Source organism: Anabrus simplex, chromosome 2 (assembly GCF_040414725.1).
Source record: "Anabrus simplex isolate iqAnaSimp1 chromosome 2, ASM4041472v1, whole genome shotgun sequence".
Lineage (NCBI taxonomy): Eukaryota > Metazoa > Arthropoda > Insecta > Orthoptera > Tettigoniidae > Anabrus > Anabrus simplex.
Genome location: NC_090266.1, coordinates 86,981,143 through 87,125,321, shown reverse-complemented (window position 1 = coordinate 87,125,321; position 144,179 = coordinate 86,981,143). Strand labels below are relative to the sequence as shown.

The window sequence follows — 144,179 nt, the reverse complement described above, 5'->3', positions numbered from 1 at the left end:
TACGTTCTCTGCTGATCTGGATAGTCTGTTCGCTGGATCCAGCCGAAGTACCAAAACTATAAAAGTTTCTAGGTGTAGTGATGTCGGCAGCAAAGAAAAGCATGCCGAAAGGGTATATTTAAGAATACATCCCTTGGTGAAGCGCAGAGAGTGGAGCACTTTGCAATGACTTCCAACAAAGTGGTGACTTATATGTTGCTGACAAATTAATATCAAGAGTTGATGATAACCGATGGCAAATATGGGCAGAAACTGTAGGAAATATGGACTTCACTCACTCTAGTAGAAAGACACGGAGCCTCCTTAGAAAACTAGGAGAAAGCGCACCATTCGTGAAAAACCAGCCTGTGGTGACACCTGATCAATTAGCGTCTCATATCGTTGCAACATCTCTAGTACCAGCAGATCAGAAACACACACGGTTCATCAGACGGTAGCTTCGAGCTCTGAAATTAACAACGCCACACAAATCAGACCATTCTCGAGCCTTCATATCTGATGAAATAGATGCCTCACTCATAGACCTGAAGTCCGTTAAAGCTCCCGGTTTCGACGGAGTTCACCCAAAATTCTTCATACAAATGGGTAAGAATGCCAAGCGTTGGCTGGCAGAGTTCTTTATGGACATTTCAAACGCTGGAGAAATCCCACCATAGTTCAAGAAGGCGAAGAAAATATCTGTTCTAAAACCTGTAAAACCCGCCAATAGACCTGAAAGTTATCGACCGATAGCTCTTCTCAGCTGCTGCTACAAACAGTCTGAAAGGCTTATCTTTAACAGAATTAACCCCACAATCTTAGTACACATTCCTGCAGATCAGGCAGGTTTTAGACCAAGTCTCAGCTGTTGTGATCAAGTACTATTACTCACATATATTGAGGTAGGATTCCAAAATAAACTTTAAAACATCGGCTGCATTTATAGACCTCACTGCCGCCTTCGATACTGTCTGGAGAGAAGGTATGATTTACAAGTTCCTCAAAGTCATACCCTGCAGAACCATCGTTCAAGTTATTAACAACACGCTAAGTGACAGGAGATTCCGAGTGTGCTCAAGCAACAGTAAGAGCATAGAGTGAAAATTCAAGAATGGCTTTCCCCAAGGATCAGTTCGGTCCCCTCTGCTGTTAAATCTATACATCTCTGATCTTCCTGAGTCAAATTGCAGGAAATTCTGTTATGCTGATGATACTGTACTAGTCACACAACACCGAGATCTCAAGAAAATTGAGGAAGGGACCTGTCCACTCTAGAGATCTATTTCAAGAAATGGAGACACTCCTAGTGCACGTAAAACAGAAGTGTCATGCTTCCATTTATATAACTGACTGGCTAACACTAAATTGAACATAAGTTTCTGTAATCGAGTTCTTCGTCATGACTGGTTTCCTAAATATCTAGGCGTAACCTTGGATCGCACTCTATCATTCAAGCAACATCTATTGAACTTATCCAAGAAACTGAAAACTCGAAACAATATTCTTCAGAAACTGTGCAGGACAAATTGGGGATCTAATGCAAGCACTCTGCGACATCCTGCCCTTGGTCCGTTTTATTCCAATGCACAGTATTGTTCTCCTGTATGGCTCAATAGCCCATATACCCGATATGTGGATACACAGCTCTACAACAGCATTGGGATTATTTCGAGCACGATCAGATCCACGCCAGTCTATTGGCTCCCGCTGCTCACGGAGTAACGCCACCTGATCAGTGCAGATCGAAAGCCCTCTTAAGAGAGTACCGTAAATTCTACAAAAACCTCCAACTACCTGTACAAGAAGACATCCTTGCGCTCAATATTCACGGGTTGAAATTACGCCATCGCCCTTTGCGCGATGCCGCTGACATGACCCGCAACAATTTTAACGCTTGTGAATGTTTAGAAAGGCCGCTGGGAATCTTCAACAGACTTGTCCTTTCACAACATTTTTTCTGGTGCGCAAATTATTAGGGGATTTCATCCACCGCGCAGGCAGTGGGTCACTCTTCACAGAGTTCGGACAGGCCATGAAAGATGCAGCGAAACTGTACAAGCGCAACTGTTTAACGTCACTGGAATGCGACTACGATGCCTCACGGCAAACCATCGCTCATATTATTGGCAGCTGCAAGCTACGTGCTTACTCGGATAGCTGGGCTGACTTCCTTATACCATCAGAAGCAGCGTTAGAGTGGATGGAAGGGCTGGACATCTTGATATGAAATTGTTTTCTTGTTATTGTAATATATTCAATTGTATACGTGTAGATTTTAGGCCAAACTCTACATAACAACTCCTCGCGACGACACTCCCTTAACACCACTCTCCAACAAAACTACGACACACTCAACGACAACATCAACAACTGTTCCAACACTTCACTAAGGTGACACTCTCTCAACACTATTCTCCAACAACACCGTGACACACTCAACCACAACAACTGCTCCAATACTTCATCACGGTGACATTCTCTCAACACTCAGAGCTGTGCTCCAACAACACTCCAGCTTGCGGCGAGCCTACTTTTACACTGACTGACAGAGCAAATGCAACACCAAGGAGGAGTGGTTCGAAAGGGATGAAAGTTGGGGAAAAAACAGAGTCGGCACGGAAGAATAATTGATGTTTATTTCAAACCGATATGCAGGTTACACAATGCGCACGGCATCGACTCAGTAGGATGTAGGACCACCGCGAGCGGCGATGCACGCAGAAACACGTCGAGGTACAGAGTCAATAAGAGTGCGAATGGTGTCCTGAGGGATGGTTCTCCATTCTCTGTCAACCATTTGCCACAGTTGGTCGTCCGTACGAGGCTGGGGCAGAGTTTGCAAACGGCGTCCAATGAGATCCCACACGTGTTCGATTGGTGAGAGATCCGGAGAGTACGCTGGCCACGGAAGCATCTGTACACCTCGTAGAGCCTGTTGGGAGATGCGAGCAGTGTGTGGGAGGGCATTATCCTGCTGAAACAGAGCATTGGGCAGCCCCTGAAGGTACGGGAGTGCCACCGGCCGCAGCACATGCTGCACGTGGCGGTGGGCATTTAACGTGCCTTGAATACGCACTAGAGGTGACGTGGAATCATACGCAATAGCGCCCCAAACCATGATGCCGCGTTGTCTAGCGGTAGGGCGTTCCACAGTTACTGCCGGATTTGACCTTTCTCCACGCCGACGCCACACTCGTCTGCGGTGACTATCACTGACAGAACAGAAGCGTGACTCATCGGAGAACACGACGTTCCGCCATTCCGTCATCCAAGTCGCTCTAGCCCGGCACCATGCCAGGCGCGCACGTCTATGCTGTGGAGTCAATGGTAGTCTTCTGAGCGGACGCCGGGAGTGCAGGCCTCCTTCAACCAATCGACGGGAAATTGTTCTGGTCGATATTGGAACAGCCAGGGGGTCTTGCACATGCTGAAGAATGGCGGTTGACGTGGCGTGTGGGGCTGCCACCGCTTGGCGGCGGATGCGCCGATTCTCGCGTGCTGACGTCACTCGGGCTGCGCCTGGACCCCTCGCACGTGCCACATGTCCCTGCGCCAACCATCTTCGCCACAGGCGCTGCACCGTGGACACATCCCTATGGGTATCGGCTGCGATTTGACGAAGCGACCAACCTGCCCTTCTCAGCCCGATCACCATACCCCTCGTAAAGTCGTCTGTCTGCTGGAAATGCCTCCGTTGACGGCGGCCTGGCATTCTTAGCTATACACGTGTCCTGTGGCACACGACAACACGTTCTACAATGACTGTCGGCTGAGAAATCACGGTACGAAGTGGGCCATTCGCCAACGCCGTGTCCCATTTATCGTTCGCTACGTGCGCAGCACAGCGGCGCATTTCACATCATGAGCATACCTCAGTGACGTCAGTCTACCCTGCAATAGGCATAAAGTTCTGACCACTCCTTCTTGGTGTTGCATTTGCTCTGTCAGTCAGTGTATATCCCTGGTGAAGAAGCAATAGAATGCTCGGGATGCGATCGGAATACGAACATTCTAGTCTCACTTTTCCATAAAGTCTACGAAAACATCAGACGGAATGCGCAATACCAGCAGATGCCATCACAAGCCCTCAGGCCGGCTGAACTACTTACAGTAGTCTGATAAACATACTAAACATAATTACCCAACAACAACAACAACTACTACTACTACTACATCAAAAGTACAATAAGCAATTCCATGGTAAGAAAATATAACAAGAAATACTACTAGTTTAAGATTCTAAATCCAGCATCATTATATATCGCATATAACTCAAGTATTTCCAGTGCTTAATATTACGCCTTACAAATACTATATGTTGAGCTTACTACTAGCTTACCAATACAATACTGTCATATACAAATTCACACATACCTTAAATAATATATAATTTCATGTGGCTATTTCTAGCCGAGTGCAGCCCTTGTAAGGCAGACCCTCCGATGAGGGTGGACACCTTAAATAATTCAGATGCATTAATACTACAATTTACAGTGCATTAAAATAGGACACCATCGCTAAGAAATTTTCACACAATTTACAGAATGCTGGAGTATATTTTTGAAGTATCTTACATTGATTATTGATTATGAAATAGTTCCTGATTTTGCCAGTGTAGTCATGTCTTTGTTCGTGAACCAGGGGTAACTGCTGAGTGTCCTAGCAAGTGATCCTGAGAGTCGGGATACCAGTTGCTATGGAAAAGGTGTGGGGAGCTAGGACGTATTTTGAGTTACGGCCCTCGTTACGCTCAGGCGGCTAAGAGTATACAATTCACTAGGGTTCCTAACCTGTTAGAGGAGAGATTCTGACTGGGGCTATGTGTAAATAACGTACCGTCCTGATTCACAGAGTTTACCAAGCTCACATTATTTTAAGCAAGCCTCGGACCTGTGGGAGCACCGGAGCCCCACTCCCGTCTGACAGGCGAGAAACTCCTTGGAAACAATATCGCGAACGAAATGGAATTCGATAGGGAGCTATCAATATCAATGTGGCTTATGGAAGTAAGAAAGTAGAACTGGCTGAAAGAGGATGTACACTGACTGACAGAGCAAATGCAACACCAAGAAAGAGTGGTCAGAACTTTATGCCAATTGCAGGGTAGACTGACGTCACTGAGGTATGCTCATGATGTGAAATGCGCCGCTGTGCTGCGCACGTAGCGAACGATAAATGGGACACGGCGTTGGCGAATGGCCCACTTCGTACCGTGATTTCTCAGCCGACAGTCATTGCAGAACGTGTTGTCGTGTGCCACAGGACACGTGTATAGCTAAGAATGCCAGGCCGCCGTCAACGGAGGCATTTCCAGCAGACAGACGACTTTACGAGGGGTATGGTGATCGGGCTGAGAAGGGCAGGTTGGTCGCTTCGTCAAATCGCAGCCGATACCCATAGGGATGTGTCCACGGTGCAGCGCCTGTGGCGAAGATGGTTGGCGCAGGGACATGTGGCACGTGCGAGGGGTCCAGGCGCAGCCCGAGTGACGTCAGCACGCGAGGATCGGCGCATCCGCCGCCAAGCGGTGGCAGCCCCGCACGCCACGTCAACCGCCATTCTTCAGCATGTGCAAGACACCCTGGCTGTTCCAATATCGACCAGAACAATTTCCCGTCGATTGGTTGAAGGAGGCCTGCACTCCCGGCGTCCGCTCAGAAGACTACCATTGACTCCACAGCATAGACGTGCACGCCTGGCATGGTGCCGGGCTAGAGCGACTTGGATGACGGAATGGCGGAACGTCGTGTTCTCCGATGAGTCACGCTTCTGTTCTGTCAGTGATAGTCACCGCAGACGAGTGTGGCGTCGGCGTGGAGAAAGGTCAAATCCGGCAGTAACTGTGGAGCGCCCTACCGCTAGACAACGCGGCATCATGGTTTGGGGCGCTATTGCGTATGATTCCACGTCACCTCTAGTGCGTATTCAAGGCACGTTAAATGCCCACCGCTACGTGCAGCATGTGCTGCGGCCGGTGGCACTCCCGTACCTTCAGGGGCTGCCCAATGCTCTGTTTCAGCAGGATAATGCCCGCCCACACACTGCTCGCATCTCCCAACAGGCTCTACGAAGTGTACAGATGCTTCCGTGGCCAGCGTACTCTCCGGATCTCTCACCAATCGTACACGTGTGGAATCTCATTGGACGCCGTTTGCAAACTCTGCCCCAGCCTCGTACGGACGACCAACTGTGGCAAATGGTTGACAGAGAATGGAGAACCATCCCTCAGGACACCATCCGCACTCTTATTGACTCTGTACCTCGACGTGTTTCTGCGTGCATCGCCGCTCGCGGTGGTCCTACATCCTACTGAGTCGATGCCGTGCGCATTGTGTAACCTGCATATCGGTTTGAAATAAACATAAATTATTCTTCCGTGCCGTCTCTGTTTTTTCCCCAACTTTCATCCCTTTCGAAACACTCCTTCTTGGTGTTGCATTTGCTCTGTCAGTCAGTGTATTTGGATGTATTAGAAGTTTAAAAAATTTCGGGTAAGGAGAGATAACGAGAAAAGGATAGGAGATCAAATTAACTTGACGGATACTGAAAAGGGAAGAGCGAAGTGTGGGGTAGGACTGCTCATCAGGAATATAGGCACATAGCTTCTGTTAGCCTGCGACCACAGGTACTGGGGCTTAACCTTCCCAATACTAGCCCTTTCCCATCCGTCGATCGCTGAAAACCTTTGATGTGTTAGCGCGACGTTAAACAAGTAGAAAAAACAAAACAAATATATGATACCTATTTAAACAGTACATAGACAATTATTAAATGTGTTAGTCAAAAATAAATGTTTTTTCAGCATGTTTACAAATCATTGTGTGTTGTGCCGGTCCTATGATGTAGGGGTAGCGTCTCTGCCTCTTACACGGAGGACAGAGGTTCGGTTCCCAGCCAGGTCAGGAATGTTTAGGTGGTTCTGAGGGCTTGTTCGAGGTCCACTCAGCCCGCGTGATTACAATTGAGGAGCTATCTGACAAGCGGCCCCGGTCTAGAGAATCAAGAATAACAGCCGAGAGAATTCGTCGTGCCGACCACACGACACCTCGTACTCTGCAGGCCTTCGGCTGAGAAGCGGTCGTCTGATAAGCCAAAGTCCTTCCGGGCTGTTGCGCTATGGTGTTTTGTATGGTTTGGTTTCGGTTTGTGTGTTGTATTCAGTGCAGATACTACATGATGGGGAATTAAGGAACAAATTTTGAACGAAATGCATTCAAATTCTATTCCTTGTCCCTATTTCTTCCTTTGCGCCCCTGGGTTCTTGCGCATTGGTTCATAAGGTGAAGATTTCTCTTTCAATGCGGTGAGAGCAAGGTTCGCGGTCACTCAGTTAACGGGATCGTCTCGACTCACGAGCTGACCCCCAGGTCCAGGGTCACACTCGGTAACACTAACTGTACCTCCCTCAATCTTACATGCTCAATTTCTTCCAAATGAAGCTCTATTTCGTGGTCAGCACATCACAGGATTACTCAAGAACGCTTCATGTTGTTTGTTCCCGCTATACCAAGCGAGTGCATCGCACAGCTGTAATGTTCCATTCGAAACACACAGTCGGCTGTCCTGGGGAGATTTTCCGTGTTTCTCATGTTCACACCAGGCAAATACTGGGGCTGAGCTTTAATTAAGGCTTTTTAATTTGCTTTACGTCGCACCGACGCAGGTAGGTCTTATGGCGACAATGGGATAGGAAAGAACTAGGAGTGGGAAAGAAGCGGCAGTGATCTTAATTAAGGTACAGCCCCAGCATTTGCCTGGTGTGAAAATGGGAAACCACGGAAAACCATCTCGGTTTTCCTAGCTCTAGTCCTGTCCTGATGATGATGCTTGTTGTTTAAAGGGGCCTAACATCTAAGGTCATCGGCCCAAACCCTGTCCATGTATATCAACATTACCATAAGACCTGTCTGAGACGGTGCGAGGTGAAACATATAGCAAATAATATTTCTACTTTTCCTGAACTTTTCTCAATTATCTGAGGTGGGCTCTAATGTGGATTAGGCCCAGCTTTTCATCCGGATGCCCTTCCTGATGCCAACCCTATGTGGAGGGATGCGTTTCTGTGATGGCATTGTGATGTGTTGAATTTAGATGAAGACGTGTATTAAAACAATCACAAAAATCCAGTCCCTGAATCAGGTGAATTAGCTACACTAAGATAAATTACTCTATCCGTCCGAGAATCGAAACCGCGGCCCTCTAAACAGAGGGCATTACACTTACTATTCCGTCGAGCCAGGTATAATAATAATAATAATAATAATAATAATAATAATAATAATAATAATAATAATAATAATAATAATGTCCACCTTTGTGGAGTAGTGGTTAGTGTGATTAGCTGCCGATTAGCTGCCACCCCACTCCCGGAGGCCTGGGTTCGATTCTGAGCTCTGCCACGAAATTCAAAACACGGTACGAGGAATGGAACGGGCTCCACACAGCCTCCGGAGGACAACTGAGTAGCGGGGGTTCGATTTCCTCCTCAATCATCTTCGTAGTGGTTTTCCATGGTTTCCCACTTGTTCTCCGGAATGGTACGTAGCTTAAGGCCACGGCCACTCCCTTCCCTCTTCCTTGTCTATACCCTCCAGTCTTCCCATTCCCCACAAGGATCCTGTTCAGCATATCAGGTGAGGCCACCTGGGCGAAGTACTGTTCCTCCTGCCCAGTTGTATCCCAGACCAAATGTCTCACGCTCCAGGATGTGGTAGTGATTTGATACCTCGCTGAATCCGGGGATTGGAGAGGTGGATAACCAAACCTGGACGCCAAACTGATCAAATAAATAAATGAATAAATAAATAAATAAATAAATAAATAAATAAATAAATAAATAAATAAATAAATAAATAAATAAAAACGTCCGCATCTGTGGTGTAGTGGTTAGTGTGATGATGATGATGATGATGATTATTATTATTATTATTATTATTATTATTATTATTATTATTATTATTATTATTATTATTATTATTATTATTATTATTGCCCGAATACGCCAGCCTCTTGTCATTAGATTTACTGGCACGTAATAAACCTCCTGTAGGACAAAATTCCGGCACCTCAGTGTCTCCATAAAACCGTAAAAGTAGTTTGTGTGACGTTAAGCCAATAACGTTATTATATAAATAATAAGTCAAACTTAACACTAGAGTACGGGTGGAAATCAAAGGGGAATCTTGATAATCCATTGACATTGTCATTGTCTTTTCACCACGGCAGCCGCGGCTTGAATCCCAGAATCAGGATATGCTTCGAATTTCACGTAAAACTGTAGGTTTGCAAGTTTGAAATCGAAGAGGCACGACACGATATTAACAGTGGCAAGAGCTGAATGCGCTTTCGGCTATTAACTATCCGAATTTTCCCTTGAGAAACGATTTGGTAATGTATCGCCGACCGAATTTGTGGCGTAGCTGTTTACAAATTTTCTGAGTTGAAGGTGATGATATCAAATTCCAGCACAGTTAAATGGCGTTTAAGAAAACTTACGTGCAATATGCCCCGGTCTGTAGGGTTGATGTAGATGAGCTCGATTTGCTCGGTAGGATATGGGTTGAATTTCCTTTAGGTAGGGGAAATATGTAGGAATGTGACTTCTACAGGAGAGGTACATGGCTCTAGAGTTCACTAAGTTTACACACTAGCGAGAGAGTGACTGCGCGATTTGGGTCACCCAGCTATCAGCTTGCATTCGGTTCGAACCTCACTGTTGGCAGCCGAAAATGTGGTTTTCCGCGGTTTCCTTTTATCACACCAGGCTGTTGTGTACCTTAATAAAGGCCACGTGCGTTTCTTGGGACAGAAGTAGCTTATGACTGTCTCACTTATCCCCACTAATTCAGACAACTTTGTGACTTGTGTTGCTATGTATTATAACTGCTAACGAACATAACAGGCGCTGGGGATGTTGCAAATATGTTCCTCAAGAGTGCGTGATAGTCCGTGGCATTGTTACTGGTCATTTCAAGGTATGAACCTACATATTCCTTCCTCTGAATGCAGGAGTTTAGTGCGTGGAACAATAACAGATTTTGCTAATCGCTTTACGTCGCACCGACACAGATAGGTCTTATGGCGACGATGGGATAGGAAAGGCCTAGGAGTTGGAAGGAAGCGGCCGTGGCCTTAATTAAGGTACAGCCTCAGCATTTGCCTGGTGTGAAAATGAGTTGAGTCATGTGGTCACCAGGTTTGCATGTCGTGGAGTTTCCATCATCAATAAGGGATTCCATAAACCGTGTGATTCGTGTATATGTGAACTGTGTGCTGAGAGTTGTGGAAGATACCACTTGCAGTTTTGCAAAAAGAGACCAAAGTCATTGTGTGACTACGCTAAACAAACATAATGCACATTGTGCGCACTTCTTAATTATTAATATAAAAGGAGGATGGAATGATAGGACACATCTTAAGACACCCAGGACTTGTTCAGTTGGTTTTTGAAGGAAATGTAGGTGGTAAGAACGGTAGGGGTAGACCAAGGTATGAATATGACAAGCAGATTGGATCAGATGTAGGATGCAAGAGTTACGTAGAAATGAAAAGGTTAGCACAGGATAGGGTGGCATGGAGAGCTGCATCAAACCAGTCTATGGACTGATGCCTCAAACAAAAACATAAAAGGAGGAGCTAAGGTAAGACAGAATTGTATTCCCATAAAATGACAGTCACACGACATGCAATAATTCTCTCTTCCCTGGTTCTCATAAGTTTATTCACTTCAAATGTAGTCAGTCTGAAAATGTATAATTTCACAGAATATTCAAAATACTATTATTAATAACTCTTTCTGATTCCTCGTATTATTCTCAAAATGTCAACTTCGTCCCAGGGAAATTAATGTTCTCCTTCACTCAATTACATAATTTTTGGACCGCTGGAATTTATTTTTCCGCTTCAAAAAATTCGGAGTGACCTGCGACTCATTGACTTTTCAAATTCATCAAGATCGTATTTCTTGGGACGTGGTCGTCGCTCCCCGTAGCTTGCGTTGCATTATTTTCGGCAATATTTCGGGTAGGTCTCTCTTTCTCACCCATAGCTTTTGCTGCTTGCACACTTGCATTATTGGAAGGAAAAAATGATCTCCACTTCTTCCTTATCAAATGCTAACACGTTGTAAGTTATTTCCCAATTTGAGAATATAAAGTATTCCTCGAAATGTTTCTCTGAGGTAATTTCTCCATCCTTTACAAGACAGTGAATTAGAACTCGGTGAAACTACCCAGTACTGACAGCGTTGATAAAGCGCACTGAGTCGAGTCCAAATCGCGCAAATTGTTGAGGAGATGGTATAATTTTATCTGAAACGGTTCATGTTAACAAAATGTACACGTCAGTGGTGTGAATTTGCAGGCAATATAGAACATCGTCAGAGACCCGAATACACGCAGTAGTTTCATGTGGCCCCTATCGTGAACAGCTTGCAAATGAAGTGACACATCCCACACCATGATACCTTAACAATGCTATAGCGCAGCACAAAACCCCACCCTAGCGAGAACAACCTAAGTAAACAAGAATGTTTCTGCAGGTCTCCACCGGCAATGGTTCATGGAACCTCTTTAATACAACGCTGTGAAGACAACTTCATCCTTTAAAGATACCATTTCAAGTCTTTCATTGCATTTTACTAGCCGAGATAAATTCGTTAAGAAGGAAGCCGTAATTTCCAGTGTCCACTTAGTTAATGTAACTTAAAAACCTTTCAGTGTGTCGAACACACTAGTTCAAAACATAATATATAACACTATAACATACCTATAAAAAATGCATACAGTTAAACAAAGAATGGCATGTATCCTACAAAATCATCCCCATATTATATCAAATAAATTAATCGTACGCATGTATTGTATGTAAAATATTGTTTGCGTTGCGTAAATTAGTAAACGATTATTGGTGATGTTATGAGCAACTTTGACCAAATACTGTAGGTATTAGTCCTCTACTGACGCTTCAGTAAATTATGGACATTTTTCTGTACTTAGCTGCTGTCGTTCGTTACCCTCAGTAACGCTGTTTGGACAGACGCCAGTTCTTTATCTCCGGTCTTGGTCTTGGTAGCTAACTAGTACGGCGAGAAGAAACTTTGTAGGCAATAAATCTATTTATCGGATAGGGAATGGGAGGTAGATGGGGGCGATGGGAGTTTGTGAGCATTGATTCTGTACAATGAAGAGGGGACCGCGGTGCTCCTACTTCATCTTATAATGTATTTTTGTGTGTAAGAGAGTAAATGTAGGTTATTAATTCTTATGAAGTAAACGTAAGGAATTGAATTAAAGAGTATTTTGTGACATTATTTTGATTGATATGTAGTAGCCTGCTAAGACGGTTCAATTGGCGAAGACGCTGCGAAAATTCAGAGAATTTACTGCAGATAAGAAAATCCTAACTCACATTCTCAAACATTTAAGTTAGAGTAACTTCCTGTGGAATTCATGAAGCGCTGCTTCAAACAGTGTAAAATAATGTTCTGTAGGAAATAACGTTCCTCCTTGCATAGGTACCGGAAAGTGGTGGTGCTGGTGGGGTGGATGTTGTGGGTCTTAATTATGTTCATTTGAGAGAAGACGAGGAGTAAGGCTTTGGAATAAACGATCAAGGGAAATGTTCGATAATATTCCAAGTTCGTTGAAAATAAAGCAAAAAAAAGCTAGGTAAACAATTGGTAGGGAATCTGTCATCTGGGCGACAGCCCTAAATGCATATCTTTAACTGATTGTGTGCCGCGTAAAAACTGTATTCTCCCCGGCCTATCCTTTCTTCATCGTCATGTTACTGTATGTGCTTGCAAGCTGTGTTATGTATTGTGTAGTTCTTTGATGTATTTGTATGGATTTTGCCTTGCTATGCTTTGCCCCTCTTAATGAATAAATGTGTTGCCTCCCTTCCCGTATGTCTTCAGAGAAACGTAGATTTTATCTCACTCTGAAGTGTCCCTGCCTGTTTTGCGAGGCTTCTCTATCTCTTGCTTCGCGCCCCTCTGCTCCTCTCCTCTCCTCCAGAGGGGAGTTCCGGTTCACGTGACTGGTGAGCTGCTCGTCGTGGCCTTTTCTGGCCGCGTGGTCAATTTCCTGTTGGCACTGGTGCAGTTCACTGCTTTTCTCGGCTCGCCTTGCGACTCTTCGTAACCGACACGCTAGCGCGGAGGTAAGACAGAGGGACCTTGATACCCTTAAGATGTTGTTAGTTGGAAAGGGACCTGGGGTAATTATACAAATTTATGAATGTGTAATGGTATGAGCTAGTGATTTCGATATTATCTCTACTTAAAGTTTTAAGGTGATGTGTTCGATCGAGTTGGCAAAGAATGTACTTACTTGGGTAAGATGTTTTCCACTTCTGGGAAAGGTTCTTCGTAGTTAATCATGTATCTCGTTTGCACTAGATATTGGAAATTTTTAAGACGGGCAACTCCCCGATAGTGGGATTAGATTGGTGTTGTTTTTCTAATGCACTGTAATTTGGTGGGCATTTTCTATACGCCTTAAGAGCGTCTTAAGAGCGTTGCCACCTGTTAAGGCAGCGAATGGCTTAGTTTCATTTACTCTTAATATTACTGCTAGGTTTGTGAATTTTTATTGTGTTTCTCTTATATTCAGAAAGCGTATATTATACTTATCGCTGTTCGATACACGGCTTACGTTCGGGGTAGTTAACTCGAGAAACCCTTCACAAAGGTTGTGAGCATGTACCTGATAGGGTCACCATAGTTGTAATACATATTTATCTGATGCGTTTATCAAAGGTGTAACGATTGAGCATCTAATACCTTCTCAAGGTTGTATGAATATGTACGTGATAGTGAGGGCTGGTCCCCTCATTCTTATACCGCTCTAGATCTGAAAGTGTATACTGGTGTGATCTCCTTTAATTGTGAGTTGTTAGGATTTGATACTTTTAAGGGTGCTAAAGCTTTCAGTATTGTATAAAACGAAGCTTGGCGAGTTGTTATTGTTAAATAAAGTTTGGCATTATCATTTAATACGACTTATTATCCAGCCCCTTGAGCTGACTCTTTTTCCGCTCTTCCCCACTGCTGAGGTGGTAGCAGAGCGTGGTTACTATGTGCCCTATAATGCCTTCGTCCACGTCAAGCTACAGCTGATTTTGGACCAAGCACATTATAGCGTACAATACATTCACCACAAGTGAATTATTTAGGCACATAGCTTACCTTGCATGTGTGTTCTCCCAACAGCACCAGCTTGAAGACATCTTCAGGGGGAAAAGGGTCAGAAAGGGTTATCCAAATCAATAAATCAAATGAAGAGAACACATGAAGGAGGGGAAATGCAAGGCATAACTAACACAATCCAAATTACCATAACTGAGCTGCGTTTAATTTAACAACAGGTTTATTACAAAATTAAGAATGAGATGATTGAATAACATAAAGAATTTACATGATTTTTAAAGTTGAAGTCAAATTTATATTGATTAAGTCTGAATATGTCTCTGGTTCGATATCGGAATGATGTAGAGGAGACGCCGGTCTTCATGTGAGCATTAAGCACTGCAACACCATTTGATCATACATAAATTAAATTCAATAAGAATTTACATGTCAGCAACATCTATTTACAAAGACTCTACTATATTACTGCCATGAATTTATGCCTCAGTACTCCTAAGTGTCCTTTCAGTACAAATAAACGTCTAATCCACACACATCTGGGAATCGATCCCATGACCAACGAACACCACGTCAATGAGAAGAAAACATATTTACAACATGCAGATACCTCTAATTATATGTGATAAAAGGAATAACAACTACACGCTCGTATAGAATTACGCCTGCCAGACCCAAGATAAAGGTCAACGTACTCTGGTCTCCTTGACACACAAACCTACAACTCCAGCATTCAGCCTTGCTAGCCGTGACATCAGACACAAAATTCCTTAGTCTCTCAACACTTCGGGATTTTTTTGTACCAACTAAGTCGCCATTGCTCCGCCATAAATTTCCCTCTCTTGACAGCACCTAGACAGAGACAGGGGAGTGCCTTCCCTTCTCCGCTGTGCGTATTCATTTAACATTCTTATTGCCCTCTGCAGTATAAAATACCAACAAGTCATTTTATTCCTCATATAACCAATTCAACACTGTATCACCGGTGAAATCAAATCAAACCGGCCCAATCATTATCTAACAACTGTGCTCTCGACGGCACATCCTCTGACCTTCTCACATGTACACATATACACAAATTATCATGCAACTTGTATTTTTTTTATTCTCATTAGGACCTGAACTCACTATTCTGGGCACATAACAGGAGTTCATTATTCTTATTGGCTTCTGATGATAAGGCGACTCAGTCTGACACACTACTCCGAATGTATTTAAGAGATATAGAAGACCTTAGGCTTACTTCAATCATAGCTACTGCTCCAGTCTGCGTTACCCATGCATCTGGTTAAAACCAAACCTTCCTGTTTAAATTACCCTCATATAAGACCGTGCAGGTCCCGGTAAAATGAAACATACGAGCACAACTATCCTACCTATAGAATGATATCTGCCATAACGACATTAACAAATATATATGACTAAAACATGCAAATATTAGTGACTATGAAATTAAGAGTCCTGAGCATAAATTCTAGCTATACAAACATTCTTATCCTAAGCTATTTACACATTGGCAGAAGGCCGAAATCTAACTACATTTTTACTTCCTGGTTAGTTGCATGCTTAATACTTGGTAAGGCCTGACCTTAGTCTGGATATGACCAAATAGCTCTCCTATCGGACATCGTGCGTTTACACTCGCATGTTGGTGTTAGAAGATGGTGACAGCGCAGTTGGTTCGACTCCTGGTGACATCATGGACGGCGGTGATGTTCTTCACCGCTCGTTCTGATGACGGGTTGATCACCTCCCTAATGTTGTGGTGAATCTGTGTCGCCACTGGTCCGGGTTTGCTCCTCGATGCCGTGCAGACCCTCGACAGCATTGGATCTTGATTACCGCTTCACCGTGCTGTGTGAGCAGTGTCCATTCCGCTCATGATGTAGGAGAACTGTAAAGAAATTCACATTAAGACATGTCCACTGTTCGATGACTACGTCTCCCCTCTACACCTTCTTTTTCAGTTCTATAATATCCTGTCACATTCTGAAGTTCCGTCACAGAGATTCCGTTATCTAATCACAAACGGCACTGCACTTTACCTTAGATTGTTCTCACATAACTGACTTCATAATATTTATATTAATCTTCTGAGCTTACACTAGCCTGTGTCATTCATTTAGAACAATATGTGCCTCAAATTAAATTATGTGGCAGTGCACGAACAGTATTGCATGGCAACAAAATATTCCTATAAGAAAACAGTTCAACATTTGCTGTCTGCAGTTCTGAGTTCAATTATCAAGGGTTGTTACTTACATGTCCTAATGTAAGGTGAAGTAGCTTGTAGACAAGGTCGGTCCTTTCAGCGCAGAGTAGCAGTGTGACAGATAGCAATGCACACCGTGAAGTGATTCTAGCGGGCTCGGCAGCTGTATTTATTAACAGGCTCGCGTCCTTCTGTTACCACGCTCGCTGTGGGTGGCCTCCACTGCGCGCCCCGCGTATGGAATTTTTCCCGCGATCATGTGTGTCAAGTACCTCGACTATCATTTATGATTACAACTATAGTCATGCCGCACATCAAAATTTTCAGGAATTTACGCTGGTTGCAGTTCTTCTGTCAAATCCTGTGCCTTCCTCATGTGGCGGAGAATATTAATTAATTTCCTCTTCCCTCCAAGGAAACGCCTGCGAGATTCCCCGAAGCGTTATGCGTCAGACGCTACCGGTGAAGTGGCTTCGCTTGGGTAATAAATTTTTATGAGTCTCTGGAAGCTTCTGATGCCACATTCCCACGAAAACGCGTACACCTAGATACACTTGCATAAAGAATGCTATGCACAGCGTCTTCACGGTGGTCTCATGCAATTCCCATTATTTATGATAAAATCAATATTCTTCGACCATGAACAGAATGGTTCAGTATGGGGCTGGTGTCGTATTAGTAAACGTACTTGATCGCATGGGAGGGGTGTCTCGCGGTGTCCTTCCGCAAGGGCGTGCCTCATTTTGCTTGTTAAGTCATTAAAATGTCTACTCGTGACGTAGCTTATCCAGAGTCCCTCCGAAAGGAGGAGTTACTTTATGAGTTGACCATTCGGAACCTCGAATCTCGAGGTACGGTCGAGAGCAATGAGGCATTATTACAAACCAAATTAGATAAGCCGGTCATTGCACCCCGTTGTACCGATGGTGAGGCGGGCAGTGCCGCGCCCTTAATTGACACGAATTTAACCGATATTGCTTCAATTATGGACTTTTTGGAAAGCGATGTGGTATCTAGTCACCAGTTGAGGAGAGTTCAAGGTCGCCTCGCGCATTATGTTCAGCGTATGGGGGATCTTTTCATATTGGAGTTAAGGGATGAGTTGAGAACCCAAGTAAAACACATGGAAGATAGAGCGCTTAGCTTGTTGGAGAAAGCCGACTCGTGGCTGACGAAGTTGGCAGTCAAAACGAAACCTCCCCCTTTGGTCACGTGGTAGGCGGAGATGAGGTGGATAAACCTATAGGGAATAGAGAGGTTGGAGAACAGCAGATTTTGCAATCTATTCTACCGTCAAATGCTTCTATATTCTACAATATCTTCATCCATTGACGCTAATGTTCAAGGGTGCCCCATACTACTCTGTCAATTTAGTTAGCGACACATAGCCTTCCTTCGTTTCTTGGTCGAATTTCTGGACCATGCCCTGGTTTTTCAATTTCACATAGTCATATATTGCAGAATATGTATCCTTTGGCGAGTGGTGAGTTATCGCACAGGATTGTTAAGGCCATTAAGGAACAGGAAACTATCCAGCAATTTCGAGCACTTATTGACGCATTTTATTCCGGCTAGGGCGTTACATTCGTGTGTGCAAAAAGTTTACTTCAGGGTCCAGCGTAATGATGAGTCGTTGGCTGATTTAATTTTGGATATAAAAAATTACGCCAGGGTTTTCGCGCTCCATTTTTCAGAAGAGCAAATAGTATAGACTATTGTTGAGGGCATTGTTTCGCGGCCCATCCCCGCAATTTTTTGGAATTGGAGGCGACGGTCCTTGCCGCGCTCGGTGTTAGTCATGCGGTCACATTGCGTACGGGGAGTGGTCTTTCATCGCCCAATGTATCCGGCGCTCCGACTTCTAGAAAGCCCACTAACCTGAGAAGAGATTATGAGTGTGGATCACGCGATCATTTACGGAATCGTTGTCCCGCAAGGACTCCTGGTGGTCTCCCTGTGGGCCCGATGACTAATGCCAGTGTCCCTCTTGGGAGTAACAATTTCGTGTGTTTAAAGTGTGGGCGTTCGGGACATTTCACGAACAACGGTGCTGGGACTTACGCATCCAGCTGACTAGGTAAGGGGGCTTTCGTCATTCACGGTCCCCCAGTCGATGACAGCTCCCGTTGTGCTTCTGTTCAGCCTGTATTCGATACGTGTCCGCCCGAGTATTTACGAATTTCTGCGGATCTGAAAGGAAGTGCTCCCTTCATTAAAGTAGAAATGGGGTGCGAGCCTGTATCAGCCTTACTGGACGCGGCTAGTGTAGGTTCCTTGGTCAGCGTGAAATGGTATATCAAACACAAAGCAATATGTAACATTTCTGACTTGCTTCCTGCCTCTGTTTCGTGTGTATCGGCCAATTCTTCTAACGTCGATATTATAGGTACCTTCACTAGTAAAATTAGAGTTTCTAACTTTTCTTGGAAGCTTTCCTTTTATGTAGGCAAGGATTTGTCACGTCCCGTAATCCTGCGGACTATTATTTTTTACTCCGGATTGATTCTGGACCTACAAAAAGGGGTTTGTTGGTTCAGATTTTCTCAATCAGTAACGATCCCCCATCGTTCACTCAATTCTGTGTCTTTTCGCTCGGTTACGCCCCCTCAAGAGGAGATGGTGTTTGACCTTAGCCATCTCCCTGAGGATCAGGTGCGGAGTGTGAGGGAGATGTGCGACACTTTTTCGGAAGTATTTTCTGAGGAATTTGGCGTGACCAATCTTTTGGAGTATAACATCGAACTCTCTGATTCTATTTCAGTAAGGATTCCCTTTATCGTTTGTCTCCGCCCAATATGAAGGCGCTGAAAGAGATCATCGATAAGATGCTTGACCAGGTAATTATTCAAACTTCTTTTTTTGCTAGTGTTACGCCGCACCGACACAAGTAGGTCTTATGGTGAAGATGGGATAGGAAAGGCCTAAGAGTTGGAAGGAAGCGGCCGTGGCCTTAATTAAGGTACAGCCCCAGCATTTGCCTGGTGTGAAAATGGGAAACCACGGAAAACCATCTTCAGGGCTGCCGACAGTGGGATTCGAACCCACTATCTCCCGGATGCAAGCTCTCAGCCGCGCGCCTCTAACCGCACGGCCAACTCGCCTGATTCAACTTTCTACTTCCGCTTATTCCTCGCCAATATTTCTAGTTCCTAAACCTCAGGGCGGGTTCAGGCGTGTACTGGATAATAGGGTTCTCAATAAAAAAAATTGTGTTGCAGTCCGTGCCGCTCCGCGATTTACACTCTTGTTTCTCCTGCTTTAGAAAGGCTCAATATTTTACTATCTTGGATTTAAATCAAGCCTACTACCAGATCCTCTTGGCTTCTGAGTCGCGGCATGTGACGCCATTTGTCACCGACTGGAATCTATACGAATTTCTGCGTTTGCCATCCGGGATCTCTACTGGCCCCGTCGTCATTAGTAGGCTTTTGGATAAGCTGTTTTCGGACATTAAATTTAAATACTTATATCATTATTTGGACGACCTAATGATTTACTACGAAATTTTCGAGGAAAACCTTTTGCATCTTAAGGAAGTGTTAATGCGCCCCCGTAAGACGGGTCTCACCGTCAGGGTTTTGTAAGGTCTCTTTTGCGAAGTCACAGATGTCTTTTCTTGGGCATGTGGTCTCGCCTGACGGCGTTTCGATGGACCTCTCTCGTACGCAGGCCATTCGTAAATTTGCTCCTCCTAAGGATGTGAAAGGCGTAGCACGGTTCGTGGGTATGATAATTTTTTTCGGAAGTTCATTTCGGGCTTAGTTAAGCGTGCAGGCCCGCTTAACTCCCTGCGTCGGAAGGGGGTTAAATTTAATTGGGGTCTTCTCAGCAGGCCGCTTTTGAAGACCTTAAATTAGCGATCTCCAACGCGCCTATTCTTGCCATGCCCGATTTGTCTAAACAGTTTATAGTGCAGACCGATGCTTCTGCATCCGCTGTCGCTGCGGTGTTTTTGCAGGACTCGGAATTTGGCAGGCGCCCGATTGCCTATGCATCCAGGAACTAGTCCGCTCTCGAATCGAAATACTCGGTGTACGAGCTTGAAGGTGTGGCCGTGTTATTTGCCCTCGAGAAGTTCCGGATGTATTTAGAGCACGTAGAATTCCAACTTGAAACAGACAACCAGGCGTTGAGCTGGATCCTGGGTCGACCCCGAAGAACAGGCCGCTTGGCCCGGTGGGCGATCAGGATCTCTGCCTTTCAGTTTGAGGTGAGACACATCCGGGGATCAGATAATATTTTGGCTGATTCTTTAAGCCACATGTACTCTCCCGAGGTGGTTCAAGATGGTCAACCATTGCATGTTGATTCACTTGACCTGCTGATTTCTGCGGCGTTTCTCCCCGATACCGCCATATTGTATCATGACATTGGGAAAATCCAAAGAGAAGAACTTGTGTTGGGACCCAACATCCAAGATTTAGATCTAGGTAAACCTGTTGCTCCCTACGAGTTACGGAACGGGGTCTTGTGTTAATGTCTCGCCATGACAAAGGGATGAATGTGGTAGTACTTGCCGTCCTGGTTCCCATGATTTTCAAATATTTTCATGAGTCCCACTTGTGGGCCACCTTGGGGTGTTTAAAACAAGAGAGGAAATCCACGAGAATTTCATTTGGAAGGGATTGGATGGTGAAGTGCGCGAATTTGTTAGGGCGTTCAAGCTTTGTAAAATTAGCAAGCCGCCACTGAATACTAAGGTTGGATTTCTATCTTCTTTTCAAGCCACTATGGAGCGTGTTTTTGCAGATTGTGTCGGTCCCCTACTCAAATCGAAATGGGATGGTGATAGGTTTATTCTTTTCTGTGCTGACGCTTTCACTCGCTTTACCTGTGTGTTTTCCACTAAACTTGCGACGGTTTCTACGTTTGGGCTTTGTCAAGTTTTAGTCTCCGAAAATGCGAGGGCTTTTTCACCCAATTTCTTTAAAAAATTCTGTTTCAGCCTCTCCATCTCTCATGTCACCACCTCTGTCTACTATTCTCAGCCGTGGTACGCGGAGAGCGTAAGCCGTAATTTGCGCTCGGCGCTTATTGTCCTCCATCTTGAAGATATTTGGAGGTGGGATACCACCGTTCCTTGGTTAACGTATGCTTTCAATACTGCTGTTAATGAAGCGCGTAAGTCGTCCCCCTTTTCTCTCATGTTTGGTTTTATCCCTAAATCACCATGGTCAAATCTATGATATATAAATGATCTGTTGCCGGAGAATATCGATCCTCCTAATGTTAGGGCTACGTGGAAACATGCTATGGCTAACCTTAATGTCTTTAACTTAAGGAAGCAACAACGTTATAATCAGTGTCGGGGACCTGTCAGCCTGGCCGTCGGTGATAACGTTATTGTGAAGAATTTTGTACTTCGGATAAGCTGCCTCCTCGCTTTTGGTGACCTTGTACTGTTATCAATTTTTTGACTCCGGTGACCTTGCTCCTCAAGGACCCCACGGCGGAGAGGGTGTTTAGGATACACCTCTCCTAAGTCAAGCCTGCCAAATTTTTTGTGCCGTTTTGCACCCGGTTCGCTTTGCTTCGAATTATTTGTGGAGGGTTTCCTTTGTTAAGGACAGTACCTTGTTGTATTCTAAGATGCTTAGCCTTGTTAAGCTGCATGTTTTTTATTAATTGTGCATGTACTTCTTTTACATCACGCCCCATCCATCTTTCTCTCCGTCACTTCGTTTGCTTCCTGGCTTACCTTCGCGCTGCCGCCGGGTCCTTATGCGCCCTGGTTTTGTCGACCTGCCCACGGTCCTTCTTTAAAAAGCGCAAAGTGACAGACTTCTTTTGCCTCTGTTGTTATTATTCCGGCCTTTCGGTGCATCCTGTTGCCAAGCTCTCCGGGAGGGCCCCTCGGTGGAGCTGTTGGTACGTTTTGCACGCTGTCACCTGCTTTTCGGCTCCCCATGGGCCATGTCACGCCTTGGGAGCCCCTATCTTCTTACCTATCTGATCTTATGGCGCAAAACTCTTCCTTGTGGCTCTGCTTTTGCAACCTTGCTAGGTGAAGGACCGAGTGGGAAATTCGTCGCTGTACCTTATTCTCCAAGTTTCCTGGAGTGCCGCCTGTGAACTTTCAGTGTGGCTGAATTACCATTCTTCCGAGTCCACTTGTGATTCGAAAAATGTGTGCTAGTTGAAGGAGGAGATTTTCCAAAGGTATGAAACTCTTTTAAGAAGAATTTCACTATTTTATTCTTGAAGTTATATTTCATCTTTCTCCGACGTCGGCTTTAAGGCTGCGAGGATCTACGCCGTGTAAAAACTGTATTCTCCCCGGTCTATCCTTTCTTCATCGTCATGTTACTGTATGTGCTTGCAAGCTGTGTTATGTATTGTGTAGTTCTTTGATGTATTTGCATGTATTTTGCCTTGCTATGCTTTGCCCTTCTTAATGAATAAATTTGTTGCCTCCCTTCCCGTATGTCTTCAGAGAAACGTAGATTTTATCTCACTCTGAAATGTCCTGCCTGTTTTGCGAGGCTTCTCTCTCTCTTGCTTCGCGCCCCTCTGCTCCTCCCCTCTCCTCCAGAGGGGAGATCCGGTTCACGTGACATTATTATATTATTGTCAAAAAATAAATTTTAAATTAACAAGAGAAGAAGAATATTTTACTAGAATTCAATATTATACAATTTACGCTAACAATATTTTTCTATTAAACACACAGCTCATCCTTAATAAATTTATATTGTTTAGAAATTTCCACTGATAATATCTCCTGTACTTACAAACTTAGTCAACTCATATACAGTATGCGGAATTACTTCAAATAATACTCTACAACTGGTATTAGATTTTTTGCTATTGGAATTACGTCGCACAGAGACAGATAGTTTTTACGTCGACGATGGGCCAGGAAAGGGCTAGGAATGGGCAGGAAGCGGCCGTGGCCTTAATTAAGGTACAGCCCCAGCATTTGCCTGGTGTGAAAATGGGAAATCACGGAAAACCATCTTCAGGGCTGCCGACAGTGGGGTTCGAACCCACTATCCCCCGAATACTGGATACTTGCCGCACTTAAGCGACTGCAGCAATCGAGCTCGGTTGTGTGAGGTTAAAATTTGCATTGCAGTTATTTACTTATTTATTTTTACCCATTTTTAGAACCTAAGTACCACAACAACCTGCTGCGTCTTAACCAAAGCCCCTTTTGCCACCACTTTTCAGAGTTCCTGATGGGCCTTCACAGCTACCGTAGCGGTCCGAGGACCCGCGAAGTCCCACTGTACTTCACCCATACAGGCAGTCCTCTACTTCAGCTGTCCAAACTCCACAGACCAGGGGATGGAATTAATTTATTCACACACATTTTTTATTTACAATAACCTGCATTGGTCGAATGCCGTCTAACATTTCGTTTATTTTCTCTGTTGCTCTTTATTCTCTTTTGAATATCTGTACAGATTTTGGAAAAGGGTCAAACACTACCCCTAGTAAACTGTTCCACTCTTTCACGCCCTTCCCAATGAATGAAAATTTACCCCAATTGCTTCTGCTAAAATTCCTTCTAAATTTATACTTGTGGTCAGTTATGCCGATATAATTATTTTCCAACTGAAGCCACTCACGGATCCCTCCCCATGTTTCTTCTCCTGTATAAGCTATATATAATCCTATAAGTCAAGTTTTCTCCCTTCTTTTACTTAAAGATTCCCACACAAGTTCCTCTAAAATTTCTGATACACTACATTTTCTCCTGAAATCCCGAAGTATATACAAATTCAGTTTTAAAACTCCTGTTTGTAAATGTTGTAACAGTTGATTTGCCTCCATTAACCTTCATATTATCTTCTTCAACCCATTGTTGGATACGCTCAAGGTCCCTTTGTAATTCTGAACAATCCTCGATGGATTTAATTTCCCTATAAACAATTATGTCATCTGCATACAATATTATTTTTGATGTTATACAGTTCCCTAAATCATTTGCGCATATTAACAAAAGTAATGGACCTATTATACTACCCTGTGCAATTCCCTTCCAAACTTTCTCTTCCTGTGATACATTATTTCCTACTTTGACTTTCTGAAACCTTGAATTTAGAAATGTTCTTATCCAACGTATAACCATTACGTCCAAACTTATTCCCTCCAATTCATTTACTAATAATCCATGTTCCACTCTATCAAAGGCTTTATAAATTGGTACTATTATAGATTCCTTCCATTCCTTTGGTACTACACTGTTATTTATGACATAGTCAAAGAGAAATTTATATAAGCCACTACGTACCACCCCATTGTCTTTAACACCTCCCCAGTAATTTGATCACATCCTGCTGCTTTTCCTTGCTGAAGCAGTTGGATTTCTCTGAAAATATCTTCATTTGTGAATGAGAAGCTCCTTGTTTCCCTATGTGTCTCTCCCACACTATCTTCTGTTTCGGTTTCCAACTCCTGGCGATCTTCTACTGAATCTCTGAATTCCCTACTAAATACCTCGTAGGTTTGCCTTCTCACTATCTGTTAAATAGTGTTCTCCCCCTTCTTCCACCATTCTAGGAATTTGGAATCCTTTTCCTTTTTGATTCCTAATGTATGAATACAGCTTTTTCCATTTCCCTTTGTGGTCATTACCCTCTTGAAGTATGCCATTTATATAATTCTCTTTTGCTTCCTTTTTCACTCTATTCAGTTCCCTCAATAGCTGTTTTCTAGTTTCTCTATTCTCCCTACCCTCTTTTATTTTCCAGTTTACTATTGTAAATTTTCTTTTTAATTTTCTTATTTCCCTTGTATAATAAACAGGGTCTGAGGTTATTTTACCCTTCTTAACAGGTACAAATCTCTTCTTTCCTTCCCAAATGATTCCTTTAACCCTCCAAGTGCTGACTCTTTCACTCTTAAGTGCTGAGCATTCTTAAGGCAGCGTGCATAAACATTTTTAATAATTTATTATAAATACAAATGTGTAACTACACATGGCATATTATATATATGTTTGTTCAGGAAGAATTAGAGAATAAGATATTGGTAGGATGTTTTACTTACAAGTATCCAGTAAAAGTATAATGGATGATAAATCATATTTTAAAAATATATATCAAAAGATATTCCAAATTTTGAGGTTGGTCACAAACACAACATTATCTGAAATTAAATTCCAAGATATACAAAATGTGCCAAATATCATTACAGGCACAATGATATATAATAATAGAAACTTCAGTGAATAATAAAAAAGTCAAGGTAAAATGACTTGGAGAGAGTCTGTTGTAGTAGGTCATTAAGTCTAGATGTGCCTGGTAGGGTTAGCACCTTTAGATTATCTACATCACTATAGTCATGGGTATCTAAATTAGGGTCATATTCTTTCCCACTTCCAAAAGAAAAGTCGTCTAATCATAAATCATCACGAAGATCTTCTACATTACCAATGTCGTCTTTACTTTCATCACTCCTAAGCTCCTCCAATGCCTCTCTAATTGAACTTGAACCACTTAGTTCACTCATATTTATATTATAATAAACACTAAACTAAAATAAACCAATTAAAATAGAGTAAATCAGGCACACAAGTATCACATATTGGCTAGCAAACCCTCAAACACTCGAAGCAACTGGACAGTTTGAGCAGACGTAATCAAAGACCAGTTTACAGCTGACAACATCACCGCTTACTGCTTTCCTTTCCCAAAAAAGACCAACTTGCACAGCCTACAAGATAGAGAATTTAATTTCGCAGCGAGAATATTCGTAAAATCGATTGTTATACCGATTTTACAAGTTGTTATATCAATTGTACGAATCGTCTCACTATGTGACGATAGCACTTGAGCCGGGATCCGAATCGTCTTGTAGCGAGACGATAGCACTTGGAGGATTAAATTTAGCCCAAAGTGTATCCACATTACTCCCTTCACTTATCCAAGAACTTGTGATTTAAGGTGAGTCCCAAATTCATCAACTTTAGTTTTTCTATACAATTTCTTGTCTTGTGTGACCCTCTTATTAAGCATTTTTGGTACCAGTCCTACATCCATTATTACAGTCACCTATTCCTGCAATTACCTCAGTTTTATCAACAATTTCCCATGGTTTAGCCAAGAATACATCAGGCAAGTTATTGAGGTGAGTTGGTTCTTGTACTACCTGTGTAAATCCTCCCTCCCAAATTAACTTATTTGCCAGTTTCTGTTCATGGGCTTCACTTGCAGCTCCATTCCATTCAACTTCAGGCAAGTTTAGATCTCCCCCAATTATTACCATATCATTATTATTGTTTTATGAGTATAATCTATTATTTTCTCAAATATTTCCATGTCTCCTTCCTTTCTCCCAGGCCTATATATTCCTATAATTTCCACCTCCTTCATATTATCACAAACTAATTTTTGTCCCTAATATTTCATCCCTTTCATCAGTAAACCATTCATGTAAACAGTATGTTCCTTCACCAGAATAAACAAACCCCTCCCATTTTATCTCCTTGGTCTCTACGATAGACTGTGTACCCTTCTGGAAATACTTCTCTATTACCCACCCCTTCTCTCAACCACGATTCCACTCCTATCACCACATCAGTCTCATAAGATTCCATCAATGTACCGAAGCTTAATTGTTTATTTAATACACTCTGACAGTTTACCAAGAGCAATTTCAGACCCCCTTCCTCCCTTAAACTTGACTGTTGCAATTGGATAACTTGAAATTCCTTACTTTCTTGAGTTTCATTTTCTAGTTGACTGAGCCAGCTTGAAGTACAGCTCGCTCTTTCTACTAGTTTTCCTGGTCAGTATTATAACTGAAGGGAGTTGCTTTTTTTACAGTACATATATTATGATTAATAAAATCTAGAACAATATTTGCAATCTCAGACTAACAACATTCCTTGTTTTTTTATTGGTGATACATATATTGACACTTTTACTGAAGATCATTTTAAAAAGCAGTATATAAATATCGTTTCATACTATGGTACACACTGTGTAACAATATTTATGCAACACGCACGACTGACAAATCATCAACTCTTCTGGATCATGTAGCAGTTAACACAGATAAAATATATTTCACAGTTTCGAATGTAGATAATGACATAATTGATAATAACATCCTTATCACAGATACTGTATGGCCACATAAGAGAATCTATATCCAAAACAACACTTTGACTTTACCCTTAAAATACAAGGATAAAATTAATTTAAATAACACTAATTTCCTGTCAGAGAATGCAAGACATTCTGCCCAGGAAATTAAGATGAACCACATGTACAACTCCCTTATTACTCAAATCCAAAAAAAAAAAACAAATAGAGGCAATCACCATACCATAAAGCAGAAAAACGCATTCAAAATAGATGTGGTAACTCCATGGATAACATCTGAATTGATAAAACGCGTTAAGCGGCGGAACACTCTTCACTCCAAACTTAAGATTGGGCAACACCAAGATAATATTCCTTTGAGAGAGGAATATATTAAATGTAGAGATTCAGTAACATTCATAAAAAGAAAACTTAAGACTAATTAATATTCGGAAAAATTAAACGTGTATGATAAAAATGCTAAGAACATACATTATAGACTATTATGCCTTTCAGCGTTCAGTCTGCAAGCCTCTGTGAATTTACTAAACGTCGCCACAATCCTCGATTTGCAACGAGGGTTGTGGCCTCATTTAGTTCTATACCTCTTATCTTTAAATCGTTAGAAACTAAGTTTAACCATCGTCGCCTTGGTCCACCTTTACTTCTTTTACCCTCCATAGCAGAGTCCATTATTCTCCTAGGTAACCTATCCTCCTCCATTCGCCTCACATGACTCCACCACCGAAGTCGGTTTATGCGTACAGCTTCATCCATCGAGTTCATTCCCAAATTAGCTTTTATATCCTCATTCCGAGTACCCTCCTGTCATTGTTCCCACCTGTTTGTAACAGCAATCATCCTTGCTACTTTCATGTCTGTTACTTCTAACTTATGAATAAGATATTCTGAGTCCACCCAGCTTTCGCTTCCTTAAAGATAGTTTCGTCTGGGGGCTGACTTCCTTTTTACAGAATACTGTTGATCACAACTGCGAGCTCACTGCATTAGCTTTATGACACCTTGATTCAACCTCACTTTTATTATTTCTTTGTGACAAAAGGTCCCATGAGCCTCTGGCTCGTGAGAGGGACAATACAGTACATACTTTTTAAGGCGACACAATAATTACATTTCATATACAGTAGCTTTTTCTGTAAAGTGACAAGTACTTTTTCGGATAACTAAGACATTGCTTTTTTTACATGTTATATCATAGTTTTTCAGAAGTATGTTCAGATATTGCATGGCTGTAATATATTAAATATGCACAATATATATATTATTGTACTAAATAAAGCAAGTTATACAGAGATTATATTAAGGTAGCTGTAAAAGAGTAATATTCCTTCAGTTTTTTTCTTAAAACTTATAACCTATTTAGAGTTCTTTATAACAGGAGGCAACACATTGTATTCCCTAAACAATGATGATTCTATGCCTTTCACTTCATACTTTACTGAATTAGAGTGAGAGGGATATATCCTTAATGATCCTCTAGTTTCATATCCATGAATTTCACTAAAATGGTTGAAGATAACAGTAGAATGGGTTAATTTCCTGTCTAGCTCAGATATAAAGACTGCTGATGAAAATGCAATTTGTTCATGGAATGGCAGAATATTTGACTCTGAAAAAACTTCATGTGACGGTTTGAGGAAGGGGAATCCATACATGATTTTGATGGCTCTTTTTTGTAGGATTTCCAAATTATTAATGTAATCTTTCCTACATCTTCCCCAAATAAAGCTTGTGTATGTTAGATGTGGTTGGATCATTGCATAATATATACCCTTCAATTGTTGATGAGAAAAATTACTGTATCTTAATCTGTGCATTATTCCTCTCAAAGGGGTAGTTTTGCAGATTACATAATCAATATGGCTTTTCCAGGAAAGTGTTGAGTCTAATATTATACCAAGATACTTAGCTGAGTTGACTTGCTCTATTACTTGGTCCTTTAGTGTAACAGTGTTAGCCGCTGTGATCTTATGGGCTGTTTTTTGGAAGATTAAGTATTTTGTTTTAGTCACATTTATGGCCATTTTTTTAGATAAAGCCCAGTATGATAACTTGTACAAGTCACAATTTATATCTTCCACAATTTGCGTTTCACATAGTCCTTCGTAAGTTATTAAGGTATCATCGGCAAATATTTTACATTTTCCCATTAGTGTTAAAGTTTGTATGTCATTCATATAAATTAAAAATAGAATAGGACCTAGTACTGAACTCTGCTGTACTCCCGTTTTTGTTTGCTGCTTAGAACTTTTAGTATCGTTAATCTTCACATATTGCGTTCGGTTTGATAAATAATTTGGGAACCATTTGTGAGCTAAACCCCTAATTCCTGCTAATTTTAACTTGTTCAGAAGTATTTTATGGTCGACCAGGTCAAATGCTTTTTTAAGATCTATGAGTAGCCCTGCTCCTAATTTATTTTCATCTAAGGTCTTTTGAACATCTATTACTGTATCAAATACAGCATTATCATTTCCTCTATTTGGGAGAAACCCATGATGATTATTGGAAAAGTAATTAGTTTTACACAGAAAATTTACCAATCTAATTTTTACTACCACTTCTATGAGTTTCCCAATTGCAGATAATATACTAATTGGTCTGTAATTGGATGGATCCGTGTTATCTCCTGATTTAAAAATAGGTACAATTCTGGCACATTTGAGTAATTGGGGTATTTCTCCACTGAGAATTGAGCGGTTAATAATTTCCACAATATATGGCACTAAACTTTCAACACAGGTTTTTAACATGACATTGCTTATTTTATCTTCTGTTAAACTATTTTTATTTTTTATAAAAGTGATAATTTTGAGCACTTCACATTCATCAGTTGGAGACATGAAAATACTATTAGTTTGACTTTCAGCTCTTGTGCTGCCATGAACTAGCTCATCTTCAGGAAGACCTTTTCTTATATTTTCTGCTACGTTAACGTACTGTTCATTTAGATTATTGCATATGTCCTCTGTGTTTGTATCATTTACCACCAGATGGCTGATTTCATGTTTATGACCAAGCTTCCTATTTAACACTTCATTGACTACATACCATGTTTCTTTTTGGTTTTTGAAATTCTGTAATCTGTGTTCATAATACCTTTTTTGTAACTCTCTCTTCAATTTGGTTATTTTATTACTGATTCTTTTGTATTCTTCAATTACTTCCGCAGAGGATTTTTTTACTTTAGTTTTTGAAAACAGTGAGTCTTTGATGTGAATCGGTGTTAGTAATTCTCGGGTAACGCAAGGTTTTAGGGGAAAGTCTTTGGGGTTCTTTCTTTTTATTGAAATTGAGCTGGTTTCAATTCCTGTGCTGATATGCTCAATAAATTTATTATAATAAGAGTTTATATCCATTTCCCCACAGTTAAATTTATTTTGTAAGACAAACTGATTTAATTTGTTGTAATTTACAAATTGCTTACCACTGTCGTTGACTATTGGTACTACTGGAACTGATTTTTCACTAGAAATTTCACATACCAGTAGGTAGTGATCACTTAAGTTATTTGTTATATTGAATACATGACATTTTTTACTACTATTTGTGACAAGTTTGTGATCAATTAATGTGGAGGTTGTTTTCGTTACTCTAGTTCGGTATTTGTTCTTACATGTTATATAGCCGTAAGTTGTCATTAAATTGTCATACAAAGTTCTGTTCCTGGAGGTTGAAAGCAAGTCTATATTTGTATCTCCAAGTATTATTGAAGTATACCCTGAACTACCATATAGGATATTTTCTAGATCAAAAATAAAACTTGGCGAGTTACTTTCCTGTGGGTAATAAATGGTAATGATTTCATATCTTTGATTTCCTTTTGTAACCATGACTTGCAGTATGCTATGAGATTTATTTATTTCATTTATGACATTGCTTTTCCATTTGTTTGAAACATAAAGCGAAACATCCCCACCTATCTGCTCCCTTACCACATGATGAGAAGTGTAGTTTTTTTATTTCAAAAGCGTGGGTTAGTTTGTTGGTTAACCAATTTTCAGAGATTGCAAGAATATCTACTTCTTTAATCTGATCTAAGATAATTTGGATACCATCAAATTTACTTTTCATGCTTTGTGCATTTATGTGTAGGCCTTTCAAATCACATGATCTACTTTCTAAAACTCTAGCTTTAATATAATTATTTAGGGATTCACATTTAAATTCGTCTACTTTAGGAAATTTGTTTTCAGGATCCAGGTTTGGTTATGTAAGGACAAAAATTTTAACTTAAGAAAAGAAAGCTTGGAATTGAAGCGGGTACAACACAAGGAAAAGTTACCTCTTTGTTTCTAGATCAGCTGAAGTGAGCAAGTTCATGCAGAACTTCAGGGTTTGCCACTAGCCTCGAAGGACCGTCCTGGAACTTACGAATATACACTTTACAGTCCCTGACCCATGTGCTAAATATTTTCCCCTGTTGCCGTAGCTCGCGGCATTTTTTGGCGAGGGTCTCATTTCTAGGCATTAAGTGCTCGTTGATATAAATGTTATTAACCGAACTATATCCGATTTCGTTCATTTTAGTGTCTTTTTTTGTCGTCTATTACTGAGGATTTCTTCTTTCTTCCACCGATTAACAAACTTCACGATGATAGGTTGTGGTCCAGGTTTCGTGGATGGAAGTCTTAGGGCTTTATATCGACTGCCAGCGCCTTGCCAACTTCAGATAATTTCTGGAAAAAAATTTCATCCTTTTCAGCTGGAACTCCATACAATAGTAAATTGTTTTTGCGTTGATACTGCTTCACGACTTCCTCATTTATGTTAGGTTGTGCAATACAGTCTTCACGTTTACACGACCATTGAAATTGTTCTTCCTTACGGAAATTTTGGAGAGTCCCTTTGTTCATTTTTACACATGTTACGTGGAACCAACGTTCGCATTTACCATCACAGCCTACAGCCTGTTGATGGTTTTTTTATTTTCTTGCCACACGGGGAGCACACGAACACCGTGATGTTGTTTATCTTATTTATTTAGTTGTAGCTGTTTGAGTGCTAATTCGATTTTGTTTTAATGGTTTCCTGAGTTATTAATTTTACTGATCTCGAGTATCTTCCTGAAAAATTGTGGATATTACTCACATAAATTTGTTTTTTTCGTCACTTCACTTAATATATCACACACTCACTGCCGCCATGTCTTACTATATTAAACATCCTGGGAAAACACACAACCTAAATAGTTGTAATTATCTTCCTGTTCCAGCTTTGTATTACCAATCTGACATTCAATTCTGTTGAATTTCTTACGTACTGACATCAATGTAGTCTTCGAGAGGCTAATTTTCATACCATACTCATTGCACCTATTTTCAAGTTCCAAGATATTAGACTGCAGGCTTCCGGCACAATCTAACATTAAAAAAAAGTCGTCAGCAGAGGTCAGGCTGCTTACTACATTTCCACCTAACAGAATCCCTCCCTCCCATTTTATACCTTTCAGCAGATGATCCATGTAAACTACGAACAGTAAATGGGAAAGATTATAGCCGTGTCTAACCCCTGTAAATACCCTGAACCAAGAAATCATTCTACCATCAATTCTCACCGAAGCTCAATTGTCAACATAAATGCCTTTGATTGATTTTAACAATCTACATTTAATTCCATAGTCCCCCAGTATAGCGAACATATTTTCACTCGGTAACCTGTCATATGCTTCCTCTACATCTACGAAACATAAACACAACTGCCTATTTCACTCGTAGCATTTTTCAATTATCTGGCGCGTACTGAAAATCTGATCCTGACAGCCTCTCTGTGGTCTGAAACCACACTGGTTTCCATCCAACTTCCTTTCAACGACTGATCGCACCCTCCCTTCCAAAATGCCAGTGAATACTTTGGCTGGTATATTATTCAATGAGATACCTCGATAGTTGTTGCAATCCCTCCTGTTCCCTTGCTTATAGATAGGTGCAATTACGGTTTTGTCCAATCTGAAGGTACCTTACCAACACTCCATGCTAATCTTACTACTCTATGAAGCCATTTCATCCCGGCCTACCCAATATACTTCACCATTTCAGGTCTAATTTCATCTATTCCTGCTGCTTTATGACAATGAGTTTATTTACCATCCTTTCCATTTCCTCAAGCGTAATTTCACCACCATCATTTTCCTCCTCCTCAAGAGCTTGGCTGTTCGCAACACAACCAAGATGATTTCCTTTTACATTGAGAAGATGTTCAAAATATTCCCTCCACCTCTACAGTGATTCCCTGGGATCTATTATGAATTCACCTTAATTACTCAAAACACTGCTCATTTCCTTTTTCCCTCCCTTCCTAAGATTTTTTGTTACTGTCCAGAAAGATTTCCCTGCTGCTTGACCTAGCCTTTCCAGGTAATTACCAAAATCATCCCAAGATTTCTTTTTGGATTCACCAACTATTTGTTTCGCTCTGTTTCTTTCATTTACGTACAAATCCCTGTCTGTCTCGGCCCTTGTTTTGAGGAATTTCTGATAAGCCTTCTGTTTACGTTTACAAGCTGCTCTCACTTCATCATTCAACCAAGATGTTCGCCTTTTCCCATCTTTACACACAGTTGTTCCTAGGCATTTCCTTGCTGTTTCTGCTACAGCATCCCTCTATGCCACCCATTCACTTTCTATATCCTGAACCTGCTTACTGTCTACTGTTCGAAACTTCTCACTAATCATATCCATGTACTTCTGCCTAATTTCCTTGTCCTGGAGATTTTGTACCCTTATTCGTTTGCAGACAGATTTCACTTTCTCTACCCTAGGCCTAGATATACTTAGTTCACTACAGATCAGATAGTGGTCTGTATCATCGAAAACTCCCCGGAAAACTCGTATATTCCTAACAGATTTCCTGAATTCGAAATCGGTTAAGATATAGTCTATTATGGATCTGGTACCCCTAGCCTCCCATGTATAGCGGTGAATATCCTTATGCTTGAAGAATGTATTTGTAACTGCTAAACCCATACTAGCACAGAAGTCCAGCAAACGCTTCCCATTCCCATTAGCTTCCATATCTTCCCCACATTTACCAATCACCCTTTCGTATCCTTCAGTTCCATTCCCAACTCTCGCATTGAAATCGCCCATTAGCACCATTCTATCCTTGCTGTTGACCCTGCCCACGATGTCACTCAATGCTTCAGAAAACTTGTCAACTTCATCCTCATCTGCACCCTCACATGGTGAATACACGGAGATAATTCTAGTCCTAATTACTCCAACTGGCAAATCTACCTACATCATTCGCTCATTTACGTGCGTAACAGAAACTATGTAGCGTGCAATGGTATTCGTGATATAGAGCCCGAACCCAGATTCTGCCCTTCCCTTTCTAACACCCGTCAAGTACACTTTATAATCTCCTATCTCCTCATCGTTATCTCCCCTTACCCGTATATCACTTACTCCTAGCACATCCAGATGCATCCTCTTTGCAGACTCAGCCAGTTCTACATTCTTTCTTCCATAAGCCCCATTAATATTGATAGCTCCCCATCGAATTCCATTTCGTTCGCCAAGTTGTTTCCCAGGAGTCCCTCGCCTGTCAAATGGGAGTGGGACTCCATTACTCCCACAGGTCCGAGGCTTACTTAAAATGTTCTGAGCTCGGTAAATTCATGAAGCAGGATGCTACCCTACTTGCACATAGTCCAAGTGAGGATCTCTCCTCTAACGGGTTATGGACCACCGGTGAATTGTATAATCCTAGCCGCCTGAGCGCAAGGAGGGCCGCGACTCAGAATATGTCCGAGATGCCCACTCCCATTCCATGGCAACTGGTATCTCGACTCTCAGGACCACTGACTAGGCCACTCAGCCGTTGCCCATGGTTCACGATCTAGGACGTGACTACAGTAACCCACACCATGAACCATAAAATCCAAAGAAAACGTGGCAAAATTTGCATGAAATTACGTATAACAAAAAGCACTGCTCAGAAACTTGGAAAACTCTGTCAATAGGGATGTGGTAATTAATGATCAACAAGAAATTGCTAACGAATTCAAGAAGTATTTTACATGCATAGCCGATAATCTTGCATCTCAGATAACCACACATGATATCATAGATCAGAATAGTAACCGCCAGCTTGAATCCCTATTTTTATATCCAACAGATAACACGGAAGTCAAATGTATAATTAAGAATTTAAAAAGTAAAACATGTTGTGGAGTAGATGGGATTACAGCTACTATGATCAAACGTTTTGATGAACAGCTAATAACTAAGCCTGTTACATTAATTAATGAATCCATGGCAACTGGGATCGTACCGCAGGCTGTAAACATTGCTAAAGTTACCCCGATTTTAAAAGGAGGGAACACTAGTAACGCAGAGGACTATAGACCTATATCCATACTAAACATCATTTCCAAAATATTAGAAAGTATTACAAAGGTAAGACTAATGGCTTTTCTTAACAAACACAGATTTTTTTTTCGATCACTGTATGGCTTCAGGGAGAATTCCAGCACAGAACTCACAGTTACTGATCCTGTGTCGATGCTTCAGGAAAGAGTTGACGGTAACCAGATTGCGGCCGGATTGTTTATTGATCTCGCTAAAGCTTTCGACACGGTAAATCACGAAATTCTGTTATCTAAATTAGAAGATGCTGGAATTCGTGGTGTTGCTTTAAAGTGGTTCCCCAGCTACCTTAGCGGAAGAAAACAATTTTTTTCCATCAATGGTTATCAGAGCACGGACAAGGAGGTGAACTGTGGGGTTCCACAAGGGTCTATCTTGTGCCCTACCTTGCTTCTGATATACATAAATGATATAAATATTCTATATTTAAAGGGTAAAATTATGCTTTACGCAGATGACACAAATGTATTCTACACTGGTGACAAAGTGGACTCGGTGATCAATGATATGCAAGAAGACATCATCGCAATAAACGAGTGGCTCAGTATCAATAAATTAACTATGAACGTCAATGAAACTAAATATATGATTATAACTAAGCCGAGTATAAAAAATATTAATCATTCAAAGATATATATTAACAACACGGAAATAGGTGAGATCGATCACTTTAAATATCTGGGTCTAACAATAAATAAACATTTAAGCTGGGTAGAGCATGTTGATTACATTGCAAAAAAGATAGCTCCAGTATCTGGGCTTTTGAGAAGAGTAGGATATATTGTCCGTAGGAAAGTTCTACGTACAGTATATTACTCACTCATACACAGTCACTTACAATACCTAAACGTAATTTGGTCTCGTTGCAGAAAGACAGTCCTTCATGAACTTATGGTAATACAAAATAGAGGAATCAAAAATATCTATAATCTTCCTTTTGACACACCCACGCAAGTTCTGTACGCTAATAGTAAAATTATGACCTTATCTATGTGCACTGCTTTTAGATCATAAATATTAATTCACAAAATTAAACTAAACAGTGCCCTGCACGATAGTAACTACACCCTGAATTCAGACATTCATAATTATAACACACGACAAATAGGTGACAGATCTCTCTTTCAAATACACTCGTATAAGTATGGCAACTGTAGCTTTAAGTTCTCAGCCATTCAATCATATGATCATCTTCCAGAAGATTTAAAATCAGTTTTCAATCTGTCATCTTTCAAAATTAAATTAAAGGAAGTGCTATGGAATCAGTACCTAAGTAAGTAGATGACTTTCTTGATAAGACTTTGTGTAATGGGAACGTAAAGGAAATATTCAGAGTAACGTTCATTATAACAAATTAATATATTTATTTGCAGCCAATGTATATGTATCATATTAATTTTAGACGTTAAACAAATTGTATTGTACAATTCCTGTATATGAGCCTTTGGCTAATTGGAATTAATAAAGTAATATAATAATATCTTTCGTTTACCTGAATTGTTTATATGAAGGCCATGTGTCATGTAACAGTGTCCCTCGGAACTGCTGCATTCAATTACCTGAGTATTACAAAAATGTTCACAAATTTTAACCATATCTGTATTAACTTCGTTCACTTCAATGTTTACACACGAGTCTCTAATCAAATCATGCCTGTGGGGCACGTTCACTACAAAGATGTTAGTGTGAGTCAGCTTACCTAGTGTACATTTAAGTTGAGATATGACATTCTTAGCGTCGTTGTGAGCTACGTTAAGTTAGCCAATTTCCTAGTTTTATCTACTCTTAATATTACTGCTAGGTTTGTGAATTTTTATTGTGTTCCTCTTATATTCAGAAAGCGTCTGTTATACTTATTGCTGTGCGATACCCGGATTACGTTCGGGGTAGTTAGCTCAAGAAACTTGTCACAAAGATTGTGAACATAGACGTGATAGGGTCACCATAGTTGTAATACATATGTATCTAATACGTTTATCAAAGGTGTAACGATTGAGCATCTAATACCTTCTCAAGGTTGTATGAATATGTACCTGATAGTGAGGGCTGGTCCCCTCATTCTTATCCCGCTGTAAATCTGAAAGTGTATACTGGTGTGATCTCTTTTAATTGTGAGTTCTTAGGATTTGATACCATTAAGGGTGTTAAAGCTTTCAGTATTGTATAAAACGAAGCTTGGCCAGTTGTTATTGTTAAATAAAATTTGGCATTTTGATTTAATAGACTTATTTTTCAGCCCCTTCCCCCTTCAACCCTTCCCCACTGCTCAGATTGATTGATTGATTGATTGATTGATTGATTGATTGATTGATTGATTGATTGATTGAACCTGGTCCTTGTCGGTAGCCTTCTGACTCTATTTTTGCAGGTTCGATACTGGCTTGGTCTGGTGGTACTTGAACGTGCCCAAATATGCCAGCCTCGTGTCGGTAGATTCATCGGCACGTATAAGACATCGGCGGTACAAAACTCGAATACCTCGGCGTCTCTAAAAGCCGGAAAAGTAGTTCAATCAATCAATCAATCAATCAATCAATCAATCAATCAATCAATCAATCAATCAATCAATCAATCAATCAATCAATCAATCAATCAATCACTACTGATCTGCATTTAGGGCAGTCGCCCAGGTGACAGATTCCCTATAAGTTGTTTTCCTAGCATTTTCTTAAATGATTTCAAATAAAATGGAAATTTGTTGAACATCTCCCTTGGTAAATTATTCCAATCCCTAACTCCCTTTCCTATAAACGAATATTTGCCCCAATATGTCTTTTTGAATTACAACTTTATCTTCATATTGTGATCTTTCCTACTTTTAAAGACACCACTCAAACTTATTCGTCTACTGATGTCATTCCACGACATCTCTCCACTGACAGCTCGTAACATACCACTTAGTCGAGCAGCTCACCTCCTGTCTCTCAAGTCCTCCCAGCCCAAACTTTGCAACATTTTTGTAACGCTACTATTTGTCAGAAATCATCCAGTAAAAATCAAGCTGCTTTTCGTTGGATAATTTCCAGTTCTTGAATCAAATAACAATGGTGAGGGTCCCATACACTGGAACCATACTCTAGTTGGGGTCTTACCAGAGACCTGTATGCCATCTCCATTACATCCTTACTACAACCCCTAAATACCCTCAAAACCATGTGCAGGGATCTGTACCCGTTATTTACAATCATATTGATGTGATTACACCAATGAAAATCTTTCCGTGTATTAACACCTAGATACTTACAATGATCCCCGAAAGGAACTTTCACCCCATCAACGCTGTAATTAAAACTGAGAGGACTTTTCGTATTTGTGAAACTCACAACCTGACTTTTAACCCCCTTCATGTTCATATCATTGCCTGCTTTCCATCTCACAACATTATCGAGGTCATTTTGCAGTTTCTCAGAATCTTGCAACTTATTTATTACTCTATAGAGAATAACATCATCTGCAAGAAGCCTTATCTCTGATTCCACTTCTTTACATATATCATTGATATTTATAAGAGCACATAAAGGTCCAATAATACTGCCTTGAGGAATTCTCCTCTTAAATTTTTTTCGCTATTTGCTTTACGTAGCACCGACACAGATAGGTCTTATGGCGACGATGGGATAGGAAAGGCCTATGAAGTGGAAGTAAGCGGCCGTCGCCTTAATTAAGGTACAGCCCCGGCATTTGCCTGGTGTGAAAATGGGAAACCAACGGAATACCATCTTCAGGGCTGCCGACAGTGGGGCTCGAACCCGCTATCTCCCGATTACTGTATACCTCTTAATTATTACGGGGACACATAAAAAGCTTCGCCTACTCTAATTCTCCGAATTCTGTTTTCTAGAAATGTAGCCACCCATTCAGCAGTGGCGGCTGGTGGTATCTGAAGTTGGGTGTTGCACCAAAATTTTCAATGTATTTTAAATGAGAAGCTTACGGGAATAACAAGAAACTCTAGTAACCTTAAGTAATGAACTGCATTCCTATTAAAATTGAAATATATCCAGCAATTAAAACACAGACAATAAGAGGCTATTTAAACAGTATATCTACAGTTATTTTTACCTCACTTGAATTGAAAATTTGCCCTCCTGTTTTTCATTGTTGCAAACTTGTCAGTTACACGTTGATTGAAGTCTGCGATCTCCATCGCAACATCTATTTCAATGGAAAGCATTGCCAAGGCCTACAATTTTCCTGGGTCAGAGAGTTCTTTAAGAAAGCTTCATTCTCTTCAAAGTAGAAATACATATCTCTGCTTCGACAGACGTCATAAGGATTGTAAGAATTAACTTCAACAGTTTCAAGCACTCAGAGAACGTCCTCTCTAGGTTGTTGGTTATTATAAACTCTGATAGACTAACAGCACCTGACAATTGTTGTGCTAAATAGACGGAAGATAGTTCACGGCGAAGTTTCAGTTTGCCCAAAAACGTACACACTGAACACACTGTCTGTAACGTAACTTCAGGGAACTTGAGTACAAGGGGAACTTCTCTGGAAGAAACAATGATGAAGCTACAGGATGACCCGAGAAACTAAAACGATCTTTAGCCTGGGAAATGATCCCATCGCACATTTCATTTGCTTCTCTTTCCCATTCAGTATTGTCCAATTTATTTTTCTTCAATGGGCAATCGGTAGGTTCATTACCGGTACCGCTTGAGAGGTCAATTTCTTCTTAGATGTCCGACTCGTTGACTGAATGGTCAGCGTACTGGCCTTCGGTTCAGAGGGTTCCGGGTTCGATTCCCGGCCGGGTCGGGGATTTGAACCTTCATCGGTTAATTCCAATGGCCCGGGGACTGGATGTTTGTGCTGTCCCCAACATCCCTGCAACTCACACACCACACTAACACTATCCTCCATCACAATAACACGCAGGTACCTACACATGGCAGATGCTGCCCACCATCATCGGAGGGTTTGCCTTACAAGGGCTGCACTCGGCTAGAAATAGCCACATGAAATTATTATTATCTTCTCAGATTTTGGAGACGTTTACTTCAAATGCTGAAACGGCGTTATCTGCAGAACCCACATCAGTGTCTCCGTGTTGTAGCTGATCTAAGAGAAGTTCGACTAGTGGCATAACTTTACGGAAGAATTCCAGCCAATAATTGAAACTACAACTGGAAAGAACCTTTTTATGACCAAGAGCTTGACAAATTGTAGTTTCTCTCATTACAGAGTCACCTTCCAGTATCTGGTTCATACAGTCAATAATGTCTTCCTTGCAGTCATAAACTCTCTTTGCGCATCGTAATTCAACATTGCGCCTAGTAGGACACGCCCGTAAAAACGTTTCCTCACCACCTCGTCAAGTATCGCGGTCCGCTGTGGACTGCTGGAGAAGAATGCACAAATTCCTTGCAAACCTGAAAAAAATTCACATTGCGGTTGATTGATGCAGCCTTGTTCATTGCAAGATTAACTTGATGGGCATAGCAATGCACACATTCTGCGTTGGGATAAGCTTTTTTTAATAATATCTTGTACCCCCACCAGAGGAACCATCCATAACGGATGACCCGTCATATGTCTGTGCAATTAACTTATGGGGAGTTTCGTTTACTTTGTGCTGCTTTAATTATTCCAATAAACACGCAGCTAATGTCTGGGCGTCATGTTTATCAGGAGACAGGAAACTCCAGAACCTTTCTGTTGGTTTGCCTCTTACTACGTAACGGTATACAACAGCCATCCGGAGAATATTCGAAATGCCACTGGTTTCATCTGCTATAATAACTGAAAATTCTGATTCCCTTATTTGTTTTGATATTTCTCGCTGGCATAACTCCAACATAATTTGCAAAAGTTCATTTTGAATTGGATGTTCCTTTGAAAACAGTTGCTTTTTCCAAAATGACCCTTTAGCACGGCATCCAATTCAGCGCCAAAATTGGGTTTGATGATGATTTAGTTTCATCGTACCCACTTAAGGCCAGTTAAGAAGAACCGCAGAAACGAATACATTTTAATAAAATATTTAACACATATCTGTTATGCCTAAGTTCTTCGTTATACACTGCAATTTTCCTTCTATGCGCACTATCGAGTTGTGCAGCTCCGCTGACACTTCCATAAAGTGTCAGCGTTAAACAGTTTTGAATGTGAACAGCTGAAGATTCATGTGTCTTTATTTTGGTACTTAAGTGGTTTATGTCCATAACTGCTACTTTGGTCCACGCGGGTTCCCCACCAAACAAGCATGGGAAGCAGAATGACGCGTTTGAACTTAGCAACCACATAACCAATTACTATTTGTATAAATATCCCTTTTAAACACCCTCTTTAACTGTCGATTTCCAGTATTAATATTTACACAATATTTAAATCCGGTACCAGGTAATGGTCAACCGGGTAAGTTTTTCCTCATCAGAAAGCTGGAAAAATCTTAATTTGTAAATTAGTTGACAATATTCATTTTCACTCACACTCCACTACAGATGAAACTACGCCTTAAAAAGTTAATATTTCAAACCAAACATTCAGTTACAACAAAATACTAATGCATCCACAGTTGACAGATCTGAGCGCTAATGCCGTGAAACGACACCAACAAATAGTCAAACTAAACTACACAAACACCGGCAGCTTTCTGACGAACTCATACTCACAACCCAAAATCCATCAGTTATAATAACGCACAGAAAAACTATCTAGAACCAAAACACTCAATCACCTCAAAACACACCAAGACCTACACGTGATAAGTGTAAATATAACGTTTACAGCAATACAGACAACTCCTTGTCACAATAGTCCAGCCGTTTACCTACATGTGATAATGTTGGCACAAAGCTCGTTTTACGGTTGACAAAAGTAAAACATGGAATCGTGCTGATGAGAAAACGTTTCCTCGGAAAGTATATCCTCAAAAAAATTGGGGATAAAAATGGTTATGATTGCCGATGAAATACCAAAGTTGGTTACAATGTGGGTGGTGCAGGGAGTAAAGAATACAGGGAGCTGCCCGCTACACTACTCTCTGTGGCTATCGCTTGAAGCCAACGGCCACGCCTCCCATGGTTAGCAAAACATGGCAATTCTTACGTTGCGGATACATACAAACTAAGATGTCTTCTCGGGAGTAGGGAAAATGAATCGTTCAATTAAGTACAACCGTTTTCAAAATAACACTGCGATTAACTGTAACAAAATTTACTGGCAAACAGACCTATTTATGCTTTTTGACTGAGCTCTAAGGAAGCGTTTCTCATGACCCGCAGCCTTTAATCTACTCTCTCGCTAGTTGACTATCGCTACTATAAACCGAGTATCTTAAAAACAGGAGATGCAAATCTTCTCTAGATATCAGTAAAGATAAGGAGTAGGCTATTAATAAGGGCATACCGCAATCTGAATGCTTTAGGACACTGGTTCCCAACCTTTGCCAGCCGACGTCCCACTTATCAGATACGGGTGGTCATCGCCCCCCCCCCAACCCACCCCGTCGCTTCTATAACCTCTCCCATAAAATGACGTGGAGGATATAGACCTAACATAAGGACACTACATAATGAACTATTCCATTATTCAATTATTTATGAAAAAGTAGTACGAAGTACGCCCTTTATATCTATGACATACTAACTTCATTTTAGCACAATACAAAGAACACACTTTTACAATAAATCCTTAAATTAGTCAACAAATGGCAGTGAGAGGTTGACACTGTTTTCTCTTGGTAAGATTCGGTAGTTTGGTTTGATATTTGACAGAGCACAGCGGAGACCACTTGCAACATCAAGCCGACAGCACTGCTTTGTTTTTATGACACTCGGCGTTGAAAATCCTGACTCGCAAAACTATGTCGTTGAAAATGGGACAGTGACACGCAATGCTACTTTGGCTATTTCAGGATACACTGCAACAAAGTTTACCCAAAAGTCACCCAGTCCTAATATTTTGTTATCATCTTTTAGCTTTGAATCACACTTCAAATCTATGGCTTCTTCTAGAAGTTGTAATGGCAGTGCTTCAATGTCAATGGTAAACGGATTCCTTGTTAACATCCAGGACCATTCATATGAAGAGATATCAGAAAAGTAGAAATTGAATTATTGTGCCAGGGAATCCAAATGGACTTAATTTGTACCTTAAGTTTATTACGAACACGTCATTTTCCGGCAAAATTTCATTAAGGTGGTGAAAGGATGAGAAGTTGTTCAACTAAAGCCGGCGTTTCCATAACTGTATATTTTCCAGGAAAGCTCTGATGGCATCAAAAGCAAGCATAATATTGGAGTTTTTGCCTCGGAGCTTTAAGTTCAAACTGTTCATAGCTTCGAAAAATTCGCAAAGATATGCCAATGAGACGATAAAATAGGCATCAGTAAACACTTCATAAAGATCGTTCTTACATTCACCAAGAAGAAAAATTTCAACTTCAGGCTTTAATTCAAACAGGCGAGCCAACACGTTCCCTTTTGATAGCCAGTGAACCTCTGTGTGGGATAGGAGAGTTTTGTGATCGGCTTGAAATTCAACAATATTGTCTGTAAAGAACTTGTCTTCACAGAGTTCACAATTCTTATAGCGACTTTTAGAGTGTTATTAAAAAGAATTTGGCCGCCAAAGCCTGCCTATGAATTATACAATGGGTCACCATGATTTTGGATTTTTATCTTTGGCCAGTTTGAGAAACCCAGGACGTCTCCCAATCACAGCAGGTGCACCATCCGTATATACATCCACTACATTTTCCCACGAAAGTCCATGTTCTTGGAAAAAAACTATCGATGGCAGAAAACACATCACAAGCTTTCGAAGTTGTTTCCTAACATTGGGAGAAGAACATTTCTTCTCTTAAAATTCCACTGCCGACAAATCGACAGTATACAATCAGTTGACAACAATTGGCCACAACGATTGTTTCATCACACTGAATTGAAAACACTGGAGATGCTTTCACCTTCTCCAAAATTCGCATTTTATTGTCTTCCGACAGTTCTTGAAGTCTGCACTTCACTGTGTTATCAGAAAGAGAAATTTTAAACAATTTCTGCTGACTCCCTTTACCCAAAACTATATTTGCGGCTAATATTATACATGGCTTTACTAATGTTTCCCCAATTGTGTGTGCTTTTCTGTCTTTGGCAATCTGAAGAGCTAGTTCATACGATGCTTTCTGGTTTCTCATTTCTTGGTTAAAAGTACCCGATGAATCTAATCTCATACGTTTTAGTGAGTTGAGTTTAATTGCAAAAAATTATGTGGCTCTGTCTTTTAAGCCTGAATGATTCGTGTTTAAATGTCTCTCCAAATGCACAGGCCTCATCGAATAGTTACTCAGAACACAGTGGAAGATTACGCATTGAGACTGTTGTATTCCGTTCCGTTCAACGACTGTGAAGCCATATTTAACATAGTCATGATTGTACAGTCTCTTCTTGGACATCGTAATCATTTTTTTTAAGTCACAATATTAAATAACACAATTCACACAGTCGCACTGTTACAACGAAGCATACACAACACTCATAACAAACAACTTGACAGACACGTCTACTGCGAAAGTATACGAGGCACAGAATCAACAGTCGAAGGGCCTGACCACTGAGCATCTATCGGCGATGTGTTGTCATGGCCATTACTGCACCATCTCTGATAGGACAGTTGTACTATGTAACTCTCGCCAATTTGACTGCAAGGGAAGAATAAGAATGTGTAGGGGTGGGAACAGAGCATTCAAGGACGAGCTACCCACAAAACGAGTATATATGACGCGGAGTGAGAGAGAAGGTGGAACCTCCACTTCATTTGTTGCTTCTGAAACTCCGATATTCTTTGTTCTTCAGAGTTAATGTCGACTCCTGACTGTAGTAACTTATTGCCAGTTAATATCCTTGGTGAGGAAATGTCACTGTTTCATTAATTGCTGTGGTTGAATATTAATTCGTTGTAGCTCAAAATATCAGTAGGCCTACATAGAATTTCACGCTAGCTGTGAAAGCCTAACATGTTATATTTTAAAAAATTATTGTAATTTAGCCTACTATTTTTGCCTTCCTGTTGTTCTCGCTACTAGATCAATTTGATATAATACCGACATGTATACGAGTACCTCCTTCATGTAATATATGTTTTTATCCATGTAATAATAATAATACTGGAAAATAAAAGCAACTACTACATCGTTGATGAGTTGAAATATGTCGCGTACGGTCATAGTTTACTTTCACGCAAGTAGGTCCATAAAATGTGCAATTAAACGTGCGTTGATTGGTCTTGTTCCCGCACATGCTCTCAGGCTTCATTTTGCTCCTCACAACACAGCAAATTCCTTACTTCACCTCGAACCTCGCAATTCCCCGGAGGTTTGTGCCGACAGTTGGCAACTACCCGTGTATTTGAACGATTTACTTGACGCGTCAATCACTCGGAGAGATTCGAAAAACGTTTATTACACAAAATGTTAATATTCGAGTTTTAAAAACATTAATTCGGAAATCACTTCACGCCCCCCTGATAAAGCCCCATGCCCCTAGGGTGCGCGCCTCCCAGGTTGGGAACCCCTGCTTCAGGGGAATGATCAATAAATTACCAAAGTGGGCTTAGCAACACTGTTTACTACATATTTTGGAGTGGTGGTTGTGATGATTATTGTTTTAATAGGACGTACAGCCATCAAGTAAACCATCCTTTGACAAGTGGAAACAATTCAGGACTCAGCTAAGTGCCCCTTGGACGACAACCCACACTCCGAAGTTAAGAGCCCTTTAGGCCACTTGGACGCCAAACCACACTCCTTTTACAACACGTAGTTGTGATTATTGCTTTAAGAGGGAGTAAAACTAGATAACAATCCCCTATTAACACTAACCAGAGAGGAATGGTCCGGCTCCAGGCTAAATGGTTAGAGTGCTGGCATTTGGTCACAGGGGTCCCGGGTTCGATTCCATTTCATCCTCATCATGACGCGCAGGTCGCCTACGGGAATCAAATCAAAATACCTGTATCTGGCGAGCCGAACTCGGACACTCCCGGCAAACGCCATTTCATTTTTCAGTGAGAAATGAAGATATCGGCCAAAGAAAGACAAGGGCCATGAAGAGCGAGGAAATGAAGGACTCCCTGGCACTCGAATCCTCTTGTAGCCTAGGGTTCGGAAAAGAACAAGAGTTGAACATCGGAGGTTGGACATGCGATTAAAATTAGCCTGGCACAAGTGGAAGCAATGTCAGGACTCAGCTAAGGGCCCCGTAGCTGCCAACCCATGCTTCCAAACTGAGAGCTCCTGGGGCCCCTTTCAGTCACCTCTTACGAAAAGCAGATATATCGTGTGCGTTGCTCTACTACCTCCACCTCCACAGGGACTGTTACGACAGGCAGGGGATACCGTGGGCCTTATTCTACCGTCCTCGCCCATAGGCGGATACATAGTTTAGAGTTGGTGGTAGTGATTATTGTTTTCAGAGGGAGTACAAATATGCAACCATCCTCTATTAACACTAATTAGGAGGAAAATGAAGGGGTCCGACACTTCGAAAAATGAAGGTATCGGCCTAAGAGAGACAAGGGCGAGGAGAGGCGTGGAAATGAAAAACTCCCTAAGCTTCGAGTGCTCTAAATCTGTAGGTACGAAGGGAATGCTTCAAAAATAGAAGGTAGGTACTGCATTCTCCTTGCAAACAAATTTCTTCATGGACCGATCAAACAAGTCCGGTTTGAAATGTGCTGAACATATTCTGGTTTAAGGAGAAGGTAACCAATTTTCCCTTCTAATAGCCTTAATCCCCTCTGCTCTCCTTTTTCATGAACAGGAAACCTCAGGAAAATTTGACGACAAACAACTGTCGCGTACCGACCTCCCCAAGGGTTCGAACCGGTGGACTGTCAGATGAACGGCAGCCGGGATTCACAGCCGAGATTCGACCTCAAGGTGTCAAGGGAAATAAACTAGTATCGGAGTAATAACCAGTAATACGGGACACCTTGTAATGTCAGAGTATTGTATATTAATTATATTGAGACTTTAATAATTGGAAAGAAGAAGGAACATTTCAGTAAGTTAGGTCACGACAGGCCTATAAATTTGATGTCAGATGTGGGGTCCCGAGTTCGATTCTCGAACAGAGTCAACTCACCGAAATAACGTGAGAGAACCGCGACTGCTGTTCGTATGATTATGGATGAAGATCAAGAGTTGTTTTAAGTATAATTTAACACAGATTACGGGCAGAGCCCGAGATAAATTATTGGTTAGACGTGATATATACAATTGGGAGAGAGCCAAGCGGGCACTAACAGAATATTATGACCAGCAAGGCACAGTAGATTTGTACATATGTCAAATGTTCCAAACAGCGCACGAACCACGAGAATCAGTTGCGAATTGCGCACATAAAATAGAGATATTGTCAGCTTCTTTTAGAGAGGAAATACTTGAAGACGAACTAGAGGAAGATCGCGACGCACAGTTAAAGATTGCGAGAAAAATATGTGTAGCTAGTTTTATACAAGGGTTAGCCAATCCTAGAATACAAGCCGGAGTACAGTCACAAAAGTGCATTACTTTTGAGAGGGCAGTGGCACTTGCACAACAGGAAGAAACCGTAATAATGTCAAAGAAGGCACGAGAGGGCCTGCAACACAAACATAGCTCAGGGTTTAGCAAGCGCAGACCAGAACAGGAGCGCAGTGCAGCACTAAAGTGGCATACTAAGCCAACACATGCTAGTGTTGGGTGGTCTGCTACAATTGTAGTAAAGAAGGCCACATAGCAAAGAATTGTAAGAACACAGGAACGCAAGGGGCTCACACCACACAGACCGCTAGTTCCAACACAGCTACAGGGGGCACAACCAGAAAATTAAAATGTCGCTATTGTGGGAAGACAGGGCACATTGAACGTGAATGTCGAAAGAAAAAAGGGATAAGGAAACAGAGGTACGAGAGACAGTGCGCGGGGATGCGAGCGGATAGCCGTAGGTGCTATTCGTGTGGCCAACGGGGCCATATTAAAAGAAATTGCCGGAAACCCCAAGATAAGCACACAGGTAACAACGCCATGAAAGGCCAAACTCAGGGTGATCGCACATGGGGCAGGGCCGTAAGATACCGAGCCCAATGCGAACATTGTGATAGGTTGTCACACCGAACCCAAGACTGTTGGTTCAGAAAAGGGGGCGGCAGTACACACGCCACGAAAGCCACGGAGGCGGCAAACAAGAACGGGCCCGTAGCAAGGAGAGAGTTACGGAGGCCCGCAGACCAAAAGGTCCCAAGAATTCCGATATAGCACAGTGCTGATCCAGGTCACAAACCAAGGAAGAACGTTGAGATTTTTGATAGATTCTGGGTCCGATATAAGCCTCGTTAAGAGGCAATCGGTACCCAAGGAAAGACTGATTGACGGGAGCGAACCAATTGAATTAATGGGTGTAAGTAAAGGGATAATTTACACCCAGGGTACTGTGCGATTTGCCGTTGGAAATACATACAAGTCACACATTTCATGTCGTAGGGAGTGACTTTCAATTGACGCAAGGTGGTATAGTTGGACGAGACATCCTGACAGATAGCGTAATTAATTTTAAGGAGGGCCATGTCACCATAAGAGGGCGACAATACCCTATGAGGGCGCGCGAGATGACGCTGATCCGTCTCGAACCAAGGACCCAAAAGGTCGTTGTCGTAGAAGTAGATTGAAATCTACCTTTGGGAATTATTGAGAAGGAAGAGGTGATAGCAGGGGTGTACCTCGCGGGGTGCCTGACCAAATCAGAGCACAATGAAGCAGTGGATAGTATGATGAATGCCACTCAAAAAGAGGTGACTTTACGCAGTCCACGAGTGCACATACAGGAGGTAGATTAATCCTGCCTAGCACAAGTGCGGAAAGTAAAGCAGAATAGTAGAGTGGCGAACGGAGAACCGGCCATCCAGAAGCCCCTATCAGAGCGGGTAATAGACTATCTGCGAGTTGATCACCTCACGCAGGCAGATAAAGAAGGGATGTACGTCATTTGTGCTGAGTACAATGATATCTTCCATCTTGAGGGAGACAAACTGACTCACACTGACGTACTACAGCATGAGATCACTACACCCCAAGATCAATCTCCAATTAATGTACGACCATATAGACTTCCCGAAGCACAAAAGGAGATACAAGTTCAGATAGACAAGATGCTAAGTGATGAGATTATCACACCTAGCATATCAGGTTGGAACGCACCTTTGCTTTTAATACCCAAGAAATTATACGCCTCAGGGAAACAGAAATGGAGGGTCGTGATCGATTTTAGAAAATTGAACGACATAACGATAGGAACCAGTTATCCCTTTCCATTAATTTCAGAACTGTTAGATGCCCTTGGCAAGGCGAGATATTTTTCAACTTTAGATCTGGCGAGTGGCTATCACCAGGTGTTACTAAAACCTGAAGACAGGCCAAAGACGGTATTCTGTGCGCTACGGCGCAAGTACGAATTCAAGAAAATGCCCATGGGTTTGAAGGACGCGCCAGCCACGTTTACGAGGCTGATGAACGCTGTGCTCACAGGGCTAACAGGTATAAAATGTTTTTGTTACCTGGATGACGTCGTTGTGTACGGAAGCTCGATCCAGGAACACAACGCGAAGTTAAGATACGTGTTTCAAAGGCTGAGAGAGAACACGCTGAAACTCCAGCCAGATAAGTGTGAATTCCTAAGAACCGAGGTAGCGTTCCTAGGACATGTAATTACTGACGAAGGTGTCTTACCAGACCCGCGTAAGGTACAGGCCATTAACGACTTTCAGAGGGCGACCACTAGCCGCCACATCAAGCAGTTCTGCGGACTGAGTGGGTACTATAGAAAATTCATACATAACTACAGCAAAGTCGCGAAACCACTATATCAGTTAGTGAAGAAGGGCGTTCCCCTTATGTGTGGAGATGATCAGGAACAAGCGTTCCAAACATTGAAACAAAAGTTAATTGAGGAACCTATACTGCAGTATCCGGACTTCAAAAAACCCTTCGTTGTTACCACTGACGCAAACAACGAAGCGGTTGGGGCAGTACTGTCACAAAGACCTGTCAGAAAAGACCTTCCAATTGCCTATGCAAGCACAACGCTTAACAAAGCAGAAATGAATTACAGCGTAACTGAGAAAGAGTTGTTAGCAATAGTGTGGGCAGTAAAATACTTCAGACCGTACTTGCTTGGGAGAAACTTTACTGTGGTGACAGACCATAAGAAGTTGAAGTGGGCCTTCATCTTACAGGATCCGTCTTCACGCCTGCTAAAATTCAGGCTGAAGCTGGCGGAATACGACTTCGACGTCGTGTATAAGCAGGGTAAACGGAACTGCAATGCCGATGCCCTGAGTAGGAATCCCACAGAACCCAAATGCCAAGCTCGAGTGGTAAACTCGGCTAAGCGCAGGTCTCATCCAGAGACAACAGTAGAAACTCATACCTCAGACGAGAGTAGAGAGGAGGTACTGCCTTCAAAACCCGAGGACGCTACGGCAGAGGGACCTGAAGCAAATGGTAGTGAGATTTCCGAGGACGCTAACGCAGAGGAAATTTCGCCCGAGAGTAACTCATCTGAGGAAGAGAACGAAATAGACGAAGCCGAAAAGCTAGCCATTCTGAAAGAGTGTCATGATTCCCTGGTGGGGGGGGCACCAAGGAATAGCGCGCACGTACGCTAGGGTACGTGAACAAATCCAGTGGAAGGGCATGAAAAGAGACATTGAGCGCTATGTACGCACGTGTCCCTCCTGCCAAAAGAATAAAGGAACCCGACCAGACGTCAGGGCTCCCATGATGATTACGGATACTCCTAGCACGGTCTTTGAGGAGATATCCCTAGACGTGGTTGGACCTCTTCCGTTCACGGAGGCAGGAAACAGGTACATTCTGACATGCCAGGATCAGCTGTCGAAGTACCTAGTGGCGAGTGCTATGCCCAGTCAAGAGGCAGAAACTGTGGCACGGACGCTAATCAATAATGTGATAAGTATCTATGGGATACCAGAGCAGATTCTTACTGACCAGGGCAGTCATTTCATGAGTGAAGTGTTTAAAGCGCTGTGTAAAACGCTGCGCATTCGGAAAAAGCATACCACGGCCTTTAAACCGCCGTAGAACTGTAGCGTAGAAAGATCCCATAAGATTCTCACGGAGTACCTAAGGCATTACGTCTGCTCAGGGGAGCAAAATGACTGGGACAAGTATTTGCCCACAGCTAGCTTTGTGTCTAACACCACGAAGCGCACAAGTACAGGGTTCACACCCTACGAATTAATTTCTGGAAGGAAAGCAAATATCCCAGGAGTGCTGCAAAAGCCACACGAGATGAGTTACAACGAACACCAGAACGTGCTGGAGGAGCTGACGGCAAAGCTTAGGCGAAATCGCGAGGCCGCCAGAAAAAACCTTAATTGAGCGAAAAGTATTAGAGAAGGAACACTATGACAAAAATCAGAATGAGATCATCTTTCAGGTAGGTGACAAGGTTCTTTTGCGCAATGATGCATTGCGAAGAGGAAAATCTAGGAAGCTAAGCCCACCCTTCGAATGTCCTTACGAGATAGTAGATGTTTCAGGGTGAACTGCACCCTACAGATGAACAATAAAAGAAAAAGGATAAAGTACATAAAAACCGATTAAAATTGTATTTGTAGATGAGTGAAATGGGAATTGGGAAGCGAAAGTATCAACAGATAGAAGGGTAAGGAATATCTTGTCTTCACCTTACAGGTAGACAGAAAATATGGCGCGAATCCTGGGATTGTTCAGTAGCAGTGATAGCCGTGACGTCACACCGCTACGGAATAACCGGAGAAGTACTGGATGTCAAGGTGACACCATATGAGAACACTCCAGGTACATACTTCGACAATCAGGGTGAGATACAACTATACCATACTGAATGGACACTAGTTACCTACTTGAATCTAAATAAATTAAATGACGTATTTTCGAATGTCAAAAGACACATACACTGGACTCAGTTAATATGTACACAGTTAGAAAGAAGTACTAATTTAACGTGTCAGCAGGATGTTAAAATGCTAAGTGCACAATTAAAAAGAATTAAGGAATCAAAGGAATTAATTACGCGGATTACTAAACCAATAGGGGAAACTGATAACACTAGGCGAAGGTAAGGCTTAACTAACGCAGTAGGTTCTATCGCAAAGGGGTTATTTGGAACATTAAGTCAGGAAGATGCAGAAAAATGTGTCAAAAGTTAGTGAGTTAGAACAAGAACAACTATCAATTATGAAAATAGCAAATCAACATTGCAATCTATAAACAGCACCATTTATGATGTCACAGAAAATGAGCAAAGATTAACTCAGAATGTTGCAGAAATTAGATCTTATCTTGCCAATAGACCGTTTCAGATTGCAGAAGCAATTAAACAAATGGAACTGGAAAATTCAGTAAATAGATATTTAATTGAGAATGAAGGCCTTCTCATACAACTGTATGAGCATTACAGTGTTGTATTGTCATCTATAATGAATGCAAAGGTAGGAGTCATTCAAGTGCAAGTAATTTCACCAGATAATAACATTAAAGGTTCTGAGGGAAATTTTCCGAAAGGACTGTCCCTGTCATTTGATTTAAAATCAGCTTAGGGGTACTTGATTTAAAAAGTAGCCACAGTGGAAGTGTTCGCAAATAAGAATTATCTAGTGTACATCATCATGACACCCCTTACAGATAGAGTAACTCATACGTTATATCATATGATTCCATTCCCCACGTATGTGAAAAGTAATCCACACCATTTTGTTTATCTTCAAGAGACCAAGAATTATATCCTTATGGTCAAGGAAAACAAACTTATCTTCAGTTAGATAAGGATCAGGTAAAGCAATGTAAAGTATTAACACCCAGTTGGAAATTATGGCATATTAAATTCCTCATTAATACAGTGTACGCTCAAAACAATTGCGCAATTAAGCTCCTGATTGGAGTTAGTCAGATTCCAGATAATTGTGAAAAAAGAGTATTTTCAGTTCAATAGCTCGTGTGGATAACTATTAGAGCGAATAGATATATATATATGTATCCTCAGAAGAAACCAAAGTAACATGTATGTGTAAAGATACCACCAGTGATATTAGGTTAGCAGGCACTGGTATTCTTGTTTGAAGTGCAGGCTGTACAGTATATGGCCCGCATAGTAAAATACAAGGTGTAGGTGAAGTGAACACTACACAGAGTAAAGATTTTGTACCAGAAGTAATGCTTGATTATGACTGTTGCAAAAGAATAGGTAGTAAAATCAAATTAGAACAGATACCTGAAGTGAATAAATTGTCATTGAATAACCTGTTAAATAATATTGACGATTTAAAATGGCCTACCCATAAGACACATGAAGTGGAAGAAGTGGTGAAACAAAAGGAAGAGGAAAGGCAAAGACAAATGATCTATCAGCATATTAATGTGTACAAATATATTGTGTGGATAGTTATTAGAATCATAGGTTTAATTTTAGGATGTTATTGTTGTAATTGTTGCTGTCCAAAACTAGGGTTTCCAGCAAAGAGATGGTTCGATGATGCACGGGCTCATTGCCCAAATATTTGTATAAAGCAAACGGTTATTACGAAGGCAGATAAGGTTAAGACTTCAGACGAAGATTTAACTATATTCCAACATCCCAGGCTGATCCGGGGACGCTCGGAGATGTCTGAGGAAATTATTGAATTACACTCCAGGCCTACTGGGGGACGCCTTAGTACGCCTGTGGGATCTATAGAAGCAGTAGAAATAGATATAAGTATTAATCAGATTAGAGAACAACCTTCCCCTTCACCACAGGGTCGCCAATCATTGCGCACAGGCGACATCAGAGTATGAATAGTATAGGACAGAAATGGTCGCAACGTAAGGTTGCATCCATTTCTTCCCTAAGGGGGGAGATGTCGTGTACCGACCTCCCCAAGGGTTCGAACTGGCGGACTGTCAGATGAACGGCAGCCGAGATTCGATCTCAAGGTGTCTAGGGAAATAAACTAGTATCGGAGTAATAACCAGTAATACGGGACACCTTCTAGTGTCAGAGTATTGTATGTTAATTATATTGAGACTTTAAAAATTGGAAAGAAGAAGGAACATCTCAGGCAGAGAGTTTGCGAAACGCGCCTACAATAACGTGTTGACAACAAGCGGATGTTTGCTTGTTTGTGTATTGAAAAGCGGAGTCTCGCCGAGAAAGAGCACAAAGCCAGTACAGTTATACTCTAGTAGAGACAAAGGAACAAGAGTGCAAGGGTAGGACAGAGTCAGTAATGCCCAGAGGGCAGCACCTACTGAGACAATTAGTTCAGAGTAGTAATTGAGGGTGGCATCTACAAGGCGAGCAGCTAGGTAACGCCCAAGGACCCAACCCCTAAGGTAGTGGGAAGGGACCGACCTTTGCTTCTAGAAGAGCAGATATAAGCCTAAGCCAAGATGGCGCAGTTCTCTCTCTCTACTAGTAATTCTTACTATTAGGATCAGGCTCTTTCGAGCAGTCAGTCCTGATAGTGAAGTTGTACATAAGTGCCGCAGGGCAATATTCGGACTTAGCGCATTGCCGGAGGGTAGGCGCGTGAAACAAGCTCTCATCAGATCGACATATTCATACTTGTAAATATATTGTATATAGTAGACTTAGTCGTCCTGGATAATAAAGGGCAGTGAAGCTAATTCATCTTTTATTTCGGGAATTGCGGGACGGAGTTCGCACCTACATACTACCTCCCTACTTACCGCTCGGTAGGGCAGGTAATACATTAAAAGCATCAACGGCCTGGTGACCAACCAACTAGAACGTCTCACAGGACAGGTAGGTCACGACACAACAAGTCCAACCTAAAAATTCTTACGAAAAGTGGACGGTGCATCTGAGACTCCGAAATACTAGCACAATAACAATGGAGGTAATATAATATACTGTACTACATATTACTAGCACCTGTGAAATGTTATTCCAGGAATATTTTTGGGTTTCCGATTCGTGCAACCGTATGCACAACACGACATTGTAAGAGCTACAACATCAACTAAATATTAGTACCTCTTTTGCGTTTTAGCGTGTCGTACAGTGTTTGCATCTGAAAATTACATCAATTACAATTTACGTTCACCGTTTTCACTTCAATGAGCTGTGACAGATTTGACTATCAAAAAATAGCATGTGTTCTCGCGCCTATTTACGACCACGCCCCCTATTTAGACCACTGGCATTGGGCTTCACTCAATCAATCAATCAATCAATCAATCAATCAATCAATCAATCAATCAATCAATCAATTAATCAATACTGATCTGCATTTAGGGCAGTCGCCTAGGTGGCAGATTCCCTATCTGTTGTTTTCCTAGCCTTTTCATAAATGATTTCAAAGAAACTGGAAATTTATTGAAGAGCTCCATTCCCTAACTCCCCTTCTTATAAATGAATATTCTCCCCAATTTGTCCTCTTGAATTTCAACTTTATCTTCATATTGTGTTCTTTCCTACGTTTAAAGACGCCACTAAAACTTTTTCGTCTACTAATGTCATTCCACGCCATCTCTCCGCTGACAGCTCGAAACATACCACTTAGACGAGCAGCTCGTCTTCTTTATCCTAGCCCTTTTCAGCCCAAACTTTGGAACATTTTTTTAAAACTACTCTTTTGTCAGAAATCACCTAGAACAAATCGAGCTGCTTTTCTTTGGATTTTTTCCATTTCTTGAATCAAGTAATCCTCGTGACGGTCCCATACACTGGAACCATACTCTAGTTGGAGTCTTACCAGAAACTTATACACCCTCTCCTTTACATCCTTACTACAACCCCTAAATACCCTCATAACCATGTGCAGAGATCTGCACCCTTTATTTACAATCCCATTTGTTATGACCCCAATGAAGATCTTTCCTTATATTAACACTTAGATACTTACAATGATCCCCAAAAGGAACTTTCACCCCATCAACGCAGTAATTAAAACTCAGAGGACTTTTCCTATTTGTGAAACTCACAACCTGACTTTTAACCTCGTTCATGTTCATACCATTGCCTGCTGTCCATCTCACAACATTATCGAGGTCATGTTGCACTTGCTCACAATCCTGTAACTTATTTATTACTCTATACATAATAACATCATCCGCAAAAAGCCTTGCCTCTGATTCCACTTCTTTACTCATATCATTTATATATATAAGAAAACATCAAGGTCCAATAATACTGCCTTGAGGAATTCCCCTCTTAATTATTACAGGGTCAGATAAATCGTCGCCTACTCTAATTCTCTGAGATGTATTTTCTAGTCCAGTTGCACTAATTTTTGCCACTAGTCTCCCAAGATCCACCCTATCAAATTATTTAGACAAGGCAATCACGATACAGTCCATTTGACCTCCTGCATCCAAGATATCTGCTATATATTTCTGGAATCCCACAAGTTGAGCTTCAGTGGAATAACCTTTCCTAAAACCGAACTGCATGTTGGGATATTTGGCAATGAACAGGCTGATTATGCTGCCACGCTTGCGGCTAGACTTACGACACCCGCTCCCTCCCTTACTGTAGCCGTCCCGCCATCTGATTATTACCCTCTTATAAAGAATAACACGTATCAATCCTGGCAAGAGGATCGGTACAAATCTGCCCGGGACAAAGAGCGTTTTTATTACCACATTCAACTCCGCATCCCGCTCAAACCTTGGTACATGAAAGGTTCTTATTCTAGTCGCCACATAACAATCATTATTCGTTTGCATTATAACCATGCTCTTACACTTCAATACAAATGTCGATTCCACATTACCAACCTGCCTCACTGCATATGTGGCGATACAGATGGAGATATTAATCATTTAGTCTTTCAATGTCCTGTATATTCTTCTCCGCGCAGAATATTTTTATCCCGCCTTGAACGCCTTATATGCCCTTTTCCGACCAGTGTTTCCTGTTTATTGCATAATCTGAATCTTGTTATCATTGATACAATAAATCAGTTCATTGAAGACTCTCAACTGATTCTATAAACTTTAGTAGGTATCTCATTAACCTTTCTGACGGTCATACGCTTCTGCTTCCACTAGTGGTTTGTTTTTCTGCGCTCAGTTTTTACTTTGACTCACACTTACTGGTGTAAATTTGCACTCAAGATTTACTGCTCAAGTGTTGTTAGTGCTTATCAAATTTAGTTTGAGTGGTCCTATAAAACACGATTTGTGACTAGGCGAAATATAAGAAACCATAACCATCCCCAAGAAGAAGAATAAGAAGAATGAGAAGGCTTCGGCTTGTCCCTGCTGAAACTAAAAAGTGGCGCGCTGTGTGCTAGGAGGTGTTGTATGCAAGTCAACCCCCTGAGTTTGATTCGAAGACAGCAGAGTTTACTGGTCCGTTACATAGTATTAGTACATCTAACGACCATAGATCGTTAGTTTTAACTCATTTTAGAGTACATGTTAGGTTTATTAAAAAATAGGAAGAAAAGACGATAAATGAAATGTAAAATTATTGGGAGTTGTGCAACATTGCAACAATTCCACGCACCGCCCTTGCCATTCAGTCACTCTTTTTTCTAGTCCAATTGTGCTCATTTTTGCCAGTAGTGTCTCATGATCTACCCTATCAAATGCCTTAGATAGGTCAATCACGATACAGTCCATTTGACCTCCTGAATTCAGGATATCTGCTATATCTTGCTGGAATCCTACAAGCTAAGCTTCAGTGGAATAACATTTACTAAACCCAAACTGCCTTCTATCAAACCACTTATTAATTTCGCAATCATGTCTAATATCAGTAGCGGTGAATGGGAATTAAAAGTGCGGGGGCTAACAAATATACAGACAACAAACAGGGCCCGGATTTGTGGGTTATAGCGGACGGGGAAGGGGGTGGATATACATGAAAACTGAGAAAGAAAAGCTACAAAAGGGTAAGATTTTTTTATGCTCTCTGAGCGAATTTCGACGGTGAGGGTTGACAGTTTACCTATTTAAGTGCAGTAATAATATTTATTTGAGATTTTGATTCAGTACTATAGGCTACAATAAAACTTTCATCAAAGGAACATTGTTACACATTTAGGCCTATTACAATTATAAAGAAGTACGGTGTGATTATACAATTAAAATAATTTAGTATTTGACTACACAGTAGGAAACTAACAGACACTAAAGAGACTGCCAGACTGACAAATCCGTGCAGCAAGTGGGTGAACCATACCTTAGCAATATATATACACCTACCACCCTTCCTCACAGCACATGCACAGTCGCCACTACTTGCTGTGGTGCTATACAAATCGTTTATCCGGGACGAACGATATTTTGTGCGTATTTCCGCTAATCATTTTGTTAGTAAAAAATTAAAGAAAATGAAGGAAATAATTAGCTGATAAGACAACAGGACTTGTACAAATTGCTGTTTTTAATAATTTCTAGTTTCAGCCAGCCAAAATGAAGTACATATATAATATTTTCTCCAGAAAGTAAGGGGGGTGGGAACGGCCCTCCTCGCCCCCCCCCCCCTCAATCGCCCCTACTGTCTATTATAATAAGAAAGAATGATTTCCCAAAGCTTACGTGCAATGCATGGAACGTATAATAAATACCAATATTATTAATTATTGTTCGTTCAATATAAAGGAATCTATCCAAGAAGTTAGAGTCAAATTTCAATGTAATTTATTCCAGCTGACCCATCACGTGAAGGCTGTCATCGTCAAGTACGGTTGTTTATTATGGTAACACAGAGATTATAACGCTTATTCAACGCGCAGCTGTACCAACCTAATGTCTTCCAACTATGCATCAGAGGACCAGGAGCCCTAACTTTGCCGTGGATAAGAAGGGCTTTCATCTATCAATCTGCCTATCTATCTTCATTAATCATGGAAAAACACACAGGACAGAATATGTCAGCATACCACATGAAATTCTTTCTTACATGAAATGTTCAAATGTTCCATTTCTTCTATACAAAAATCCAAGTGTCTTTAAAGGTAGGAAATATCACAATATTAAGATAAAGTTGGAATTCAATAGGATAAATTGGGGCAAATATTCGTTTATAGGTATGGGAGTTAGGGATTGGAATAACTTACCAAGGGAGATGTTCAATAAATTAACAATTTCTTTGCAATCATTTAAGAAAAGGCTAGGAAACAACAGATAGGGAATCTGCCACCTGGGCGACTGCCCTCAATGCAGGTCAGTAGTGATTGATTGATGATTGGAAGACATTAGGTTGGTACAGTTGCGCGTTGAATAAGTGTTATAATCTCTGTGCTTTCATAATAAACATCCGTACTTGACGATGACACTCTTCACGTGTTGGGTCAGCCGGAATAAATTACATTGAAATTTGACTAACTAGAATATTTTGAGTGCTGTTAAAATGTCCAGTGTCGTCTTGGAAGAATATTGACTCTGGTAGGTGATTGTTGAGAGGTGTTTATTTATGGTTAATGACTGCATCTTTAGAATTGCGTCACTTCAGTGTCTTGTTTTGAATAAGTAAAGGAGATATATTAAACATCTGGCTATGAATTTGAACCTGATAATTCACCATTCAAGGATTAGTCGTGGCGCTGTACCTTCTTTTTCCGTCTTTGCGATTTTCTCAATCTGACACGATGTAAACATTGTTGTTTACATCCTTTTTTTTAGGTTATGTGCTTGTGCTTGTTTCCTAAAGCTAACATTAGCATCGTACTTTGTTGTGATAATGTATAATTAGTGAATCGGCACTGTTCCCTTCATCGTTGGATATTCAAGTAATTTATGAGGTCGTCGAAAACGAACACTTCTTCCTTTAATTGATGGTTCAAATTAAGGAATGAAAGCCAAATATCTACATTATAACTGTTTTAAATAGTATTTTAAAGTATTTTCTTTCAAAGTTCAAATTATTCAGAATAACTCCGAAGGAATGGAATACAAATAATAGATTTTATGTAGGCCTATATGACTAAATCGATTGATGGCTGATTTCCTCCTCTTATATTAGCATGTAAAATGAAAGTACCAAAGTAGAGCATTATCAGAAAGGATATATATATATATTTAAGTGCTATGGAGGGCCGGATGACTTTCGATGTTAGGCCCCTTAACACAACAAACAAGCAAGCAACAAGGTGGTATGGAAGACCTTAAGATTTAAAGCAAATCTAACCTAACCTGCGTGCTTGCCTGTTTGCTTGCTTTAAAGGCACTTGAAGTTTGATTAGTGTTTATTTAGTTTTGTTTTAGAGGATTTGAATGGCTCTAGTATTGTACATAGGTAAACAATACAGTTTCTGCCCAATAGAGTTGTATGGTTGGAACAAATACTCCAACCGTAGTATTCAGAATAGAGTAACATTTTATTAAGATAGAATTGATGAACTGGAAAGGTGTCAGCCATTTGCCTTAGTACTGCTGGTACCTGTAATTACTCTAAATATCTGATAAATCACTAATAACTATATCTCATTTGCTCAACCTAGTAAATTAGAATCCATTCAATTATTCTGATGAACTTCCTACATGTTGGCGATGTGGCATCACCATTTAATGATATCGAAACTATTCGTGTGTGGCCAGTATCCAGTATTCGGCAACCCTAAAGATGGTTTTCTGTGATTTTCCATTTTCACTCCAGGCAAATGTACCTTAGTTAAGGCTACGGCCGCTTCCTTCCCACTCCTAGCACTTTGTTGTCCCATTGTCACCATAAGACCTGTCTGTGTTGGTGTGACGTAAAGCAACTTGTAAGGGGTAAAACAAAAAAAAACTATCTGCAAGGTACGTACCTGTCTACAAGTTGCTGAATACCAATACCACTGTCACAGAAAATTCCTCCTCTATAGCTAGAATTTCTTGACCCTTCTGATGATTCAAAAACAACTGGGATAAATTACATTGAAATTTGACTCTAACTGGAATATTTTGAATGCTGTTAAAATGTCCAGTGTCGTCTTGGAAGAATATTAACTCTGGTAGGTGATTGTTGAGAGGTGTTTATTTATGGTTAATGACTGCATCTTTAGAATTGCATCACTGATATTGCTCATTCACTACCAGTAGGCTACCATTCTCCTGAAATAAATCATGTGTGTGCCGGGCTGAGTGGCTCAGACGGTTAAGGCGCTGGCCTTCTAACCCCAACTTGGCAGGTTCGATCCTGGCTCAGTCCGGTGGTATTTGAAGGTGCTCAAATACGACAGCCTCGTGTCGGTAGATTTACTGGCACGTAAAAGAACTCCTGCGGGACTACATTCCGGCACCTCGGCGTCTCCGAAGACCTTAAAAAAGTAGTTAGTGGGACGTAAAGCAAATAGCATTATTAAATCATGTGTGAACATTAAGGTGTTTAACATCTGTGTTTTATTTCGTTTCCGTTATTACTGCAAGAACTCCTGAGCAAAATATTTGAAAATTGGTCAGCTAAGTCTTATCAACATGATAGCTATCAACCCTGAGTCAAGAATCTGTACTATTATTGACAGCCGTAAGAATAGAGCCATACCTCAAACAACCATCTGATGTGCACACCGAGTACTGTTCCATTCATAATCTTACCATTTCTTACTAAAGTCAAAGTACCAACTTGACAACATTCAGGTCATCAGTTTGATAATGCAGGAGGTAGGATCCCGGGCTTCTTTGTGAAGTTCTGCAAGGCCTACCATCTGGACAATGCCTTTCTTCTAATAATTGCCATAACTGCTCTAAAAGGCTCGGTTGCAGTCTTGTATAATCACTCCAGTAGGCCCTTAATTAAAAAGTTTTTGAAATGTTATTTTTAACTTTTTCCAAATTCTTATTTTTTTAAATTATGAAATTATACAGGTTGTAAAAATAATGTACAGCCGGGCTGAGTGGCTCAGAAGGTTAAGGCGCTGGCCTTCTGACCCCAACTTGGCAGGTTCGATCCTGGCTCAGTCCGGTGGTATTTGAAGGTGCTCAAATACGTCAGCCTCGTGTCGGTAGATTTACTGGCACGTAAAAGAACTCCTGCGGGACTAAATTCTGGCACCTCGGCGTCTCCGAAAACCGCAAAAGAGTAGTTAGTGGGACGTAAAACAAATAGCATTATTATTATTATTATTAAAATAATGTACAGCCAAACTTTGAGGACATTCCTCATACGTATAAGGAGAAAATATGTTACATGGATATAGGTCTAGAAACACTGTATTTCCATATTCGAAAACCGACTTTCAACCTATTAGGTCGTGTTACGTACATTTAGTACGTGTTGAAGAGATGTTAAGTACAGTACAAAAATGGCCAACCGGACACCAGTGGGATCCGAACCCACAACAATACTGTCGTGAAAATTCAATATTCGTTGACTTTATTTCCATGTTAGAACTCATTTTCTACAACTATGCATGAGAGGGCTAGGAGCTCTAACTTTGCCATGGATAAGAAGGGCTTTCATCTATCTATGTACCTATCTATCTGCATTAATCATGGAAAAAAACACAGGAACAGAACATGCCAGCATACCACATGAAATTCTATCAGTACTTTGGCCCTGGAGACAAGACTTCGACACGCGCGGAATGACTGTCGTTTGTTTACACGCTCGCGGCCTTCTCAGGAAGAATGTTGTCAAGCGGTGCTCAGTGCTGCTAATTTCTCTACTAAGGAGCTAATGAGTGAGTGGTGTTTCGATAGGTGATGGTGATTATTGTACCGGGCGAGTTGGCCGTGCGGTTAAGAGCGTGCAGCTGTGAGCTTGCATCCGGGAGATAGTGGATTTGAATCCCACTGTTGGCAGCCCTGGAGATGGTTTACCATGGTTTCCCATTTTCACACCAGGAGAATGCTTGGGCTATACCTCAGTTAAGGCCACGGCCACTTCCAACTCCTAAGCCTTTCCTATCCCATTTTCACCATAAGACCAATCTGTGTCGGTGCGACGTAAAGCCACTAGGTGATTAGCGTTACACCATTGGTCTGGACTGGTTCTTGCCATGCGAACGGTTAGGATAGGACCTAGACAAGACCAGTGATATAAGGACAAGCAAAGGGGGTCTGGCGGCATAAGCCCCCAGGTTAGAAGCCACGAAGCGGCCTAGGCCTCTAGTTTTGTGTAGAAACAGGATTGGTCTGGACTGGTTGTTGCCATGTAGACAGTTAGGATGGAACCTGGATAAGACCATTGGTCTGGACTGGTTCTTGCCGTGTGGACGGGTAGGATAGGATGTGGACAAGATCTGTGATATCGAGACAAGCAAAGGGGCGCTTTTATTGTGCTGGGGTTGGTAACGGAGTATGATTATCATAATTGATGGGAATGAGATCACGAGCTACTTTACATTGGCCAATAAAAATGCAAGTTGCTACTTTAGCAATGAAAATGGCATGTAATTCTCTTCATTAGGTTATAAAAGTAAATGTAGTTCTTGTGGCAGGATGGTGGGTTTCTGGACATCACTATGAAAACATCTCTCCTTTGAGATGCATTCCAAGTAAGATTTCGTTAATTTTCACTTACTTATAACATTAGAAAAATCTGGTCTCCAGGGCTGGAGTTTACCAAAATTCTTTCTTACGTGAAATGTTCAAAATATCCTCTGTTAGCACTGATACGTGCATGAACCTGCTGTTGCATTGAATCTCAGATGTGCTAATGGCAGGCTGGCGCATCTATCAGTGGTAACAGAGGGCATTTTGAATATTAAATACAAGAAAGAATGGTATGCTGGTACATTCTGTTCCTGTGTGTTTCTCATAATTAATATAATATGTAGAGTATATAGAAAATGAGTTCTAACTTAGAAATAATGTGTTTCTGGACTCACGTTCATATAATATATTTCTTATTCTACATGTGAGGAAGTGTCCTGAAAGATTGGCCGTTTCTTATTGTTACACCCTGTAGTGTTCAGTGGGAACTGTCTTATGGCAGTCCCTTAATGGGGAAGCATGTTGTTTATAATCAAGCAATGAAAATAATTGCTACAGTTGTTGTAGGTTGTAAGTACTCTTAATTGCCAAATTAATGTATTGAGTGTTAATGAATAAACATTATAAATAGTAAATAAAGACTTCCTTCAGCTTATCTTGGTTATTTTTGGGGTTGCTGGAACCACCCAGGCCCATTTTGGTTTTGGCCAGGGTTTGAGGCTGGATGCCCTTCTTTACATTGCATGATTTTTTTAGATGAAAATCTCAACCCAGGATTGACTGGAATTTGAGCCACAGTGTTCCAGGTGGGAAGTCAGCAGCTGAGCCCCTCAGCTAAGCATGTCCCCCATTATGAATAGTAAATAATGATGATAATGTATGTTAAGGCTGTTTGGATTCCTCTACAGCTCCACTATCTCCTTTCTCTTCATTATTTCACAGTTGGTTATGAAATATGTCTGTGTTGAATTCCAGAAGTGACACCATGCTGAATTCGAATTATCCAATTGCTGTGTTCCTTCACCTGCCTACTTAGGAAAATATTGGTAGTTTTATGATATTTTACTCTAAAATTTGAGTTACCTACTTAGGACAAGTTGGTGGGTTCTCTCTCCTACATGTCATAAAAGGTAAAATTTATAAGATTCTACATCCTAATTTATATAATACCACCGTGGGAAGAATACTGAACTTCTACCACTAAACCAAGGGTAGTTGTCGTGACAACATTGGCGTCGCACCCTCTTCCGTCTCACTCACTCCGCTGCTTTCCGCCTGGTACACTGATGGAGGATGACATTTCATGGCTGCCAATATAATGGACGCATAGTGCATTAACCACGTTTGGACATACATTACTCTTAATCATAACTTTCCCTGCCGGGCTGAGTGGCACAAACAGTTAAGGTGCTGACCTTCTTACCCCCAACTTGTCAGATTCGATCCTGACTCAGTCCAGTGGAATTTGAAGGTACTGAAATACATTAGCTTTGTGTCGGTAGATTTACGTAAAAGAACTCCAGCGGAACTAATTTCTGGGACTTCGTGGCATCTCTGAAAATCATAAAAGTATTTAGTGGGACGTAAAGCAAATAACTTTTAAATGATTAACTCCTTCCCCTAATGACCTGCAATGGTTAATGGTAGGGAGGATCTGGTTACTGTTAATGACAAAATAATAGTGATGATTATATTTTTTAAATTAAAAAAATATATAATTTGCTTTATGTCGCATTGACACAGATAGGTCTTAAAGGCGACGATGGGATAGCAAAGGCCTAGGGGTGGGAATGAAGTGGACCCTTTCAGACTTATCATACCATCTACCAAACAAAAAACATATATAAAGTTCGTTTGTATCAGAACAACCTATTTGCCATGAATGGTGTATGCACCAAGAGAATTCACATTTAGTAGGATTGTCAAAATATTTTAATGTGTGTACACGCACGCACATTAATGGTGTCCCGACATAAACAATCAACACTGCCCCACTCCAGTACTGAAGAGGAGGGGAGAGAGTGAAGGGATAATGTTGAAGGCCACTCCAGTACTGAAAAGGAGGGGAGAGAGTAAAGGGATAGTGTTGACGGCCACTCCAGTACTGAAAAGGAGGGGAAGGAAGTGAACAGGTAGTGCTGAATACACAGTGTGTGTATTCCGGCGTTATACTGTAACATTGTAATAAGATGGCTCATATCCTATCACAGGTGAATCGAGGACGTATTATTGGCATGTGGGAGGCTCACATGGTCCCCCAAGCAATAGCACAAGCAATACCATGCAGTCTTAAGACAGTTTGGAGATGGATAGAAATATGGCAAGAACGAGGTGAAGAAGGATTGGTAGACCCGATATAACACAGCTACAAAATATTCCTAACTAGCATAAAATACTTTTCGGTTAAAAACCTCCTTTGCCTCTTAATACTGTAATTATCACAGTAGGTTACTTTTTAATTTTTTTATGTTAAAATGCTATTTGTTCGGGGCGTCGACCTATAAGAGTTCTTTTGCCCCTACTTGCACAATATATGAACCTGCATGTAATTGGAATTGCGGAAGTGTTGAGTGTTGAATGTGAGAAAAGTTAAGGACGACATAAACACGCAGTCCCCAGGCCAGGGATATAATCATTTACAATTAAAACCCCCCTGACCCGGCCGGGAATCGAACTCGGGGCGGCCGGACGCGTTGCCCCGTACACCGCGGAACCGGACAAGTAGGTAACTTAATGCTGTACTTCAATACATCCGCCACTGTGCCCATTTCGATCACAACGAAGTCTTGTAGCGGGCTGTTTGCATGCAGTCCATGCAGCAATGCGTTAAGCGAGAAGGTGAGTCATTGTGCCTTCAACACTACCTCTTCACTCCCTTCCCCCATGTTTTGTACTGGAGTGGGGCAGTGTTGATTGTTTATGTCGGGATACCATTAATGTGCACGTCTGTACCTCTCACTTTTGATATATTTCTCTTTGAAAAACCAAAAGTGAAGTGGTTTACATTTCAAGAGATCCGGAGTGATGGACTTCTTAATAATGTGTTGTTTTACAGCATGACTGCAGTAAATTAGTCTCCAAACTTTAAACTCATTGTCTTCATTTTTGAACAATAATTAATACTGTTGTAATGATTGCAATTGCCAACAACAGAAACAGGATCAGCACTTGCTCTAAACAACACGAGATGGGGCAAGAATGAGGCATTTCTCATTCGTCCCAATATCTTGTGTGAAGCACATGCGGGTTAACTTCCTGCTCTTCTGTGACCCCCTGTTGAGAAGCTGTAAACCTGTACGGCTTTGGATGCAACATGTTGCTTGCCTTTTCCAGTGATTATGTCGCTACATAGAGACTGGTAGTATGTGTAATGGTATTTATTACCATCTAGTGGTCATTCTGTGAAGCATGGACGTTAAAGAAAATGCTACTGTATCTTGTAAATGTAATGTTCACAGATTTTTTCTGTCTGGCTGTTCGATCACTGGTTCACTGGTTAGGCATTGCCTCAAATGCCTCCTGGAAACTTTGCCACTACCAAGCATTATTTTGTAATATTTGGGAAGTTATGGCGGGTATTAAAAGGTACTACGCCCTGGGCTGCTATCAGAAGATGTAATTTTGGTCCATAACAATGTGCAGTTGCATTCTACCAGTGCAGTCTATTACACTTTACAGCAGTTCAATGTGGGAAGTGCTGAAGCATCTCCCTTATATTCCTGACATTCATTATTGGACGATGATGTGGTAGTCAAACTTCAACAATGGTTCCAGCAACATTAACCCAGGACTACTTCCACAGAGGCATTTCTCACCTTGTTTCATAGTGGGACAAATTTTTCAACAGGTGTAGCGATCACTTGTAGCTTACTAAGGTTACTGTTTTTTTTTTTCAATAGTTCAATTTTTGAATGCCTGCCCCTTGAATGGCACCTCACCAGAAATGGATCTGTATGATGCTTACAATGATAAACTTATACTGTATTAATTAATTCTGTTATCTTAATGTATTCTGCTCGTATGCAAAGGGAAATCATAAAGTTTTCACAGTTGATGTGTGTCAAAAGTATCCCTTAATATTCTGAACCAAAAATTAATAGAGCATGTTACGTGCATGATTGCAACTTAGCACTATGTAATTTCTTCATTATTATTGTTTTCAAAGAGTTACTTCATGGTTAATATTAGAAGGGTCTTGAAGATACCTCCTGCAATCTTTAGTATCTTTCATTTTTAGTTTGTTGAGAGGCATTCTTAAACAATTGGTTTACTGGGCGAGTTGGTCGTGCGGTTAGAGGCGCGCGGCTGTGAGCTTGCATCCGGGAGATAGTAGGTTTGAATCCCACTGTCGCCAGCCCTGAAGATGGTTTTCAATGGTTTTCCGTTTTCACACCAGGCAAATGCTGGGGCTGTACCTTTATTAAGGCCATGGCCGCTTCCTTCCCACTCCTAGCCCTTTCGTATCCCGTCGTCGCCATAAGACCTATCTGTATCGTGCGACGTAAAGCCACTATTGCAAGCCGTCCACTTCATGACTGTATCGATGAGTAAATGGTGTGTCAGTCAAGCTAGCGTTGCTGGAACAGCCCGACGTACTTAATACGCACCGTACGAGTAAGTACCGCCTTAGGCATTTTTGACGTATGGGAAATCTCTTGTACAGTATTATTTAACCAACTTTCTTTAACATTTTGTTTCAGAAAGAACTCGATCATTTCTTCCAACAAATGTTTCAACGGGATTGTAACACCAACTTGACCGTCTTTTGGATCCAATTGACTGCCAACATAATTACTGACACCCGCTAGCTTTGACATACGTTATCATTAGCAACGCCTCCAATAAAAGTTCCATTTTCTTTTCTACTTTCAGATATATCAACCGTATACACATTTTAACATGTTTATTACGTTCACACTTCTGTTTTAAATAACTGACAGTGATTTTACCATCTTGGATTCATACTATGGGAATTGAAGAAACATCCCCCTTTGATTGTGTTTACACTCAAGGCCGTCACTGTCTTAATGATATATAACAAAAGGATCCATTTTAGTTTTAAACTCTCAAATATTCATGTTTAACCACGTTTTAATCTTCAAAAACTGTTAATTTTTTTTTTTTTACACAGTTTGGTGCATTATCGTTGTTTTAGATGTTATTGTATAATGTTTTACAAAATCATTATTCATAATTCATAAGATTAGAAAGACTCCATATGTATTATTTTTAAGATTGATATGGCTGATGATGCCCGTAAAGGAGGATGCCTCGTTTCCATCAATTTTTGCCAGAATTGTCTCCGCGAATGCCTTCTGTAGCGGCCTGTCCTGAGGTTTGATCTTCTGATGAAGCTGCAGTTTGTACGCCCGTAGGCGTAATCTTTTGTGGATAACATCGTGTACTGTCGAACGAGGTAACTGTAACTGCCTACTTGCTTGTCGAATTGACTTACGAGGGCTCCACTTGAAGGACTCGCAGATTAAATCAACAGTAGCCTCTGAAACTCCGTGCTTGGCGTGGCGGCCCGGCATCGACAGCAAGGTCCCAGATTCTCAAAGGCGCCTGTCCCATTTCACGATTGTTACGTAAGTGGGAACATCATTAGTTGGTAACAGTCCATACTCACGCCGAAATCTATGTTGTACTAGTGTAACGGATTTTATCTCCGCGAGCGAAAGCACACAGAAAACCACCTTCTGTGGAGTCCACATGGTTACTGGCGCGCTTCTCGTGAACAATGCAGTTAACGCGCATGCGCATGTGGTACCACTGTCACTGCAAGTGAACACAGAAAACATTTTGAGTCGCCCTAGTTGTAGAAATAAACCACCAATAAATATCTCGATTATTTCTCAAGTTATTAAATTTTATATTATTATTCCTTTAACCCGTACACCTTATATTTACATCATCATACGGAGCAATAAACAATTCACTGCGACAAAATTCAGTGAAAAAAAGGGTTAAAACCAAATATAATTGAATCTAAAAACTGTGTTGACCAAGAAGAAAAGAAATGAAAACATATGATATAGATGGAAACAAGCAATATGTGAACATAGCGAGGTTGTAGACTTCTTAGTCTAAAGAATTTAGTTTTATAAATATTCAGAACAGGATAAAATCACTAGTGGTATGTAAAAAATTCAGGCCGAAAGTCTGCCTTTGCAGAAACACCACCACATTGAATGGCTAGGAGGGGAGCAGGGGCAAAAAAGTTTGAGAAACGAAGCCCGAGACAACGTGCAGGTGAAATGCATGTGGCAAGTGTTGGAAAAACGCCGCATTCTCAATTTCTTCTCAATCTAGCTGTTCCGTTCTCGATTATTGTTTCACAATGTTGACTGGTTTGTTTGCCTTATTTTAAGAGGTCGAGAGGGCCGTGACAAAAAATTGAGAAGCTGTGTTAGAGCAGCTGACAGATGCATGGTAAAACTGTAAGTGACCGTAGTGGAAACCGTCAATGAATTCCAATCTGTAATGGAAAAAATGAGGTTGTGTGAGAAACTTGGGTTACAATTAGTCTACGCAGTGACCTCCACGGTATGCAGTAGCCGGCGTCTTGGTAGGTGTGCTAGGTACCAACTGTTGAGCCCAGCCTAGCACACGGGGGCGAAACGCTGGCAACCAGGAATGAGCTAGCTGGAAAATTTATAATGTCCAATAATGGACCATTTAGATTAGTGAAATGTGTGGAGAACAAACTGTGAGCAAAGGAATGGTAAGAAAATGAGTTAGAGCATTTAAAGAAGGCCATACGATGAGAAGCGTAGTGGGCAACCATCTGTCATTAATAAAGACTTGGTGCAAAAATTTGATGCAAAGTTTCGAGAAAACAGGCGCTTTATGATTTCGTCATTATGTTGTGAGTTGCCTGAAATTTCAAGGAGTGTTATGAAATTGTGTCAGGACACTTAGATTATCAGAAGTTGTGCTCACGCAGTCCAAAACTAACGGCTCACGAGGGGGATTCTTTTGCTTCATGACTCGCCCGGCTACCCGAGACGTCATCGCTTCATTTGATTGTGGACAATTTGATCATCCTCTGTATGGTAGTGACCTAGTGTCTAGTGACTACCATTTGTTCCTGCACTTGAAAAAGTGTTTAGGAGGTCAGCTGTGGCAGATTTCTATTAGGATAGAATTCAGAAGCTGGTTTTACAATATGACAAATGCCTTAATATGCTTGGAACTTATGTTGAGAAGTAGTTTAAGGTACAGGCTTACATGTAAAAAAGGAATTGTTAAAGAAATTGCATTACTTTTTTCTTTATCGAAACAGTACTTACTTAAAAAACATGCCTCGTAGATTCCCCAATGAAACTGATTGCAGCCAAACTTGTGCACAGCTATTGTATTGAAAAGCTTTTTGCTTAACTTTCAGCACTAAGAAAGTATAAATTTAAGCATTAAGTGCTGGAATATTTTTCCTATTTGATCATTACCTTGATTATTGCATTTATTTATAAAATGTAAGTACCAGATTACATTTACAGAGGATGATATGGCTAATGTCCGAAGTCTTAGACATTCTACGATGGTTTTTCTTCTAGCAAATCTAGTTTAAACAGTTCAACAAATGTACAATCATATAAGAACTCATACAATTCCATTGTTATGTAATCTTTCACTCAGTGCCAAATTAAGAATAATAGTGAAATAACCATCGCCTATACCATTTAAATTGACATCAAAACTGTATTGTATAATGTTTCCAAACTATGTTTACGGTGGTGTATCTGTAGGCCACATGGGAGATAGTGGATGTGAATCCCACTGTTGACAGCCATAAGGATGGTTTTCCATAGTTTCCCATTTTCACACCAGGCAAATGCTGTTCCTGTACCTTAATTACGGCCACTGTCACTTCCTTCTCACTTCTAGCCGTTTCCTATCCAATCGTCACTATAAGAGCTATCTGTGTTGGTGTGACATGAAGCAATTTATAATACCAATATAAATGGTCCGTTATTGGGCATAAAGCAATTTGAAAAACAAAAGAGAGAGAAAAAGGTGTTCACCTTTTTTATCATTGTATTATTGACAATTTACCTCGAATGATTTGTATAGAAGGGTTCTTGTCACTCCATTCATTCCAAAAATACCTGCTGCACATTGATAAGTTGATTTGTGTGAACCATAGCAGCACTTCACTACTAGTCATTTTGTAACTTGATCTATGTTCAGGAATACAGTCACTGAGCATCTTCATTACCTCTCATGAAGATGGTTGTGAATCAAATCCCAGTCAAATATAAGCAAGATTTTTGATATGGAATGTCGCTTCCTAATAAATTAAGTACCACATTAATGAACCATAGGTCCAGTGTCTTATGACTTAAGATTGAAGGACTTGCAAAAGCTTTGCTTCACCCTCTCTTGAGGATTCAGAGTATGGAAACTAGAAATTAAATATGCTTTTTAGTATTATTTTTTCTTCTTGATGGTATCAATAATACTATGAAGACTTGAAATCTTGTTGTTTTGTAAATTAACTACGGTTATTGCACTCTATTATGAAAATGTATTGCTCTGAATTTAAACTAAACCTTGTAGTATTTATTTTTTCTATTTTATTCAAATAATTAAACTTAGTCTTCCTGATAAAGTCACTGTGGAGTCTTCAGTTTAAATTACGGCAAATTATCTCTCCTAAATATCATGGATAATACTGATTTATTCCCATATATTTAGGTGTTAGATACTCAGCTCAAAACATCCTTCTGTGTTAGAAAACTGGTGCCTTCTTCTTTCATCACTTGAAGAAATCTGTGTAAGAATATTTTAAAATTCTGAGTTTGAAAGTGGCAAGATTGTTGGTTTGGAACCTGTAACAATTCCAGTTGAAAGCCTTATTTGTCACACTTCACCAATTGGGAGATAGATATTACATTGACTCCCTTGTGATGTATATAGAAAAGGTTTTGTATAAAACTCATACAGTTATGGTAATAGTACAGTAACAATGTTCTACATTTTCCCACCTGAGCTAATTTGTTGTGGATTCCCGTACAATTCTACTTGACGTTGATTGCTACCTTTACAGGTAGAAATTTTTTAGAAACAGTCAAACCTATTTTTGAATGGGCAGGTTGAACAATAGCCAAGGTGTATTTATTTCCTTGGTGTTACAAGTGATTGAAGCATATGGAACACATTCCTTGTATATGCTTGGATCTTAAATTGCTCTGTTAATATTGTTAACACATTAGCAGGAGAGATTATAGGTGGAATCATCTGTTATTTTAAATTATTACAGTTTACATCATAGAATTAGTTCTACCAAGAGTCTTTATATTCTCAGAATGTTGTAAATTTCCTTTGGCACATGCTCTTAAGGATATCACTGACTATAGTTGAAAAATAGGTCTTGCTCGGGCAAAAAAGAACACCACCAGACAATCTTGCTTGGTTGTTAACACTTTCAAAGATATACAAATGGACTCATTCTCTTGTTATTGATGCTAAAATGTGATTCAGTTATGGAACGTACTGAATTATTGAATCATTTATTTGGCATTAAACAACAAGTCCCAAGACATTAATATATACAAATATACCATAGTTCACACTGTCAGTTTTATTGAATGATTTATCATGTATGTCTTAAATTTGATTTGCATTAGTGAAATCACTTAATATCAGTTCAGATGAAGGTAAGTTTATCAGCAACAGGATTGTTTCACTATTCTTGTATACTTTTTTTACACATCCATAATATTGATTTATAGATAAACTAGTAGCAACATATCCAGATCCCACTGTGAAAGAAAAAACAAAGTAGATTTTTAACTGACCTGAAATTTTTTGTTCATAACCCATAGGACCCAAAGTTTTTAAGTTCAGTCTGAACTGTAAAGACACAACTTTTATTTCAAAAATTTTGCATTCATTGACTGGGACTCAAGTGAAGAGAGCCTGTGGAATGTAAGAGGACCAACCGAGACATAGCGCGCTGACTAGTAATTTTTTTTATACCAATGTGTGAATTGTAAGAAAGGAATATTTTCATCAAACTGTATCAGTGTAAACAGTAACAGTCAAATTTAACACTGGAGAATTGGTATTGGTCAGTAACATAAATCAACAATGTAAAATCTTGATAATGCACATCTTCATGTGCCATGTCCTCACAGAATGTTGGTGATAAGTAGCATTATCTGTTGTTTGTTCATAGCTGTTCTGAACAGAGTAAGCTTTGTCACCCTAAACCACTGGCTGAAGTTGCCGAGCCACGATGCCCTACTCCTCCCCAGACCATGTTTTCTATTAATTTTCCCTTGGAGTATTACTTGGAGAAGGTGGTATTTACTGTTCCACATCATATGACCAAAGTATTCCAGCTTCCTTCTCTTGATGGTAGTGAGAATTTCTTATTCTTTGTTCATACGGTGCAAAACTTCTATATTGGTCATTTTAGCTGTCCAAGATATCTTCACCAGCCTTCGGTGCGTCCACATTCCAAATGCTTGTAACTTCGTGCACATGGTCTCAGTTAGTGTCCATGCCTAAATGCCGTATAACAGAATGCTGAAAACGTAGCGCCAGAGTAGTCATGTCCGTAGTGTAATGAAAAGGTCACGGCTTGTCAAAAGTTTTCTAAGTCTCTGAAAAGAAGTTCTGGCCTGCTCATTTCTGCATGGGATATCATGAGCAAGGTCCCAGTCATCATTGATGTGACATCCCAGGTATTTAAATGTTGCCACTCTTGCGATCTGGTCCTTTGCTCCTGTGAGATTGCCTCAAATGCCATCTTCTTTCCTGCTTATAACCATCCACTTGGTCTTCTTTACATTAAGCCTCAAGCCCATGGCGCTGCTGGCTTCAGTGACAGCATTAAATAGTTTCTGTAGATCCTGGAGGTTGGTTGCAAGTAGCACAGTGTCATCAGCATACCTGATGTTATTAGATGAAACCATTAACCACAACTCCTTGAGTCTTCCGTAAAAAGCATCTCGCAAAATCTTTTCTGAATAGATGTTGAAAAGCATGGGTGAAAGAATACAGCCTTGGTGAACTCCTTTCATAATTGAGACTTCTTCCGAGGCATGACCATCAACTCTTATGCCAGCACTCTGGTTCCAGTACAGATTACCAATAATACAGATGTCTCGCCCATCAAGTCCTAATTCTCGAAGAACGGTTATAAGTTCGTCAAGGCGGACTGTATCAAGGGCTTTTCTGTAGTCTGTGAAACAATCAAAAACATCGACATTGACATCTCGGCACTGTTGGACTAATACCTGCTGACTGAATAATGCCTCTCTAGTACCAAAACGATGCCTCACCAAGCTCGATAGCTGCAGTCGCTTAAGTGCGGCCAGTATCCAGTATTCAAGAGATAGTAGGTTCGAACCCCACTATCGGCAGCCCTGAAAATGGTTTTCCATGGTTTCCCATTTTCACACCAGGCAAATGCTGGGGCTGAACCTTAATTAAGGCCACGACCGCTTCCTTCCCACTCCTAGCCATTTCCTGTCCCATCGTTGCCATAAGACCTATCTGTGTCAGTGCGACGTAAAGCAACTAGCAAAAAAAAATAAAAATTAGCAAACCATGTCTGATGCCAAACTGAGAGTTTCCGATATTCTCCTCACATTTATGATAAATTCTTGCATACAAAACCTTCAGGAATACTTTCAGAAGGCTCATGAAACTAATTGTTCTATATTCATTGCAGAATTTTGCATTGGCCTTCTGAGGCAATATTATGAAAGTTGATTTGAGCCAGTCACGAGGAATGGTTCTACTGTAGTGAATACTGTTGAATAGGTCAACTAATAATGAAAGGGATTTTTTCTTTCTCAAGCAGTCTCAGTATATCAGCAAACATCTCATCAGGGCCTGGAGCCTTCCCATTCTTGCTGTTCTTATGGCGTACCCTACTTCTGCACATGTAATATCCACACCATCGTCTGCTCAAGCACCATGATCCTCATTTCTGCTGTCCAAGAAGAAATTTTATACATATTCCATCCATTCCTTCAGTTTCTCTTCTGTGCTTGCTAAGATGTCACCATTCTTATTAAGTACTCCACTACCCTTCTTGTTGTATGCACTGGTTACTTGTTTTACTTTCTTGTACATGTTGAAAAAATCATGTTTTGTATTCAGTAATTCTCTTTTGTTGCATTCCTCAGAGAGTTGTTGTTCTTTTGCATTCCTTATTTTTTGTCTATTAACTTCTGCAAACTTTTATACTTTGCAGGATCTTTGTTCTTAAAAGACCTTCTCTGGTCCATCAGCTTCAGAATTTCTTCTGTCATTCACGGCTTGTTTTTCCTTCTTCCAGCATCCCTTAATTTTACCTGACTTACTGAACCGCATGTTAATTGTGATGTAATCAATCTGCTGTCAGCATTTGAGGTCCATGTATAGAGGCAACGTGGAGGTAGCTGGAAATATGTGTTTGCTATAACAAGGCCCTCCTCTTGGCACATCTGGACCAGATGATCACCTCGGGGATTGCTTGCTCCTAATCCGTGGACACCGACTACATCAGCCTGTCGGCCATAATACACATGCTCAATTAAAATAATTGTCACTGGGTGTTGTAGCCCTGACCTTCTCAGCTCAAGTTGGCAGGTTTGATCCCGGCTCTGCCCATCAGCCTCATGTCAGCAGATTTACTGGCACATTAATGAACTCTTGCAGAAAAACATTCTGGCATCTTGGCGTCTCCAAAAATGATAGAAGTACTTAATCACATAAAATCTCTCTGGAAAAGAATTAATAATGTAATTGGTTTTATGTCCCATTAACTATTTTTATGTTTTTTGAGACACCGAGGTGCTGGAATTTTGTCTCGCAGGAGTTCTGGCAATACATTTACTGATGAGAGGCTGATGTACTTGAACACCTTCAAATACCACCAGACTGAGCAAGGATCAAACGTGTCCACCATCTGACCCACTCAGTCTGGCTCTCTGGAAAGAGTCCAACATTTTGGGGTTAGGTATACAGGGTCTCTCTTATAAACCTAGACCGAAAATAGCAATCATTCAATGATGCCAGATACCACTCACTCTTGTGGCTGGATCAGCAGGTTTTAAACAGTGGGTATGTGTAACCCTGTATGGATTGATGTGTGACAGCTTTCTAGCTCTTTGTGCAAAAGAAACCGAAACCCTAACTTGTGTTAATTTTGTGAGTGATTTATTCAGTGACCATTCAAGATTCACACCAGTATCATCTAGCTTCACTAGAAAATTGCTGAACAAATGCATTGCGTCCCCATCGAGCGGACTCGTAGGCTTACTTGAAATAACTTTTACGTATGAAAATACGGTGTTGTAATGATAACTGTTTCACCATCTTAACAGCTGAGATTCAGACTGGCTATTGATGCTAGGTCGAACATGTGCACGCTCCTTGCAAGGTCAAGAACTATGTTGCGCACCTCCCGTACAGCTCCTTAGGTTTCGGAGAGTAGAAGTACCACTGGACGGTCTGGGTTTATAAGAGAGATCCTGTATATCTGCACAACATGCAACAAAATTACTAACACTTTTTCCATATAACGTCTATAAGACTGAGCCATGTTCATGCTGCTGTACTGTTAAACTATCATTGAGAGACCAAATAATAAAAAAAAACTTATGTTGTAATGGTCCACCTTTTCAATACTACCTATATTATGCAATGTTTACATAACGTTTTCAGTCTAAGAACTACTTTCAGCCTTGGCTGGCCATCATCAGCCTTAATGCAAAACTGTACAAACACATCTAATAATTAAAACAAATGTATAAACATACACAAATGACATTAAATGTGTTAAAAGTATCGAGGATGAACTGTATGCACAACACGTAAATTATGACAAAATCAAAATCAGACTCTAAAATTCTTAGATGCGTTGCATCAAGTTAAAATGTTCCATTAGTACTTCTTCTTAAAATATAATGAAAATGCTGAAAAGTTCCTCAGTTGGAATTGTCAGTGGTTGAATCAAGGAGGACACGCAAAGATACGATTAAATAGGTGGTACGTTCTTAGATTGCAGCTGGTAGAGATTCACAATTCAATGCGGTGTCCACGAAGTTAACCTGAATAAATGATAGTCAAAAATTAATAAACTAAAAGGATAGAGAGTGCTAATCAAATTATACAGGTTATATGAGACCTTTCATTGCGGCATTTGGTGCCGAAGTTTACATGAAGTTTATATTCTGTGATTGTTGAGAGAGCAATAAATCATAAAGGATTCTTCTGTAGTTTGTAATTTCTAACATTCTTGAGATTAGCATTTGAATTTGTACTGTAGGAAAGTTATATTTACCTGCCTACATTTGCTTTCTATAAATTAGTTTCTTAATTATGGATGATGATGATGGTAATGTTGATGAAGATGGTTTCCATGCATCATCAGATATTGCACTGGCTCCAAAAGTTAGCAGCCATGATAGGTTTTTCATCCACCTTGTTAGGAGAACCAAATAGCTGGTGCTTGCAGGACAGTTGAGTCATGAGCAGAGATGTAGCTGGTCTTAAAGATGTATTCATGTTCCCACTGTCTGAAGCCCTGTTTCCTCAGATTTAATTTGGTCCTTGACCTCCTGCTATGTAGTTTGTTAGAAGTTCTCCATAATGACCACAGCAAGCTAATATGAGTTGGGGCACCTTCCTTTGGACTACCCCTGCTCATGAGAGGTTCTAGTACATATTTCCGAGTCCCTTTTCAGTCTGCATTAGTATCAGCTACCTCAGTCCAAGATATGAAAATCCTCTTTGACTTCAGTCGCCATCGTACTTTTCTCTGTCCATAAAGAGGATGGTGATGGTTATACAACACATGTTGTGTAGTTTGCCTATGTTAGTTGATCCGAGACAGCTGATGACTAGACGACGGGTATATTTCATTATTATAAGCTATAAATTTCAATTTTGTTCTGTATTGAAGTGCAATTATAAGAATAAATTGACAAGATGGTCCACCTTTTCAATACAATACATCAACTAAATCGAAGCAGGGGGAGAGGTGATACTCCCACGTGGCGCATCCCAGGTGGCGGATAGGGGGTTCCTAACTGGTTTGCAGGTGGAGTTGACCGAAATAAAATGGCTCTCGTGGACCAAACACACAACCCCTGTGGGTAGGGGACACAGACGAAAAATACGATAACAGTATTCCCTGCCTGTCGTAAGACGAGACTAAAAGGGGTGACCAAGGGATGATTGTATTAGAACCATGAGACTACTTGTAATTAGTACCATCACGCGGGGAACACCATGCGGTAGCCTTTACTTGTGAGTCGTATCAGTATGTTAGGTAAACAATAGGTTTGTGATTAGTAGCAACAGAGTGTGAATCAGGATGGGATTTACAGTACCTGTGATTAGTACCACTACATGCGGAACACCACCGGCTTATGTTGCCTGTAATTAGTTCCATTATGCGAGAAACACTACGGGTCTGGGCGTTGCCTGTAATTAGTACCACTATACGAGCGACACCATGGGTCTGCATTGCCTACGATTAGTAACCACTATGTGAGGAACACCATGGGATAGTACAAGTCCCTGTGATTAGTACACCTATGTGAGGAACACCATAGGTTTGCGTTGCCTGTAAGTGGCACTGCAATGTGAGAAACACCATAGGTCTGCGTTACACGCGCATATTACATCACCTGTGAGTAGTATCATAATGTCTGGAATACCGCAAGGCTATGCTACTTTTGATTAGTACCGCAACATGACAAATGCTATGGTTCTACTTTACTAGTGATAAGTACCATTATGAGGGGCCGATGACCTGGATTTTCAACTCCTTTAGACAAGAATTGTCGATTCAGTATTATGCTTTAGAAGCAGTCCTTTGGTCAGTAGTAATACTATTGTTTTACAATAGTTTCTGGGAATGTAGGGGGGGGGGCAGAACATTGTAACATTGTATAAGGTTTTTACTTTTATATGTCATTCCATTACCATCCCATCCCCCCTTTTCATCCACATCATTTTATTTTAGATTATGTCTTTGCTTGTATTCTTGGCTAGGCTGATGATGGTCCAAAAAACGGACCGAAACTAGTACCTATAATGTTTTAACAAACGTTAAATGATTTTAAGTATTGAGAAGGTGGAACAATAAAATTGTACTCATTTTTAAGTTAAGTCTTAACTCAATACGGAGCCCTACCATGAAGTTTATTACTTTTAAAAAAATTGGCAGGGTAGATGAGTACAGCACCTGGTAGCAACCTATTTCAGATTTATTAACTAAGCACTACCACTACAGATTTACACACACAGAGAGACGATAGCCGAGCTTACAAGTTACACAAGTACACTTACACACTTACGGTTCGCGCGCTCTCTCTCTTTAGTTTCTCTTGGGTTCCATCTACAATGACACACACACACATAGTCATCGATTATTTACAGTACACTCTCTCAGCCACTCAGTCAAACTCGTTAGCGCTGTCACGGTTCACAGCCTACACGTCAGCCTCGCAGGTCGGGATAGTATCCGCTGTTCACTCAACCCGTTGAACTCCGCAGTCTTCACACGTCGTCTCCTAGTGTTCCCTTCTTCGCCGCTCCAGAACACTCCAGGTTCTCCTCCAGCAGCCAGCCTCAAGGGACACACATACACGACATCAGGAAAACAGGAACGAGTCCTCGGCTCCACAGGCAGATACTTCATCAGGCTGCACACTCCCAGGCCATCACTGACTGCGCTCCAGCGAACTCAATCTCGCTCCCACTCACTCACTAACTAACTCTCACTCTCCAATTCTCACTGACTCCAGGCAGGTCGTTCCTCTCTTATATACCTGCGCTGGTTCTTCTAGAATTGTCCGGATGTTCGATGGATCGAGGAACCTCGCGAAACAGAAGACTCCAGATTAATCTTCCAATCGTTTCTGTAGTCTTCTGCGGCGCGACCACGGATAGAAGTGAGAAGGGCCGGCCCAGCGCTTGAGTGTTGCTCGCGGATTGGCGCGCTCGAGCGTAAGGGGGGGTGGGGCGATGGAAGACGCCCCCGGCGCGTAACGAGTTAGCATGGCGGACTCTACAACCATTACAACATGTTGTCAAACTTCTGTGTCCTTGGAGGGGTCTAACAGCAGTTGTTGTGGCTTTCTGTCTAGTTCTGAAGAGAACAGTTTTTTCAATTAAGACATAACATCGACACGAAAAAGTCCTTTTCAAAAACTTTTTAAAAATTAACATTTAAGAATATCACACACATCACATATGAACAAAACAATTTTTTAACATCTACAGTATATACTGTAAGTGAATTAAGTTAGAACCTTAGTAGATCCACCTTCCCTTCACACTTCCCATCCCCATTCAACTCTCCCCACCTATTTTATTTTTATCTTCTTAAATTAGTTTTGTTTTAAGCATAACAAAGGTACTGTTTTAAGGCAGTTTTTGAGAAGAAGAAAATTATTTAATTTCACCTAAGCAATGTTAAGGAGCTGAAGATGTTCCTAAGGAATGAAACATGCTTCCAATTTTTCCTCACGTTTATTTAAAAGATTTATACGTGTATATGTCCTCATTTACATAAACTTTGCTAATAGGTCACTAACTAAATTAGGATCACTTGCACAAATTAAAGAAATCAGGTTCTGTGTTACTTCCGACCTTCTTCAGACTATAAGCTCATATATAAGCTGTGAGCTTGCATTTGGGAGATAGTAGGCTCAAAACCCATTGTCGGCAGCCCTGAGGATGTTTTTTTTTCTATTTGCTTTTCGTCGCACCAACACAGATAGGTCTTATGGCGACGATGGGATAGAAAAGGCCTAGGAATTGAAAGGAAGCGGCCGTGGCCGTAATTGAGGTACAGCCCCGGTATTTGCCTGGTGTGAAAATGGGAAAACATGGAAAACCCTCTTCAGAGCTGCCGACAGTGGGGCTCGAACCCACTATCTCCCAATTACTGGATATTGGCCGCACTTAAGCGACTGCAGCTATTGAGCTCGGTGAGGATGGTTTTCCGTGGTTTCTTATTTTCACACCAGCCAAATGTTGAGGCTGTACCTTAATTAAGACCATGGCCGTTACCTTCCCCATCCTTCAATCACTGAAAATCTTTGATGTGTTAATGCAATGTTAAACCAGTAGCAAAAAAAGAAAGAAAAAAAGAGAGATATGAGACAAAATCTTGAAATGAGCGAGAGCTTCAAGTACTTGGGAAACGAACTGATGGCAGGATGCAGAGCTGGACATGGAGATCAATAAAAGGTTTCAGCAGAGAAATGCATTTTACCAACGTGTGAGAAACCTACCAGTGATGTGTAAAGAGGTGATGTATAAGATGTATTACTGTCCAATACTGACATATGTAGCAGAGATCAGGACACTGACAAAATTACAGGAGAATAAAATCCTGACATGAAATTTTTATCAATTATGATAGTGAAGACAAATGACAAATAAAAAATGGGCATGTCAGGAAGGAAATCAGAGGGAGAAGCTTTGACAAAATGGAGAAAAATAAATTTTAGATTGTTTGGATATGTTAAGAGGGTGGAAGCAGGAAAGATACCGAAGTGGATGATGGAGACTCAAACAGAAAGAAGGATGGGAAGAGGGACACCCAGACTAAGGTGGCTGAAAATTATCAAGAATAGTATAATTAAATTGAAACACAGTTAAGGAGGAACAATGGTGGTTGGATAGAGGAAGATGGAAAGCTGCCATAAACATCCCAACCTGGTAGAAGCTGGATGAAGGAAATTGCTGCTGCTGCTGGTGCTGATGATGATGATGATGGAATTTGTCTCAAAATGAAGTCCCGGGCCTCAGGAGGTCAATCTGATTTTCATACTTCAGTACCGTGACAAGTTTACAATTTGTATACATATTTGAATTTAGCATTTGTGTACATTTCTAATATGATTTTTGTATTGTTTTATTGGTGTAATTTGGGAAATAGATGTCTAATTGATTGGGAAAGCTCTGTCATCCTGTGGTTAACTATATATTCAGTTTTTATACCTTAATTCATATTTATAAATTGTTTTCTGTCAACTAAGATATTTTTATATTCGCACTATACGCAAGTTGGTATTTAAAAAGCATGATCTCTATCCCCTGAGACATTTGATAAAGTCCACCATTGAGCTGTGATATAAATAGAGAGATGGAAGTTGCTTTTAGATGGTTACCTACTTGTACTTCCTCTTAAAATAACTGTCACTGCCACCACCACCACCATGTTTTGTGTAGACACAACATTCGGTAGGACGTAGCGAAGTTGCTAGAAGATCATGTTGTGTACCTTAATAATTCTTGTGATTACTGTGACATCAAGGTCAGTTATTGTTAAAAGAAGTATAGTTAATAGGTTCTGTTATACAGCGCATTCTATTTAGCTACGGTGCCTGCTCTATGCTCAGCATGTGGCTGTACTAATCACAGCAACAAGCCAAAGATATGTCTTATTTCAAGTAAGTACTGTTTTCTAATAATTTTGTTTACAACCGGGCTTTATATTACAGAAATATCATGTTTTTTTACAGCAGCCTGTTCTGAACAACTAGTGGAGCTCTCCCATTAATATTGCCTGTATCAGTCTAACATCTTTTATGGGTTAGGAAGTAGGCTTACATGTTTTTGGCATAGCCTACAGACAATAATTGTAAGTTGACAGACTTGTTACTGATGGTATTTTTGTGTTATTTAGCTGTTATGATCCTTTCTGTTTCAGATTTCCTCTAGAAAATAAAAGACGACCAAGAAATGGGTAGCTTTTGTGAGAAGGGATAAGTGATTTCCTATTAAGGCCAGATTATTGTGCTCTGTTCGTTTCTCTGAAAAATATATGTATAAAACAAATGGCCGGAGGCATCTATTGGCAAGTGCAGTTCTAAGTATATTCTCTTTCCCAGAGCACTTCCAGAGAAAACATGTTGAGAGGCCTCTACCCAGAAAGTGTTGTGTACAAAATGCCAGTGGTGCAAAACGAACAATCTTTATTCAATAAACACTCCGAACTGCACAATAGATACAACTTAAATTTCTGTACTTCACAGGTTGAACATACGATTATTTACAAGCTTTAAAAGCTCCATTTTGAAACCTGTATTGACTAGAAAATCAAGTAGCAAAATATTCAAGAATGTGTACTCAAATATTCTATTAATCTAGTACATGTTTTGTACGGGTTGCGAAGATGGTGAAGCGGGTTATGGATTCTGATTCGTTACAGTCTGTAAGACAACAAAAAAAAGTATGAGTTGAGAGAGGTTTTGATTAATTGCTAGCGTAAGTTGAGTGTGTTAAGATACTTACTTCCTTTTTTGTTGGGCATGACACGAAAATGAGGACTCACCGATGCTGTGGTATTGATTTGATTGAGCTCGAACATGTTGTTGGTATGTTGAGAGAGGGGTAGAGCGGGGAAGAGGGAGGGCATGTCATGAGCAGAGGAACGAGCTTAGAGTCTCCGTGTGGTAGGTGTTTGTGTTTCTCTTTTAATTTGACTTTAATTAACTCCTTGTATAAGATGTTAATCTTACTTGATAAATCATTTATGTTCCCTGTGGGATTATTCCTCTGGTGTAAATATATGAAAATGTCTTCATATATATTCAGCAAGTCACTTTTATTTCAAGTTTTCATTATGTTGAAGTCGGTGTTTATATTTGTGAATGCATGACTGTAATTCCTCAACTCATACTTCATTTTATCATTGTCTTACAGACTCTTTAACGAATCAGAATCCACGACCCACTTTGACTTCGAATCTAGAAACAACTCACCGTCTGAATTGAAATATCACGGAATGGTTTCTAGAAAGATTTATAAATGGCCATTTATATGTGGGTTTATCTTACATGTCTAACTTAAGGAAAATTTTAACAACAGTGTCACTTTCAAACTACAATTATCAATATCTTCAAACGTAGCACCTAAAAGATTTTTCCTCAAACTTCAAAGCCTAGTCAAGAGTCTCATGGATTTTCCTCTTTGATTAATTGTAGCGGATTTCAACGTAATTTGACCTTAAGAGCACTTAGAACAATTTTTTTTTTTTTAATTGCTCACATTTTGTAATCCATTTCAAATGTCTCTTTGTATGTTAATGATTTTTAGCTTGTGTCTCACCATTTTAAATTGTGATTTTTGTTTCTGATGGATATTTATTTAGCACTCTAGCTGATGATCCTCCCCTGCGAACCATGCGATGACCTTGCTGTGGTGGGGCGGCTTGTGTGTCCCAATGAAGCAGATAGCCGAGCCGCAGGTGCAACCATATCGGATGAGTATCTGTTGAGAGACCAGACTAAGGAATGGTTCATCAAAAGGGGGGTAGCAGCCTTTTGGAAATGGCAAGGGCGGCAGTCTGGATGATTGACTGATATGGCCTAGTAATAATACTCAACATGGCTTAGCTGTGTTGATACTGCTACACGGCTGAAAGCAACAGGGAACTACAGCCGTAACTAACTCCCGAGGACATGCAGCGCTCTCTGTATTAATAATGTACTCATGATGGCTTCCTCTCGGGTAAAATATTTCGGAGGTAAACTAGTCCCCAATTCGTATATCTGGGTGGGGACTACACGAGAGGGGGCAATCATCAGGAAGATGGATACTGACATTCTGCAAATCGGAGCGTGGAATGTTAGAAGTTCGAATTGTTGTGGTAGATTAGAGAATCTGAAAAGGGAGATGGATAGACTAAAGTTAGATGTAGTTGGTATAAGTGAAGTCCGTTGGCAGGAAGAACAGGATTTTTGGTCAGGCGGCTACTGAATTATCAACACAATATCAAACAGAGGAAATGTAGGAGTTGGTTTAATAATGAATAAGAAAATAGGGCAGCGGGTAAGCTACTACGACCAGCATAGTGAAAGAATTATTGTCATTAAGATAGTCGTCAAACCAATGCCCACCGCAATAATGCAGGTCTATATACCTACTAGCTCAGCAGATGATGAGGAAATCGAAAGAACATATGAAGAGATAGAAGATTTAATACAATATGTAAAAGGTGACGAGAATCTAATTGTGATGGGAGATGGGAATGCAGTGGTAGGCCAAGGAAGAAAAAGTAATACAGTAGGAGAATTTGGATTGGGACAAAGGAACGAAAGAGGAAGTCGGCTGGTTGAATTCTGCACTGATCATAATTTAGTCCTTGCCAATACTTGGTTCAAACACCACAAACGACGGCTTTATGCGTGGACGAGACCTGGAGACACTGGAAGGTATCAAATAGACTTCATTATGATTAGGCAGAGATTCAGAAACCAGGTATTGGATTGCAAAACTTTCCCAGGAGCAGACGTGGACTCTGACCACAACGTTTTGGTCATGAAATGTCATCTGAAGCTGAAGAAATTGAACAAAGGAAAGAATGGAAAAAGATGGGATCTAGACAAGTTGAAAGAAAAGAGCATGAGGAATTGTTTCAAGGAACATTTTGCAAAAGGACTAAATGAAAAGGCTGAAGGAAGTACAATAGAGGAAGAGTGGATAGTCATAAGAAATGAGGTCAGTAGGGCTGCTGAAGGAATGTTAGGAGGGAAGGAAGGAAGAAAAGATCAACTAAGATTCAGTGGATAACCCAGGAGATACTAGACCTGATTGATGACGACGAAAAAACAAGAATGCAAGAAATGAAGAGGACAGAAAAGAATACAGGCAATTAAATAAAGAAATGGATAGAAAGTGGAAGATAGCTAAGGAAGAATGGCTGAAGGAAAAGTGCAAGGATGTTGAAGGTTGTATGGTTCTAGGAAAGTTAGATGCTGCATACAGGAAAATCAAGGAAATCTTTGGAGAAAGGAAATCTAGGTGTATGAATCTTAAGAGCTCAGATGGAAAGCCACTTCTAGGGAAAGACGACAAAGCAGAAAGATGGCAGGAGCATATCCAACAGTTGTATCAAGGTGAAGATGTGGATAATTTGGTTCTGGAACAAGAAGAGGCTGTTGATGCTGATGAAATGGGAGACCCAATTTTGAGGTCATAGTTTGACAGAGCTGTGAGCGACCTAAATAGGAACAAGGCACCTGGAATTGATGACATTCCCTCTAAATTACTGACTGCCTTAGGAGAAACCAGCATGGCAAGGTTATTCCATTTAGTGTGTAATATGTATGAGACAAGAGAAGTCCCATCCGATTTTTGGCAGAATGTTGTTATACCTATTCCCAAGAAAGCCGGTGCTGACAGGTGTGAAAACTATTGCACCATTAGTTTAGTATCTCGTGCCTGAAAAATTTTAACACGTATTATTTACAGAATAATGGAAAGAAAAGTTGAAGCTGAGTTGGGAGAAGATCAATTTGGCTTCAGAAGAATTGTAGGAACACGTGAAGCTATCCTGACTTTACGTCTGATCTTAGAGGATCGAATCAAGAAGGACAAGCCACATTCATGGCATTCGTAGATCTAGGAAAGGCATTCGATAATGTTGACTGGACCAAGCTATTTAAGATTTTGAAGGTGATTGGGTACTGATAACGAAGAATTATCTATAATCTGTATAAAAATCTGTCTGCAGTGATAAGAATTGTGGGCTTTGAAAAAGCAGCAGCAATCAAGAAAGAATTGAGGCATGGCTGCAGCTTGTCCCCCTTCCTTTTCAATGTTTACATAGAACAAGCAGTAAAGGGAATCAAAGAGGAATTTGGAAAAGGAATCACAATCCAAGGAGAGGAAATCGAAACCTTGATTTTTGCCGATATTATTGTTATTTTATCTTAGACTGCAGAAGATCTCGAGAAGCTGCTGAATGGTATGGATGAAGTCTTGGGTAAGGAGTACAAGATGAAAATAAATAAGTCCAAAACAAAAGTAATGGAATGCAGTCGAACGAAGGCAGGTGTTGCAGGAAATATTAAATTAGGAAATGAAGTCTTAAAGGAAGTAGATGAATACTGTTACTTGGGTAATAAAATAACTATCAATGGCAGAAGTATGGAGGACATAAAATGCAGATTAGCACAAGCAAGGAAGAGCTTTATTAAGAAAAGAAATTTGCTTACTTCAAACATTGATATAGAAATTAGAAAGATGTTTTTGAAGACTTTTGTGTGGAGCGTGGCATTGTATGGAAGTGAAACATGGACGATAACTAGCTCAGAAAGAAAGAGAATAGAAGCTTTTGAAATGTGGTGTTACAGAAGAATGCTGAAGGTGAGATGGATAGATCAAATTACAAATGAAGAGATACTGAATCAAATTGGCGAGAGGAGATCAATTTGGCTAAATTTACAAGTTATGAATCTCATTATAAAACCGTATTGGATTTCAGAATAAGAAGTTATTATATTAATTAAAAAATAAACCACCTTTCCAATACACATTAGTCCTTTTTATTTGAGATAAAACCATTAATAGATATTACAAGTAGGACATGTTTCGCTCATTCTTAGTGAGCATCATCAGCTATAGATAACTTAATCCATGGTGGGTCAGGGCCGTGATCCTGGTATATATAACGAAAAAACGTCTAATATTACATTGATAAAATACATATTTTAACAATTTACAAATAATCAAGTAAGATTATATTATGTCTATTAAAACAAATATTGATCATTAAAATTGCTTAAAATGTAAGTGGAGTGAATGACATGAAAATGTTAATATAATCTGTAGTGATTAATTGTTCGTATAAATCAATGACCATAATAATGTTCGCTCAATGGCATTAGACTGTTTGTGATTAACAACAGTTATTCACATAAGGGTGAGCTCTTGTAGTGAACTATGATGTTGTTTCATAAAATAAACATGATGAGGAATGCTAAAATTACATAAACCAATATATGTCGACAGCTGTTCCGTAAAGAACATTCCAAATGAAAGAGAACATATTTTCGTAATAAAGGCGTAAGTAACGTGTCCGATAACGGTTGTTAAGTCGTTAAAAATTAAGGCTAATTAAATGACCGCTTAATTTTGAGGCTAAATACTGCAATTAAGTAAGAATGGGATACACCTCGAGATATGGCAGAGTGCTTAATTGATTTCAGAGGTTAGTTTATATTTTGTCGCGTCTGGTTAAATTACGGAAAGGCTATTATGAAAATTTATAGCGAGAAAGTTATTTCTCTATGGCGCTTGAAATGTGTTTTCATCATACGTATAGTACGTTTAAGTCAGGATACGTGACGCTGTTTGAATAAGAAAACAAACGTTTACAACAAAATGCGATCGATCATCTTCGGTACGGTATAGTTTTCTCACTTTGTGCATTTGCGAGCTCTCTCGTTGACATTCAGAGGCGATGTTGGAGTTGATTAGTAATACCCATCGACTGTTGTTCTCTAAAGAAAATTCGAAATTAAAGAGGATAACACTTTTCGTAATAAATGCGTAAATAACGTGGCCGATGACAGTTGTTAACTCGTTAAAAATAAAGACTGAGGTAAATGATATCTTAATTTTAATGTTATATACGGAAACTAGCAAGATACCCGTGCTTCGCTACGGTATTATACTGAAATGTATAATTCAATGTTTAACGTTTTAAATATAATCCTCCGAAATTCGCGATCTGACTCGTTTTCTCAGAGAATCCGCCAAAATCGCGATCTGACTCGTTTCCTGAGAGATTACGGCAAAGTTCCTCACATTTTCAACCTATCTTTCCAGCAATCGATTTCGTACTTTCCGGGCTAGGTCCAGGTATTTCACGCGGTCAGATGGGTCCCTAAATCCTTGCCATCGTTAAGTATGAATTAAATCCTGAAGGAGATCCGGCGTGGTGTCGTCTTGGGTGCCTTGGCGGTACTGAACCCGCGGCCGGACTGTATTCGTAGTCATTACCAGGCCAGAACCCGTTTACAGCGGGGTCCGCACAATATGACGACGGTCCAGAACATTATTATTACTATTATTATTATTATTATTATTATTATTATTATTATTATTATTATTATTATTAGATGTTCTGGACCCCACAGCAAGATGCAAAACCGCTACTTGGCGGTAAATTACATCTGCTGCCATTGTCATTGTTGACAATGTGACCAGCACCATTGTCGCGCGTAGGCAAGTGTGCGCGATTTCTAGCGATACGAATGACATACTTCCGTACATTATTGACCTTATTATAGAGGTGAACAGTTTGACGGTGAATCTCATTCCCATCGTTTATTTCAAATGTGTTTAAATTTGTATTTATATGCCAGGAGAGTCTACTGTAATCTAAGAACGTTCTCCGAAGGAAAAGATGGCTGTTGAAAACGAACCCAGGAAAGATTTAAAATGATCGGTTTGTGATCAGAATAAGTACATCGAAAATCTACAGCCTGTTTCCAGGCATTCAACAGGGTCAGGAATGGAATGAATAAAGCCCCATCTAGCGGCGACAATAGAAATTGTGCCGGCTGCCGAAGCACTCCTCTGGGGCAATGACCGATGAATGACAAATGGAATGAAATATTGGACAGTGTTGCTGGAATGAATGATGACAGGGACAACCGGAGTATCCGGAGAAAAACCTGTCCCGCCTCCGTTTTGTCCAGCACGAATGTCACATGAAGTGACCGGGAATTGAACCACGGAACCCAGCTGTGAGAGGCCGGCGCGCTGCTATCTGAACAACGGAGGCTCCTTATAAGTACGTTATGAACAGTAAAATCAATTGGTCTCGCCTCCTTTTGCCCCCCACCGCAGTTAAGTTTTTAACCCCCCGCCGCCAAAAACATTAAAAGAAGGCGTGCTTCTCTATGTTTAAAGGAGATTCCGAACACCAATATTAACGTCTAATACTTTCAGTTTTGAGATATAAATATCCCCATAAAAATAATTCACTTTTCTCTTCCTTTCACACTCCTCCCCCTCCCCAAGTGAATTTTCCGGCAAAAAATACTTGTTTCTTTAATAGTAAAGAATCTTCTAAATACCAATTATCATAACTCTAAATTCTTCATTTTTTGATTTATGTGTCCTCATAAAAGAAAGTCAATTCCTTTTCACTCCCGCCCCCCAAGATGGCTTCCCCTCCTAAACGTGTTTTTCTTGGTTTTTCAAGGAGATCCAAGTACCAATTTTCGCGTCTGTAACAACTTTAGTTTTTATTAGATGTATGTATTCTCATACAATTAAGTTATTTAATTTTTAAATTTTTCACCCCACCCCCACCTTACCCTTCATTGGATTTTCCGAGAATACGTGTTTCTTTAATTTTAAAACAGATTCCAAATATCAAATTCCACGTCTGTAACATCTTCATTTTTGAAATATCAGTAGCCTTATTATGAGAATTCAACACCATTTCAGTCACTTTTACCCCCCCCTCCATCCAAGTGGTACTTCCGAATACTAAAAATGCAGGTTTCTTTACTTTTTATAGAGATAAAAATTACCATTTTTCACTTCTGTAACATGTTAAGTTTTTTGATATACACTGTAGAAATTCTCATTTTAAAATTTTACCCCTTTTTAGTTCCCCTTAAGTGGAGATTCCAAAAACAAATCACCTATGTTTCTTTACATTTACAGGAAATTCCAAATACCCACTTTTTACGTCTGTTACGTTTTTCAGATATTCTGTACATATTGTCTTTCAAAAAATTCACCCTCATTTGTCACTCCTGTTTAACAGCCATTAATTGGAATTTCCTAAAACAAAAAATACGTGTTTCTTTATTTTTAAAGGAGATTCTAAATACCCAATTTGTACATCTATAATCTTTAGAGGTTTTGAGATAAAGAGTACACTCATTTAAAAAATTAATCCCCCCTTCACCCCCATTAATTAGATTTTCCAAAAACAAAACAATACGTGTTTCATATTTTTAAAGGAGATCAAAAACACCAATTTTCAGGTCTGTAATACCTCCAGGTTCTGAAACATAAGTAGCCTCATTAAAGGCATTCAACCTCTTTTTCACCCTTTTCCACCCTTCCTATTGGGATTTTCCGAAAACAAAAAAATACGTGTTTCTTTATTTTTAAAGGAGATTCTAAATACCAATTTTTACATCTATAAACTTTAAAGGTTTTGAGATATAGATACTCATTTTAAAATTTCACCACCTTTTCACCCCCCCCCCCAATTGATTGGATTTTCCAAAAACAAAAAATGCGTGTTTCTTTATTTTTAAAGGAGAACCCAAACACCAATTTTCAGGTCCGTAATATCTTCAGTTTCTGAGATATAAGTATCCTCATTAAAGGCATTCAAGCCCTTTTTCACCCCTTTTTACGGCCACCTATTGGGATTTTCCGAAAACAAAAAAATACGTGTTCCTTTATTCTTAATGAAGATTCTAAATACCAATTTTTAGATCTGTAAACTTTAAAACTTTTGAGATATAGATGCACTCACTTTAAAAATTCACCCCCCTCCTCACCCTCCCATTAATTGGATTTTCCAAAAACAGAAAAATACGTGTTTCTTTATTTTTTAAAGAGATCAAAAGTACAAATTTGCAGGTCTGTAATATCTTCAACCCCTTTTTCACCCTTTTTCACCCCTCGTATGGGGATTTCTTGAAAACAAAAAAATACGTGTTCCCTTATTTTTAAAGAAGATTCTAAATACCAATTTTTACATCTGTAAACTTTAAAAGTTTTGAGATATAGATACAGTCATTTTAAAATTTGACCCCCTTAGCGACGGAATATCCAAAAATCCTCTCTTAGCGAGCACCTACATCTTAATATGAATATATCCCCAGAATTTCATTTCTTTATGTCCAGTAGTTTTGGCTCGGCGATGATGAATCAGTCAGTCAGGACAAGTTATTTTATATATAGAGATTTCTATATTGGCTACTAATTCTAAATTTTTATTAACAGATTATTATTTAACAGATATTATCCTACGCTGCTATTAGCTCCGTAGCTTCTGGCCAGCATCAAGACCTCCATTTCAGAGCGTCATAGGTTCGATTCCCGGCCGGGTAGCTTTATAACTGCGTCTAGTTAATTTGGTTTAACGTCGCATTAACGCATTTTTGGGATTCAAACCCACCATCTGCCGCATGCAAGCTAACAGCTGCGCAGTCCTAACCGCATGGCCAATTAACTCGGTACTCGTAACACTGAATACATCCCTCCACGTATATTTGGTGTTAAGAAGGGCATCCGATCGTAAAGCAGGCTCCAGTCCACATGTGCTGCACAGTTGGCACCCGACTTCACAAGGATGTGGGAAAAACGGAAGAAGAATTGAAAAATCCCATGGCACTATTGCTTTCCTATTGCATCTGTTATAGCTGTGCACATTATTGTTAAAAATTCAGAATTGTTTGTTTTTTGTTTGTTGTTTAAAGGGGCCTAACAGCTAGGTCATCGGCCAAATTCAGAATTAGTATCCAATTTAGAAATTAATATTGAAGTTTAATTGAAGTACTGTATAGGCTTATTGTTGGTAATATATAACGGCTTTCATGGAGCCCTCTGAGGTTGCGGGGTCTGTAGAATATAATATCCACGGTATCCCCTGCTTGCCGAAAGAGGTGGCTAAAAGGGGTCCCAGGGGCTTTCAGCTTGGGAGCGTGGGTTGGTGACCACGAGGTCCTTAGCTGAGTCCTGGCATTGCTTCCACTTATTAGTGCCAGGCTCCACACTTTCATCAGTCCTGTCCAACCTCTCTTGGTCAACTATTGTTCAGTTCCGACCCCGGTGGTATTAGATCTGCGAATGCTACGGAGTCTTTCATTTTCACACCCTTTGTGATCCTTGTCTTTCTTTGGCCGATACCTTCATTTGTCGAAGTGTCAGACTTCTTCCTGTGATCAGTGTTAAGCGTTGATGGTTGCCCAGTTGTATTTTCTCTTAAAACAATAATCACCACCACCTTCTCACTGTCATGGAGATATAAACAGAAATAGAGATAATTACGAGGTTTGGGTTGAAACGGAGATTAACTAAAGACATAATTTCTAGGGAGATAAGTAGTATTCACGAATAAAAACTGTGTATATTTTCTTTGTATAATTTTATTATTTACTAGCAAGATACCCGTGCTTCGCTACGGTATTATACTGAAATGTATAATTCAATGTTTAACGTTTTAAATATAATCCTCCGAAATTCGCGATCTGACTCGTTTTCTGAGAGAATCCGCCAAAATCGCGATCTGACTCGTTTCCTGAGAGATTACGGCAAACTTCCTCACACTTTTCAATCTATCTTTCCAGCAATCGATTTCGTACTTTCCGGGCTAGGTCCAGGTATTTCACGCGGTCAGATGGGTAACTAAATCTCTGCCATCGTTAAGCATGTTTAGTATGAATTAAATCCTGAAGGAGATCGGGCGTGGTGTCGTCTTGGGTGCCTTGGCGGTACTGAACCCGCGGCCGGACTGTATTCGTAGTCAATACCAGGCCAGAACCCGTTTCCAACGGGGTCCGCACAATTTGACGACGGTCCAGAACATTATTATTATTATTATTATTATTATTATTATTATTATTATTATTATTATTATTATTATTATTATTATTATTATTATTATTATTATTATTATTATTAGATGCTCTGGACCCCACAGCAAGATGCAAAACCGCTACTTGGCGGTAAATTACATCTGCTGCCATTGTCATTGTTGACAATGTGACCAGCACCATTGTCGCGCGTAGGCAAGTGGGCGGGATTTCTAGCGATACGAATGATATACTTCCGTACATTATTGACCTTATTATAGAGGTGAACAATTTGACGGTCAATCTCATTCCCATCGTTTATTTCAAATGTGTTTAAATTTGTATTTATATGCCAGGAGGGTCTACTGTAATCTAAGAACGTTCTCCGAAGGAAAAGATGGCTGTTGAAAACGAACCCAGGAAAGATTTAAAATGATCGGTTTGTGATCAGAATAAGTATATCGAAAATCTACAGCCTGTTTCCAGGCATTCAACAGGGTCAGGAATGGAATGAATAAAGCCCCATCTAGCGGCGACAATAGAAATTGTGCCGGCTGCCGAAGCACTCCTCTGGGGCAATGACCAATGAATAACAAATGGAATGAAATATTGGACAGTGTTGCTGGAATGAATGATGACAGGGAAAACCGGAGTATCCGGAGAAAAACCAGTCCCGCCTCCGTTTTGTCCAGCACGAATGTCACATGGAGTGACCGGGAATTGAACCACGGAACCCAGCTGTGAGAGGACGGCGCGCTGCTGCCTGAACAACGGAGGCTCCTTATAAGTACGTTATGAACAGTAAAATCAATTGGTCTCACCTCCTTTTACCCCCCACCGCAGTTAAGTTTTTAACCCCCCGCCGAAAAAAAAATTAAAAGAAGGCGTGTTTCTCTATGTTTAAAGGAGATTCCAAACACCAATATTCACGTCTAATACTTTCAGTTTTGAAATATAAATATCCCCATAAAAATAATTCACTTTTCTCTTCCTTTCACACTCCTCCCCCTCCCCAAGTGAATTTTCCGGCAAAAAATACTTGTTTCTTTAATAGTGAAGAATCTTCTAAATACCAATTATCATAACTCTAAATTCTTCATTTTTTGATTTATGTGTCCTCATAAAAGAAAGTCAATTCCTTTTCACTCCCGTCCCCCAAGATGGTTTCCCCTCCTAAACGTGTTTTTCTTGGTTTTTCAAGGAGATCCAAATACCAATTTTCGCGTCTGTAACAACTTTAGTTTTTATTAGATGTATGTATTCTCATACAATTAAGTTATTTAATTTTTAAATTTTTCACCCCACCCCTACCCTACCCTTCATTGGATGTTCCGAGAATACGTGTTTCTTTAATTTTAAAACAGATTCCAGATATCAAATTTCACGTCTGTAACATCTTCATTTTTGAAATATCAGTAGCCTTATTATGAGAATTCAACACCATTTCAGTCACTTTTACCCCCCCCCTCCATCCAAGTGGTACTTCCGAATACTAAAAATGCAGGTTTCTTTACTTTTTATAGAGATAAAAATTACCATTTTTCACTTCTGTAACATGTTAAGTTTTTTGATATACACTGTAGAAATTCTCATTTTAAAATTTCACCCCTTTTTAGTTCCCCTTAAGTGGAGATTCCAAAAACAAATCACCTATGTTTCTTTACATTTACAGGAAATTCCAAATACCCACTTTTTACGTCTGTTACGTTTTTCAGATATTCTGTACATATTGTCTTTCAAAAAATTCACCCTCATTTGTCACTCCTGTTTAACAGCCATTAATTGGAATTTCCTAAAACAAAAAATACGTGTTTCTTTATTTTTAAAGGAGATTCTAAATACCCAATTTGTACATCTATAATCTTTAGAGGTTTTGAGATAAAGAGTACACTCATTTAAAAAATTAATCCCCCCTTCACCCCCATTAATTAGATTTTCCAAAAACAAAACAATACGTGTTTCATATTTTTAAAGGAGATCAAAAACACCAATTTTTAGGTCTGTAATACCTCCAGGTTCTGAAACATAAGTAGCCTCATTAAAGGCATTCAACCTCTTTTTCACCCTTTTCCACCCTTCCTATTGGGATTTTCCGAAAACAAAAAAATACGTGTTTCTTTATTTTTAAAGGAGATTCTAAATACCAATTTTTACATCTATAAACTTTAAAAGTTTTGAGATTTAGATACACTCATTTTAAAATTTCACCACTTTTTCACCCCCCCCCATTGATTGGATTTTCCAAAAACAAAAAATGCGTGTTTCTTTATTTTTAAAGGAGATTCTAAATACCAATTTGTACATCTATAATCTTTAGAGGTTTTGAGATATAGATACACTCATTTTAAAAATTAATCCCCCCTTCACCCCCATTAATTAGATTTTCCAAAAACAAAAAATACGTGTTTCATATTTTTAAAGGAGATCAAAAACACCAATTTTCAGGTCTGTAATACCTCCAGGTTCTGAAACATAAGTAGCCTCATTAAAGGCATTCAACCTCTTTTTCACCCTTTTCAACCCTTCCTATTGGGATTTTCCGAAAACAAAAGAATACGTGTTTCTTTATTTTTAAAGGAGATTCTAAATACCAATTTTTACATCTATAAACTTTAAAAGTTTTGAGATTTAGATACACTCATTTTAAAATTTCACCACTTTTTCACCCCCCCCCATTGATTGGATTTTCCAAAAACAAAAAATGCGTGTTTCTTTATTTTTAAAGGAGATTCTAAATACCAATTTGTACATCTATAATCTTTAGAGGTTTTGAGATATAGATACACTCATTTTAAAAATTAATCCCCCCTTCACCCCCATTAATTAGATTTTCCAAAAACAAAACAATACGTGTTTCATATTTTTAAAGGAGATCAAAAACACCAATTTTCAGGTCTGTAATACCTCCAGGTTCTGAAACATAAGTAGCCTCATTAAAGGCATTCAACCTCTTTTTCACCCTTTTCAACCCTTCCTATTGGGATTTTCCGAAAACAAAAGAATACGTGTTTCTTTATTTTTAAAGGAGATTCTAAATACCAATTTTTACATCTATAAACTTTAAAAGTTTTGAGATATAGATACACTCATTTTAATATTTCACCACTTTTTCACCCCCCCCCCAATTGATTGGATTTTCCAAAAACAAAAAATGCGTGTTTCTTTATTTTTAAAGGAGAACCCAAATACCAATTTTCAGGTCCGTAATATCTCCAGTTTCTGAGATATAAGTATCCTCATTAAAGGCATTCAAGCCCTTTTTCACCCCTTTTTACGCCCACCTATTGGGATTTTCCGAAAACGAAAAAAAATACGTGTTCCTTTATTGTTAATGAAGATTCTAAATACCAATTTTTAGATCTGTAAACTTTAAAACTTTTGAGATATAGATGCACTCATTTTAAAAATTCACCCCCCTCCTCACCCTCCCATTAATTGGATTTTCCAAAAACAGAAAAATACGTGTTTCTTTATTTTTTAAAGAGATCAAAAGTACAAATTTGCAGGTCTGTAATATCTTCAGTTTCTGAGATATAAGTACCGGTATCCTGATTAAAGGCATTCAACCCCTTTTTCACCCTTTTTCACCCCTCCTATGGGGATTTCTTGAAAACAAAAAAATACGTGTTCTCTTATTTTTAAAGAAGATTCTAAATACCAATTTTTACATCTGTAAACTTTTAAAGTTATAGATACAGTCATTTTAAAATTTCACCCACCTTTTCACCCCCTTAGCGACGGAATATCAAAAAATCCTCTCTTAGCGAGCACCTACATCTTAATATAAATATATCCCCAAAATTTCATTTCTTTATGTCCAGTAGTTTTGGCTCGGCGATGATGAATCAGTCAGTCAGTCAGTCAGGACAAGATTAATTAAGAATGTGATACATCAAGATATGGCAGAGTATATCACTGATTCCAGAGGATATTTCATATCTTCTCGCGTCTAGTTACAGCTATTTACATGTACATTTTTCGCGAGGAGGTTATTTCTCTACATGCGTTTCAAATATGTTTTCATGATACATATACGGTTAGGTGTTTGCCACCATAATCTCTGGAGTGATACCGTATTTCTCCGAATCCAAGATTTTTCTTCTCAGAATCTCATGCGAAAACTCAAGGGTTGTTGCATTCGCGGCCTAACAGTAAGTTAATGAATACCACTGCCAACTACCGCGGTAACCACGCTGCTTCTTTTCACACGCGCACAGAACTCGTTGCCAATAAATGACCGCCTTTTTTACTATACATCGCTAGACGCGACAACCGTTTGTACAGTGCCTGTATGTTTCTCAAATCTGCAAATTGCATCAAAACATGCGACCCTTCGAATTCTTAGAAAAGCCATGGCTGCTCAGCGGTAGTTATAACGCGTCTATTGTACTTGACGCTTAGTAAAATTAAGGTTTATAGACAGCAGGAATATTTTCGTGATGGATAGTCGTATTGTAAAGATGAGTGAAAAGGTATTGCCGGCAAATTTTCAACGGGTTCTAGTCTATATTATGATGCCAATTTTAAGGTAATGGTTATTAAACACTCGGAAATGTAGAATAATTGTGCAGATGCAAGAAAATACGGCATAGGCCTAACCAAAGCCAATATTTGGCGTTAGCGTCAAGACAAAGAGCTAAAAAAAAAAGGCGAACTGTACCAAAAATGCATTCAGTGGTCCGCAACAAGGACGCTTTAAAGAAGTCGAAGATGAAATTGTGAGGTATGTGCACGAAAAACGCAAGGGCGGAATGGCCATACCGTGGCGCAATAAACTCGTTCAACGTCCGCGATTAGGCTATTATATCACTAGCCGCTGAATTTTGCCGAACCCGGCAAGCGAGACGTGCGTGTAGCGGTAGACGGTTATATCTGACGCTGCGTAAAAGTAACAGAATAATTTCCTGATGGATCGTTGTATTTTAGAGACGCGTGGAATAGGTATTACAGGAAAATTTTCAATGGGTTCTCTTCGGTATTATGATGCCAATGTTAAGTTAACGGTCCTTAAACCCGCGGAAATGAAGAAAAATTGTGCAGCCTCAAAAAAAAAAAAAAAAAAAAAAAAAAATACGGCGTGACGAAAGTCAATGTTCGGCGTCTAAAAATAGTCTAAAGTGCGTAGGCCTACTGTACAACAAGGCATTCATATGATTTTACGAAGTTCTTTTTGAGACTGATTTAAATTTTTTGAATGAAAAAGTGGGGTTCATCTTGGATTCGGAGAAATACGGTACTATATTTTTTTAAGAATGAAATTAAACATACACTTTCACGTAGTATCGGATTACGAAAAATAACAAACAAGTAAGCCATAGTGTGGATATCACCTGTGGAAATGCAAGTTTTAAACAAACTGATTGCCGTTTCATACCGATTTTAATGTGCATGGGGGTTCTCCGACTTTTATACAAAAATCGGATTTAACGACAATCCGTTACAGCGAGTAAAATTTTCGCTGTTACGAATTCTCGCTATAACAGACTTCTACTGTACCTAGGTGTTAACATAAGGAAAGATCTTCATTGGGGTAATCACATAAATGGGAATGTAAATAAAGGGTACAGATCTCTGTACACGGTTATGAGGATATTTATGAGTTGTAGTAAGGATGTAAAGGAGAGGGCATGTAAGTATCTGATAAGACCCCAACTACAGTAAGTTTCCATTGTATGGGACCTTCATCAGGGTTACTTGATTCAGGAACTGGAAAAAATCAAACAAAAACAGCTTGATTTGTTCTGGTGATTTCTGACGAAAGAGTAGTGTTACAAAAATGTTGCAAAGTTTGGGCTGGGAAGACCTGGGGATAGGAGGCGAGTTGCTCGACTAAGTGGTATGTATGTAACAAATTCCAACTTTTACGTTCCACCTTTCCATCACTTTAAATGTTACGATTTTCTTAGATTACAGTAACATTAATTTTTGCATCCGGGAGATAGTGACTTCGAATCCCACTGTCGGCAGCCTTGAAGATGGTTTTCCATGGTGTCCCATTTTCACACCAGGCATTGCTGGGGCTGTACGTTGATTAAGGCACCGGCTGCTCCCTTCCCACTCCTAGCCCTTTCCTGTCCCATTGTCGCCATATGACTATCTGTGTTGGTGCAACGTAAAACACCGGGCGAGTTGGCCGTGCGCGTAGAGGCGCGCGGCTGTGAGTTTGCATCCGGGAGATAGTAGGTTCAAATCCCACTATCGGCAGCCCTGAAAATGGTTTTCCGTGGTTTCCCATTTTCACACCAGGCAAATGCTGGGGCTGTACCTTAATTAAGGCCACGGCCGCTTCCTTCCAACTCCTAGGCCTTTCCTATCCCATCGTCGCCATAAGACCTATCTGTGTCGGTGTGACGTAAAGCCCACAGCAGCAACATAAAACAAATTGTAAAAAACCATTAATTTTTTTAAAACATTTTTTTCTTGGTACATGTTTCGTTTCCCATGGAAAACATGTTCAGCCGTGATCCTGAACGAAGAATAAGTTTGACCTGGTCGATTTCCAAGTCTCACTGCTCAGCTTTCTGCTGAGGTTGACGTACAGGACGTGACGTACTGTGGCAGACTGTTCGGATATGCCATATTTTCTGGCAACGAGCACAAGTTGCATTGAAGAAGCGGCAGTCATGGCTGTCATGATACTTAAAACATCCACAACATGATTGTAACTTGGGAGCAGGCTGTTTCCTACTATCGGTGGGTCGCTGGGATGAGCTAGGAATAGTACGGTGATTGCACTTCAGAAAGGGTTTGCTGTCCAAGTTGGATTGAGCAGTTGTTTGCTTGTTGTCAAGATGGGTATGTTGAGCTACCTCACAAGTATTGATAATCTCTGCCAGTGTTCGTTTTGTCATCTAATAAACTGTGGCAATGAGTTGAACTTTCTCTAATGGCGGATCACTACGTTTTACCACTTTAAATCTAATTTTTTCTTCCGATGTATGTATGATTACCATGTCACAGATGAGCGAGTCTGTGTAAGGTGTACCACAACCTTCCTTATTACAGATAAATTTACAAGTTTTGGCAATGCCATGTAATTCGGCTGTCCGATCTGTACCTGCCACAGTTAATCTGGCTGTCAACTGAGCAAAGGAGACCTCTGATATATGTTCTACAGGGCTTAAATTGCATAATAGTTTGCATGTTTCATTTCCCACGGAACTAAGGAAGAGTACCAACTGTTGAACCTCGTCAATAATCCCATGACAAAAAAAAAATGCCTTTGAAGGCCATGCATAATAAACAGACCAATCTTAGTGTGGTCAAAAGGGGGCGAACGTAGAGACAGAATTGATCTGGTATGGGTCGGTAAATGTCTGCAATGCCTCGACCAAGGAGGCCTGTTGTTGTTGTTGTTGTTGTTGTTGTTGTTGCATTTGCTGCTGCATGAACTGGTGGTGGTGGTGTTTTTGTTGGAGTGACTGTAGGATGGCTTTGAATTGGTCAGTATTCAGCATGATATAGGAGGAATGTTTTTAGTACCTGCCATAACAGATTGATAATTTATGAGCTTAATGATCCATATTAATTATGTAATTTGTTAATGAATATAGTATTAGTGGTTGTTCCTTAATCAATACAATACAAATTACTACACAGTTATATACAGTGTGATTTAGCCGCCCCTTCCAATGTAGTTTTATGCAACCCACAATATTAATTCCGTCCTTAGAACATCTGCCCCGCTGGTATGCTCAGACAATACAACCGGATATCTTAGTATTTACTACCTCACTGTGATAGGATGCTGTAATGTTATACTCGTATTAAGCACCGGAAGACACGCGTGTGCCTTCCAGATCATATGAACCTGACACGCCAGCGAAACTCTAAATTGATATTGTGGCCGCAGTAAAACTTGCAATAAACTGCCCAGTGTGCCGTACGAAACTGTAGTGTAGTTGGTAGAGGTGGGGCGGAGCTGGCTTGCATGTCAGGTGGGAGGTTTGAGTCCGGGGCGAAGATTACAAATTTTTGAAGTATTTGTTTAATATGCAATGTAAGTTCAATACCCCCTTTCATGCAAAATGTGTGTGAATGAAAGATTTTGTGGGCCTAAGAAGGGCCGATTAGTTAGTAGGCCGGACACGTACAGACCAGAAATAGTAGGAACACAACTGCTCTGACATTGTTTTATGGCAGCAAATGCTCAGTGTGATGACCATTTTCGTTTATGCACATTTGGGCCCAGTGTGCAATAGATCATCTTGTGCGCTCAACCATTCCAGGTGCAATTGCTCGGTAGGAATCCGTAATGAGTTGCCAGAGCTGGTCGGGGTTTTCCGGCGCTTGTGTGTCAACGACGTTCTTCAAATGTAACCACAAGAAGAAGGCTAATGGCGTTAAATGCGGTGATCTGGTGGGCCAAGAAACAGGGCCTCCTCGTTCTATTCATTTCCCTGGCAGTTCCTCTTTCAGATGGTTACAAACAGGTAAATTTGAATGTGGTGGAGCTCTATCCTGTTACAACCTCATCGTCAAACGATCGTCCAAGGGCACATCCTCCAACAGCAGTGAGAGTTCCTGATGCAGAAAGTGCAGGTAGCGTGGGCCCATCCAATGGCCCTCAAAAAAATAAGGTCCAGTCAGGCGATCCCCCAAGATTCCACACCAAACTTTCACTCCCCATCTTACTTGATGGCCGCCTGTTGCACCCAGTGAGGATTGTCCGGACTCCAATAGTGTATGTTGTGGTGATTGATGTTCCTATTATTGCGCAAGTGCGATTCGTCCGAGAACAAGATATGCGATACGAATGCTGCATTGTTGTCCAGCCAGTCTAATAGCCACCAACAGAACTCCATTTGAGCTTCGAAATCCTGCCTATGGAGCTCTTGATGTAGCTCAAGATGGCATGGGTGAAATTTATGTTCATGCAATATTCGCCAGACGGACGACTGGCTGGTGTTCACTTGTCGTGGAGTTGCCCTTGTACTGATGTGTGGATTATTCCGAGCTGCTTCCAGAATGGCCTCTTCTGTTTCACCCGATGTAACGGGCCTATTGTGAACTGGTGGCTGGTTGGAAATCACGCCTGTTGTCGTTAGGCATCGTTCAACATGGCAGAATGTCGTAGCAGCCGGGTGTCGCCTGTCGGGATACCGTTCCTGGTACAGACGTAGTGCCTCGCTCACGTTTTGTCTTGTTTCCCCATAAATGGGGAGCATGTCAACGTGTTCCTCTGTGGAAAGCACGCCGAATGACAGCAGAGATTACAGTACATTCAGGCCGTAACCAGTGGAGTATATGCAGGGCACAAGATGAATAACAGCGTCATTCAGCTGTTTGAATGTGGCAAACGTGGGCCTGTGTTTACATATTCAAACATCATACCGATGCAAAAATATTTGAATGATGCAGGATTTGAACCGCCGCTGCTACATTCTGTCGATTGCTAGGCGAACGCCTAACCACATCTGCTATGCTGCACTGCTGGACACATGCTGGTAGTACGACGAGAGCAGAGTACATATGCCATCTGATTCGGTGTTTAAGACATTAATTATTATACTGTTACCTAGTTTTATGCATTGATTCCCCTCTTCGTTACACGCAGTCAAGAGGCACAACACATTAACATAGTTACATGGTAAAAGGACGTTGCTGCACGATTTCAAGGCATTTGTTTTGTGAACGGAAGATATAACATTTTGCTAGGGTTCAGAATCGTGTGCAAAATGTGCTCACCGAACATTAGTACCATACAGTACCCCTGTAGGGGAATAGCACCCCTATAACCATGTGCACGTTAGTTGGGATGCAACAAACGATATTGGAAGGGGCTGCTGAATCACACTGTATTAAATATGCACATGGTACTAGTTTCAGCTCTGAAATCTTGGGCCATTCTTCAGCCACACAACCATAATGATATTAAAAACCAATTAGCCTATACATAAATCTGTGTAGGAATGTGTATAATTTGTAAGTTGACAGTGCCGGTGAACTGGGCTGACTGCAACGAATTTCATACTTTGCCTTCTCTCCAGTTTTGTGTTGTGTACAAAATGTCAATGGTACAACACAAACTATATTTATTCAGTAAACACTTCAACTGCACAATACATACAATTTCTGTAACTTAATAGGTTGAACATAAGATGAGTTCTTGGAATACTTCTGTTAGATAATCTCTACAATAAATACAGATCTACATTGCCAGTACATCTTTGTATATCAAAAGTTTGTCTGACAAGGCAGCGATCTGATTATGCCTATTCACTATTGACAAGATTCTGAGTTGCCAGGACACAGACTAAAGAACAAGAGTCTGTTTTGTAGTCTTAAGCACAGAGTTCTGAAGTATAGCATTCTGTAAGAATACAGCTGTCAACATTGATTCTAGGCATGTGAAAGCAAACTGCTTGTTAAGATGAAGTTCTTGAGAAGAGTATTCTATTCCATGTAGACAATGGGCACGTCCTGAGGTAAGACCCCTCGGTTAACTTCAATCCACCTGTTCATGACACAGGCTTAAGGGGAGGTTGTAAGCCCTGTACTGGCAATGTTAAATTGGCGAACTTTGACTGCAGTTATTTCAGAAACTAATAAACCTATGGGTTTGAACTTATGAGCAGTGCTGGATACATGCTTTGCCAATAGAGCGACTTTTTTGTTTTAATGCCGAGTGAAAAAGTTTTAATTTCTATATATTTTTTTAAAGTGCACTGAATTTTCCCCATATTTTACCATAAAAATGTTGGATAACTTCCATGATTATATTGGGAACAAAACAATAGAAAGTCAGTAACACCATAGCTAAGTATAGAATAACTATACAAAATTTCACACTACTGGATAAAGAACTCTCTGAAAAAAATGCAATAATTTGTTACCATGGTAAGATTTTGAGAAAAATTGATTTAAAGTTGACAGTACCTTCAGTGCATGCCATAGCCATATTCTGGACTTTCACTGTTGTCCTCATCATCTCTGGCTCTCTTCCTAGACCTCTGCAGCTGCCTGGCCCTCTTTGCCAGCTTTTCTGCATCTAAATCAGCTTTAGTAACCCGCATCCTGTTGAGATCTTGGAAAATCTTCAGTGCATTCATTCTTGGTTGAATGCCTAGTTGCTGCAGCACTTGAAGTCGCCCCACATTTCCCTCATTAAATACCAATACTGCATTATTAACTCCTATAATCAGTGTCTGATACCCCACAAATACTTGTTTCGGAACCTTAGCCCACATAACACTATTAAAACTTTCATTAGGGTTTTCCCATGTAAGCACTCTTTCAGAAGTTCAGGATGTGCTAGACTTCTGAATATTGGCTTGATTACATCAGCCACAGACATTGGCAATGAATGTTTATGTGAATAGCTTTCTCCTGTAACTTTGGACCTATTATATGTACACCAGGAGGACAAACCTTTGTGACAAAGACAGTGCTAGGGAACTTCATCTGTAGAAATTTTGTGTAAGAAAATTGCCCAGACAGCTTTCCTCATTTCCTCCACACTATTGGTGCCATTCCATAATAGTTCTGTAATGTATCTATTTCTTTGTCACTAAGCCTACCCTTTCCTGATAGTAATTTACCATCTTCCAATTTTTTCCCTTTGTATTCACTGCGCGGTCTCCAGAGACGGGACCCCATTCGTTTCTGGATATGACCTATACATTCCAGTTTCTCAATAATTAATTCCCCATAAGGCTTCTTTTGGACAACACTTGCAAAAGCCTTGCTGTCCCCATCCCCTAGATATTTAAAAGGAACTAATCTGGAAGACAAAAATATTGCAATTCGCAGGCCTGAAGGAACAGATCCAGAAAGGAGGCATGGCTCCCTTATGTCACGTGGCATGTAAATGGACTTTAAATGGTGTTTGGGATGTTTTTCAGCAAAAAAAACCACATGCACATTATAAAACGGACCTCCAGCTACCAGAATTATCAAAAATCTAAAAATGGGTTTTTTTGAACCCAAAAATAGCTTACAACCTCCCCTTAAAAGGGAGTGACCCTACATGTCTGAATTTCTGTGTAGTAAACTGCTGGGTGGCGATCTGCCTTCTCCTGCTGGCTCTCCTCCTTATATACTGGAACTCAATGTCACAAACTGGAATGTTCCTAACGCAGCATGCCAGTTTCAAGTCTGGCAGCACAACAGATAGTGCTCATTAGACGAGCCATATGAAGTTACAAATTAAGAGTCTCCATCTAACAAACATATGTCTAAATATTATTGTACTGTTACAGGTGCCAATGTTGATATAACGTATGAAAGTTATTGCCTCTCAAGTCATCAGAAACCAAAGTAAATGCATGATAGGGCTAAAGAGAACCTCAAAGAGCTCAGGAAGAAATTGAAATCTACATTGCACAGAATCTGCGGACAGAAACTGAAAGTCAGAGATCAGCATCAAATAATTGCAGGGCTCAACAAGAGGCTTAGTTCCTGTGGCATTAGTAAGTGTGTTGTTGACAGCTGTTTTCAGCGCGTGGTGGAGGAACTCATAAAATTACACAAAAGTGTACAGTGAATCAGTCAATAAATTCTACTCAATTTTTATCAATTTTTATTTGGTTTTAGTTTACAGGTACCTGAGCAAAACTTTCAGATTACCTCATCCAAGGACACTTCGCTTTTGGGCAAAATTAGTAGATGGAAGCCCAGATTTTACAGAAGAAAGTTTTGTGAAGCTTGCTGAGGAAGTTAAAAGTACTCTTCAGGGACAATTCTTGGAACTCTCATGTTTGATGAGATGGCCATTAAGAATGATATTGTCTGGAATGGGAAACAGATTTGTAGGTATGTTGATTTAGGACAAGAAATTTTGAATAATGAAGACTGGGATGTAACCAAGGATGCATTGGTGTTCATGGTGATTGCTATCAATAGAAGTTTGAAAATGGCAAAGCATTATAAATGGACTGTCATCAGAAGTGAAGTGTAATTTAGTGGAACAATATCTGACAAATTGCAATTTAAAGATCTCATATTTAAATTGTTCTGTATTGACTATCACATAAATTATACAATTGAAAGTTGATATCTTGCATGAAACCGGGATAAAAATTGTAGCCACGGTGTGTGATGGAACAGCAAAAAACAGGCTTCATCTAAACTGTTACCACAACGTAGGAGATGGGGAAAAGTGGCAGAGCCAAAGGGCTGGACAAATAATGACCACAAGAGAAAATGTTTTTGACTATTTCCTAATCTTTTCTTTTCTTTCTCTTTGTTTCTTTTTCCATTAAAGTAAAAACAAATAACAAGGGCAAACATCTGAAATATCTGAAGCACAATAACAGCTGTAACAGTCAACTCACTGAGCTTTAAAGTTGCAGGGGTGAATATTCTCCCTTTTTTGCTTTACGTCGCGCCGACACAGATAGGTCTTATGGCGACGATGGGACAGGAAAGGGCTAGGAGTGGGAAGGAAGCGGCCGTGGCCTTAATTAAGGTACAGCCCCAGCATTTGCCTGGTGTGAAAATGGGAAACCACGGAAAACCATTTTCAGGGCTGCCGACATTGGGGTTCGAACCTACTATCTTCCGAATACTGGATACTGGCCGCACTTAAGCGACTGCAGCTATCGAGCTCGGTCTCCCAATTTTACCAAGACCTTTAAGTTTATATAAGAATAGAATCTGTTTTGTACCAAGACCCTTTGAGTTTTTACAAGAATAGATTCTGTTTAAATTAACACTCCAGGGAGAGTGAACTCCCAAACTTCTTAATTTATTCCCAGAGGGGAAATGAAACACTCGATGCTCATGAGCCTTCACTTGAACTACATACTTGACGCTCGCTGCCCTTGTTGCACAGGGAAGCAATTGGGATCAGAAGGATCGAGAACAAAACAGGAGCAAAGCTCATTCTAATAGACCAAGGGAATAATAATTTAAATATTCAACATGAAAATAGTACAGACACAAGGAGAAGAGGATTCTGAACCGCTGAAGCAATCCCATAACATGATCACAATAAAACCTAATCGGGCAGAAGGCCCAGTGGCACAGGGAATAATCCACACTGTATTGTGAGTAAGAAGGGAGAAATTAACAATCAAAAATGGAAAAGATTAAATTTTAAAAAAACTCACAAGAAATCTTAAAATGAAGAAGGGAAATGAGGGTCCACACTCGTGCTTCATTACGACATGCCAACCACTCAGGTGGTTACATTTGTGCCCTGAAAACTGAGAAAATCTACATTTTAGAAAACTAAATAAATTTATAAAACTGTACATTAAAATAAGTAGATGCAGCGTAACCGTAAGGGCCGCTTCACACTAGGAGACTGGAATCGGCGACCAGCCACCCGTGCTTGTGGAACATTGTTTTAAATGGAACCCTTCACAGTGGACTACTCAGTAGCCGAGCTACAGAAAGAAGCTCAGCGACCAACCTTGCAGTAAATCACTCCCGTACCGGGCGAGTTGGCCGTGCGCGTAGAGGCGCGCGGCTGTGAACTTGCATCCGGGAGATAGTAGGTTCGAATCCCACTATCGGCAGCCCTGAAAATGGTTTTCCGTGGTTTCCCATTTTCACACCAGGCAAATGCTGGAGCTGTACCTTAATTAAGGCCACGGCCGCTTCCTTCCAACTCCTTGTCCTTTCCTATCCCATCGTCGCCATAAGACCTATCTGTGTCGGTGCGACGTAAAGCCCCTAGCAAAAAAAAAAAAAAAAAAAAAAAAAAAAAAAAAATCACTCCCGATACCGGTCGCCGAGGCAAGATTCTGCAACTCTCGTTGGCAACGGCTGGTGAACCATTGTTTTGTATTGGAGTCTTCGCACTAGTTTCAGAAATAAATTTCATGTTGGTTGGTCCATATTGAACTTTGATTACATTAATATTTAAATAAGTTTTGACATTTCCACCTTTTCAATACAACATTTTATGCATTGTGAATTACATTACAAGTTACTCTAAAAATGGGTACTAGTTTTGACCTCGTTCAAACTCATCATCAGCCAATAACTCAAATTATACAAAACATCAAGTGAACCAAAAACAATGTACTGGTACAATAATGTTACATAAAACATGTGATCGTTGCCATAAGACCTATCTGTGTCGGTGCCCTAGCAAAAAAAAAAAAAAAGTGTGAGAATTAAAAGTTGAACAGATTTTGGTTGCTATAGTGTAACCTTGCAAAGTTAAAACTGAAAATGAGAAAGGGTCACAATAATATTAACTTGATAAAAACTTTTAAGCTATGCATGTAATATATTAAACATTAAAATGGGACTCAAAGTAGCCATTAAAAAACATTTCTAGTGAAATGTTCTTGTAGAGAAGGATGTTGAAACTTGTGTTGCATTTATAATAAAGTTCTAATGACCAAACGGCATAGTATGGTAAATATCATGTAAGATTCAGTTGTGCACATGATGTAAACAAAGTCGAATACAGTACAATGATGTCATTGAAATAGGTTACATAGAGATTCTTCATGCAGTGGGCGAATGTTGCGCTTGAAGGTCAGATTAGTTCAAAGGCCTAGGTGGTGAAGACTCGCAGTTCAATACGGAACAAGTTTGACCTGATGAATAATAAAAGCAAAAATTAGTGTGCGGACTTCTGAGAAACAAGGGGCTGGAAAAATAGCATAAGTAATATGTGTGACTTACCTTGCACAGTAGTGTGAAGAGCGTAGCTAGTAGGACATGACTGAGAGAAGGTGTGGATGATGAGTGAATGGGAAGGTGGAGTAGGACGAAAGGAGGGAGCAGGGAAGGGAGAGGTGAGGAAGGAGGGCCTATCTTAAGGCGGGGCCGAGGGTTAAGGGAGTAGGGGTGGTTGTTGCGGGAAGGTACATTGGATGGAATGGAGATCGGGCTATGATTTGTTGGTTTAACATTTCTGATTATGTTAATGAGAAGGTCAAATAAAATGTTAGGTTTCTCCAAAATATCATTAGATTATAGTGTCAGTGTGCATTTAAAGTTCCTTCCCGTTACGTATTCCGTTTCAGAATATTATAAACTGTATTAAATAGATATATTATATTCAGCAATTATACAAACTGAGCAGCATCCATCTGGAACTTGAACTGTGATGAGTAGTCTATAGTAATGAAGTTGGGAAGAGAAATGCATTCTATGAAGTAATGACAGTTTTTTAGTGACATTAAAGAAAGAACATCCCAGGAAGGGAACTAGCTTTGTAATTAAAATATTACAAATATAAGCAACATCACTTTTGTTAATTGTCCAATATAATTGAGATTTTACTGTCCAACTCGTTTGGCTGTATGTTCCGCACAGCGTCCTTTGGTCCAGAGGGTCCTGGGCTCTATTCTCGAATGAGTCTGGTTTTTGTTTTACAATTTGCTTTAGGTAGCACCGACACAGATACGCCTTATGGTGATGGTATATTAAAGGGATAAGAGTGGGAAGGAAGCAACCTTGTCCTTAATTGAAGTACAGCCCCAGCATTTTCCTGGTGTGAAAATGGGAAACCAGGGAAAACCATCTTCAGGACTGCCTACAGTGGAGTTCGAACTCACTGCCTCCCGAACACAAGATGATAGCTATGTGGGCCAAACCATTCGGCCGTTTGCTCAGTCAGGGATTTCAGTCTCGTATGGTTAATGCCGCTGCCTCAGGGACTGGGTGCTTTTGTTCATCTGTACACACAATGTACCACACTACCAACCATCACACATACACGCAGTAGTGAATACATTGCTCCATAGAATTGGGTCAGATCCACGTAAGTTGTCAACCTCAATTGATTGGGAAAAGGCCCGGCTGAATAAGAAGGAAATGGAGATTTTGCCAATACAAGGACAGGCAGGCATTTTTTTATTTATTAAGTTTTGGAGCAAACGATATTTAAGGCACCTTGTTGCGAGCGTTCTTGATTTTACTTTAAAAATGGGGGTTGAAGGGAATCAACTAATGAATTTCAAAATTTGGCTGTGTGTACTAACACCTCTACAGTACCATCTTCTCAGTAGTCTGCAGAGAAAAATGATGTACTGGTAACTAAAAAACTTGGTACCATCATCACATAAATCATTGGATAGTTTATAGAAAAGTCCTTTTTCCAAACGATCTTTAAACATAGGATGTGAATGAAACCTATGAAGCTTTCCTTTTTTCAGTCGCCTTGACAAAGAGTACTGCAATGTATTCGAAACGTCGGCAAACTGTACGTGATGTACAACAACACGGTTCAACCCGGAAAAGTAAACTAAATAAGCTTTCCTTCTTTCTTTCCGACAATAATAAGAGCAGCAAGGCACACTCCTTATTATGAAAACTCATTATGAAAACTGTCACTAGGCCGGGGAAGGCGGCTGAGTAGCGCGGCTGGCTACCGCACGGCGACACGGAATTCACCTGAGCTACTCTATCACCGATTCCTGTTGCCTAGTATGGAAATGGCTCTAACAGTTACATGCTAAGGCAAATGCTGTTATCTTCCTATTACCACACGCAAATTAATTCACATTATTAGGATGAAGAAAGCCACCTAACTTAGATGCTGCCTCAGCATGACGGCTGCCTTAAGTGAGGGAGATCCTTGCACGTCGATGCACCGGTCAAGATAGTCTCTGGGAGGCCAAAAACTGCTTTGTTTTTAATGGCAAGCTGGGCGTTGATAGGTTGATTTACATTTAAACGTTCAGTAGGGGCAACCTTAGAACTACCAGTGAGCATTCAGGAATGCCAATCCTTAACCATTGCATTTCTTTACTAAAGAGAGTTCAGTCCAATTTCCTAAGTGGCACTCCAAATCAAAGCCGTGATATCTGTTGGCTGGCTTCAGAATTACATAGTAATGCAAAGTTCAGCTATCACCACAAGACTTCACCATATTCATATATTTAAAGTGTTCCCTAACTCTAGGATGTAGGGTGTGGTGTACTATCATACAATAGTGATAAGTGATCTGAAGTTCGTACAGCGGAGTATAATATGATATTAGCAATACTGTAGAAAGCTCAGTGTACCCAAGTATAGTAGTGAAATAGATAATGTGAATAATAATAATAATGAATAATTTAAACCAAGGAAACGCGCAGTAAGAAGGGGGCTAGGCCAGTAGGAAGACCAAAAAAATAACAATGTGAATAGAATATATTTAACAATAAAACATAACAACAAGGTAAATAAATCGAAGATAAATTTTTAACAAATGATGAAAGATAAATATACCAGAGTAGAGAAAAATCCGAAAAGTGTGCCACATTTACAAATTGAATATCCAAAAATGCATAAAAGGAAAGCCTATTAAATAAATTTTAAGCATACAATATATATAGAAACCGAGTAAGAAAGTGGGAGAAAAGCCCTGAAAGAGAAGAAGCACGAAAGGGAAGTGGGATAAGGATTAGGATGGGGAAAGGATTTTCTTCACCGGGTGTTGCAGAATTTACCAATTGCATTAGGTCTAGGAAGACATCTGAAATGATTATAAGTATTTCATTATCGTCCGTAGCGCAGTTCGCGTAGAGATGCAGTCTATGTTATGATCTTTTAAAAATGCAGCATACCAACTCGACGGAAGAAAGTTTCAGCAGGCAAAAGCCCGAATGAAAATTTGAAGTCCAGGTGAAGATAAATTACAATATGTCTTGCTCACCAAATAGCTTGAAGATAGTCCAGATGGAATTGACATGATTACAAGAGGCACAGTATTCTTGGTACTCCACCACTCCGCCACGAAACCCGACTCAAATGTGGAGCAGCGGAGTGGGCAATATATATTGGTGTAGAATATTCCAGAAAAAGAGAGAATGCGACAAGCTAGTGTGTTCGAGAAACATGACATCACGTGTTCACACAGCGCACAAGCAACGGCGAAGTGCAGCGAGGATGACGTAATCGCGCTGGTAGAGCACAGGTGAGCGGAATGCTTGATGCGGCGAGGACGAGGTCGAGGCGAACAGCAGTAAGTAAGGTAGGGAAATGTGCTGTAGATACGGCGATCGTAATAAGGAATAGGCCCTCCTTATGTCACATAAACCAACAATGAGGAAGTGTTATCAATTGATTTTGGTTATTATAGCTCTGGTGTGTGCTTTGTTAGCACTTTATCATCACCACCAGTATATTCGTATTCATAACGTAATGGAAGTTTTAAATTTCTTAGGAACAGCTCCTTTATTCCCTGCTTGAGGAGTAGGGGAGTGGATAGGAATAATCTTCATGCACATCAGTGTTGAGCTGCGTATGGAAAATGCCTAATTACACAGGTTGACCCTCCTACCAATGCTAATGCGAAAACAGATGACTGTTATACTAAATCCACCGACGGTACTCTCCTGTAAATAACTTTAATTTGAGTCAGCATGACTACATAGAACGTTATGAAACTATTTCTATTTTCAGTGATCAAGTTGTAGAGTATATAGCAGGTGGTGGTGTAAGGAATATTAAAGAAAGAAAAAAAAATTTTAAAAAAGAGATGTGATGTGTGCTTGGGTGTGTTGTTAAGAATGAATAAAAATGAGAAGGTGGGTCTCATGAAATATAAGGATTTGAATTCTTCTTTGTACTCTATAATGTTTCTAGTCCAACTCATTGGCTGAATGGTCAGTATACTGACCTTCGGTTCAGAGGGTCCCAGGTTTGATTCCCAGCCAGGTCGGGGATTTTAACCGCTTCTGATTAATTCTTGTGGCTCGAGGACTGGGTGTTTGTGTCTGTCCCAGCACTCTCCTCTTCATATCAGACAACACACCACACTACTAACCACCACAGAAACATGCAATAGAGATTACATCCCTCCATATAGGGTTGGCATCAGGAAGGGCATCTGGCTGTAAAACAGGGCCAAATCCAATTGTGTGGGGAAAGTGGTAGAAGTAGAAGGCTGTATAATGTTTCTGATAATTTGAAGAATTTGCACAAAATAGCAGAGAGTTTTCAGAAGCAATGTGTGTATTTTGGATAATAATGGTTGAAATGGTCCATTAAAATTAGAGACCTTCAAAGAAGGACATTCCAGGAATCATTAATGAACAAGGAGAGGTGTGTATGCGAGGATCTTCAAAAGGCAGAAGTATTCAGTCAGCAGTATGTAAAGATTGTTGGTTACAAGGATAATGTCCAGATAGGGGATGTGAGTAACACTAAAGAAGTATTGAAATTTACCTATGGTAACAATGACATTTACAGTACCGGTAAGATACAAAAGTTGTAAACTAGAAAAGCAGCTGGAATTGATAAGATTTCTGGGGATATGCTAAAGGCAATGGGTTGGGATACAGTACCATATCTGAAATACTTATTTGATTATTGTTTGTTTGAAGGAGCTATACCAAATGAATGGAGAGTTGCTATAGTAGCCCCTGTGTATAAAGGAAAGGGTGATAGACAAAAAACTGAAAATTACAGGCCAGTCAGTTTGACATGCATTGTATGTAAGCTTTGGGAAAGCATTCTTTCTGATTATATTAGACATGTTTGCAAAATTAATAACTGGTTTGACAGAAGGCAGTTTGGGTTCAGGAAAGGTTATTCGACTGAAGCTCAGCTTGTAGGATTTCAGCAAGATATAGCAGATATCCTGGATCGAGGAGGCCAAAGGGACTGTATTGCGATTGACCTATCTAAGGCATTTGATAGGGTAGATCATGGAAGACTACTGGCAAAAATGAATGCAATTGGACTAGAAAAAAGAGTGACTGAATGGGTGGCTATATTTCTAGAAAATAGAACTCAGAGAATTAGAGTAGGCAAAGCTTTATCTGACTCTGTAATAATTAAGAGGGGAATTCCTCAAGGCAGTATTATCGGACCTTTATGTTTTCTTATATATATCAATGATATGTGTAAAGAAGTGGAATCAGAGATAAGGCTGTTTGCAGATGATGTTATTCTGTACAGAGTAATAAATAAGTTACAAGATTGTGAGCAACTGCAACGTGACCTCGATAAAGTTGTGAGATGGACAGCAGACAATGGTATGTTGATAAACAGTGTTAAAAGTCAGGTTGTGAGTTTCTCAAATAGGAAAAGTCCTCTCAGTTTTAATTACTGCGTTGATGGGATGAAAGTTCCTTTTGGGGATCATTGTAAGTACCTAGGTGTTATTATAAGAAACGATCTTCATTGGGGTAATCACATAAATATGATTGTTAATAAAGGGTACAGATCTTTGCACATGGTTATGAGGGTATTTAGGGGTTGTAGTAAGGATGTAAAGGAGAAAGCATACAAGTCTCTGGTAAGACCCCAACTAGAGTATGGTTCCAGTGTATGGGACCCTCACCAGGATTACTTGATTCAAGAACTGGAAAAAATCCAAAGAAAAGCAGCTCGATTTGTTGTGGGTGATTTCCGACAAAAGAGTAGCGTTACAAAAATGTTGCAAAGTTTGGGCTGGGAAGATTTGGGAGAAAGGAGACGAGCTGCTCGTTAAATGGTATGTTCCGAGCTGTCAGAGGAGAGATGGCGTGGGAGGACGTCAGTAGACGAATGCGTTTGAGTGGTGTCTTTAAAAGTAGGAAAGATCACAATATGAAGATAAAGTTGGAATTCAAGAGGACAAATTGGGGCAAATATTCATTTATAGGAAGGGGAGTTAGGGATTGGAATAACTTACCAAGGGAAATGTTCAATAATTTTCCAATTTCTTTGCAATCGTTTAAGAAAAGGCTAGGAAAACAACAGATAGGGAATGTGCCACATGGGCGACTGCTCTAAATGCAGATCAGTAGTGATTGATTGATTTGATTTGATTTGATTGAAGTGTTTTCCACATTAAGCGGTTGTTTGTTCAGTGGATATAATCATTTTTTCACTACAGTAGAACCATGTGGATAGTCTCACTATGTCAAGTTAATTAGGCAGATTTTGAAGTATTGCACTTCCTGCAGGCTGCATTATGCCTGTGTTATATCTGTACAGATATTCAAGAAGAGAATAAACAGCAACAGAGAAAATAAATGAAATGTTAGAGGGCATTTGACCAGTGCAGGTTATTGTAAATAAAAAATGTGTGTGAATAAATTAATTCCATCCCCTGGTCTATGGAGTTTGGACAGCCGAAAAGGGACTGCCTGTAGGGGTGAAGTACAGTGGGGACTTTGAGGGCCCTGGGACCGCTACGGTAACTGTGAAGGCCCTTCAGGAATCTTGTAAAGTGGTGGCAAAACGGGCTCTGGTTAAGACGCAGCAGGTCGTTATGCTACTTAGGTTCCAGAATGGGTAAAAAATAAATAAGTAAATAAATGAAATATAAATTTTAATCTTATACCAGTTATATAGTATTATTTGAAGTAATTCCACATACTGTATATGAGTTGAGTATGTAAGTACAGGAGATATTATAAGTAGAATTTTGTAAACAATATAAATATATTAAGGATGAGCTGTGTGTTTAATAGAAAAAATTGTTAGTGTAAATTGTATAATATTGTATTCTAGGTAAATTTCCTTCTTTTGTTAATTTAAAATTTAGGGCTTAACAATAATGTAGTTTAGTGTCGGCCTACCATTTGCCACCGACATAGACACCTCATTTGCAAATAAAGAGATTTTGATTTGATTTTGAAAACTCTTGACAGATTAGGGGTTCTCAGGTAAGATAGGTATTTACAGAGTTTATGCTCTTTAAGGGTCAGTAACTTTTCATCTCTGCGAGAGTTGGACATGTATTTCTGTAGATATTTCTTCCGTGTTTTATAAGGCAAATGAAATAAAAATAACAATTCCATGTGTGTATAGCACATACATGGTGACAATATTATTTGTTTTGTTGTTTTCTCATGTCGCTGCTCCAACACTTCCTACAGATCCTATCCTGGCCCAACCCCGTTGTTTTGACTATGGAAAAAAAAATGGCAGACTTGGTTTCAAGTTGCTTCAGCCTGGTGGTGCTTCCACTTTCTGTTGCATTATAGCTCGAAGTGTGCAAATTTCTCCTCTATCTGTGATTTTAAAATACATGCTTTATGATAGTTTCCCAGTTTAATGTGATTTGTATGTATTTTATACGTAAGGTAATTGACTTATTCGAATAAATAATGTATGTTGAACTCACTGAAAAATCTTCCCTTTATTTAAAACATTTGTTAAGCAAAACATGGAAGAATATGGCTTCAGTATATTCTGTTATGCAAACGGATGTGCACCGTTGAAAGTAGTATATCTTTATTCCTTGCTTATTTTTCTTTTCAGATCTGGGGGAGTCATGAACATTTTGGGTGAATCATCGGGTTGGTCATGTACAAAGAATGCAAAGGTGGTCTATCATTTGAGCGAAGTTCATCTAAACCAACAATGAGGAAGTATTATCAATTGATTTTGGTTATTGTAGCTCTAGTGAGTGCTTTGTTAGCACTTTATTATCACCACCAATATATTCGTATTCATAATGTAATGGAAGTGTTAAATTTCTTTGGCAAACCTGGACAAACAGCAAGTACTTATGACTGTTCATCTATTAATATAACTAACCATGACCAAAAATCTCTCAGTTTTGCAGATCCAATGCCTGTTTGGCAAAGGATTAGTGATACACATTTTGCTTATTCTGCATTTTGGGAACAAACTGCACATGGAACTGAAATTAAAGTGATATCCGTGGGAACTGGTAATAGTGATCCCAGGTTTAACTGTTCATTGTGGTTTGAAGATAGAAAGGAGCCAGTTGTGGGGAGGTTCAGCTTTTCCCTCCTGGATTCAAAAGAGAATAGTAAGAACGATGTTAAAGAAACAAAGATTGGAAATGTGAATGCTTATTATTTTTATTGTAAAACTCAGGAAAAGATTGGTGTGCCCTATGGAACTGCATTCTTTAAGACTGATGATTTGGTGCCTTCTGAACCGTTAATCCCCATCCAACCTATCACGGAAAAAGTATTGTCAGAGAACAGTACAGCAGTGTGCATTGCTCCAGGATTAAATCCTGCTTTCCCACGTTCCTTAGTGTTTGAATTTCTCAGTTACCATCAGCTTGTAGGTATAAATAATTTTGTTTTCTACAGTAAGGGCGTTCCCCATAAAACATTACGTGTTCTTCAGAACTCAACTTTGTGGAATCTACTTGGCATTAGTTTAACTGTACTACCCTGGAATTTTCCATACCCACTTGCAGAAGCAAATGTAGCAATCAAATTGGCAGTGGAGAAGGACTGCATCTTGCGAGCTGCTGGTAAAGTTCGTAATGTTGCAGTACTTGCTTGGAATGAATTTATTGTTCCAAGGTATCATCGTTCGCTTGCTGTTATGTTTGATAACTTTGATGCTGGGAAGAAAACAACAGCTAGGTTTTCTATTCCAAGAATAGTTTTTTGCATTGAATATGACGATGACCCTCACACTGAAGTTTCTTCTCCGCTGATCCTTCGCAAGACTGCATATTCCAAACAAAGTGGCCTTGATAGACCATTGCATGTGTACCGTCCTCTCCTTGTATCAGGTGATAAAGTACTAGCACTCACTACCCAGAGCGTCTCTCAAGGCATAGCTGCAGTTCATCACTATACACATTGCTCAAAAGATGATGCTCAAAAATTGCATGTTGCAGAGGGAAGTATGGCTCATGATTCTGCCATGCATAGGTTTACTGAAGATTTGAAAAAGTCGAGAGTACTAAGAGCATGGTTTGAAAATAAACTCCTTCTATAATTTTATTAAATAAATTTCAGTAATTTATGCTTGGATTGGACAAGACTGTTACAGCATTCCTATATTTAATACTCTCCGTATTATTGTTAGCTTATTACAATGTTGTGTTGATTTGTTCTTTTATATATTTTTCATTAAATATTTATGAGAAAAGGTGTTTTTAAAAAGAGAATCGATTACACTGGCAAGTGTAATGTTATGTTTGGGATGTTGAAAGTTACCTCATCGTTTAGAATCATTAGTATGGTGTGCCAAGTATAAGATCACTTTTTTTAAATGAGCTGTAAAACATCTTAGCAAAACTTTCTTTCTACCTTACCATTTTATCGAGGAACAAGTTATATAAAATATAGTATGGTTCTGATGTATCTACTCGTATATTCTTCTATTTTACAAAAAGTTGTGACCATTTTACAAAAGGGTAAATATGTTCATGTTTATTTTATTATCTTCTTTAATTGCCATCTTCAAAGACTAAGCATAACATTAATAAAACATTTCATCAATTTAAGATAAAGTGAAAAAGTATCTATAAAATGAAGACTACGAATTATGATACCAGTCACTAAATTCTATACACATTGAACATGCCCATCTGTAACGCTGTCTTCCAAATTTTCAGTTAGGCCTATGTTGATCAAGGACCATGTTTATAAGTAGATATGCATCTAGAAAGAAAGCAAAGTCACCTCCGTACAGGCTGTTGAAGGCCCTTGGAGGAGTGGAAGGTAAAAGCTTTTACTGTCTGTAATGTTTGGCTCTAGTTGGGATAGAATGGTTGGCTCTGTGCCTGGCTGCCTTTGCCCCCAGAAACGAATAGCAGTATGGCTGAGGATGCCATAGTTGTGATATGCACAGGAGAGTGACCACAAGGAAGGGCTCGAAAGAGGTGGATGGATATAGTGAAGAGGGGAATAAAGATAAGAGAAATATTGGATGCAAGGAAAGAGTGGTGGAGAGACAGGCAACGATGCTTGATTAATAACCTGCCCCAGGTGAAGAGGTTAAAATGAGAACTGATGAAGAAAAAGAATTATGATTATTATTTCAGTGTCCTGGCTGAGAATTACGATGATGGTTCTTGTTGTTGCCCGACAGATTCCTAGACCAATTTATAAAAATTGTGAAGATGTGATGAGAACTGTAATATAGTTGTGATCCCAGGATGAATGACAGGAGTGTTACAAGTAATGAATATTGCAGTGATTCATTTGCATCATTTCTGTAGGGATTGGCAGTTGAATTCTGAGGAAATGACACCCGCTGGATGGTTGAAGAGTTGCCTTGTTATCGAGAAAGATGTGATGCACAAATTCATTTCTATCAAAGTCCATTTTGCTATGTTAGTAACTAAGTATATAAATTTCATTATTCGTCCGTATTGAACCAAGATTACAATTTATTAAAATTCGTATCCACCTTATTCAATGCCAAAAATGTTATTAAGATGAAATTACAACATGTAGTATATTTATTTTATCAGGACTAGTTTCGACGCTTTATATTGTGTCATCATCAGCTGATGTTGTTGTTTGAGTCATCAGTCCATAGACTGGTTTGATGCAGCCCTCCATGCCACCCTATCCTGTGCTAACCTTTTCATTTCTACGTAACTATTGCATCCTACATCTGCTCTAATCTGCTTGTCATATTCATACCTTGGTCTACCCCTACCGTTCTTACCACCTACACTTCCTTCAAAAACCAACTGAACAAGTCCTGGGTGTCTTAAGATGTGTCCTATAATTCTATCTCTTCTTCTCGTCAAATTTAGCCAAATCGATCTCCTCTCGCCAATTCGATTCAGTATCTCTTCATTCGTGATTCGATCTATCCATCTCACCTTCAGCATTCTTCTGTAACACCACATTTCAAAAGCTTCTATTCTCTTTCTTTCTGAGCTAGTTATCGTCCATGTTTCACTTCCATACAATGCCACGCTCCACACAAAAGTCTTCAAAAACATCTTCCTAATTCCGATATCAATGTTTGAAGTGAGCAAATTTCTTTTCTTAAGAAAGCTCTTCCTTGCTTGTGCTAGTCTACAGTTTATGTCCTTCTTACTTCTGCCATCGTTAGTTATTTTACTACCTAAGTAATAATATTCATCTACTTCCTTTAAGACTTCATTTCCTAATCTAATATTTCCTGCATCACCTGCCTTCGTTCGACTGCACTCCATTACTTTTGTTTTGGACTTATTTATTTTCATCTTGTACTCCTTACCCAAGACTTCATCCATACCATTCAGCAACTTCTCGAGATCTTCTGCAGTCTCAGATAAAATAACAATATCATCGGCAAATCTCAAGGTTTTGATTTCCTCTCCTTGGACTATGATTCCCTTTCCAAATTTCTCTTTGATTTCCTTTACTGCATGTTCTATGTAAACATTGAAAAGGAGAGGGGACAAACTGCAGCCTTGCCTCACTCCTTTCTGGATTGCTGCTTCTTTTTCAAAGCCCTCGATTCTTATCACTGCAGACTGATTTTTGTACAGATTGTAGATAATTCTTCGTTCTCGGTATCTGATCCCTACCGTCTTCAGAATCATAAATAGTTTGGTCCAATCAACATTATCGAATGCCTTTTCTAGATCTACGAATGCCATGTACGTGGGCTTGTCCTTCTTGATTCGATCTTCTAAGATCAGACTTAAAGTCAGGATTGCTTCACGTGTTCCTACATTTCTTCTGAAGCCAAATTGATCTTCTCCCAACTCAGCTTCAACTTGTTTTTCCATTCTTCTGTAAATAATACGTGTTAAAATTTTGCAGGCATGAGATACTAAACTAATGGTGCGGTAGTTTTCACACCTGTCAGCACCGGCTTTCATGGGAATAGGTATAACAACATTCTTCCGAAAATCGGATGGGACTTCTCCTGTCACATACATCTTATACACTAAATGAAATAACCTTGCCATGCTGGTTTCTCCTAAGGCAGTCAGTAATTCAGAGGGAATGTCATCATTTCCAGGTGCCTTGTTCCTATTGAGGTCACTCACAGCTCTGTCAAACTCTGACCTCAAAATTGGGTCTCCCATTTCATCAGCATTAACAGCCTCTTCATGTTCCAGAACCAAATTATCTACATCTTTACCTTGATACAACTGTTGGATATGCTCCTGCCAACTTTCTGCTTTGTTTTCTTTCCCTAGAAGTGGCTTTCCATTTGAGCTCTTAATATTCATCCACGTAGATTTCCTTTCTCCAAAGGTTTCCTTGATTTTCCTGTATGCAGCATCTACCTTTCCCAGAACCATACAGCCTTCAACATCCTTGCACTTCTCCTTCAGCCATTCTTCCTTAGCTACCTTGCACTTTCTATCCACTTGATTCTTTAATCGCCTGTATTCTTTTCTGCCCTCTTCATTTCCAGCATTCTTGTATTTTCGTCGTTCATCAATCAGGTCTAGTATCTCCTGAGTTATCCACTGATTCTTAGTTGATCTTTTCTTCCTTCCCAACATTTCTTCAGCAGCCCTACTGACTTCATTTTTCATGACTCTCCACTCTTCCTCTATAGTGTTTCCTTCAGCCTTTTCATTTAGTCCTTGTACAACATGTTCCTTGAAGCGATCCCTCACACTCTTTTCTTTCAACTTGTCTAGATCCCATCTTTTTGCATTCTTTCCTTTCTTCAATTTCTTCAACTTCAGATGGCATTTCATGACCAACAAGTTGTGGTCAGAGTCGACGTCTGCTCCTGGGAAAGTTTTGCAATCCAACACCTGGTTTCTGAATCTCTGCCTAATCATAATGAAGTCTATTTGATACCTTCCAGTGTCTCCAGGTCTCGTCCACGTATACAGCCGTCGTTTGTGGTGTTTGAACCAAGTATTAGCAAGCACTAAATTATGATCAGTGCAGAATTCAACCAGCCGACTTCCTCTTTCGTTCCTTTGTCCCAATCCAAATTCTCCTACTGTACTACCTTCTCTTCCTTGGCCTACCACTGCATTCCAGTCTCCCATCACAATTAGATTCTCGTCACCTTTTACATATTGTATTAAATCTTCTATCTCCTCATATATTCTTTCGATTTCTTCATCATCCGCTGAACTAGTAGGCATATAGACCTGCACTATTGTGGTGGGCATTGGTTTGGTGTTTATCTTGACGACAATAATTCTTTCACTATGTTGGTCGTAGTAGCTTACCCGCTGCCCTATTTTCTTATTCATTATTAAACCAACTCCTGCATTTCCCCTGTTTGATTTTGTGTTGATAATTCGGTAGTCGCCTGTCCAAAAATCTTGTTCTTCCTGCCAACGTACTTCACTTATACCAACTACATCTAACTTTAGCCTATCCATCTCCCTTTTCAGATTCTCTAACCTACCACAACGATTCAAACTTCTAACATTCCACGCTCCGACTCGCAGAATGTCAGTATCCATCTTCCTGATGATCGCCCCCTCTCGTGTAGTCCCCACCCGGAGATCCGAATGGGGGACTAGTTTACCTCCAGAATATTTTACCCGGGAGGAAGCCATCATCAGTACATCATTCATACAGAGAGAGCTGCATGTCCTCGGGAGTTAGTTACGGCTGTAGTTTCCCGTTGCTTTCAGCCGTGTAGCATCAGCTGATATACACTGGAAACATTGGCAAACATATATAAGTTTATCTACGTCACACACATTATAAAAACTATGATAAAGATTTAAAAACCATATTATAATTATACTATTTCCGAGTCCATATTGTCCAAGACTTGCAATTATTAAACTTTGGATTGCTAAAATCTGATGCAATTTGGTTTAAATAATCATTAAAATTAAACAAAACTAATAATAAAATCACGATCTTCTTAAAAACATTCACTTTGTTTGACGTTTAAAAAAAAATGTTTTTGTAGAACCATATTAAAACCATTCAATAAAGTCCTCAGGCTATTGCCATGTAGTGAACATAATGTCGCAGAATAAGGTTAAACAATCTTCTTAAATGACATTGACACTGTTTGACACTTCAAAATCTTTTAAAACCATATTAAAATTATTCTATGAAATCTTCAAAATGTTGAAATGTGGCGGTCGTGAAAAGAGGCGGACTCAGAAGCCAGTGCTTTATCAAGTTACCAATTATTTCATTCTCAGTTCAATGCGGACCGTAATTTTTTTTGCTCTGTTCTTCCTGCACTCTCCTCCTCATCCTGGTTGATTTAATGTCTGGATATTCTTGTCCAACAGATAGATGTACTTTTCACTACGAATTAATCCAGTTCCGGGACTTGGAGTTTCAACTTTATTCAGTCATCCTCAGCCAAGTATCTTGAAAAAGTCCAGTCCGGTCCGGTGGCAAACGTCCTCTCTGCAACAGACCGCGTTCTTCAAGAAATGTACCCAGTCGTACACATTTACATCACCTTTTTCATTTCCAATAGCTACAGTTGAATTAACCCTTTATTTACTAAATTATTAACTTTTAATCTTTTTGGACAAAAATATTAATATGATTTACTGATACGTATATTTAAATTTACAAACATGTATGAAACTATAAATACGCAAAATATTGGTAATTTGAACCAAAATGTAACTTGGGAGTTAAAAGTTCCAACAGGATTGATGGGTATATTTTCAAGGTGCATATGAATGTCAAACTACATCACTATGATAGTAGCCAAAAAGGAATTGTAAGCCTAAATATAAGTAAATTTCTACTGACCATGGTGTCCAGCTCCATGGTTAAATGGTTAGCATGCTAGCCATTGGTCCAACGGGTTCCAGGTTCAATTCCCAGCCAGATCGTTTAACTTCCATTTCCTCTGGCTTGGGGTCTGAGTGTTTGTGCCATCTTCATCATTAGACTTCATCTTACTTAACACCCATTCCTCGCGGACGCGCAGGTCACCTATAGGGTGTCAACTCAAAAGACTTGTTCCAGGCCTCCCCTGAGGCTATGCATTATTATTATTATTATTATTATTATTATTATTATTATTATTATTATTATTATTATTATTATTATTATTATTATTATTATTATTATTATTATTATTTGACTGGTAATAACAGCAATGGTAAATGTAGAAGTAACTGTAGTTGTACCTAATTATTTGGCCTTATTCCAGCAGATGAGTGATCAGGTATAGATTGCCATTCTTACAAATTCTGCAGTAAAAATCCTCTCTTGCCAGTGGCCCGTATCCAGTAATCGGGAGATAGTGGGTTCAAACCCCACTGTCGGCAGCCCAGAAGATGGTTTCCATGGTTTCCCGTTTTCACACCAGGCAAATGCTGGGGCTGTGCCTTAATTAAGGCCACAGCCGCTTCCTTCCCATTCCTAGGCATTTTCTATCCCATCATCGCCATAAGACCTATCTATGTCGGTGCGACGTAAAGCGAATAGCAAAAAAAAATATCCTCTCTTGGTTTTCAACATTATGGATCTCTACAGAAGACGCCTTCTCACTGTCATTACTAAATTCACTGGGAGTACCTATGTTCTTAGGTATATTTTCCAGCTCATATGCTATATCATTTACTTTGAGGCGTTTTCTGCAGAGAGCTGAAAAGTATGAAAGGATTTTTACTGCAGACTTTGTTAGAGTAGTAATCTATATATTCACACACACGTACTCAGCTGCTGAAATAAAGCTAAACAATAATTTGCCGTTCGCACTGACGCTATTTTCCATGAATAGACTGTCCAACAACCCATGGATACTAATGCAGTTAGTAACTTCCATACATAACCTCAACCGCTTCTTGTTATTTTTGGAACCTGGCGGGCTTTGAAGTCTCCAGTATTTTATAACACCAGAATTACACAATGCTACATAAAGAGTGAGCTCATAGAGAAGAATTTGTAATTTTAGGTATTCATTTAGTGGGGAACAAATTTTAGTTTACAACTTGAGCAGTAGAATTGCTATTAAAATCAAATGTTCTTTGCGCTTCACCATTCACCAAAATGGCTTCACCCCTACTGCATAGTGCCACACATTTCAGCTAGACAGCTGCTGTATATTGTGTGTGAACGATGCTGCCATCTCTTACTACCTTCCAAAACTATTATTAAAGATGACTGAGAAGTTCTGTCGAGTTTCTAGGCAACGTGCCATTACTGCAGTGATTTTTAAAAGGTCCCGTTAGTAAACAAAGGGTTAACATATGTTATAGGTGGAGATTTCTCAATGCATTCAGCAAATTCTTGTATGAAAGAGACATAGTTGATGCTAAATTTTTTCTTTGTACATCTAAATGCCCAGTCACATGCTAATTTTGTGTAGCCTACTGGCATGAATAACAAAAACAATTCTTTTGTTTTAGTTATTACTGATACTTCAAGCAGAATATCCGAGTAAGTTATTGTCCTTGTTCTGTCTGAGACATTTGATAGCATATTGTGTCTTCTCCATTACTTTAGTTTTCTAAATAATTGTGGAATAGATTAATGACAATGTTGGACCCTTTAGGTGTTTCTTCACTTGCTTGTTCACAGTTTTGTACATAACCCCAAATATTCCAATTCTGAATGGAACCAAGAAATAAACCTGCCCAGGTTATAACGGATTACTAGATAAGTGAACCCGCTGGGCAATGTCGAATCTGTAGTATACACAAGTTTTATCACCATATTAAAAGTTCATGCCGGGCTGAGTGGCTCAGACGGTTAAGGTGCTGGCCTTCTAACCCCAACTTGGCAGGTTCGATCCTGGCTCAGTCCGGTGGTATTTGAAGGTGCTCAAATACGACAGCCCCGTGTCGGTAGATTTACTGGCACGTTAAAGAACTCCTGCGGGACTAAATTCCGGCACCTCGGCGTCTCCGAAGACCTTAAAAGTAGTTAGTGGGACGTAAAACAAATAACATTATTATTATTATTATTATTAAAAGTTTGCCTTAGTTTTTTATTATTTCCATTGAAAACTCCCTTTCTTTTGCAACAAGTTGTTTATGGGATCTAATTTTGTTCAACAGTTGCCATTTTAGTTTCTTCAGGCACTAAAGCTGTTGCAGTTCCAGATGTGAAATGCTGCTGGCAAAATTAACAAACATCTGATTTGGGTTTCATGACTACTCTTTCTGGGAAGATTTGCTTCCGAAGTTCAAAAAACACCCTACTTACATTTAATTTTCGACAAACATTGTCTTGGTAATATTTGAAATATTAAAATTAGACACATTGCTGTATGCAGTAAAACTAGTGAACAGCTGCAAACTCAGTTTTGCTGACCACCCAATACTTTGTATGTGAACGATAGCAATTATTTCTATGGCATGTGTTTTAAGGGGATGGCAGTGAGCAATATTTTTAGTGTGTATGTAGAATTTATTGGCGACAATAATATATGAAGGACAGAGTAGTCTTATTCAAAGTCAAGTTTTAAACAACAGTGCATGAAAACACCAGCTGCAATTGGTCCTTTTTAACGCACACTAAATACACTCAACAATTGATAACCTAATATTGTTAGAACTCCTGCAGTAGTCCGTTGTGTTGTTGAACAGTTTTCTTTTTTTTGTTATGTCTCGAAATAAGTGAAAATATTCTAGTTAATACCGCAAGGAATATAAAAGCACATTTACAAGTTGCTTTACGTCGCAGCGACACAGGTAGGTCTTATGGCGACGATGGGATAGGAAAGGGCTAGGAGTGGGAAGGAAGTGGCCATGGCCTTAATTAAGGTACAGCCCCAGCATTTGCCTGGTGTGAAAATGGGAAACCACGGAAAACCCATCTTCCGGGCTGCCGACAGTGGGATTCAAACCCACTATCTCCCGAATACTGGATACTGGCCGCACTTAAGCAACTACAGCTATCGAGCTCAGTGAATATAGAAACAGAGCTGCTGGTCAAGAATGTGAAGTGTTGGAGTGTAATGTGTGTCAGTGACAGAAACAAAAAGAACTTCTTTCAAATAACCCCAACAAATTAAAAAAAATCATTTTGTGGTCCAAAGAGTGCAAAGTATCTCAAATTTGAAAACAAACTAATGGAATGTGTAATGGAGTTAAGGAACAATGATATTGTAGTCCCTCATGAAATGATGCATTGAAAGCAGCGTGAATTACAACTAGTATGGGTATGAGTGCTGCTAAATTTAAAGGAAGTAGAGGCTGGGCACTTCATTTTATGAGAAAAAATTACCTCTTGCTGAGTAGACAAACTTCTATTTGTTAACAAGTGCCACACGACTCTGAAAAGGAAATAATAGATTTTCATAAATTCGTTATTAGGATGAGCACAACTATTTGTGGTCCCAAATAGGGAATAGGACCAGATATCCCATCTTTTCAGATATGTCGACTAGTACAACAGTTGCCAAAAATGGAGAAAGCAGTGTGGTAATATGAACAACCAGTTACAAGAAAATGCATGCACAGTGATTCTAGCAATAAAGGCCGATGATAGAGAATTACCACTGTACATTATTTTCAGAAGGAAAACTGTCAGAATTGAAATTATTGAAAGGAGTTCATGTGAGAATGCTCACAAAGGGATGGATGAACAGATGCAGGTATGGTGCAAGTGTAAGCAAACCATTCAAGGATATAATAATATAATTTTGTGTGGCTATTTCTAGCCGGATGCAGCCCTTGTAAGGCAGACCCTCCGATGAGGGTGGGCGGCATCTGCCATGTGTAAGTAACTGCGTGTTATTGTGGTGGAGGATAGTGTTGTGTGTGGTGTGTGAGTTGCAGGGATGTTGAGGACAGCACAAACACCCCGGGCCATTGGAATTAACCAATTAAGGTTAAAATCCCCGACCCGGCCGGGTATCGAACCCGGGACCCTCTGAACCGATGGCCAGTACGCTGACCATTCAGCCGAGTCGGACCATTCAAGGATTATATGACGGTACTACATACAGTATGTCATGATATGATGCTGACAGGAAAGATACTGCAGCCAACAGTCTAAACATAGGGGCTTGAAATATGACACCAGAAGTAATTTCAAAAAATTTCCTGAAGATGGGCATTCCAAACACAATCCATGGTACAGAGAAGACAATATTTTATGGAGAAAGGATGAGGAGAAATGTGAATCTGTGATGGATGATGGAAGTGCTGAAACTGATAGTGAATGAGGCACATCTGTGTGTTAATAGTAACAATAAAATGCTTGTAATGTTTTGTTGTACCATAAATTGCTCCTGTATTTTATTTCTAATTTGGTTATAATAAGTTGTATGCTATGTGTTTTGTTACAACACGGCTGTTACTAGTTACTGATTGTAGACATTTTTATAGCATATATTGTTTATAGTCACTGTTGATGCTGTTGATTATTTCATATAGTGTTTAGTGTTTTAATTTGTCTATGTTTGTTTTTTGTTAGTAATTTTTCCTTGCATGAGAAATGCACCCTGTATTTTTGTTATAAAAATTGGAAAAGAAAGTGTCTATCACATGGATAAATATGGTATGAAGAGTGAGCTTATAAACTGCCCTGGTAGATTCAATCCTGACTCAATCTGGTGGTACCTGAAGGTGCTCAACTAGGGCTGCCTATTATTGGTGGATTTAAATAAATAAAACATTTATTGCAGCAAAATAGCCATACATTAGTGAAAGGTGTTATAACAATTTAACACTTGCACCATTGGTCGCATAGTCTCTGATTGATCTAGTCCTCTTGTTGCAGAATTCTAAGTGATATCGTTCACATAACTGTCCACATAATGTACACTTGCATGAGTTTGATGGTTCATGGTATGTTGGGTTTTCGCAAATGATATTGTGGAATCCATGTACTGCAAGTCTTGTAAACACGTGCCTCGTCTCAAAAATTGCTGCTGTCCATGTATGATCGATCATGGCCCCAGTTCCATAGAATTCCATGGGTACTTCTTCTCTTTTCCTTATTCGTGTTCTTAGTAGGTTCTCCGATGCCGTTGTGTTAGGTAGAGGGTACATTGTCCTTAAATCCTCTATGAGGAAAGATTTCCGTGCGAGAAGGTAGACTAATCTGGATCTTGTTGCTTTTGCCACTCCGATTGCTCTTTTGATGTATGTTGCTTTAACTCTTTCCAGTGTTGCTAAGTTCTATTCATAGAGGTCTGTCCATATAATTTCAATCCCATATGTAAGTATTGGAACGCTTTTCGATTTGAAGAGCGCCATTGCTGTGTGAAGATTTAGTGTTCTGATGAAGCTTATTTCATTTATCATTCTAATTGCTTGTGTCGCTTTCTCTATTGTGTGCTTAGTGAAGCATTTTGCTGATGGCTGGAGTGTTATCCCTAGATATTTGTATTCTTTGGTGATTGATATTATTTCCCTTCTAAGGTGATTCTTGTCGATTTTGGTATTTGCCCTCCTGATCTGAACACCATCATTTCAGTCTTCTCAGTGTTAATTATGAACTTGTGTTCAATGCACCATTTTTCCACTTCGTCTATAGTGTTCTGCAGTTTCTTTCAGCTTTTTGAGCCAATCACAATACCATCCGCATAGGCGTATGCTGCTACCAACATGTAAATGAACTCATGTGAGCCAAAATTCCAGCACCTCAGTGCCTCAGAAAAATGGGAAAATACTTTGTTGGATGAAAAACCAATAACAATTATTATTATTATTATTATTATTATTATTATTATTATTATTATTATTATTATTATTATTATTATTATTATTGAGCATAAAAGTTGTTCGAATAAACTGTTAATTTTATCTAGTCTACGAAAGAAATGACCCTGGCCAGAGCATATGAAGGCAGTTTTACAGTAGATGATTTTCATCTCTGTGTAATTAGGAACATTGTAACTGAATTTTATATAATAAAATTGTGTATTCCTATGATATCTAATCTAGGGATTGGCATGAATGATGTCTGGAACCGGGAGAATTGACACTATCAAGACCAAGCACTCCAATAGACTCGCATGAGAGGAACCGATTTCATAATATCACACACTTGCTGTGAGAATCAGGCAATTTGAAGTAAGAGATGGCTTTATGAGATGGCACAAATCAGAGTCAGGAGTGACTCTTTCTTCAGGGGATCAAAATAGCTTGAAAAGGAAACCAAACAAGGAGGAAAATTGGAAAAAAAAATTAGAGAAAATGCCTTTTAATTTCATAGTCCGTAATTATGTAATAGGCTTGTTTCATGAAGTACTTCTTAGTTTGGTTTTATGATCTTATATTCATGTGATAGTCAAAGATCATATTAAGGTAGATGTTAAAGCTGTATAAGAGAATAGAAAATAACAGAAAAGATAGGCTTTGGACCTTTGATCTGTTCATGAGTGATTTACTGATTACTATGAGATTCCCTGAAAAATCATGCCTTTTATTGTTTTTACTGCATACAAAAGGCATTTCAACTGTTTTATAATGGTTCAGCATTTAATAGTGTCCACGTTTATTTATGTAGTTACTGAAAAGTAAAAGAAGAAATGGGAAATCTCGTACCTACACTCGACTCCTGGCGGGCATAGTTTACAGTAAACATGATACTGCTACAAAGGTCATTCCAAAACACTTGAGAAGAGATTTAAATGACTTAAATCCATTATGACTATGTGACCTAATTGAAGCATCCATCACATTGAATATTTAATGAGTAAAGTTTCATTGCTCTTTCCAAACAACTACTACAAACTACTTGTAGACTGTATTGGTCTGAAAGAAACATTTCCAAACTCTTCCTTGGTTTCCTGATTACAAGTGTTTTGATTATTAATGTTTTAAGAGGAAGTACAACTATAAAACCATCCCCTCTTATGTCTAATGAGAAGAGAGAAAGGAAGAGGTCAGACCCTTCCAAGAATGAGGTATCGGCATATTGTAACATGTTGGCGGAAGAGACTCAACTCCACAGCGACAGACAAGCAGAATAAACACTCCACATACTGACTCCTCGCCTCAGACTGGCACTGTCTACAGCACTCCAACTGAACCCGTTCATCGACAGAGCTCAGTTGAACGACTAGGACAAGTGTCGCTTCCCTTATATAGCCAGGCTGGCCCTTCCTAATACTTCGGACAGTAGAAACCCGTGAAAACATTCGGAGATGGAAGGCTCTAGTCCTCTCTCGCAGTCTCAAGTGGGTTCTTGTAGCAACATCCGTATTGGTAGAAGAGGCTGACCAGTGTGCTCTGGACACAACTCTGACTTTATATAGGTGAAGTGAGTGGGTAGGCTTTACATGTGATGTAACTCGCAGTGGGCCCAGACTGGATCACTTTCCCTCCAGTCTTATTGTACAAAATGGTGAACATGTGAAAAGGATGTATCATGAAGAGCGTCGAAATTCAAGACTCGTGGGCCTTGCAAACCTACTGTCGAGGTTGGATGAGAACATTGTTGACAAAAGACAACATAATGTGCAAGTAGTAAGGCGTACTACTTAGGCGTTCTCGAGAAAATTGCAAGAGAAATTTTCGCGTCGAATATGTACTGGTGCATTGCGATCATGAGTGCGAGATGGCGGCGGTAAATGGTTAGTGTTCAAGCTCTGTAATCGGTGAATCGCTGGATTGAGTCCCGCTCATCATTTCCTTTCTTTTCTTTCTATTTTCTTTCCAATACTGGTCATATGCATTCATATATATTACAATTCAAAGGTAATATAATGAAAAAATGTGTATTTTCATGAACTTTTATTGAATTTCCAATGTTGTTTGGCAGTTCTGGATACTGTACCCCATTTCACTGTCAGGTCAGAGGGATTTCGCAAATCACAACTGGCATACATTTTCAGGAAAACTTTATGCATTGGTCGTTTACTTGTTGATTATTATAAATAATATATTTTTTGTAATGATAAAGAGGAGTTGAACAGCCTAATAACATTGGCAGTTCAATAATAGTTCGTGCAGATACACATATTTTTTCATTATATTACCTTTGAATTGCAATATATATGAAAGAATATGACCAGTGTTGGAAAAAAAAAAAAAAAAAGATGAGCAGGACTCAATCCAGCGAACCACCGATTATGGAGCTTGAACGCTAACCACTCAACCGCCGCCATCTTGTGCTCATGATTGCAGTGCACTGGTACGAATTCAACGCGAAAACTTCTCTTGCGATTAACTCGAGAACTCCTAACTACTTTCACATAATCTAATGTCCTAATGACTGCTAAAAGTGTATAAAGTTTGAAGATAATCCGTGATTCGAATGTTGTGATCTCCCCTTGTAAGTAATTTGAATGATGTTCAAGCTTTGATACTTCTAGTCAGTCATTGACTTTTCACTCTCTTTCTTTCTTTTCCGATGGTACCTGAACTAACAGGAATGTGATGACAACTTTTGAAACTAGTTTTACTAGTGTCTAACATTCTATAGTGGAGACAAATCTGACATTGCCTGCTGGCTACTTCCTGCCCCCATGCATCACTTCATTCCCCTCCCCCCCCAGACACAAACTTACCATGGATGAACAACACCTCAGCAATGACTTGCAACAGCTTCAATCAGGGAATTGTTTACCATCTTGTAAAATCATACATTGATTTTTTTGAAACTGTTCAATAATGAAATGGTTCATTCTTTCTTTCTACAATTTCTATTCTTTGTTATGCTACTGCTTACTTTTTTTTTCCTTTTTTTTTCGTATCTCTTATTTTGGTAGAAATACTAAGATGTTTTCATTTAAGATGTAATTTTAAAGAATTATTGTCAAATATTGAATTTGTAAAAAAAGTGTCTTACTAAAAATATGGTAACAGAGTTGGGTTTGGTACATTTGTTGTAAACAATTGAAAACTTTCCAGCTGATTACATAAAAAAAACCAGTGACCCTTATTAATACAAAGTGATTTTCTACTATAAGGAGAAGAATGATACTTGCGTTGTTTTTAATACTGACAAAATTAAGCTTTTCTCTTCACTTTGGCTTATGTATGTCCATTACATTTAGGTCTCTTAAATGAGATTTCCTCTTCAGGAATGGCACACGGCCCTGAGGTTCATTCAGCCTACTCCGAAAATGAGTACTAGGTTAATTCCTGGGTGCCAAGGCAGCCGGGCATAGAACTGACCACTCTATCTCACGTAGTACCAAGGTTACAGGTAGTGGAAGTCATTACCTTCCACTCCTTCATGGCCTAATCAGAAGAGAGAAAGGAAGAGGTCAGATCCTTCCAAGAATGTGAAAAGGATGGACCATGAAGAGTATAAAAATTCAAGACTTGCTGGGCCTCAAACCTACTGTCAGGGTTGGATAAGAACAATGTTGACAAAGAGAGGTCAGGTAGGAAAGATTAAAGTGAGAAGCCGGTTACTAGTATGCAGAAGCAATCCAAGGCTCAACTATGGTAGAAGTCACATCTTATGACCCAATCTGTTGCTGTTAAACTTGGAAAATATTTTTAAAATCTACACGACTTATTTTAACTGTGTGTGGGGAAATATCAGTTAAATGTATGCTTTTACTGCTATTGTTATCACCTGTTATATTGCTGCAGATTTTGAGACCAATTATTAAATCATTTATCAGAGAATGCGTTTAAACTTTAGAGTTTGTCATTATGTGCTTGTCTCCATTTTCTAAACTATATTAATTTGAGAAATTCATAGCTATCTTCATTATAAACAAAGATAGTTAACCAATTTGCAACAAATCATTTCTCTACTGTCAAGAATAGCCTGTCATTAAAAAAGCAGGATGACCTGCTGCAGACATTTGTTCCTCCACGGGTCGCTGAATTGAATATTAAACCAGCTGGTCGTGATGATAGTCACTCATGTACCTTCCATAAACAGTTGCAGTGTTGATGTTGACACATTTAGTTGATCAGTCTGATGAGTTGTAAGACAATTGTTTGAGTGGTTTATAAGCAAGTTTATTTGTTGTTTTAGTCACGTCCTCAGACTAGACTAGTGATGCCACTGTGCTGGTCATTTCATGCCTGCTTAACCATTGCACCCTCTATGCAAGACAATCTTATCAGTATATCTTAATCTTCGTCTTCCTCTATAGTTTGTCTACCAGTCGTCTCTTTACAATTAGCTAGTCCTCCGTGCCTTAAAATGTTCCTACCAGCCTTTTCCTTCTAAAACTTACCACTGACATCTCTTTGTACCCTATACACATCTTGATACTTTACTTCCAAGTTTTGTGTTACTAGGTTACTAGTTGTGGTAACTGTTTGTTTGACAAGTACAATTAAGAGAGACAACAGTAAACTTTCAATATTCTAAAGCTGTAGATTGAACGTGTTATCATTGATTTACTGACTTCCATTCTATGGTTAATTTATCCTAGTTCTACTGATATGGACCGAACTGGAATTAAAATTAACTGTGATCTGCAGATGAATAGTGCTTTGCTTTGTAAAGCAAAGAAACTGTTATCAAGGAATTGTTCATTTTGATACAGCATATCGTCGTTGCCGGGGCAAAACCTCCTATGTGATAATATTTTTGGAGATATACTGACCAGCAGCGCATACATTATGAAGAGCGAGAATCTCTTGACAATATTCACACTATCTTACACCTTAAATGGCAGAACATTACCGACCAAAATTCTAACCTAAAATATTTCATATAGGAGGTTTTGTCCCAGCAGTGATGATATATTAATTGTTATTCCACAGTCATAATGTTCTTGACTAATACATGAGATTATGCTGCTGTTATGTCAGATTGTATTGTAGAAAGGTAATTTTGCTGTTAGAAATGCTATATTCCTTAATGCATTTTTACTGAAACTTGTGTCATGGTAAAAACAAGGACTTTCAAGTACAACTTACACTTTCTGAAGTTTTATAGAAGGTGAGTTTTGATGAAGCACCTCTTTTCATGTTCAGTTAAATATGGGAAACTTTGTGATAGAGAGTATGTACAGTTGTTTCAAAAACAGTGCTGGTTAAATAGGTTACTTTCCTCGTATAAGTCTGTACACATAGTCACTATAGACAGTTCAAATATAACTTCTCTTTTCTCAAGTATTATATATAACTGATTAAGCCATTGAGGACTTCAGTGTTAACTCTTACAACTAGTATGGATATGCTTATGCTTCAACTTGAATTTATATAGAGCTGTACTGCAACCATAGTATGAAAAGAGCTAATTATTATTATTTCTGTTGTTTTGAAAATGAGTAGTAAACCTTGCCTTCATAAGCCACAAGTGTGAATGAATAGCATCATCCTTAATCATAAATCTTTTGTCATTTTCTCAAAAGTTAATACAATGGACATATTTTTAATACACTATGTGAATGTAACTAGAATTTCATGTGTGAGGTGTTGCACAAGTTGTGACTGGGAATTCTTCTTGTTAGATTAAATCTAAAAGTTTTATGCTTTTATTTTCCTGCCATATAGTTTTCACGATAGAAGGAGTACATTATGTTGATTGTTTTATTATCTATATTGCTTCCCACATTGAACCATAAATGATAGTTTTATTGAAATTTTTGTAATTCTAGACTTTTAGATTGTTTAACATAAAGAATATTCCTGTTACAATATCTACTCCCAAATTTCCTAACATACTGTATGTTTTGTATACATATATAATGTGATAAGGTGATCAGGGCATTCTCAGAATAATGATTGAATGAGTTATTATTTACACAGTTGTAATATCACATATATACTAACTATCACTGTTATTACTTATTGCACAAAATGCAAATGAATTTGTGTGTGATTTTTTCCTCACATTTTGAAATTATAGCAGCTTGGCATTTCTTCATATGTTACGTTGCATGAAAGTTGACTTCATTAAGCTAAACAGGGTCAAAATCAATTGCTTCCATTTACTCTCTTTTATGAATAATCAATTGTTCTCTGGTAGACGTGAAACTTTTGATACCATTAATGCTGAAACTGTTTCCTTTGTAGTGTAAATGCTAGTAGAGACTGGACCTGTATGTGAAAGGTAAATGATTATGTCTATACCATAAATTGATAGATATTTCATTGTGCATTTTAATCACTGTAATTTCTGTGCCAGATGGTGAGTTAATCATTAATATAGTCATCTATACATTCCCTCTACTTTTTTGTAAGAAATATGAAGAATAATTTGACAATACAAGAATAACTGTTTATTAATCCAAATTTTACTTTGTTGTAATCAAGAAAACAAGTTATTTCTTTCACTCTGCTTTTGCTCTCCTATCCTAGGTAAAGCACATGATTAAAATATACATACATTTGTCTTACTAAGAATTTTCAACTATGTTATGTAGCTGTTGTCGTTAAGGAAGGTAGCAGAAAACCAGTTTCACTAATACTCCATTTCTAGATATCCAGTTTATGTGCACTAAGGGGCCAGCCATGTGGTTTAGGGATAGCGAGCCTGTCTCATACTCAAAGACTCCAGGTTCAGTTATTACTGGCCAGATCAGGTAAAATACCTGGATCTGAAAATTGGTTTGAGGTCCACTCAGCCTGTGTGAGAACAGTTGAGGAGCTACCTGTAGGCAAGTTAGCGACCCTGGTCTAGGAAATCAAGAATAATGGCCGAGAGGACTCGTTGCTCTGACCAAGCTTCGCCTTGTAATCTTCGGGCTGAGCAACATTTGCTTGGTTGGGTAAGGTCCATCAAGGCTAGTGCAATGGGTCATTTGTTATAAATGTTAGGGGCATGATTACTGAAAAGCGTTATTGGTTTCCCATCAATACAGCCACAGTTCAAATGACGGCCTGTACACGTGGGATGTTCGAAATTAAAATGACTCAAATTTCACTTGCTTGTTTTAAAAATTTATGATAACCTGTTACTCGATTGCTGAGAAATCTTGAACAATAAGAGGTGACCTTTCCATCCCAATGGATTTTTACTAAGTTACTATACTATGTGCACCGAGCTCGATAGCTGAAGTCGCTTAAGTACGGCCAGTATCCAGTATTCGGGAGATAGTAGGTTCGAACCCCACTGTCGGCAGCCCTGAAAATGGTTTTCTGTGGTTTCCCATTTTCAAACCAGGCAAATGCTGGGGCTGTACCTTAATTAAGGCCACGGCTGCTTCCTTCCCACTCCTAGCCCATTCCTGTCCCATCGTCGCCATACGACCTATCTATGTCGGTGCGACGTAAAACACCTAGCAAAAAAAAATACTATGTGGTACAGTTGTGCTTAATCACTTACTTGTATGTAAATGCCCAAATTATAGCTTAACCTTAGAATATTGACGTCTACTCAGAATGTCTGGTCTTCTTACCCTTTCTGTAATTCGTTTACCCGTGTCAACCAAATCAGCATTAATGATAAAATATCGAATTATGGTATAGATTATAAATCACTGTCAATACAGGCTTTTAACCGTGAAATTTATTTCGTGCAATGACGGTACAGAATCGTGAAAATGTATATCACGTAATCGTGTACAGGGATTGAATGACTAGAAGTAGTACTGATGTAACATAGCTCTGTCACAACACGATAGCCAAACAAGCTGAAAGCTGGAGGAGGAAACAGATGCTCCTCAATCGGAGATTTGAATCCAATGTAGGATGAATATTTTAATTTCATTGTTAATGTTCATGTGAGTCACATTGATGAAGACAAATCTAAAACACGTTCAGTTATGCCAGGCTGAGTGGCTCAGATGGCTTAGACGCCATCCTTCTGACTCCAACTTGGCAGGTTCGATCCTGGCTCACTCTGGTGGTATTTGAAGGTACTCAAATACGTCAGCTTCGTGTCAGTAGATGTACTGACACATAAAAGAAATCCTGCAGGACTGAATTCCGGCATTTTGGCGTCTCCAAAAACTTTAATAGTAGTTAGTGGGACGTAAAGCTATTAACATTTTTAAAAAAATTTGCTTTACGTCGCACCGACACAGATATGTCTTACGGCGACGAATTATTATTATTATTATTATTATTATTATTATTATTATTATTATTATTATTATTATTATTATTATTATTATTATTATTATTATTACATTCAATTATCATATTGCAGGTATTGTGCTATGTTTGTTTTAATATCTCTTAAAAGAGGTATTTGTAGTAAAGTAATCTATTACCAACAGAGGTGCAATGGCCTCCTCTGTGGCCATACAATTAATGAAGTGAATGTTCAAACTGACCACCTACTTCATTAAAGCAAAACTGAGCATGATGGAGGAGAGAGATTTTTGCACATCTGACTCATTGGCTGGATGATGAGCATCGAGGTCTTTGGTTCAGAGGGTCGCGGGTTCGATTCCCGGCCGGGTCAGGGATTTTCATCTCATCTGATTAATTCTTCTGGCTCGGTGACTGGGTATTTGTGCTTGTCCCAACACTTACACTTTCATATCTAGACAACACACTAAACTACCAACCACCACAAAGACGCACAATAGTGATTATATCCCTCCATATATGGTTGGCGTCAGGAAAGGCATCCAGCCATAAAACAGCGCCAAATCCACATATGAGAGACAGTTCCACCTGCGACCCCAGAGATGTGGAAAAAGCGGAAGAAGAAGAGAGATTCTTGCACACTGCAACGTATGGTAGAACCTGCAGGCAGGCTTCAATCTGAAATCCAGACGGCTGTCAGCCTTTCTTTGAGTCGAACATGCACTCGTACTTGGTTGACAAGAAGTGCAGTGCATTTCGTTTGTTGTAGCCGTTTTATCATATTAAAGTCGCAAGTTATTCTTCCTTGCTTTCTGTGTAGAGGTGAATGACATTCGAGACTTAATGAAGTTAAACCTTAATTACAGATACCTACAAAAATATAATATGGAAATAAAACTAAAATTAGCCGAGTATGATTTTCAAATAGTATAAAAAAGGCAAGCATAATGGCAACGCAGATGCCTTGAGTAGGATTCCTGTTGGGATCGAAGCACCTGAACAGGAGGTGCGAGTGGTCAGTTCTGGAGACGTTACCCAGGGGACAGGTGACGAGGAGCGGGATACCAGTAGGACACCAGTTCGGCCCGCTAGGCCAGGTGATGTGTGAACGCGGACACTCAGCTCTGAATCCGAGGATGCTTCTGCAGAGGTGACAGAGTCTGAGAGCGAAGATGAGGTAGTTGATGAACGGAAGAAGTCACCTGAGAAGGCTAAGAAAGCTAGCACAGGGCTAACAGAACCGGAAAAGTTAGAGATTATGAAAGAGTGTCATCAGTCACTAGCGTCAGGCCACCAGTGCATTGCGAGAACTTATGCCAGGATGAAGGACTACATCCAGTGGGATCGAATGCAAAGGGATGTAGAAAAGTATATTCGCCCATGCCCATCATGTCAGAAGAATAAGATTACCGGGCCTAGTACAGTTTTCGAAAAAGTCAGCATTCCATTGTGGAGATTTATCTCCCGTATGCAGTGTTTTCTTTATTACATGCTACAATATAATTTTTCCCATGCGTGCTACATCCTTTGTTATTTCACTCAGGCGTCCGAATTCCGAACTGATCACCCCTGAGGTGTCTCAGTGCTCTGCGACTGCTGTCTAGGCTAACGGGGGTGTTATATATATAGTGTGATGGCTAACACACAGAGAGTGTGTATATATATTACAGAGGAGAATTTCATATAGAATTAGTGTTACAATTTATAGATTTTAAATAGAAACAATATGGGAAATGACATTGATTCTGATGGAAAGAAACGAGCAGTTAAGTTGGGTAATATTGTGACACGGCTTGGTTAAACAGTGGTTAGTCACGTGGACAGTGAGTAACTGCACGTACTTGTATTCAAGGGCCGAGATCGTCTTCTGGAACAATCGGGCCACGTTGGAAGAGTAGTGAGGTTTTAAACCCTCTGATTGGTGGATTTTAGCTCCAACGTGGAATAGACTTTCTACGTCATTTGAACGCCTGAAATCCACAACAACGCGCCATGTCTGTTTGCCTGGCGCATCTAGTTTTTTTGGGACTAACAAGATCGGACTCAACCATGGGGATGTTGAAGGAGTTGTGATATTGTCATTCAACATTTTATTTATCTGTCGTCCTATCTCTTCTTTCTGAGCCTCAGGTGATCTGTACTGTTTTACATTAATCGGTGGCTGGTTTGCGGGTGAGGGGATAGCGTGCTGCAATAAATCTGTATGCGTTGGCTTATCCCCTTCTAGGTGAAAGATGTCCTGATAAGCTGTAGAGATTGCATAAATTTTCTCTCTGTCTTGAGGAGCTAAATGATCTACCCTCAGCAGCTCTCGTATCTGCTGCGTTCATGATTTGGCATTTTGAATATTATTATTATCATCATCATCATCCTTCCACGTGGTCGGGCTCCTGGCCTGGGTACTGCTGTCCGATAACACAGTCCCTTCAACTCTGTGTACTGTGGCCGGAGATTCCCTTACAAAGTCTACCAGCTTAATAAAAGGGCTTTATAAATGCCACTCTTTATCAGTGGTGTTTAACATGCTAACAAGAGCGACATAGTCCTTGGTTCTTGTTAAATATTCGGCCAAATACACACTAGGGTTTACTTCTTGTCATTCAGTCAGGCCTTCTGCTGTTTGCTTATCTACCTCTACCGCTACAATCTTCTCTACTCGCGGTTCGAGTACTACTATCACAGATTCCCTTGCACCCATTGGGTACTTTTCACTGGCTATCACGGCATAGCCTTCCTTATAATTCAGGATACTATCTCTTAGCACGTTCATCCCAATAATTCTGTCCTGTTTCAAATTAAAATCGTTATCTATTACATGAAAGTCCAGACATCTACCTCCAACGGGAATTCGGATTTTTCCCTTGGTACGACTCGAACCCTTCGTAATTCCCTTCAACTCGAGTTCTTTTCGGCTTATCCATATTCCACGTGGAACACAACCTTCCTTTATGAGGGACATGTCGCTACCTGTATCACTTAAGAACCTCAGGGCATCTCTACGCCCTGCTACTGCTACCCGCACGGTCCCCTCATAGTGCTCTCTGTCCTTACTGGGACTGATGGTCCTTGGAGGAGCCTCAAGCATCCCTGTCTTGCGGCTCCTGTCTAATTTAAATCCTCTTTCCCAAAATTGAACCAGCACTCCTTAGCTGTATGTGACCCTACATTGCACTCTCTCGTGTGCCTTATCACAGGGTTTATTATACTTCTGGGTAACCCTGTACCGATCTCCTGGCGAGTTCCTAGCTCTGTTTCTAGGCTCGTTATTGCACCTGGTACGGCACTGCCATTGCAGATGACCAACTTCACCACAAGCATAACACTGCCTGGGCTTTGATTTTGGACCTTTCTGTGGGCACTCCGCCTTTCTGTGCCCTTTCCTAAAGCATTTTGGTTCCTTATAATGCACAGATTTTTGGAGACCAGAGGTGGACACAATATTCACCTCCACACCTGAAGCCTTATTCCTATCCTGGTCTGCTTGCCTTTTCATACATTGCCGTGCCCAGTGGCCAAGCTTTCCACAGTAATTGCATCTTGCTTTCTCCCTTGAGTTTCCTTTGCTCCTTGGGATTTCCTTCGTTTCTGAGTTTTGGCTTTTTTGCTTGCAGTCCGTAGCCATGTGGCCTTCCTTTTTGCAATTAAAGCATATCACTAATACCCTGTTGTTTTGTGGAGGTTTTCTGGATCTTTGTGTCCCCATTGTGGCCTTACTTTGCCACTGGCCTTTCGTGAGGCCTGCTGGCTGACTATACCAGCCTCCCTTTCTTGTAGTTGTGTTATTCTTGAGGAGTGCCTCTCTCTCCTTCTGAGAATTAATTAGGGCCTCCTCCTGCCGAGCAGTCGCAACGGCTGCCTCAAAGGTTTGAGGACTGCGATCCTGCACTTTGCTCTGGATTCGTGCCGTGTGTATCCCTTGGACGAATCCTGCTATTGTGATTTTCACTAACATTCAGCGCCAGTTCATTCTCAAGAATTGAATTTTGAAACATTACTGCCGTTTCTTCATTCCTATGTGCACATTCTGCTATTGTTTCCTTCGAACCTTGGATTTTCAGAAATAGTTGGCACAAGTACAAATCAAATGTGCCCTGTTTGCTGTAATATTCCCACAGGGCTTCCTTCGCTCTCTCCCAGTTAATTACATTGCCCCTGGATAATAACTTTTCATGAGCTGATATTTAAAGAATTTAAAGAATAAAGGCTGGTCCCTATCTCTAATCATACTCTGTGGTATCTACATTGGCGATAAATTTGCAAAGTTGTTCCGGTTTACTACCACAGAGCTCATGACTTATTAACCGATAGCCTTCCTTGACTGACACATATGAATGTCCATCGGGCGCATCCCGTGCACTACCATTGTATGACACGTTATCTGTCATATCAGTATGATCACTGGAATCTGCCATATTTTTACAACACTGTATGGGTACTCACCCCTGCCCGAATTCACTCTAGTCATCTCCTCGCGACTGGATGCTGATGCTCCTCTAGACGCTGTCCACTTCCAGACTGCTCCTCAGTTAGGTGTCTGCTACCTCCTGCGCTGGCTGGATCAGTAGGCCTCTTGACACTGCTTGGGATCGGTTCTGCGACAAACTTCTATCTTGACTTAGCCTCTTCTGCTGGGCTCTTTAAAAATCTGTTTCTTCACTGAGGTGGACTCAAACCCAGTGCCCCAGAGCTGCAACACCAAACAGGTTACTGCTCTGTCGTGACACACGCTTTTCATGAATGGTGATTACTACTTGGGGCTGGTATTATAATGAGGTTTTAAACTGAAGATTGAGTTAAACTGTAACTTTAGTTTAAACCAATGTTGAGTCTTATAATGGCCGGCCTAAGTTAAACTGAGGTGAAGAAGGAAATATATGATCTTGGTAGCAGTGACTTGCGAGAAAAGATAACTGTTTTGCAGTGACTTGGAAAAAAAGATGACTATCGATAATGTTTTGTTAACTTCTTGTAGGTAAAATGGCGGATAAAAGCAATAAACGTTGTCCTAATTTTACTCGTAAGGAAATAGAATTGCTTATGCAATTAGTACAAAAATATTTATATAGTCCATGAAACAGTGGCCTTATGAAATCCTCCGAAATCTCCCATGTTAATAAACATACTACGGGAGGCATAAAACCGCAATGCTATTTGTAGCTGACTGAGGGGTTCTACAGCATGATTTTTGAAATAGAAGGAAGTTACTTCATTTTCTGAAATTTACACTTTTGACATTCAAACAGTTCAAAAAGTTTTTTTTACATTCTTACCTTTTTGTTGCATGTTTTAGTCTAGCACCAATTTGCTGAAATAGGGTTATGACAGTCTGTTTTGAAAGCCTAAACCTATTTAAAAACTATTTTTCATTCCATATATGAAAGTGACATCCCCTTGCTCGGAAAACTCATGGTGCCCGTGGTCATTCAATAATTTGAACCACTTCTTTGTCATCGCTTAGTATTTCTTCAAACACCTCAAAAAT

The 144,179-nt window shown here is 39.8% G+C and overlaps 1 protein-coding gene across 1 annotated transcript; it reads left to right on the top strand.

The window, feature by feature from the left end:
• Positions 1–59,976: 59,976 nt before the first annotated feature.
• LOC136863846 (uncharacterized) lies at positions 59,977–120,798 on the top strand. Its single transcript, XM_067140181.2, has 2 exons — positions 59,977–60,145; positions 117,514–120,798. The coding sequence occupies exon 2, from the start codon at positions 117,559–117,561 to the stop codon at positions 118,963–118,965; it is 1,407 nt and encodes a 468-aa protein (XP_066996282.1). The 5' UTR covers positions 59,977–60,145; positions 117,514–117,558; the 3' UTR covers positions 118,966–120,798.
• The last annotated feature ends 23,381 nt before the right edge of the window (positions 120,799–144,179 follow it).

Excerpts from the sequence above, each read along its gene's own strand:
- LOC136863846 (XM_067140181.2), top strand. The coding sequence starts at position 117,559 with ATGTACAAAGAATGCAAAGGTGGTCTATCATTTGAGCGAAGTTCATCT.